We start from the raw sequence: 144179 nt of genomic DNA on the forward strand, positions 1-144179 counted from the left end.
CAATAGCTATGAAAACATAAAACCACACCTACCTTTTGGTTCTAATTCAAACCACCTGCGTTAAAAATGTGCTCTGAAAAAGCATGAAAGTATGTCTTTAAAACTCTTGAACAGGCCCTCAAAAATAAACCCTAATCCTCTGACCGCTTTGTTTGGTCTCCCCCCAACTCAGTGTGCCCTCTACAATACAGCATGCCATTGCCTTTACCACTTTGATGGCCAGACGTTCTATCCTTCTCAAATGGAAAGATGCCTCCCCCCAACACATGATAGGTGGATACAGGAACTTTTACAATGCATACAACTTGAAAAAATTAAGATTGTCATTGAAAGGATCTTTGAAATCCTTTCAAAAGACCTGGAATCTCCTACTTGTCTTTATTAATGATCTCACTATTACTGCTGATACTGACGATGCTCCCTAAGTAGAGCTCACTGGGGGGGGGGGGACCCTCATTGTTTCTTCCCTACAATTCTCTTTACTTTTAAAAAAAAATATTTATTGGTTTTCAGTTTGTAAATCACATCAAATTGTACATCAACAGTACAGAACACAGCAAACAATTTTTACCCTGTTCTCCCTCCCATAACCCAATCCCTAACAACTTAAGCACAAAAAAGAAAGTTACATAAAATAAATAAAAGTAACGAGAAGAAAAAAAGAATAAAAAAGAACCAACTAAAAAGAAAGAAGATTTAAAGGGTGTTTTTCTGGTCAATGTACACAATCATATAAATCTACCCTACTCCCCCAGAGCTTGTTGTTGCTGAAGCAAGTTGCCAACATTAACATTATGCCTTAAGAAGTACACAGAGAGTCTCCAGATATCATCAGAAACATTTTGCTTATGTCTAACAATACACGTTATCGTTTCCATTGACATGTTTGATGCCATTTCTTTGATCCACATTCCAATTCTTGGTCCATCAACATTTTCCCAATTAAGAGCAATTATACGTTTAGCTTTTAGTATACACGTCTATGAACCTGACCTCTCTGCTTTGTAAATGTGGGTTGGTAGGATATATACCAAGAATAACAAGCTTTGGATCCAATGGTCATTTCTTTGATAAAATTTAGCAAATCATATTAATAACATCTTGCCCGGATGATCCGCTGTGGCGACCCCTAACGGGAGCAGCCGAAAGTAGTAGTATTAGTAGTAGATTAATAACATCTTGCCAAAAGGTTTTCACTTTCACACACTCCCATATACAATGATATAGTGTGTGTCCTTACACTGGATACCAGTATCAGGAATGTTATTATTAAACTTGTGTATTTAAACCTGAGTTATGTATGTCCGCATCAGTCGTTTATACTGTATGAGTTTCAAGCTGCTGCTGATCGTCTACCTCTGTGCCTCCTTACATGCCTCACTCCAGCCTTCTAAAGATATGTCCTCCCCTATATCTTCCTCCCATCATCTCAGTTTTGATTCAGATGAATCATCAGATCCGGACACAAGCAAGTCATACAGAGTTGTAATTAAAACCTTTATCATAACAATGTCTTGTGACTGCTCCCTCTAGTGGAGAAATGCCAGGTTTATCTAATGAATGATTTTGAGATGAGGATATAAAGCTCCTAAGTTGAAGATATTTGAAAAAATCATTCTTTGGAATGTCATATTTGGTTGATATTTCTGCAAATGACATAAATACTTCCTTTTCACTGTACATGTCTTGCACTTTCCTTAACCCCTTTTCAGCCCACATTCGAAATCCTGTATCACTTTTCCCTGGTTTAAAATTGGCATTACCCCAAATAGGACTGAAGCGTGGCCAGGAAGAGTTTATATTCAAATATTTACAAGTGTCAAACCAAACATAAATCATGTTCGATATAACAGGGTTCTCTGTATTTCCCCCCGGTATTTATGATCTGCTGAATACCAATATAAGTGCAGCGGTAATCTTGGTGTAAGAGAAGAGGATTCCAAGTCCAACCAACCAGGGAGGGTTCCGGATGAAAAATAAAACATAATGGACCGCAATTGAGATGCCCAGTAATACCATTGGATGTTTGAGCATTTAAGGCCTCCTCGGTCATATGGTAGATAGACTAAAGATAGACATAATCTGGGACGCTTATTTTGCCAAATAAAGTTGGTAAACAATTTCTTGATTCTAGTAAACAAAGATGAGGGAGGGGGCAGGGAGATATTCTGGAACAAATAAAGAAATTTAGGGAGTATGTTCATTTTTACAATATTTATCCTGCCAATCATTGAAATAGGTAAAGATATCCAATGTTCTACTGATGAGATACTAGCTGCCAGAATTGGGTCATAATTTATCTGAGCAATCTTATTCACCTCAGGGACAATTTTTATTCCCAAATATGTAAAATTACCCATTGAATTGAAAGTAGAAGCATAAACATGGCTATTTTTCCTCTCTGATTCATTAAGTAGCATTATAGATGATTTTGAATGATTAACTTTATATCCAGATATTTTTCCAAATGTTTCAATAAGATCTTGGAGGGTGGGGATAGAGCTATGTAGATTTTTTAGGAGCAAAATTACATCATCGGCAAAGAGCGCTATTTTATGTTCTAAATGACCTTCTCGAATTCCATTAATGTCACTGTGCATCCTCACCGCTATAGCAAATGCTTCTATCGCAAGGATAATAAGCAATGGTGATAAAGGACTCCCTTGCGGGCAACTTCTAGAGATGTTAAAAGGTTTAGAGATCATACTGTCAGTCAGGACTTCCGCAGTAAGCCCAGTACAGAGCAACCTAACCCATTTACAAAATATATCTCCAAAGCCAAAGCAGGAAAGCACCTCAAACACATAAGGCCATTCAACACGGTCAAAGGCCTTCTTGGCATCAAGTGAGAGTAAGACCATGTCTGTCACCTCTCTCTGGCTGTGTAAAATATTGAGCACTCGTCTGACATTATGAAAGCCCTGTCTACCTTGGATAAATCCGTTTTGGTCTTGCCCCACCACCTGAGGAAGCAAGCTCTCCAATCTTCTTGCAAAAACTTTACAGAGTATTTTTGTATCTGAATTTAAAAGGCTAAGTGGATGCATATTTTCACATTTTGTATTTGGTTTGCCTGGCTTTGGAAGTAGTGTGATTAGGGCACCCCGCATGGATGTGTGGGGGGGGGGGGACCGTTCTCAAAGGATTCCTGAAACATCTCCAAAAGGGGTGAAAGTAATTTGGATTGAATTTTTTTTATAAATATCTATGGGGATGCCATCTGGACCCGCTGTTGTTCCAGCCTGCATACAGCCAATCACTTCTGCAATTTCCAATTTTGTTATACTTCTGTCTAATATTCTACTTTCCTCTTCAGAAATTCTGGGAATAATAAGGTTGTTTAGGAATTCTGTCTGCATGTCCAGGCTAGAAGAGCACTCAGAGCTATACAACTTCCAATAGAAGACTCTGAAGGCTTCATTAATCTTTGTAGGGTCTACTATAGTTCTACCATTTGGAGCTTCTACACAGTTAATAGACCTTTCTGTTTGTTGTTGTTTAATGCGCCATGCTAGGACTTTTCTGGGCTTTTCCCCCTGGTCATAGTAGGACTGTTTGAGTCCCAGTAAATCGTTAGCTGCTTTATTAGCTGATAATTTGTTATACTGAGAGCTAAGTAAGAGTAATTGTGTATGTTTATCTGTAGCAATATGTCAGTTATGGTAGATATCCGTTTCAATTTTTTATTTTTCTCATCTATGTCTTCATTTCAAATTGTGCACTCTTTTTCCTTGAACTAGTAAAAGAAATTATTTGACCCCTAATAAAGGCCTTCAATGCCTCCCATCTTGTGCTAGCAGATGTCTGGGATGTGTTACATTCAAAATATACGTAAGTCAATTTGTTTATCTAAAAAAATCTATAAATGTGGGGTTCATAAGCCATCCTGGTTGAAAGTGCCATCTTGGGGGATTACTCACTAGTTTAGTATCTTTATAAATCAAGGATACAGCTGCATGATCAGGTAGAACTATACCGCTATAATGACATTCGTCAATTTTGGAAAAAAGTAGTGCTGAAACTAAAAAGTAGTCTATACGTGAGTGAGTTTTATAAGTTCTGGAATAACAGGAATATTCTACTGCATTTGGTTTACCATGCCTCCAAATATCCCACAAATTCAACTCTTTCATAAAATAGTGTATTGTCTTTCTCGACCTGATGTGAGTATCATCTAAACCAGTTGATCTGTCTCTTAATGGATCCAATGTGCAATTAAAGTCACCAGCATTGCCCATGGAGACTTGAAGCAGTCAGAAACAAATTGTAGAATTTGGGATCATCCTCATGGGGGCCATACACATTTATCAAATTTATATTTTCAGATAATAAAGTACCCTGGACCATGATATATCTACCTGCAGAGTCCTTAACTATATTTTGGATGTCAGATTTATGGATTAGTATCATAACCCCTCTAGCATGGATGGTATAGGAAGTAGACAACACCTGACCCTGCCATCGTCTTATTTTGGAAATATCCTCACTCAGCAGATGAGTTTCTTGTAAAAAAACAAAAAAACTTTTGATTTCAAAAATTTTATCCTGCTCATCACTTGTTTCACCTCTGTAAGTTTGTTCAGACACCTATAGTTCCATGAGGTAAATTTTATCTTACAACTATCAGACATTAGTTACAATATGCAGTACAATATATCTTTAAGGATCGTTTTGATAAAATACATTGACAAGCCACACCCACAAAACACGAGAGAAACCACAAAAAAAGAGACCCCCCCTCGAATCCCATATGAACTTGAACCCCATGTCCTCTGGACACCCCCCTCCCCTCCCACTCTATAACTACCGCTTACGGAAACAGGTCTCTCTCTAGCTTTTATTTATTCTTTTCTTTTTAGCTCTTAACTAGCTTTTCTTTTCTTTTTACTGAATACTAACCACTTAAACTTAAGTAGCCTATGTAATCGGGAACTATGTAACATTTGCAACCTGTAGCCTACATATTGTGTTAAACAGCCTAAGCACAAAGCAAATACTCATATATCTAGAACCCACGCAGGCTGAATTCAGGCTGAAGAAAATATTGATAAAAAATCAAATATAGCCTGCAGCTGTTGACCACATAAAATCCGTGATGGGTTGTAGCCTACATCCTAAGTAGCCTAAGCAAATGTCATTTCAACTCTGTCCAGTGCCTGGATGAGCCCATATAAACTAGCCTAATGACATTTCACCTGTCCAGTGCTTGGACGCATAAGCGTCAGTAAGCTGTTTCTCCTTTCTTCTAATCCGGTTTAGGCCCACTGTCCACAGCAGTAAAGCTGAACATTTAGTATGTTGGCCATGGTAATGAAAAAGGAAAGGAAACTCAGCCCTGTTTCAAAGAAAGACCAATAAAAAGAATAATCATGTCTCCTTTTGTGGAAACAATAGGCTATAAAATAGAGTAGCCTAGGCTAGGCTATAGGCCTAGTTTAACTAACATTAGTAGGGCTATTGTCGTTACACTTTCCTGATGGAACATTCCCATGTCAGGTCCGCCTCAGTCATTCAAAGAGACTGGATAAACGTGTCCACTTCTGCCGGAGTCTGGAAGTAGTGAGACCTCTCATCGTGTGTCTCCAGGAGCCGGGCTGGAAAGATGATTCTGTGCTTGTGAATCCCCTTGTCTCACAGCTTCTTTCACACCTCATCGTAGCTGCGCTGCATCCTATGCACACCGGCTGAAAGGTCCGGATGAAAACTGATTCGCTCATTATTGTAAAGGACCTTTCTTTTGGTTCTGATGGCTTTCAAAACTCTCTCCTTGTCCTTAAAGTTCAAGAACTTCATAATACATGTCCTTGGACGTGTCGTGCGTGAGTCGTTGTTTGGTGCACCACCGATTCTATGAGCCCGCACGATTACCAAGGCCTCTTGTGGTTCCAAGCCCAGAGCCTCCGGTAGCCACTTTTCCAAAAATGCAGCTGCGTCCTGGCCCCCTAACTTCACCGGTAACCCCACCATTCTCACGTTGTTTCGCCAGCTTCTGCATTTCAAGTCATTCACTTTGTTGGTAAGATTTTTAATGGTGCTTTCCAATGTGCTCACTTTGGATAGTAGCCCATTCACGTTGTCTTCCGCATCAGAAATCCATTGTTCTGCGCCCTGTGCATTCTTGTACCTGCGTTCTTACATCCGTAATTGTTGCTTGCACAACATCAATTCTCTTATAAAGTCCACTTTTCAAGGACAGTATGGCCTTCATGATATCTTGATTGCTATTCTTGTCTGGGTCAAATATTTCACTATCTCCTTCGTCGAGGTCATCCTCCATGTCAGCCATGATGTTGCTCGTTTTTTCACCCTCTGAATGTTCGCCCTCGTATCGTGGTTTCTTTTGGCCTTTTTTGCCACTTTTTCATGACATTTTTGATTCCCGGTACTGTTGTAAACGTGTTGATTGATTTTAAATAGGATTCTGATTAGTGTTGTAGGATTGTTTGCATGCTAGCAGCAGCGCTTAAAAGTTGCCACCTCCTAGCACCTCACCATAACCGGAAGTCTCAGTTCTCTTTACTTATTGTCTATTCTGCTACGTCTCTTTACATTTCATCTACTTTTTTTGTTGCATTTATTGATAAGTCATTTGATTATTTATTGCAGTTAGTCGCTATTAAGACATGTTTAGTTAGTCACCCTTTTATTCCAATTTATGTTTGATTTTATTTATTTACTTGTTTTATTCTTTATTGTGGCCATGACCAAGATAGGGTGGTGGGAGGGAATGGAGTTTTTATTAGGATGTTTTTTTTTCTACTACAGACACCTTTAATGTCTTGCAACTATTGTACTGAATGTGCCATGTCTGCAAAAAGGATTAATAAAGAAATTTAAAAAAAAAACTCTCCGCCTGCTTTCGCTTGTGGTGCACTGTTCAGCTCAGGTTAGGTATAGTCATGGGTTTAGCAGCCATTTAAATGTCTTAGTTTGGATGGATCCAAATTCAATGGGCTGCTAAGGCATCATTCCCATGTGGGACCTGCTGTTGCGTTTGAATTCAGATCATGTCATAAGAGATTTTGAAGGGCTGTCAAAAAGATTTATTCTTTTATTTTTCTGGTAAAAGCAACACTTTGATTAGCATACTTATACAATTTCTATGAATATTTTTATTTTTTTAAGTGGATAAACTGGTATATTGTACCTTTAACTCAACCAACATGTAAACAGATTCACAACCAACTCTTTCACCTAGCTACCCACCCACCCAACAAATAACCCTAGGTTACCAACAAACTGTTGTACCAAGCTACTCAAACGAATAACCAGAATTCCAATCAGCTAACTAACAAACACAGCCGCTTCTCTCTGCATCAATCTTTCTGACCTGATTCCAGATACGATTTTTGGGAAGAGTTGAGTTGTGGTTTGGTTGTGGACTTCTTCAACTGCTCAAACAGAAACTCAGCTCTGTCCTTCTCTGAAGTCCTAACAACTGAGGGCTGGAGGAATTTTTTTCATCAAATAGTGTGAGAGATGGAGAGAGAGAGAGAGAGAGAGAGAGAGAGAGAGAGAGAGAGAGAGAGAGAGAGAGAGAGAGAGAGAGAGAGAGAGAGAGAGAGAGAGAGAGAGATAGACAGAAAAAAAGTCTTTCAGTGGCATGAAACAATTGAAATAAGTGCTATTCTCTGTAGGGGAATAAGGAATCAAAATAAAATCTAAAACAAATTAGGAAGTCCCCCCTTATGTACTCTTACCAGACAAAGAAAGTATCATCTCAGACAATGAGTGTTTTATTGTAAAAATATAAACTCATTAAATGACCTTAACGTGGTGTAGGGATTTGGGTGTCCCGGTGATCCTGGAATCTGTGTTGTCAGAGTCAAATGCTCCTGGTAGGGTCTCAGAAGGCAAATTGGTCCCAGGGGAGGGGCCAGACTAAGAGCCATTCCCAAGAAACCCAGTGAAAGAACACCAGCAGAGCTACAGCATCTCACCTGGAAAAGGGAAACCGGAGCCCCCTCCTGGAGGAAGACCTGAGAAGGGAGCTTGCCGGTGAGCGTCTGGTGGCTGGGCCTTGGCCCATGGGGCCCGGTAGGGCCCAGCCCGCAAAAACAACAAAGAGCCACCACCCCGTACACCCACCACACACGGAGATGAGCACTGGGGTAGGATGCAATGCAGGCCGGGCAGCATACAAAGGTGGGGACCGGGGCGTGCCAACTTCCGGCATTGCAGATGGGTCCTCAGGACGTGGAATGCCATACGCTGTTAACTGCTGGGAGAATTGCCATGACTTGAACATTAGGGAAGCTAAACAGACACTGGCCATGAGGATGGAACAACACAGAGAAGCTAACGTGTCAGGCCAGGACTCCGCGGTCTACACCAGCTACAGGCCAGTGGATGAGGATGTGCATATTCTTGACAGGGAAGAACACTGGTTTGAACAAGGAGTCAAAGAGAGGCCTTATATCGGGCATCCCTACAGAAACATTTGGCCATGTCTGCGGATGGGAAGCCGGATGTGAGTATGTGTCCTGGTTGCTGCACTCGTGCCTACTCTGGTCAGCTGGGGTGCCTGAACTGGGGGGAATAGCATGATCCTCCCACGTGCCACGTCCTTCTGGTGAAACTCCTCACTGTGGAAGAAGCGGCTGGTGACTCCACATGTATCAGAGGAGGCATGTGGTAGTCTGCAACCCTCCCCGGATCGGCAGAGGGGGTGGAGCAGTGACCGGGTCGGCTCGGAAGAGTGGGGTAATTGGCCAAATACAATTGGGGAGAAAGAGGGGGGGGGGAATCCAAGGGAAAAAAAAACACAAGTAGTCTCTTCTAAATAAGAGAGCCCAGTAAATAAAAACTTGTTGGTGAATGCAGGAATCAGGAACACTTTGTCATTTCACTTCATGTACTTGTGTACAAGAAATTAAATGAAATGCCATTTCCCCCAGCCCACAGCAGTAACACAAAGACAAAAACACATCCAAAAACTACAAGAACACACATACACAAACTAACACATACAGCCAAACTAAACAAAAAAATCACTGTCCAAGCGAATGAACACCAGCCAGGAAGACTGTCAGAACCGCCGGTCTGCATGGGCTAGCAGTTAGCTTAGCCCGCCTCACTTTAGCATCCTGTTAGACCGCCCTTGATGTTTCCTCCTTGGGTGCAGCTCCAGGCAGGGGCCGTGGTCCCCGGGCCCACCGGACGAAGCAGACCGAGCTCTCCCAGTCAGACACCCTCGACACACGACCCCGCACTCCTCACGATGGCATCAAAAACACCAGTCAACGCCAGGTAAGGCCGCCGCCAGACCGCCCTTGGTGTTATCAGAACTGCCGGTCTACATGGGCTAGCAGTTAGCTTAGCCTGCCCCGCTCTCCCAGCCGATCCAGCGCCAGCTCTCCCAGCCATTAAATGAAGACAAAGCTTAGACGCAGACGTGGACAAAGACACTGCATGGACGGTACTGGGTGAGGCCGGGGAATTCACACCGCCATCCTCCCACACCAGCACTGGGTGAGGCCACTACAAACGTGAATTCACGCAGCCATCTTCCCACACCGGAAGTGGAATTAATTGATTTATAGTGTTTGCCACACACACCTCACTTATCTTGCCTCTATATTCTCTTACAAACAGCTATCTCCTTAGCAACATGTGATCAAGATTTAAGATTCAAATGTTTATTTGTCACATACTTCATGAACAAGTACCATAAACAGTGAAATGATTTTTTGGCAACTGTGCAATGACATAGGGTTACATACATAACCTTCAGTAGCATTTACAGGGTAGTTACCATGGTTGCAGAGTAGTTACTGAATAGTTACCAAAGTTAAAGGGTAGTTACCTTGCTTATGGAGAAGTCTTCTCCACTGCTGGGGGATGACACAGGGAGAACTGGACAGACAGCCATCCAGAAAAACAGACAGATGTACAGACAGAAAGGAAAATAGGAGTCAAATGTCAAGATGTATTTCTGATAAATTATCATTTATATTGTATACATGATATTTTGAATGCTGCTTATACTATTTGAATTTAACCTAATTTTTATTTTCCAACGTCTGGTAACAATTGACTGAAATACTGTCTATTGACTGCTAACAGTTAAATTAACATGTTTTCATGCTACAATTAGCAAGCAACACTGAAAATAGCAAAATGGCCTCTAGAAATGTAAGCCTTACATTGTAGTGGACTTTATGGACATAATTCACCATAACAGGTTCTGGTCGCTTTAAGAAACTGTTTCCGGGTTGACAGGGTGAGCTACGACAATGATTAGTTGAGGGAGCGTCATGTTGCTCGGGCTGTTGGTTTTGTGGAAAAAAATAAATAAATAGAAGACACACAGGTTCGTGTAGTCAATGAGAGAAATTGTCCGTCTCTGCTTTCCTGCAATTTCTACCATGGTGACCCCGATGTTTGTCTGCTGGACGTTTCCAGAGACAACTCTTAACGAACATGACAACTAACGCAGTTTCTTTCAAGTGGCCAGAGTTCTGGGAGTCATCCGCCTCAGCTTGGTTCGCCCAGACAGAAGCGCAGTTCGGATTGTGGGAAATCACCACGAAATACTATTATGTGGTGTCGGCTCTCGGTAGTTCAACAGCAACCAGAGTGGTGAGCCTCCTCACAAATCCTCCGCAGCAGGATAAATATGAGACACTCAAGGCTCAGTTGTTGAAAACTTTTTGAACTGTCTGATGCTGAGCGGGCCAGCCGGCTCTTCTCTCTACAAGGTCTCGGTGACAGTAAGCCATCTGAACTTATGGACATGATGCTGGATCTCCTGGGAGAGCTCAGCCCAACTTCCTCTTCATCCAACTGTTTCTGTGACAGCTGCCTTCTCGGGTACGGGCTGCTTTAGCCAACACCACCATCACGACCTGTCATGCTCTGGCCGAGGAGGCTGATACATTTTTCCTGGCTGGCCAACAGCACTGCGCCGCCGCGTTTTTTCCTGCCAAAACATTTTCACCACTGCCTGGAGACACAACAGTCGCCACCACAGCAGCAGCTCCTCAACGGCGGTAGGACCATGGCCTGTGTTTTTACCACGTAAAGTTTGGACCCAAGGCCAAGTGGTACCAATCTCCATGAAGTTTCAGCATGGCGGGAAATGCCAGGGCCGGCACTCAGTAATGGCCATGTGCGTCAGCCGAAATGGCAGGCTGCGCTTCATCAAAGACACCATTTCTGGACGGCGGCTCCTGTGCGACACTGGCATGCAGAGGAGCGTCCTGCCCGCATCGAGAGTAGACACCCTGTCCTATGGATATGGCCCCCCATGGAAGCTGCTAATGGCAGCCCCATCCGGACTTATGACACTAGGTACATGGAGCTGTGTTTCGGAGGACAGCGGTTTGGTTGAGACTTTGTCACAGCAAAAGTGGCCATTCCCCTCATCAGCGCGGATTTCCTATGCGCCTATGGGCTGCTGATGGATGTCAAAAACCGCCGCTTGATCAACACTGCCCCTTTCAGTTCATAGTGTGTACTCTCAGTGAAGCGGACTCCATCAGACTGTCTAGCATGCTCTCCGCCACAGACAATTTTCTCCGGCTTCTCACCGAGTTCCTGGTCCTCACTCAGCCTACCTTCTCATATTCCACCATCAAGCACGGAGTGGAGCATCACATCGCCACCACTGGCCCACCAGTCTATGCTCGGGCTCGACGCCTCGACCCTGCCAAGATCACCGCCGCCAGGGAGGCGTTCGAGAATATGGAGTGTCTCAGCATCATTCGCCATTCCAACAGCCTGTGGGCTTCACCCCGCCACATCGTCCCGAAGCCTGGTGGTGGGTGGTGTCCGTGCAGTGATTACCACTGACTCCAACAATATGACTACACCGAACCGCTACCCAGTCCCACCCATCCAAGATTTTTCTGCCCACCTGGCTGGAAAAGTCATCTTTTCCAAAGTGGACCTCCTCCGTGGATACTATCAGGTGCCCATCCACCTGCTGGATGTCCCCAAAATGGCGGTGATCACCCCATTTGGACTGTTCAAGTTCCTGCACATGCTGTTCGGCCTCAAGAACGGCGTGCAGACATTCCAGCACCTCATGGATTCAGTGTTACAGGACCTACCTTTCGTTTTCGTCTGTCTAGACGACATCCTTGTCGCCAGCACCTCCAAAGCGGAACATCTGGCCTACCTCCAGACTCTTTTCGAGCAGCTCAGCCAGCATGGGCTGATCGTCAATAGAGCCCCCCCTGCCCCCCTCCCTTGGTTTTACTTACCTCCTCACCATGGTGGACAGCACCACTCGATGGCCAGAAGCTGTCCCACTGTCATCCACAATATTCACCAATGTAGCCCGGGCATTCATCAGGAACTGGATCACGTGGTTCGGCACCCCATCTGACCTCTCCTTGGACCAGGGATCACAGTTTGCGTCTGAGCTCTGGAACACAGTCGCAGATAGCACAGGGGTGAAGCTCCACCGCACCACCCGCAGGCCAATGGGTTGCGCAAGCGGTTTCATCGCTCTATGAAGGCTGCTGTTCGAGCCAGCCTCAAGGATAGCAGCTGGGTCGACAAGCTCCCATGGGTCATGCTGGGCATCAGGACTGCCCCTAAAGAGGACCTCCAGTCCTCATCCACTGAACTGGTTTACGGACAGCCGCTGAGGGTCCCAAGGGATTTTATCCCCAACATCATGGCTCCCTGGCCTGCAGCCCATCAACGGACCACCTTCCTGTATAACACCGGAGCTTTCGCACTGCTCCCCACTTCCCAACACGGCCTCCCACAGTCTCACATCCCCGCAAGTCGGCAGTCAGCAGAATATGTTTTCATTCGCCATGATACCCACCATAGACCCCTGCATCCTCCCTATGATGGGCCATTCCGTGTCCTGGAGACCAGGAACAAGCACTTTGTGGTGGAAGTCGGTAGAAGAACTGGAGTGGGTCCCTGGGCGCTACACGGTGGCTGCCTACTGCTCCTAGCTACATGACTAGGACAGGTTAAATGCAGAGGATGAATTTCCCCATGGGAATTAATGATGTATATCTTCTTCTTTTTCTTCCCAAACTTGAATGTGCACCGAGGGACCGTACTCAAGTCCTCCAGAAAACTGGATCTGGGGTGCAGTTCAGCTGAACTCCAGTGCGGTTCACATTTGGTGTGAAAGCTATCCAATTTAAAATCCGGAAATTAATGTTATTGATGATGTGTAACTTGTTTACCGGTTGCACAATTACGAATTGAAGATTAAGATGTAGGGCGGTCCTATTGCTAAGGGTGGGGTCGCTTTATAATTTCATACAAACTACCTCCACTGCTTCATCAACAGGAATGCACGTGAAGAGAGACGTAACATGAGAAGAGACCATTGTTTCATCCCTCCCATAATGATGTCCCTCACCTTATCCACAACATACACAGTGTTCTGATGTGATGTTCTTTACTGCCTACCAATGGGTTAAGAAGAGATGCCAGAAACTTAGAGATGTTACAGGTCACCGAGTTAATCATACAAACAATAGGCCGTAGTGGCACATCCTGTTTATGTATCTTAGGTAACCCATACAGACTATGTGTAGCGCCCCCTGGGTATAATCTGTGGTACAACATTCTGTCAATAGCATTGTCCTGTTCTAACTGCTTCAGACTATCACTTTTTTCTTGTGACCACTGCCTGGATCTTGATTGAGGGCTCATAAGTATTCATGTTGCTAAGAAACATCATAACTTTCTCATGATAGTCTGTCTGGTTTAATACAACAGTGCATCTGCCTTTGTCCGCTAGAAGATTGATGATGTCATTGTACTTACTGAGAGTTGTGAGAGTATGGTACATTTTTAAATATAAAAGCACATATGTATATATGTCATTACATAACACTTGAGTGACAATGTCTTATAACTAAGCAATTATAGCAAAAAGCAAAAGGTTATATAGCAAAGACAAAAAGTTATGAGAAAATGAACTTGTTTATGCCCAAAGGCAGGATAAGAGAGATTCCAAAATGTCAGTGTAACCATTAAAATATCAAATCGCCCATTAGAATGTCAAAGGGGGATGATTGAAGACATCCTTGCATAGACAGAGAGACTGAAGACATCCTTGGATAGATAGAGAGACTGAAGACATCCTTGGATAGATAGAGATTGAAGACATCCTTGCATAGACAGAGAGATTAAAGACATCTTTGGATAGATAGAGACTGAAGACATCTTAGGATAGACAGAGATTGAAGACATATTTGACAGACAGAGAGATTGAAGACATCCTTGGATAGATAGAGAGACTGAAAACATCCTTGGCTAGACACAGAGATTGAAGACATCCTTGGAGAGATAGACTGAAGACATCCTTGCACAGACAGAGATTGAAGACATCCTTGCATAGACAGAGATTGAAGACATCCTTGGATAGATAGAGAGATTGAAGACATCCTTGCATAGACAGAGATTGAAGACATCCTTGGATAGATAGAGAGACTGAAGACATCAATGGATAGATAGAGATTGAAGACATCCTTGCATAGACAGAGATTGAAGACATCCTTGGCTAGATAGAGAGCCTAAAGACATCATTGCATAGATAGAGAGATTGAAGACATTTTTGGACAGAGAAAGAGAGACTGAAGACATCCTTGGATAGATAGAGATTGAAGACATCCTTGCATAGACAGATGATTAAAGACATCTTTGGATAGATAGAGACTGAAGACATCTTAGGATAGACAGAGATTGAAGACATATTTGACAGACAGAGAGACTGAAGACATCCTTGGATAGACAGAGAGACTGAAGACATCCTTGGATAGATAGAAAGACTAAAGACATCCTTGGATAGAAAGAGAGACTGAAGAAATCGCTGCATAGATAGAGAAACTGAAGACATCCTTGGATAGACAGAGAAATTGAACACATCCTTGCAAAGATAGAGATTGAAGACATCCTTGCATAGATAGAGATTGAAGACATCATTGAATAGATAGAGAGACTGAAGACATCCTTGGCTGGATAGAGAGACTGAAGACATCCTTGCACAGACAGAGATTGAAGACCTCCTTGGATAGACAGAGATTGAATTAATCCTTGCCTAGATAGAGACTGAAGACATAAATGGATAGATAGAGATTGAAGACATCCTTGCATAGATAGAGAGACTGAAGACATCTTTGGATAGACAGAGATTGAAGACATTGCTGCATAGATAGAGAGACTGAAGACATCCATGGAAAGACAGACAGATGGAACACATCCTTGCATAGATAGATATTGAAGACATCCTTGGATAGTTAGAGATTGATGACATCCTTGCATAGATAGAGAGATTGAAAACATCCTTGCATAGACAGAGATTGAAGACATCATTGCATAGATAGAGATTGAAAATATCCTTGCATACATAGAGAGACTGAAGACAGCCTTGGCTGGATAGAGAGACTGAAGAAATCCTTGGATAGATAGCGACTGAAGACATCCCTGCCTAGATAGAGAGACTGAAGACATCCCTGCCTAGATAGAGAGACTGAAGACATCATGGGATAGATAGAGATTGAAGACATCCTTGCTTAAATAGAGACTGAAGACATCTTTGGATAGACAGAGAGATTGAAAACATTCTTGAAGAGATAGAGATTGAAGACATCCCTGCATAGATAGAGATTGAAGACATACTTGCATAGTGAGAAATTGAAGACATCCTTGCATAGATAGAGATTGAAGACATCCTTGCATAGATAGAGATTGAAGACATCCTTGGATAGACAGACTCAAGACATACTTGCATAGCGAGAAATTTAAGACATCCTTGCATAGATAGAGATTGAAGACATCCTTGCATAGATAGAGATTGAAGACATCCTTGGATAGACAGACTTAAGACATCCTTGGATAGACAGAGATTGAAGACATCGCTGCATAGATAGAGAGACTGGAGACATCCTTGGATAGACAGAGAGATTGAACACATCCTTGCATAGAGAGAGATTGAAGACATCCTTGGATAGTTAGAGATTGAAGACATCCTTGCATAGACAGAGATTGAAAACATCCTTTCATAGAGATTGAAGACATCCTTGCATAGATAGAGATTGAAGACATCCTTGCATAGCGAGCAATTGAAGACATCCTTGCATAGATAAATATTGAAGACATCCTTGCATGGATTGAGATTGAAAACATTCTTGAAGAGATAGAGATTGAAGACATCCTTGCAAAGACAGAGACTGGATACATCCTTGGCTAGATAGAGAGACTGAAGACATCCTTGGATAGATAGAGATTGAAGACATCCTTGGATAGATAGAGATTGAAGACATCCCTGCATAGATAGAGATTGAAGACATCCTTGCATAGATAGAAAGACTGAAGACATCCTTGGCTAGATAGAGAGACTGAAGACATCCTTGGATAGATAGAGACTGAAGACATCCTTGGATAGATAGAGATTGAAGACTTCCTTGGATAGATAGAGATTGAAGACATCGTTGGATAGATAGAGATTGAAGACATCCCTGCATAGATAGAGATTGAAGACATACTTGCATAGCGAGAAATTGAAGACATCCTTGCATAGATAGAGATTGAAGACATCTTTGCATAGATAGAGATTGAAGACATCCTTGGATAGACAGACTCAAGGCATACTTGCATAGCGAGAAATTGAAGACATCCTTGCATAGATAGAGATTGAAGACATCCTTGCATAGATAGAGATTGAAGACATCCTTGGATAGACAGACTCAAGACATCCTTGGATAGACAGAGATTGAAGACATCGCTGCATAGATAGAGAGACTGAAGACATCCTTGGATAGACAGAGAGATTGAACACATCCTTGCATAGATAGAGATTGAAGACATCCTTGGATAGTGAGAGATTGAAGACATCCTTGCATAGACAGAGATTGAAAACATCCTTTCATAGAGATTGAAGACATCCTTGCATAGATAGAGATTGAAAATATCCTTGCAAAGATAGAGATTGAAGACATCCTTGCATAGACAGAGACTGAAGACATCCTTAGCTGGATAGAGAGACTGAAGACATCCCTGCCTAGATAGAGAGACTGAAGACATCATTGAATAGATAGAGATTGAAGACATCCTTGGATAGATAGAGATTTAAGACATCCTTGCATAGATAGAGATTTAAAGACATCCTTGCACAGATATAGATTGAAGACATCCTTGCATAGATAGAGACTGAAGACATCCTTGCATAGATAGAAACTGAAGACATCCTTGCATAGATAGAGATTGAAGACATCCTTGCATAGATAGAGAGACTGAAGACATCCGTGGCTAAATAGAGAGACTGAAGACATCCTTGGATAGATTGAGATTGAAAACATCCTTGAAGAGATAGAGATTGAAGACATCATTGCATAGACAGAAATTGAAGACATCCTTGCATAGATACAGATTGAAGACATCTTTGCATAGCGAGTAATTGAAGACATCCTTGTAGAGATAGAGATTGAAGACATCCTTGCATAGATAGAGATTGAATACATCCTTGGATAGACAGAGATTGAAGACATCCTTGCATAGATAGAGATTGAACACATCCTTGCATCGAGAGAGATTGAACACATCCTTGCATAGAGAGATTGAAGACATCCTTGCATAGATATAGAGACTGAAGACATCCTTGCATAGATAGAAACTGAAGACATCCTTGCATAGATAGAGAGACTGAAGACATCCTTGCCTAGATAGAGAGACTGAAGACATCCTTGCATAGAGAGAGATTGAACACATCCTTGCATCGCGAGCAATTGAAGACATCCTTGCATAGATAGAGATTGAAGACATCCTTGCATAGATAGAGATTGAATACATCCTTGGATAGATAGAGATTGAAGACATCCTTGCATAGATAGAGATTGAACACATCCTTGCATCGAGAGAGATTGAACACATCCTTGCATAGAGAGATTGAAGACATCCTTGCATAGATAGAGAGACTTAAGACATCCTTGCATAGATAGAAACTGAAGACATCCTTGCATAGATAGAGAGACTGAAGACATCCTTGGCTAGATAGAGATTGAATACATCCTTGGATAGATAGAGATTGAAGACATCCTTGCATAGATAGAGATTGAACACATCCTTGCATCGAGAGAGATTGAACACATCCTTGCATAGAGAGATTGAAGACATCCTTGCATAGATATAGAGACTGAAGACATCCTTGCATAGATAGAAACTGAAGACATCCTTGCATAGATAGAGAGACTGAAGACATCCTTGCCTAGATAGAGAGACTGAAGACATCCTTGCATAGAGAGAGATTGAACACATCCTTGCATAGCGAGCAATTGAAGACATCCTTGCATAGATAGAGATTGAAGACATCCTTGCATAGATAGAGATTGAATACATCCTTGGATAGATAGAGATTGAAGACATCCTTGCATAGATAGAGATTGAACACATCCTTGCATCGAGAGAGATTGAACACATCCTTGCATAGAGAGCTTGAAGACATCCTTGCATAGATATAGAGACTGAAGACATCCTTGCATAGATAGAAACTGAAGACATCCTTGCATAGATAGAGAGACTGAAGACATCCTTGGCTAGATAGAGATTGAATACATCCTTGGATAGAGATTGAAGACATCCTTGCATAGATAGAGATTGAAGACATCCTTGCATAGATAGAGATTGAACACATCCTTGCATCGAGAGAGATTGAACACATCCTTGCATAGAGAGATTGAAGACATGCTTGCATAGATATAGAGACTGAAGACATCCTTGTAGAGATAGAGATTGAAGACATCCTTGCATAGATAGAGATTGAATACATCCTTGGATAGATAGAGATTGAAGACATCCTTGCATAGATAGAGATTGAACACATTCTTGCATCGAGAGATTGAACACATCCTTGCATAGAGAGATTGAAGACATCCTTGCATAGATATAGAGACTGAAGACATCCCTGCATAGATAGAGATTGAAGACATACTTGCCTAGCGAGAAATTGAAGACATCCTTGCATAGATAGAGATTGAAGACATCCTTGCATAGATAGAGATTGAAGACATCCTTGGATAGACAGACTCAAGACATACTTGCATAGCGAGAAATTGAAGACATCCTTGCATAGATAGAGATTGAAGACATCCTTGCATAGATAGAGATTGAAGACATCCTTGGATAGACAGACTTAAGACATCCTTGGATAGACAGAGATTGAAGACATCGCTGCATAGAGAGACTGAAGACATCCTTGGATAGACAGAGAGATTGAACACATCCTTGCATAGATAGAGATTGAAGACATCCTTGGATAGTTAGAGATTGAAGACATCCTTGCATAGATAGAGATTGAAGACATCCTTGGATAGACAGACTTAAGACATCCTTGGATAGACAGAGATTGAAGACATCGCTGCATAGATAGAGAGACTGAAGACATCCTTGGATAGACAGAGAGATTGAACACATCCTTGCATAGATAGAGATTGAAGACACCCTTGGATAGTTAGAGATTGAAGACATCCTTGCATAGACAGAGATTGAAAACATCCTTTCATAGAGATTGAAGACATCCTTGCATAGATAGAGATTGAAGACATCCTTGCATAGTGAGCAACTGAAGACATCCTTGCATAGATAAATATTGAAGACATCCTTGCATGGATTGAGATTGAAAACATTCTTGAAGAGATAGAGATTGAAGACATCCTTGCAAAGACAGAGACTGGATACATCATTGGCTAGATAGAGAGACTGAAGACATCCTTGGATAGATAGAGATTGAAGACATCCTTGGATAGATAGAGATTGAAGACATCCCTGCATAGATAGAGATTGAAGACATCCTTGCATAGATAGAAAGACTGAAGACATCTTTGGCTAGATAGAGAGACTGAAGACATCCTTGGATAGACAGACTCAAGACATACTTGCATAGCGAGAAATTGAAGACATCCTTGCATAGATAGAGATTGAAGACATCCTTGCATAGATAGAGATTGAAGACATCCTTGGATAGACAGACTCAAGACATCCTTGGATAGACAGAGATTGAAGACATCGCTGCATAGATAGAGAGACTGAAGACATCCTTGGATAGACAGAGAGATTGAACACATCCTTGCATAGATAGAGATTGAAGACATCCTTGGATAGTTAGAGATTGAAGACATCCTTGCATAGACAGAGATTGAAAACATCCTTTCATAGAGATTGAAGACATCCTTGCATAGATAGAGATTGAAAATATCCTTGCAAAGATAGAGATTGAAGACATCCTTGCATAGACAGAGACTGAAGACATCCTTGGATAGATAGAGATTGAAGACATCCTTGGATAGATAGAGATTGAAGACATCCCTGCATAGATAGAGATTGAAGACATACTTGCATAGCGAGAAATTGAAGACATCCTTGCATAGATAGAGATTGAAGACATCCTTGCATAGATAGAGATTGAAGACATCCTTGGATAGACAGACTCAAGACATACTTGCATAGCGAGAAATTGAAGACATCCTTGCATAGATAGAGATTGAAGACATCCTTGCATAGATAGAGATTGAAGACATCCTTGGATAGACAGACTTAAGACATCTTTGGATAGACAGAGATTGAAGACATCGCTGCAGAGATAGAGAGACTGAAGACATCCTTGGATAGACAGAGAGATTGAACACATCCTTGCATAGATAGAGATTGAAGACATCCTTGGATAGATAGAGATTTAAGACATCCTTGCATAGATAGAGATTTAAAGACATCCTTGCACAGATAGAGATTGAAGACATCCTTGCATAGATAGAGACTGAAGACATCCTTGCATAGATAGAAACTGAAGACATCCTTGCATAGATAGAGATTAAAGACATCCTTGCATAGATAGAGAGACTGAAGACATCCTTGGCTAGATAGAGAGACTGCAGACATCCTTGCATAGATAGAGATTGAAGACATCCTTGCATAGATAGAGAGACTGAAGACATCCGTGGCTAGATAGAGAGACTGAAGACATCCTTGGATAGATTGAGATTGAAAACATCCTTGAAGAGATAGAGATTGAAGACATCATTGCATAGACAGAAATTGAAAACATCCTTGCATAGATACAGATTGAAGACATCTTTGCATAGCGAGCAATTGAAGACATCCTTGTAGAGATAGAGATTGAAGACATCCCTGCATAGATAGAGATTGAATACATCCTTGGATAGATAGAGATTGAAGACATCCTTGCATCGAGAGAGATTGAACACATCCTTGCATAGAGAGATTGAAGACATCCTTGCATAGATAGACTGAAGACATCCTTGCATAGATAGAAACTGAAGACATCCTTGCATAGATAGAGAGACTGAAGACATCCTTGGCTAGATAGAGATTGAATACATCCTTGGATAGATAGAGATTGAAGACATCCTTGCATAGATAGAGATTGAACACATCCTTGCATCGAGAGAGATTGAACACATCCTTGCATAGAGAGATTGAAGACATCCTTGCATAGATATAGAGACTGAAGACATCCTTGCATAGATAGAAACTGAAGACATCCTTGCATAGATAGAGAGACTGAAGACATCCTTGGCTAGATAGAGATTGAATACATCCTTGGATAGATAGAGATTGAAGACATCCTTGCATAGATAGAGATTGAAGACATCCTTGCATAGATAGAGATTAAACACATCCTTGCATCGAGAGAGATTGAACACATCCTTGCATAGAGAGATTGAAGACATGCTTGCATAGATATAGAGACTGAAGACATCCTTGTAGAGATAGAGATTGAAGACATCCTTGCATAGATAGAGATTGAATACATCCTTGGATAGATAGAGATTGAAGACATCCTTGCATAGATAGAGATTGAACACATTCTTGCATCGAGAGAGATTGAACACATCCTTGCATAGAGAGATTGAAGACATCCTTGCATAGATATAGAGACTGAAGACATCCCTGCATAGATAGAGATTGAAGACATACTTGCATAGCGAGAATTTGAAGACATCCTTGCATAGATAGAGATTGAAGACATCCTTGCATAGATAGAGATTGAAGACATCCTTGGATAGACAGACTCAAGACATACTTGCATAGCGAGAAATTGAAGACATCCTTGCATAGATAGAGATTGAAGACATCCTTGCATAGATAGAGATTGAAGACATCCTTGGATAGACAGACTTAAGACATCCTTGGATAGACAGAGATTGAAGACATCGCTGCATAGATAGAGAGACTGAAGACATCCTTGGATAGACAGAGAGATTGAACACATCCTTGCATAGATAGAGATTGAAGACATCCTTGGATGGTTAGAGATTGAAGACATCCTTGGATAGATAGAGATTGAAGACATCCCTGCATAGATAGAGATTGAAGACATCCTTGCATAGATAGAAAGACTGAAGACATCCTTGGCTAGATAGAGAGACTGAAGACATCCTTGGATAGATAGAGACTGAAGACATCCTTGGATAGATAGAGATTGAAGACTTCCTTGGATAGATAGAGATTGAAGACATCGTTGGATAGATAGAGATTGAATACATCCCTGCATAGATAGAGATTGAAGACATACTTGCATAGCGAGAAATTGAAGACATCCTTGCATAGATAGAGATTGAAGACATCCTTGCATAGATAGAGATTGAAGACATCCTTGGATAGACAGACTCAAGACATACTTGCATAGCGAGAAATTGAAGACATCCTTGCATAGATAGAGATTGAAGACATCCTTGCATAGATAGAGATTGAAGACATCCTTGGATAGACAGACTCAAGACATCCTTGGATAGACAGAGATTGAAGACATAGCTGCATAGATAGAGAGACTGAAGACATCCTTGGATAGACAGAGAGATTGAACACATCCTTGCATAGATAGAGATTGAAGACATCCTTGGATAGTTAGAGATTGAAGACATCCTTGCATAGACAGAGATTGAAAACATCCTTTCATAGAGATTGAAGACATCCTTGCAGAGATAGAGATTGAAAATATCCTTGCAAAGATAGAGATTGAAGACATCCTTGCATAGACAGAGACTGAAGACATCCTTAGCTGGATAGAGAGACTGAAGACATCCCTGCCTAGATAGAGAGACTGAAGACATCATTGAATAGATAGAGATTGAACACATCCTTGGATAGATAGAGATTTAAGACATCCTTGCATAGATAGAGATTTAAAGACATCCTTGCACAGATATAGATTGAAGACATCCTTGCATAGATAGAGACTGAAGACATCCTTGCATAGATAGAAACTGAAGACATCCTTGCATAGATAGAGATTGAAGACATCCTTGCATAGATAGACTGAAGACATCCTTGGCTAGATAGAGAGACTGAAGACATCCTTGCATAGATAGAGATTGAAGACATCCTTGCATAGATAGAGAGACTGAAGACATCCGTGGCTAGATAGAGAGACTGAAGACATCCTTGGATAGATTGAGATTGAAAACATCCTTGAAGAGATAGAGATTGAAGACATCATTGCATAGACAGAAATTGAAGACATCCTTGCATAGATACAGATTGAAGACATCTTTGCATAGCGAGCAATTGAAGACATCCTTGTAGAGATAGAGATTGAAGACATCCTTGCATAGATAGAGATTGAACACATCCTTGGATAGATAGAGATTGAAGACATCCTTGCATAGATAGAGATTGAACACATCCTTGCATCGAGAGAGATTGAACACATCCTTGCATAGAGAGATTGAAGACATCCTTGCATAGATAGAGAGACTGAAGACATCCTTGCATAGATAGAAACTGAAGTCATCCTTGCATAGATAGAGAGACTGAAGACATCCTTGGCTAGATAGAGATTGAATACATCCTTGGATAGATAGAGATTGAAGACATCCTTGCATAGATAGAGATTGAACACATCCTTGCGTCGAGAGAGATTGAACACATCCTTGCATAGAGAGATTGAAGACATCCTTGCATTGATATAGACACTGAAGACATCCTTGCATAGATAGAAACTGAAGACATCCTTGCATAGATAGAGAGACTGAAGACATCCTTGGCTAGATAGAGAGACTGAAGACATCCTTGCATAGAGAGAGATTGAACACATCCTTGCATAGCGAGCAATTGAAGACATCCTTGCATAGATGGAGATTGAAGACATCCTTGCATAGATAGAGATTGAATACATCCTTGGATAGATAGAGATTGAAGACATCCTTGCATAGATAGAGATTGAATATATCCTTGCATCGAGAGAGATTGAACACATCCTTGCATAGAGAGATTGAAGACATCCTTGCATAGATATAGAGACTGAAGACATCCTTGCATAGATAGAAACTGAAGACATCCTTGCATAGATAGAGAGACTGAAGACATCCTTGGCTAGATAGAGATTGAATACATCCTTGGATAGATAGAGATTGAAGACATCCTTGCATCGAGAGAGATTGAACACATCCTTGCATAGAGAGATTGAAGACATGCTTGCATAGATATAGAGACTGAAGACATCCTTGTAGAGATAGAGATTGAAGACATCCTTGCATAGATAGAGATTGAATACATCCTTGGATAGATAGAGATTGAAGACATCCTTGCATAGATAGAGATCGAACACATCCTTGGATAGATAGAGATTGAAGACATCCTTGCATAGATAGAGATTGAACACATTCTTGCATCGAGAGAGATTGAACACATCCTTGCATAGAGAGATTGAAGACATCCTTGCATAGATATAGAGACTGAAGACATCCCTGCATAGATAGAGATTGAAGACATACTTGCATAGCGAGAAATTGAAGACATCCTTGCATAGATAGAGATTGAAGATATCCTTGCATAGATAGAGATTGAAGACATCCTTGGATAGACAGACTCAAGACATACTTGCATAGCGAGAAATTGAAGACATCCTTGCATAGATAGAGATTGAAGACATCCTTGCATAGATAGAGATTGAAGACATCCTTGGATAGACAGACTTAAGACATCCTTGGATAGACAGAGATTGAACACATCCTTGCATAGATAGAGATTGAAGACATCCTTGGATAGTTAGAGATTGAAGACATCCTTGCACAGACAGAGATTGAAAACATCCTTTCATAGAGATTGAAGACATCCTTGCATAGATAGAGATTGAAGACATCCTTGCATAGCGAGCAACTGAAGACATCCTTGCATAGATAAATATTGAAGACATCCTTGCATGGATTGAGATTGAAAACATTCTTGAAGAGATAGAGATTGAAGACATCCTTGCAAAGACAGAGACTGGATACATCATTGGCTAGATAGAGAGACTGAAGACATCCTTGGATAGATAGAGATTGAAGACATCCTTGGATAGATAGAGATTGAAGACATCCCTGCATAGATAGAGATTGAAGACATCCTTGCATAGATAGAAAGACTGAAGACATCCTTGGCTAGATAGAGAGACTGAAGACATCCTTGGATAGATAGAGACTGAAGACATCCTTGGATAGATAGAGATTGAAGACTTCCTTGGATAGATAGAGATTGAAGACATCGTTGGATAGATAGAGATTGAAGACATCCCTGCATAGATAAAGATTGAAGACATACTTGCATAGCGAGAAATTGAAGACATCCTTGCATAGATAGAGATTGAAGACATCCTTGCATAGATAGAGATTGAAGACATCCTTGGATAGACAGACTCAAGACATACTTGCATAGCGAGAAATTGAAGACATCCTTGCATAGATAGAGATTGAAGACATCCTTGCATAGATAGAGATTGAAGACATCCTTGGATAGACAGACTCAAGACATCCTTGGATAGACAGAGATTGAAGACATCGCTGCATAGATAGAGAGACTGAAGACATCCTTGGATAGACAGAGAGATTGAACACATCCTTGCATAGATAGAGATTGAAGACATCCTTGGATAGTTAGAGATTGAAGACATCCTTGCATAGACAGAGATTGAAAACATCCTTTCATAGAGATTGAAGACATCCTTGCATAGATAGAGATTGAAAATATCCTTGCAAAGATAGAGATTGAAGACATCCTTGCATAGACAGAGACTCAAGACATACTTGCATAGCGAGAAATTGAAGACATCCTTGCATAGATAGAGATTGAAGACATACTTGCATAGCGAGAAATTGAAGACATCCTTGCATAGATAGAGATTGAAGACATCCTTGCATAGATAGAGATTGAAGACATCCTTGGATAGACAGACTCAACACATACTTGCATAGCGAGAAATTGAAGACATCCTTGCATAGACAGAGATTGAAGACATCCTTGCATAGATAGAGATTGAAGACATCCTTGGATAGACAGACTTAAGACATCTTTGGATAGACAGAGATTGAAGACATCGCTGCATAGATAGAGAGACTGAAGACATCCTTGGATGGACAGAGAGATTGAACACATCCTTGCATAGATAGAGATTGAAGACATCCTTGGATAGATAGAGATTTAAGACATCCTTGCATAGATAGAGATTTAAAGACATCCTTGCACAGATATAGATTGAAGACATCCTTGCATAGATAGAGACTGAAGACATCCTTGCATAGATAGAAACTGAAGACATCCTTGCATAGATAGAGATTGAAGACATCCTTGCATAGATAGAGAGACTGAAGACATCCTTGGCTAGATAGAGAGACTGAAGACATCCTTGCATAGATAGAGATTGAAGACATCCTTGCATAGATAGAGAGACTGAAGACATCCGTGGCTAGATAGAGAGACTGAAGACATCCTTGGATAGATTGAGATTGAAAACATCCTTGAAGAGATAGAGATTGAAGACATCATTGCATAGACAGAAATTGAAGACATCCTTGCATAGATACAGATTGAAGACATCTTTGCATAGCGAGCAATTGAAGACATCCTTGTAGATATAGAGATTGAAGACATCCTTGCATAGATAGAGATTGAATACATCCTTGGATAGATAGAGATTGAAGACATCCTTGCATAGATAGAGATTGAACACATCCTTGCATCGAGAGAGATTGAACACATCCTTGCATAGAGAGATTGAAGACATCCTTGCATAGATAGAGAGACTGAGGACATCCTTGCATAGATAGAAACTGAAGACATCCTTGCATAGATAGAGAGACTGAAGACATCCTTGGCTAGATAGAGATTGAATACATCCTTGGATAGATAGAGATTGAAGACATCCTTGCATAGATAGAGATTGAACACATCCTTGCATCGAGAGAGATTGAACACATCCTTGCATAGAGAGATTGAAGACATCCTTGCATAGATATAGAGACTGAAGACATCCTTGCATAGATAGAAACTGAAGACATCCTTGCATAGATAGAGAGACTGAAGACATCCTTGGCTAGATAGAGATTGAATACATCCTTGGATAGATAGAGATTGAAGACATCCTTGCATAGATAGAGATTGAAGACATCCTTGCATAGATAGAGATTGAACACATCCTTGCATCGAGATAGATTGAACACATCCTTGCATAGAGAGATTGAAGACATGCTTGCATAGATATAGAGACTGAAGACATCCTTGTAGAGATAGAGATTGAAGACATCCTTGCATAGATAGAGATTGAATACATCCTTGGATAGATAGAGATTGAAGACATCCTTGCATAGATAGAGATTGAACACATTCTTGCATCGAGAGAGATTGAACACATCCTTGCATAGAGAGATTGAAGACATCCTTGCATAGATAGAGACTGAAGACATCCCTGCATATATAGAGATTGAAGACATACTTGCATAGCGAGAAATTGAAGACGTCCTTGCATAGATAGAGATTGAAGACATCCTTGCATAGATAGAGATTGAAGACATCCTTGGATAGACAGACTCAAGACATACTTGCATAGCGAGAAATTGAAGACATCCTTGCATAGATAGAGATTGAAGACATCCTTGCATAGATAGAGATTGAAGACATCCTTGGATAGACAGACTTAAGACATCCTTGGATAGGCAGAGATTGAAGACATCGCTGCATAGATAGAGAGACTGAAGACATCCTTGGATAGACAGAGAGATTGAACACATCCTTGCATAGATAGAGATTGAAGACATCCTTGGATGGTTGGAGATTGAAGACATCCTTGCATAGACAGAGATTGAAAACATCCTTTCATAGAGATTGAAGACATCCTTGCATAGATAGAGATTGAAGACATCCTTGCATAGCGAGCAATTGAAGACATCCTTGCATAGATAAATATTGAAGACATCCTTGCATGGATTGAGATTGAAAACATTCTTGAAGAGATAGAGATTGAAGACATCCTTGCAAAGACAGAGACTGGATACATCCTTGGCTAGATAGAGAGACTGAAGACATCCTTGGATAGATAGAGATTGAAGACATCCTTGGATAGATAGAGATTGAAGACATCCCTGCATAGATAGAGATTGAAGACATCCTTGCATAGATAGAAAGACTGAAGACATCCTTGGCTAGATAGAGAGACTGAAGACATCCTTGGATAGATAGAGACTGAAGACATCCTTGGATAGATAGAGATTGAAGACATCCCTGCATAGATAGAGATTGAAGACATACTTGCATAGCGAGAAATTGAAGACATCCTTGCATAGATAGAGATTGAAGACATCCTTGCATAGATAGAGATTGAAGACATCCTTGCATAGATAGAGATTGAAGACATCATTGCATAGCGAGAAATTGAAGACATCCTTGCATAGATAGAGATTGAAGACATCCTTGCATAGATAGAGATTGAAGACATCCTTGGATAGACAGACTTAAGACATCTTTGGATAGACAGAGATTGAAGACATCGCTGCATAGATAGAGAGACTGAAGACATCCTTGGATAGACAGAGAGATTGAACACATCCTTGCATAGATAGAGATTGAAGACATCCTTGGATAGTTAGAGATTGAAGACATCCTTGCATAGACAGAGATTGAAAACATCCTTTCATAGAGATTGAAGACATCCTTGCATAGATAGAGATTGAAGACATCCTTGCATAGCGAGCAATTGAAGACATCCTTGCATAGATAAATATTGAAGACATCCTTGCATGGATTGAGATTGAAAACATTCTTGAAGAGATAGAGATTGAAGACATCCTTGCAAAGACAGAGACTGGATACATCCTTGGCTAGATAGAGAGACTGAAGACATCCTTGGATAGATAGAGATTGAAGACATCCTTGGATAGATAGAGATTGAACACATCCTTGCATCGAGAGAGATTGAACACATCCTTGCATAGAGAGATTGAACACATCCTTGCATAGAGAGATTGAAGACATGCTTGCATAGATATAGAGACTGAAGACATCCTTGTAGAGATAGAGATTGAAGACATCCTTGCATAGATAGAGATTGAATACATCCTTGGATAGATAGAGATTGAAGAGATCCTTGCATAGATAGAGATTGAACACATTCTTGCATCGAGAGAGATTGAACACATCCTTGCATAGAGAGATTGAAGACATCCTTGCATAGATATAGAGACTGAAGACATCCTTGCATAGATAGAAACTGAAGACATCCTTGCATAGATAGAGAGAATGAAGACATCCTTGGCTAGATAGAGAGACTGAAGACATCCTTGCATAGATAGAGATTGAACACATCCTTGGATAGATAGAGATTGAAGACATCCTTGCATAGATAGAGATTGAAGATATCATTGCATAGATAGAGAGACTGAAGACATCCGTGGCTAGATAGAGAGACTGAAGACATCTGTGGATAGATTGAGATTGAAAACATCCTTGAAGAGATAGAGATTGAAGACATCATTGCATAGACAGAAATTGAAGACATCCTTGCATAGATAGAGATTGAAGACATCCTTGCATAGATAGAGACTGAAGACATCCTTGGATAGATAGAGATTGAAGACATCCTTGCATAGATAGAGATTGAACACATCCTTGCATAGATAGAGATTGAAGACATCCTTGCATAGAGAGATTGAAGACATCATTACATAGATGGAGAGACTGAAGACATCCTTGCAGAGATAGAGATTGAAGACATCCTTTCATAGAGATTGAAGACATCAGGAACAATTTATTCGTCATTACATATTATGTACTACCTACATAAAAGAAACGAAATTCCGTTACCCCCAGCCCACAGCAGTGCAACACAAAAACAACCTCCAAAACAACACCACCAAAAACACAAAAAACAGAGAGAACAAAGCACAAAAAGAAAAAACAAAAGAAAGAGAGGAGAACACAGTCCACCTAGTACAACATAGTTCAAAAACTCCGCCGTCCAGAGAACGAACGCCAGCCAAGATGACTGGCGGTACTGGCGGTCTGCATGGGCTAGCAGTTAGCCCAGCCTACCCCGCTTCCGCATCCCGTCAGACCGCCCTCAGTGTTTTCCCCTCAGGCGCAGCTCACCGTGGTCCCTGGGCATATCAGAAGCAGCAGACCAGGCTCCCCCAACCGATCCAATGCCAGCTCTCCAGCCAGACACCTTCGACACACCTCCCCCGCACTCCTCACGACAACACAAACACAGGTGCAGACAAAAACACTGCACAGTCTATGCCAGGCGAGGCCGCCGTCAGACTGCCTTGGTGTTTTCTCTTGAGCAGGGCTGTGGACTAGCAGTTAGCTTAGCCTGCCCCGCTTCCGTATCCCATCAGACCACCCTCAGCGTTCCCTCCTCAGGCCCACAGGACACAGCAGACCAAGTTCTCTCAGCCAATCTAGTACCAGCTCACCCAGCCAAACGAAATCGATTATCAAAATAAAAACTTCACACGATGACCCAAACTTAGACGTGGACAAAGACACTTAATAGGCACTGAGTGAGGCCGCCACAAACACGAGTCCGTACTGCCATCTTCCCACACCGCAAGTATACATCATTGCATAGATAGAGAGATTGAAGATATCCTTGCATAGCTAGAGAGGTGCCTGCTCCACCAATATGTTCTGATCAACAAGTGCAAGGAGTGGCAAGGGGTGGAGGGAAACCTATGAATGGATCTGAACATAATGGTATAAAAAGGGTAAAACTTTTGTACTTCAGTTGCTCTGCAGACCAACTCAGGTTTTGTTGACGCTTCAATAAAAGTCTTATTTGAAGGATCCTCGCTTCGGTGATTACTTGGTCATTTCTCTGTATCACTGGCCACCACAGAGAAAACTTGGCGTCGCGAACAGGATTGGAAAACGCAAATGGCCTTGATGCAGGATGGGCTTGGCTCTGAACTCTGCACAGAAAAGTAGTCACTAAAAGGTAAGCAACATTTTGTTTTATTATAAATATTTCTGTAAAGAGATTGCTGAGATGCCCATTACCTGCGACTGTAAGAGCTGCTTCTAAAAAAACTTACCAAATTCAACGAACAAATTAAAGACACAAAGGGTCCTTTTGCATGGGCAGTTAACATTTGTAAAGTGAATAAGTACTCTAAGACTTCCTCCAGGAGACAGTGAAGCATCTATCTTACAAGGATAAGGACGAGGCACAGTACAGTATTTTGTTTAACAGTATATAGGGATATACAGTATTGTTTGCAAAATACAGTGTCTCAGGGCATGGTACAGTATCAAGAAACAGTAAGAAATGTTTGACACAGTGTCCACCAAGACCTAGCTCAGGGGACTTAGGTGCCTGTTTAGGTAAACAGGGATGGATAGAGTATAGTATCAGGGTGTAATAATACATCTGGATACAGTATCTAAATCCTCCAGCCTGAAGGATAATAAGCTTGTGGATAAAAGCCTGGGCGAGCCCCAGATTGGTCTGCAGCCTTGTTAAAACCAACAGAAGGGCTGAGCCACACTCCAGGTTGACTCTCACTGAGGGACGTGTGACCCAAGATACCCAATAGGGGAGAGCACCTGTGGATGACCCTTCTGAAGGTTGGCAACAACAGAGGAAAGGTAATAAGTAGGGACGTCTTGATCAAGTTTTTTGGGCCCCGATCCAATTCCGATCATTCCGATCATGCTATCTGCCGATACATTTTCCTAGAATAACCAATCGAATGTATATGCTTGACAATTGAATAGCTCTGCAATGCATTAAGAAAGAAAATGCCTGCATCCAAGCTGTTCCTTAATGGGTTATTATTTTTTTCAAAATAAACAGTATAAATATGCTTTTTATCACAAGTCCACTTGTAGTGCTGCATTGGTTTTAACTTGTTCTTTAACTAAATAACCAAGCAATTGTAAACAAACTAAAATATATAGCTTATTCCACTTAGTGCAAACAGTTACAATTCCACTTCAAAATGGTAGCTTAACTTTGACATTCAGTCACAACACTCAATTCCTTACTGCAGCATTGTACTAAAACTAGAACACTCAAAATGAGTGCATGACATGTAGTGTCAGGGGGGTAGGACATAACATGGCTCCAACAGCTCCAAAAGACACTGAAAACCAGTGTCCTCTACCACATCGATGGGCTGGTCATCCAAAGTGATGAGTTCAGCTACTTTTTCAGTTATCTTTTTGGCCTTGCCGCTGCCGGGAGGAAATGTCTCTCTCTTTTTAAAAGTACCCTACCTCGAGTGTGAGTTGCTTCAGTGCTGCTTTCATCTTGGTTAGCTGAGTGAACTCGTTAAATTCCGTTTCGGTTTTTTTTAGGTGTCTAATCAAGTTAGTGGTATTGTACGCAGCTCTACAAAAACTGCCCAGCAAAATGCTTGCATTGCAAGTGGCTGTTGGGCTATTTTCAGTTTCTATTTTAAAATAACGCCACACTTCAGACATTTTAGCTGCATCCTGGTCATGCTGCAAATTGTGCTCCCTGTTTACAACAGCTGCGTGACAGTAGACTGAGCGGAGGTGTCACAAAACAAAACAAATGATCGGACTTATTTTCTGCTCAGTCCGATCCAATTCGATCTCTTAAAACATGCCTGGATTGGCCCCGATCCCGATCCTTGAGATCAGATTAGGACATCCCTAGTAATAAGGTTATCTGAGTGCAATTGAAAAATACAAGCTTATACAGTTTCTGCTGTAACCTTGGTACTGAGACAAACAGAGCCACTTGTTTCTAGTTAGACATCACGTTCTACTCACATGTTTTTGCATACAACTTGTGTTTTGCCTACAACTGACCCTTCCGCTGCTGTCGGCACGTCCTTGGTGGTGAGACAGTGGCTGCTTTCTCCATGTTGACCTTAGTCTAGAAGTACTCTCCCCCAGCAAAGATAGCTGGTACCTGGCCTTCCTATGGCAGAAGGGGAAGTAGCTTGCACCTGCAGATTGGGGGGGGGGGGGCTGCTCCCTTTGTCTGGTGTCAGCAGAAAACCACATTTCATCCTGATATGCAAGTTGTTGTCTCATCCTCTAAAAAATCATGTATCTAATGCTCTGGGCTCTTTCTGTCCTTGGCGAGACTGAGACCATGTACCTGCAATTCTCTGTGAATTAAACTTACTCAGAGAGACAAGACTGACTATTTTCTTTTTATCACAAAATTTGCCACCATACCGAGCTAGCCCGATAAGCCTGTGTGACCCACAGAAGCTCCAGGATGGAGCTGATGCATAACCTCTATAAAAAATAAAAAAAACCTCTCCACAAGACTGTCGGACCTGAGTCAGGCCCCTGATAGATAACAGACTAGTAGAAAAGAAATGATAAAAGGAGAGGAGAAAGTAAAAATAAAAGAACAGTCAATATTAGGAATAAAAATTCTTTGGAGTCTTTGGGCAATCATTTTTGTGATTTTGATCTGCGCAATAATATGGAGATTAGTGCAAGTAAAATGGAGGAATAAAAATAAAAACAGATATAGGTAAATGGATGGCTAAATGATTGATTGAAAGAGATAATAGAAAAGAATTGCTGATAAAAATAAAAGGATTTAGGTGTTAGAAAGAACAGTACTATTCCAATGTGGACGGATCAATTAGGATTCTGAGCGATGAAAACAAGTGGTCACTATTGCAAAATCTTACTACACTTAGAGGAATAGCTCAGTTTGAACAAGAGTGGCCAAGATTTGCGTGGAATGCATTATTAAATTATCTGTGGAAGCCCCATAGAACAGGACCAGTGTTAGAAGAGATAATAACAACAGGGTGTGGCTCATTGACGGGACTTAACTGAAGAAGTATTTCCTTGCAAAAACAGAAGTTGGTTACAAAGCACAAATATGACTGCGGCATTACTGGTAAATCCAGTTGTGACAATCACAATAGAAACAGGAACAGCTGACTGGCTAAGATCTGAAGGAAGAATGTGTATACTAATGAGAAGGGTGCCTGTGAGACAGTAAAATGCATAATAGATTTATTTGGAATAGATAATGCAGGAGAAAATACAAAGAGGTGTGAGATCCCCAAACAAGCTATAATGATGATCCCTTGAACGGCAGAAAGCATATTGATGGCGTTGTTGCAAGATAAGATCAAAGTAGTGAACAAAGGTTGGCACCGAAGAACAGATGGCTCTGCCACCCAATGGCCAGAAAAAGGCACTTTTGTTTAAAGCATGTGTGAGGAAATGGAGATGCTTATAAAAAAAAACATAAACCAAAGGAAAAATCTCAAAAGAGAAAACAGAAAAGACAAGAAGAGTTGGAAATAATGAAAATGTAGAGAACAGGGGAATATTATGTAACAAATTCAGGGGATTACCGAGAAAAAAAGAAGATAAAAAAGAAGATCAGGTGTTTCCACCACCATACAGTTCCCAGATGGTGTTAACCAGGACACAAACTAAGAAATTCTCCTTTAAAGGAGAGGCCATTGAAGAAGAGAATAATGAGGAGCCATTCCCTTGGTCCGGAGAGATTAATCAGAGAAATGCAGTAAGTAACCTGAAGTGCAGAGAAGGGCAATACAAGGGCACTTACGCAGGAGTAAGAGAGGACTTGACAAGAGCAGAGAGGAGATGGGGAGAAGTGAATGAATGCAGTGAAGCAACTGAGAGTAGTCCAGACATAGAGGAATGTCTTTGACAGAACCTGAGACAGCTGGAAGAGGAAATACGTGCAGAACAAGAACATGTAAAGAGGGCAGTAGATGAAGCAGCAGGGCAGCTAAGGAGGGTAGAGTTAAGAAAAGAAGAAAGGACCCCATATAAGGTTAAAAGCAGCTGCACCAACGGAACTCTTGACTGGTTCATTTACATTCACCCCAGAGGAGGGGAGGGGGAGTGCAGGTGGAGTGGAGGCTGGGCTGTTGGGACTGGACCCTTCCACCTGGTGTCTTCATTCTTCCGAAAAGGGGGGAGAAAGTGGTGCTATGGCTCCTATATTGTCAAAAGAGAGAGTTACGCAGTACACTCCATGGACATCAATGGACATGGATGGTCTTATTAACAGGCTCCCTGACCAGCATGAGAGAGCAGGAAAATGGATACAAGCCTTCGAGGGTGAGAACGTGGGTCAACTCCTGGCAGTAGGAGACATGATGGCTACCCTGGGAAAGATCCTAGGAAAAGGGGCAATCGAGGAATTGGTGAACTCAACTGCAGTGCAAAAAGCTGCCAGATCCCAAACAAATGATGGGGATCTGTTTAACACCTACAGACCATCTCTGTGGGGCAGAATGAGAGAGCAGTTCCCAGCCCATATTAAACCACGACTGTTACATGGTGAACCCATTGCCGGCAAAGAAAATGCAGTATGCTGCATTTATAAGACCCAAAAGATGTGGACACAAGAGCTGGGACAGAATTTTGAGGATGACAGTCTACAACAAGTCATGTTTAGAGACTGTATCATCAAAGGAATGCCTGGACCAGTCACGAGTCAGTTGGAAGATGTTGTCTGGTTACACTCAATGTCATACCCACAGTTCTGTGATCATACAGACCACACTGTGGATGAATACAGAACTCAGGAACAGCGAATGCTGGAAAATGACAAAAATGAACAAAGAAAGTTGAATCAACAACAACTGACAGCTGAGAAAAGGAAGGTGCAGGGGGTGATGCAACCACTCCCACACAACCACCCGAAGGGAGACAACAAGCCCTTCAAGCTCCACAACCTGCTCATGTACCTCCACAACCTACTGCGCCACCCATGCAACATCCTCCAATGATCATATATCAACAACCTCCCTATCCAAGAGGAGGATACCAAGGGGGGTGGGGTAGAGGACACCCGGAACCATCCTGAGGAAGGAGGCCGGGAGGAAGACCCAACAGTGGGCCAAGGGCCTGCTGGGGATGCAGATGGATGGGACATATGAGAAACGAATGCCCCACACAGCCATGGCTACAAGTACTGCAGCAGGACATGAAACCCCCTTTGGGACCTGTCACTGTTTGGCAGGGCCCAACCAGAGGTACCAGGGGTGCCCAGAGGATCTAATGGGGGAATATCAGCTGCCCATGATCTCAAGGGGAGCTGATAGTGAACCAATGCTGCAGGTTTAAATTGAAGGCAAAAAAAAACACCAATGATGACAGATACAGGGGCCGCCTACACCTGTGTCTCACAATCCTATGCCTCTCATCTCTCTTGGTCTGGACAATTTGTCAAGATGGTTGGATTCTTGGGAAAGGTGCAGCTGATTCTCACCACAGAACCTGTAACCCTACCTGTAAATAATCAAGAAATACACAGCCTTGCAGATGCCAGTACTAGCAACAGGCAGCACAGCAACTCTATTTTGGGTAGGACAGATATAGCAAGAAGTAATAGGAAGTAGTACAAAGATGGCTACCCTTTATCCAGGCACAGATACCACAGGCAGTCGCCCCCTCTCTGGACTACCATTGTACCCTACAATACACCAATTAACAAAGCAATGAAAGGCTTAGTGACAAATGGATAAAAGAGAAACCACCTAATGTGCAGATTAACACTGTAGCCATAATAATTGGGAAACAAGGTGCAGCTATACAAATTGAAACAAATCCGTATCTCAAAACCCAGTTTAAAGTGCCCAATGCTACTCCCCATATTTCATTATTGATAAACCCTGACTATGAGTCAAAACACTTGGGACCAAGGGTGTTGGAGGCTCAGTCCAAGAAATGGGAAAAAACGGAAAACCCCAACATCTGGCATAGCTTAGATAAAAACTTCATCAAGGTAATGACCTCCATGTCAGCAAGAGCTACACCTCAGGCGATAAGACTGTCAGAACAGATACTGGCACTAATGAGCCAGGAAGACCTAAAAGTAGACATGTTCTCAAAAGTACCACAACAACTCTGGCCACAGCATGACATGGATGTAGATCTGGTCCAATCGGCTAAACCAGCAGAAATTAACCTTAAACCAGGATGCAGACCATCTAGAGTCAAACAGTATTCAATAAAACTGGAGGCTGACCCAGGTATTTCCAAAACCCATCGACAGACTCGTACAGGCTGGAGTTTCAATAAAAGCCAGCTCCCCAGCAACACACCAATCCACCCTGTCTTACAAGCAGACAAATCTAAATAGTGTTTAGTCCATGACTTATGAGCAATCAATGAAGTAGTGGAAGACTATGATGCAGAAATTCCAAATCCTCACACTTTGCTGACAAACGTGCCGCCATCTTCGCGGTATTACACGGTGTTATCTATTATCTATGTTCAGCATTTTTTAGCATCCCTTTGAGCATGAAATCTCAATACTTGTTTGCATTTACTTACAGCGGGCAACAGTGTACATATATACACAGCTGCCACAGGGAGTCAAACACTCCCCTCATGTCTTCAATAAAGTGCTGAAAGAAGATTTGGATGCGCTAGCTGAAAAAGTAATGAGTACGGTCATACAGTACGTTGATGACTTAATCATCTGCTCAGACACCATAGAGCAGTGTCATAAAGACTCTGTCCCAGTCCTGCAGGGATTGGCTAACAGAGGTCAGAAAGCGTCCCAGAAAAAACTACAGTACTGTCAACCAGAAGTAGAATAGCTGGCCAGAATACTGAGTAATGGACAGAAACAAATATCCCCTACTCAATTAGAGGGGATTGCTTGGGCACCCAAGTCTCAAACAGTCAGACAAATAAAATTTCTGGGCATGACAGGCTACAGCTCAGACTGGATAAATGATTATACAGCTATTAAAGGCCCATTGCGTAGTATGATTAAGGTTGAAGGAATTAAAAAAGTTACATGCTCCCCTAACATGGACACCAGATGGGGAAATTGTGTTTCTGACTACAAAACTGCTACAGCAGGCACTGGCATTAGCACTTCCTGATTATACAAAACCATTTCACCTGTATGTTTCCCACAGACAAAATCATGTAACAGCTATTATCATGCAGCACACAGGTGTGGGAAGCAAAAAACAACCTGTAGCATATTACTCCACTGCATTATCACCAGTGGAATAGGGACTGCCACCCTTGTTATCAGGGTTTAGCTGCAACCTACCTGATGTATGAGAAAGCATCCACTATCATGGGATATGAAGTGCAAACACATACTCATCAGAAACTGGCAAATTTGATTGAGAGAGGCAAATTTGTACTTACTACCTAAAGATTGAAGGCCTATTACAACCTGCTCCAGTACTCAGATGTGAAAATTAAACATTGTTAGACAGTCAACCTGGCTGATTCAATCCCACTACCAACAGATGGAATACCACATGATTGTGATGCAACGGTAAACACATTTTCAAAGCTACGTGCGGATTTGCTAGCTGAACCTATGGAGGATGCTGATTTGTGCTACTTTGTAGATGGCTCCTGTTATAGGGACAATGATGGATTAAAAGCAGGGTATGCGGAAATTGAGTGTCCAGTAACAGTCAAAGCAGAACAATGCATGCAACCTTGCGCTGCCCAATTGGTGCAGCTAATCACCTTAAGGATATTGCTGATATCCAAGCGGTGGCATCAGATGCAGAGTGATTGCTATGGCAATAAAGGGGGGCTTCCCAAGACTCACAGGGCATATGGAGAAAGCATGAAGGTCTCCTGGTTGCAACAGTTGACCGTCTCTCCCTAGTGATTTTGGATGCACATGGTATTGACCATTGCACAAGGGGGGAGGTATTAAGGAAAAGAGCACAAATGGGATTCTGGTCACCAAAAATTACAAACGGGTAGATGCAGTACTAGGACGATGCAAATTCTGCATAAAAAAACAATGTTAGAAAAGCCATAACTACCCCAATTGGACATATCCCTATTCCGTAGGGGCCATTCAAACACATCACAATGGATTTCGTAGACATGATAAAGCATGAAAATTCACCCCTTGGCAAGGATGTTTTTCTCCACCTGGGTGAGTCATCTGTCGGAGAGATTCTTCACCCATTTGTCCAAAATGGTTGGAGTGTGACATCTGTCTCTCTGTCTGCCATGGAGGGCAGACATTGTCTGACAATGTCTCTGGCATCCAGCAAGAAGGTTGAACTTCTTTTGCTGCTTGGTTTTCGACTTTCCACGTTGTGCTAGATGTGTTGGAAAGTGGTCTCATCTAGACACGAGGTGCATCTCTGTTGTATCTGCTGCTCTTTGGCTTTCAAAGCATTGATGGTAAAATTGGTTTGTCTCACCCATTCATTCAACAGCTGGCTCTGTGCCTTCTGGAGAATCTTCTTAGCTTGGTGGCCCTTGACTGAAGATTTCATTTACAGGGTCTTAGAAGTATTCCTGTTCTGTCTGTACCTGAGGCTGAATGTCAGGTATTTCATGCAGTCTGCCATCTTATGCACCGTCCGCTCGTACTCAAGTACATGTTTAAGACAATCCTCGCCAAAATGAGTCCAAATGCCCTTATGTATGCTCGACAATCCAGGTAAGGATATCACAGAAAGTAGAATCAGTTCATCTGGACAAGTTTATTGAGAGAAACGTTTCATCACTCATCTAAGTGACCTCTTCAGTCTCAACTGACTGCAGGTATCCCCAACCTTATGAATAATACAGTGACATAGTGACCGAAAACAATGATCGGTTCCATGTGAAAATTGCCGTTACAATGACAATTTTACTATTTACAGAAGGTAGGGGAATATTTGCAATCACAGTATTGTAAGATGCTGACAGATTTAATCTTTGGCCCCCCCTTGGTTAAGGGATGGTTGTTCCCTCTTCACACAGATGGAGTCTTGACTCCCCGTTCAAACCAGTGTTCCTCCCTATCAAGGATGTGCACATCCTCACCTTTGAAAGAGTGGCCACTGGCCTGTAGATGGATGCAGACTTTGGAGTACTGGCCTGATGCATTAGCACTTAGGGAGGAACGCTAGTTTGAACGGGAATGCCAGGACCCAAGGTTTCAGAGCAGAACACTGCCCAGAGCATCACACTGCCCCCACTGGCTTGCCTATCTCTTCCCTAGGTAAATGACACACATGCACCTGGCCATCCCACATGATGTAAAAGAAAACGTGATTCATTAGACCAGGCCACCTTATTTCACTGCTCCATGGTCCAGTTCTGACGGTCATGTGATCATTGGGCACTTTCAGCGGTGGACAGGGATCATCATGGGCACTCTGACCAGTCTGCGGCTGCACAACCACATATGCAGCATGCAGCAATGCACAGTGTGTTCCCACACCTGTCTATCATAGCCGGCATTAATTTTTTCAGCAGTTTCAGCTACAGTAGCTCTACTGTGGGATCAGACCAGACAGGCTAGCCATCGCTCCCCATGTGCATCAATGACACTTGAGTGCCCATGACCCTGTCGCCAGTTCAGCAGTTGTCCTTCCTTAGACCATTTTTAGCAGGTACTGATTACTGCATACGGGAAATACCCCACAAGACCTGCTGTTTTGAAAAAGCTCTGATCCATTTGTCTAGCCATCACAATTTGGCCCTTGTCAAAGTCACTCAGATCCTTACACTTGCTTATGTTTTCTGCTTCCAACACATCAACTTCAAGAACTGACTGTTCACTTGTTGCCTAATATATCCCACCCCTTGACAGGTGCCATTGTAATGAGATGATGTTATTCACTTAACGGCCAGCGGTTTTAATGTTTAGGCTGATCAGTGTATTTATGAGTAATCTGTCACACCAATATCCTGCTGGAGGATGACGGCTCCTTATGGAAGCATTTAGAGACTAAATAGTGGCACATCAAATTAAAATTTAACTCTTTGTAATGCCAAATTGCCAAGCGACATCAAGAGAGTCTGATTTGTTAAGTTTGACTGAAGCCAGTTTAGAACAGTGCCTGAGACCAACCCACTTTGCTAGTCTGTTAAGGAGGATCGTATGGTCAGCTGAATCAAATGCAGCATTAATTTCCAAAAGCACCAAAACAGAGTATTTAATCTGAGATCATTAACAACCTAAACAAGAGCATTGTCTCTGGCATAGCATAGAAATCAGACTGGGACTTCTAAAATATGCCAATAGTTTTTAAATTGTCAGTTGTGTCAGGGTAGAACAGCTTCAAGTATTTTACTTGTAACAGTTCTTACAAACTCTCTAAGAACAGAAATGTGCATATAATTGTCACATGAGGGCCATTATCTTATTCATACTGTTATGGCTAAAGTAAGTTCAACTTTTACAGTGATAAGGCAGTCCTTTGAAAAATAGTTTAAAATTCAGAATTTGACAGTTCCCTTGAATGAAAGAGGAATGGCAAGTCTGGAATCGGGAAACTCACTCTTTAGCCGGCTCTTGGTTTTTGGTTTCTTCCTGAAGTAGGATCTACAACTTCTATTTCCCACACAAAGGGAGGTATGTACTGCATCACCTTCTTTCTCCCACTGGGAAAAGTAGTCCTTTGTTTTCTATAAAAATATTGGGAAGAAAAAAAAACAGAAAAAAGAAGTTGGAGAATACTGACGTTTCCTTTTTTCTTTTCAGTGTCCAACTCCATGGAGCCCGGAATTCAAGTCCATCTAACAATTTTGAGATGACATGGAATGTGAGCTGGGAAATCACTAAACATCAGTGTCCAAACTCACCAATGCACATTTAGCTGAATGCAAGCAGGTGTCCACATATGTTTGGCCATGTAGTGTATCATCTAAAAATGTGAATTTTAGACACACCAGCTTCTGAACCTAACGTTGTACCCGTGATACAAAAACACAAAAATCAGTTGAGCTTTGCTCAAGAGTATAATTTTTCCATCTGGTATTGTTATATGTCCCAGTAAATCAAACCAGTGATATACACCAATGCCCTCTATAATCAATGTCATGAACTTAACACATTGTTCTACTCTGATCTATATCAGTGGCTTGAAACAAATATTTCTTCAGTGGCATAAACCAAACGCACCTCAGTATGGGCAATAGTCTCCAATGGATAATTCTTCTCAATCCTATAATAGAAGGCAAAGCATCAGGATTTAGAGACAGACACAAAATGACAAAATTACATGCAATAACACTTAGGATATGATGTTAAGTCCTTTGTGATGATCATTACGGGGCTACACATGAAAGGCCAGTGCAACCAAACAACTTCACCCACTTTTCTCTACCTCTAAGAAGAGGAAATCAGGTAATGCCATCATTAAACTCCATCAATCCAGTTCCAAATGGCTTAGTTTGCTACCAAGTTTCACAACCACTAAGTGCCAGCATGAGAATTTCACCAGTGTCCTCAAGTGGGTACCTTCTTTCACCAATGTTTCATTGACCGTGAAATCTCCAGAAGTCTCAGTGAGTTCTGTTCTCATCCCAGAACCACCCACCTCCATACCATCTTCCAACACCTTCCCTCTACCAATATCCATCCATCCACCCATCCATTATCCAAACTGCTTATCCTGTTCTCAGGGTCACGGGAATGCTGGACCCTATCCCAGCAGTCATTGGGCAGCAGGCAGGGAGACACCCTGGACAGGCCGCCAGGCCATCAAGTTAATTTGGAATAAGCACCATCAGAACAGTAGTCCTGCCCAGTGAATAACCCCACTGGCACTGTTAATGTATGTTTAGTTTCACCAGTTGCATATGGGCCTTCAATGTGGCTACCATCGATCTCTGACTACAGCCACTGGCACCATATGGGCTGGCTTGGTGACTAACCCCACTAGCATCCTTAATGTATACTCACACCAGTTCTGTATGGATCACCTAAATGGCTGATACCCACCTCTGTGACTAATCCAAGGGGCACTGTTAATGTATTCTCAGTGGCACCAGTTCCATACAGGATCCTTGTGTCTGCTTCCATATCTTACTATAAACATGATTTAAGTGTTACCTCCACCAACTGCACTGATTTCTTCTCCTCCACACCCACTAACTAGCCCTTTCAGTTGTGTCAGAAAACTCCTTTAGGGCCAATCTCCAAAAATGACCACATATACCAAAATCTAAAGACATGAAGTAGCTGGTTTGACTACAGACCTCCAACACCTGCCAACTACCCCTTGTCTTGGCCACGAACTCTGCATACTATAGACTCTCCCTCTCAAAGGCTTCCTCAACTGCATCCTCAAACATAATTGTAAACACAATAAATAATAATAATAACAATAAATTGGTTTTTAAAAGCACCTTTCAAGGTTCCCAAGGACCCTATACAGAACGAATTTAAAAGATGAAAAAGGGAGAGGGGGGCCCAGATGAGGAGAGGCTCAACTCATTGGGGAAAAAGGAGATTTAATTGCCACTGAAAGCCTCCCTGAAGAGGTGGGTTTCGAGCTGAGCCTTAAAGACGGAGTTAGAGTCAGAATTTTAGATGGCCTCCCGAAGACTGTTCCAAAGCTCAGGGGCAGTAGTGCTAAAGGGCTGGCCCCCCATTGACTTGAGTCTGGTGTTAAGGATGGCTAGGAGAACGGTGTAAGAGTACAGCAGGGCATGAGATGATGTGTAGCTAGAAAGCAGGCTGGAGAGGTAGATGGGAGCTTCTCCATGAAGGGGACTTGTAGGTAAGCAGGAGAATTTTGAAAATAATATGCTGATTAACCTGAAGCCAGTGCAGGTGAATGAGGGTGAGTGATGTGCTGCCAGGACCTAGTTCATGTAATAACCCTTGTAGCAGAGTGCTGGACATACTGCAGCCTATCCAGGGCTTTGGATGATGCCCCATACGGGATGCCATTGCAGTATTCCTGGCAGGAGGTGACAAAAGGATGTATGAGCTTTTCAGAAACAGAATCTGAGAGTGAGGGGCAGAGTCGGGAGATGGCTGCAGGCAGCCATACCAACATGTACCCTGGCTCTGCCAAATGATGGAAGCTAAGTAGGTATGGGCTTGGCTAGTACTTTGGATGGAAGACCTCCCGGGAAAAGTGAGTCGCTACCAGAAATAGTGTTGGTGGGCCATTAGGGGGCAGTCTTCCCTCTGGTCCTAATAAAAACAACAAATATCAAATCCCAATGCCCCAGTGCAGTGACGGGGACACTGTGCTGTAGGAGATGATGTGCTTTGGATGAGACGTTAAACTGAGGACCTGACTCACTGTGGTCATTAAAGATCCCATGGCACTTACCACAAAGAGTACGGGGTCCCCCAGTGTCCTGGCAAAATTCCCAACCTGGCTCTCCCCATCTGGCCAACTAATCATCCCCCATGTAACCGGCTCAATGATTCCTCCCTCTCAAGCTGATGTGTGGTGAGCATTCTGGCACAAAATGGTTGTCATGCATCACCCAGATGGTAATTGGTGGTGGTTGAAGTGAGTCAACCTCTTCATTGTGAAGTACTTTGGGTGTCTAGAAAAGTACTATATAAATGTAATGATTATCATAATTATTATTATTATTATTATTATATTATGCCCTTCAATACACTAAAATATACGATTCGCTCCTTCTCAGAATACAGAACCAAGTCAGGCCCCAAGTAGTCCATGGGCCAGACGATATTTCGGTACACTCAAGGTGGCAAAACTTACTTATAATTTTTGAAAGGATCCGTGTCTGTAGATGATATTTTGGTATGATAACCATTCCTGAGTGGCAGCTGTATCACAGTTATCAGCTCATGAAGTTAACCACCCGCTAAACTAAATTGCATTTTAGACGCTGGTGCATATCCTGGTTTAGCCTCATGGTCAGGACATTTTTCAATGTTCTATAATATTGTCTTTGGTATCATTTTAAAGGGGACCTTCTTAGCTTTCATTCAAGCCCTGTTGTAGATATTTCTCCCAAATATTGAGGTCACTTGAGCTCTTCAACCCGTCAATAACACACATCTTTCTGCAATTTTCGCCTAAACTATATACTTTCTTTTAGCCCTGTGGCATCTAGGAATATCAGGGACACAAAACACAAAAACTGGAATACTCACAGGACTGTAAAGATTCAGAAAATGTATAACATACCCATACTATTTCATTGTGTGAGGTGATTGTGAGCCTTAAATTAGAACTAGACCAAAGCCAGTTAGGTCACAAACTGGTCTCTATACATTTGTTTAAATACACAATCAAAATACATGATAAAAAGGAATACCATAGTGAGGTAATGAACTATTTTAATATTTTAAACAACATTGACATTTACATATACTTAGTCAATGATACATGTAATCCCATATCATTAGTGGGTATATGTAATGGTAATGGGTAGGGTAATGGGTATATGTGAATATGGTTACATTATTGTTATCAAGCGCTGGGTAACCAAGTCCAGAATCAACATCCTGTGCATCAATAGACTACTACCACAGTAATACCATCAGAATCATCACACTGTCATTCATCAAACTGCTCGTTTCTCTCATCATCTGACTCCCCAAGTTCAAAGTCCAGTTCTGGACCATCCTGCTGTTTTTGGTTACTGCAGGTCTGTAACCTGCACATGTCTGTGCATGGAAGTCCATTTGACAGGCACATGCAGCTTGGCATTTTGCATGAATGCACACACTTGCATGTTAGCATTTCCAAGACCACATCTGGTGCAGGTGGGGAGCGCATCCAGCAAATGGCCAGCTTGCCTTCATCGTCTGTCCATCCATACTCAGTAGGGCTTGGCACCACAGGGTTAGCCTGCAGACAGCACTTCCATATTGCTGCCTGATAGTTGGCTCGTTGAACATGCATAAAGAGACAGTCTCTACATGGTGGCAGCTGGCTGGACTCACCTTTTGGTGCAGAAGAGCTGGTAACGCAGTTTGTTCACCTCAGCAGTGCTGCTATTAGCAACATACATCCGACAGGTGAACTGCTCAATTTTCTGGAACAGCTCATCACTCACATTCCATGTCTGTCCCAGTTGACTAAAAGTCTCTTGGCAGGAAGTGTGCTTTCTCACTATCTTCAGGGCATTCAGCTTCCCTCGACCAGCGAATGCACTGACAGTGTCGCAGCCTGTGAAGGCATGTAAGCCAATTAGGCTGTCACAGATGCTGTCTCCAAGTGAACTTGCCAGTTTGGTGATGTCGACAAACCGTGTGCGGTTCTGAGTCCCACACTTCTGGTAGATGGGACAGGTGATGTCCTTCTGGAAGCCAAGACAAAGCACCATGACATCAGTGTCCTCAGCTGTGATGATAACTGACTTTGAGCCCGCATTTGCTGCATGCAATGCATGCAGGAGCAGACGGGTGTCAGCTTCTTCATGTGTGGAGTGCAGTTCTGCTGCTTCTTCACACCCATCTTCTGTCAACTTGTAGCAGGTTTCCTCACAGGTCATGTACAACACCTTGCCATGCAGCATAGCTCTGTATCGTGGGAGTTTCCACTCTTCCACCAGAAACTTGATGAGACTGGTCTTGTTGGAGGAACTGCACAGAAATTTTCTCCACTGCTGGACGTGGTGTCCCCCTGCAAGATTCTTGTACTGGAGAGTGATGTCTCCACCCCGGTTCAGTCGTTCAGCATCTTTGATCGAAGTCTGGTGATAGACATCAAAAACAACATCAATCCTCCCACTCTGTGCTCCCTCATGGAGGACCTGGGTCAAGGCTGACTCTGCCACCTGTGCAAAGGTTTTGTTGTTGCCATTCATTTTTTGGACCAGGCTCATCCCATCAATGATGGAAGTAGATGGGATTGGGATGTCTTCTGCAGGAGATACATTCTTTTCAAGCTCTCTGGCAAGTGCAGCCTTGTTTGTTTTTCGTAAGGACCCATCAGCATTTGCCAGTGCCCATGGTAGTGGGCCCAATGGGTAGGCAAGGACATCCTTCAGATTCACCTTCCTGCTTTCAGCCATCAGGATCATGTGACTGAAAAGGTTTCTATCTGCCTTCAGAACCACATCCTGTGCTTTCTTTCCATGAGCTTGTTTTGTGCTGACATTGGAGAATGTTTTCAGACTTTGCTTGGTCATCTTGTCGTGGAATTTCACAGGTGGTGGGTCTGCATCTAACCTTGTTTGCTGGAATGCTTGGTAGGCCTCTTCTCCTTTCTCAAGAGCTCTCAAGAGATCTATGGTCACATCAGGTGGAGCCATGTTGCCAGTGGAGAGGCTAACCAAATCAATCTCATCAGGGGACATAGGATTGAGCCAGTTATTCTCCATAAGGTCCATGAGAGACTGGACATCTGCTTCATCTCTCTTGATCCTTGGACTCTGTAGATCTGGATGAGACCATTTGCACCTGCCTTGACCTGTCAGGTCTCTCAGCTGTCTGAGGTACATGCTTCTATACTCAGCTGTGAGATAATATTTGGTCACAGCTCCTGGCTTCAAGCTGAATCCCTTTGTCCCTCCAGCTGTTTGGGTGTCTTTGTTCACCGTTTCTTCTATAGCTTGGTCAACAGGGATTCGGCCAAAGGGATTGGTGGAGCCCAGTTGGACTGAGAAGCCTCCTTCCATGAATTCTGTGTACACATCTGGGTGTGTGATGGGCAGCTCAGACATCTGGGCGTAGTAGTAGGGGAGGTAGCGTGCATAATTCATCCTGTCATAAGCAAAGCACCATGGGATCATGGCTCGAATGCTAGCCAAGTGTAGCATCCAGTCTCCCTCTCTGGATGCTCGGATGAGCCCCAACAAGATTTCAACCATGTCCAAATAGGACATCCAGAAGTTCGAGAGGCTGCCGTTTCCACCTCTAAGGAACTCACGGTAGACTTCAAATAGATCCATGATGCGTGTACAAGAGCTGTTCTCGAGGACCTCCTTCAAAGCATGTTGTGAGACTTCTTTCCCAAGGCTGTCAATGGTCTTCAGTGTCTCATTCAGGTGAACCATGTCATTCCTGTGAGTTTCTTCCAACCAGGACAGGAAACCATTCAAGGTCAGTCGCATGAGAGCCTCATACAGGAGCTTGTGTAGTCGCACTGCCCTGTTGTACTTGCGGCCATCCATAACACCAGCAATTGAGCCTTCTGCAATCATGCCAGACTCAATGCAGAGGTCTTTGAGTCCAGCATCTTGGAAACGCTTTCCTATTATTGCCAGCAGTGTGCAGATGGTGTGGAATACCCCAAGCCTAACGATGATATCATGGAACTTGTCATGGTGTTTCCATGTGATCTCGACAGCCTTCGCATACAGGGCTTGGTCAAAGACACAGACAATCTTCCTCAGGCCTAAGCACTGCATGATGCTCAGTGACTGGTTAAGCACTTCGTTGACAGTAGACATTTGTGTCGCTGGAGCATTGATGGTAGGCAGATAGCCTATATTGTCGGGGATGACCGTCATCTCTCCTTGAGTCAGGATGTTGAAGCCTGTCCAGCTGCTGACTGACTGTTCTTCTTGTTGTGACATGTGTGCTAGGACCCAAAGAAGGTTTTTCTCTCTGGCAAGCTTAGTATTGGCTGCAGTATCGGCATCTGACTTTTTGCTTTGTTGTGGCCCTACCCGTTGTCCAGCATTGTAAGTTGGTAACATTGGTGGGGGTCCATCAATGCTTCTCTTCTTTGTTTTGGGAACAGTGGGCATGGGTTGGACAGGAAGTGGGTTGACTGGCTTTGCTTGCACAGCAATCCCATTGACTCTGTGAGATGTTCCCTCACCACTGACAGTTTCTTCAAGACGGTCGATATTGTCCCAGGCTAAAGTTATGAATATGCCAGGATGGAGGTAGCTGGAAGGGCAATGCCACTCCCTGATGATGAGAGTTTCTGGAGACACAGGGCAGTGTTGATCTCTTCCATCTGTGAATAGGACACACTGTGACCAAGTCGGTTGAGGATGTTTATCAACTCTACATTTTCTGTCAACGATTTGACACTGAATGGCAGAACAATGTGCTTGGAAGGCTTGGTATTTCCACATGTCACTGCATATACTATGTCATGGCCAAATGACTGCAGAAGGCACTGCACTCTCTGGGATGCATGATCAGGATCATTTGAGCCTGTGAGTAGAGAGTACAGGAAGATAATGAGCGACTCTGGAATGGTAGGACATTCTGCTTCTGGTTTGACTTCAGGCGGCCAGGTTTGAGGAACATCTTGACTTTTAATGTCTGCTCTCAATTTGATGGCTGCTTTGGCTATAACATCTTGTGCACCGACACTTTTCAGGGTCTGCAGCTCCCTTTTGAGAGACTGATTTTCTTTGGCAAGTTCCCTCATGGACAAGTTATCGGGATAGAGGAGGAATTTTCCTTTCTCATCAGGGAATATCTGCAAGGCTCCAGCAAACTCACTCTCCAGGTTTCGCCTTATGTGCTTCTTGGTTGATTCCTTGACTTGGGCAATGCCTTGGGAGTTCATTGAAGCTACCAGTCTAGAAGAGAGATCAGTCATTGTCATCACTTGAGGATTGCCAAAAAGTTCCATCCTGATGAAGAGGAACAGCTCATTGTATGCCTTATTCACAGCAGCTTCATACTGGGCTGCAGCATCATCATCTTCATTGCTGGCAACCTCTCCTTTGGAAACCTCTTCTTTGGTGTAAAGTCTATAGCATGACCTGTGGTAGTGCCCTTCAGCTGCTACAAGGTCTCTACTCACAATGGCAAGGATTCTGCTGTCCCTTTTCTTTGTGGCTGCACTCCTGATCTTTGCATCAGCTCGCAGTTCTCGACACTGCACCAGTACTTCTCTCGTATTCTGTCTCTTGGAATATTTGCTGTTTTTCTGACAAAATATGCACTCTGCATCATAAGTCCTGGATGTACTTGGAGCATGTCGAGCTACTCTCTTAGATTGTTTCTCTTCAGCAGAGACACAACTTTTCTTTTCTTTTGCAAGGAGGCCATCAAGAATTTGCTTCATAGTGAAGATACTGCGACACTTTCTGTGGTAGTAGATTGCTGGAATCTGTCCCTCAGGAATGTATTTTGCCAGTTTCAAAACTGGTGCATGATTTCGTATCTGAGCTGCCCTGAGCAGAGTTCTCCATGAGTCGACACTTTGTAGTGAAACCAGCTTATCTGTATCATCAGAACAGTGGATAATGCACTCCACCCATGGGCGCTTTGGTATTGGGTAAAAACTTGCTTGTTCACCAGTGGCCATATTCAGTCAGTTTTCACCTGCCACATACAAACAAATACATGTAACTTAGGTGTATGAACACTACTAAAACAAAGTTTACTTTGCTTCACCAGCGTCATATTACCATTATTTATCTTACATAGCCACAAATAGATACATTACCTAGTTGCTATGCAACAGCTGTATTTTGTCCACCTGAGGCCGCTAAAATCAACACAAGATGAAAGTTCCTCGTAGCCACTTTAACTAATCATATTAACATATACATTAAAAGAACATGCTAACATTATGGGAAATTAGCTTACAATCTTCTCCAGAGTGAGACAAGAAGATAGATACCAGTTTCCTCTATATGTGTTTAGTAGAAAGCTATCTGGCTGCACGTTAGCCTAGCTTAGCACAATGAATGGAAGTACACAGTACTGGTTATCCTTGGTTGTTGGCCAACTAAGAACTGTCCCAGAGTTTAAGCTAGGCTAATCAGTACCAGGGGTGTTGAAATGCTATATTTGTAAAAATCTGGGCAAATACACAATCGTGAGAGGCACAGAAACAGGTTTCCTGAAAGAAAAATGAAATAGCTGCTCATTTGGAAAGGTTATCATGTATTATTTTACTTCTGTTAGTGTACCAAATAAAATGGCACCAGTGAAGTTGTGTCACCTTGGGTGATATCGATATCTGGTCTGACCCATGGACTAACTGGCTTTGGTCTAGTTAGTTTCTTAGTAATAATGCCCTTCCAATTTAAGGTTCACAATCACCTCACACAATGAAATAGTATGGGTATATTACACATTTCCTGAATCTTTACAGTCCTGTGAGTATTCCAGTTTTTGTGTTTTGTGTCCCTGATATTCCTAGATGCCACAGGGCTAAAAGAAAGTATATAGTTTAGGCGAACATTGCAGAAAGATGTGTGTTATTGACGGGTTGAAGAGCTCAAGTGACCTCTATATTTGTGAGAAATATCCACAACAGGGCTTGAATGAAAGCTAAGAAGGTCCCCTTTAAAATGATACCAAAGACAATATTATAGAACATTGAAAAATGTCCTGACCATGAGGCTAAACCAGGATATGCACCAGCGTCTAAAATGCAATTTAGTTTAGCGGGTGGTTAACTTCATGAGCTGATAACTGTGATACAGCTGCCACTCAGGAATGGTTATCATACCAAATTATCATCTACAGACATGGATCCTTTCAAAAATTATAAGTAAGTTTTGCCACCTTGAGTGTACCGAAATAGGAAATTTTGGGCTCTGGCCCATGGACTAAAGGTAGTGGATAAAATTATCAGTGGGACCTGTAGTTGCATACCAACATCTACTTTTCTCATCCCCAACCTTTCTCCAAGATACAAACTACAGGAGAGTTCGAGTCCCCTTAAGACATGAGCGCCACTGAAAAAAGGATTTGTGAAATTTTGGTGGGTCTCTAAAATATTGACAATTTGCTATTTTTACTATGCATTTCTATTTTCCTGTATCTACATCATCATGGATCATGCATAAAATTAGGCTATAATTGATGAATGATTCACGCATGTGAGTGGTTCATCACCAGTTCACTAATAAAGATACTGGCATGGATGCTATTCTTACCATCAGCATCGAAAAAACAAAACTTGAAAAAGCAAACTTTCTTAGTCCCACTCAGTTAGTCTGCGCGCTGAATCACCATTATTCATTTCTGTTTTGTAGTCAGCATACACTACTACTACTACTACTACTACTACTTTTGGCTGCTCCCGTTAGGACTCGCCACAGTAGATCATCCGTTTCCACGTCTTCCTGTCCTCTGCATCTTCCTCTGTCACACCAGCCACCTGCATGTCCTCCCTCACCAAATCCATAATCCTCCGCTGACCTCTTGAGGAAAATGGTAGTATCATCTGCCAGCTGTGTTATGACCAGATGGTTGCCTAGCACACTTAAAGGCTCAATGTCTGGGCTATCAACAATTCTGCAACTAAAATAAATAATAAAGGGGAGCGAGAACAACCCTACTGAATCCCTCGTTTAACCTCACATCTTTTAGATGTTCCTTTAGGGAGAGAAACTGAACCACTAATGTCATACATCAAATTAATTGTCTTTATAAATTTTGGACCAAAACCAAAATATTCTAAAGACTTTTTTATAAATGGATGTTCAACTAAATCAAAGGCTTTGTAAAAATCTAAAAATATTATGAAACCATTGTCTTCAATCAAATAATTATAATCTAGTAAATCAAGAACGAGCCTAATGTTATCATGTATAGACCTATCTTTAAGAAACCCCTACTGAGTTTGACTTATCTGTCCTATACCTACTTTCATCTGATTGGCAAGAATATACGTAAATAATTTGTAATCCACATTCAATAAAGTTAATGGTCTCAGGTTATGAATAAATCTTTTGTCCTTACCAGGTTGAGGTCACAAAGTAATAATACCTTGCTTCATGGTCGACATTAAGTTATTGTTTTCAATACATTCTTTTAGGGCATTAAATAAGTTCTTTTATATTTATAAAAGCTTGAGGTTAAACCATCTTGACCAGGAGCTTTACCTACTAACATTTGCTTTACAGCTTCATCAAATTATTTCCTTCTAATCTCAGAATCACACATTTCTTTAAATGCCAAATCAATTTTAGGAATATAATGTTTAATACTTTCAAGAAATGATAATGAATCCTCAGCTGAATAGGATGAAGAGCATAATTTGGAATAGAATTGATGAATTTTGTCAGAAATTACCTTTGTGTCAGAACATTCTCTATTATTGATCATTAAAACATTTCTTGTATTTCTTTCTTGTCTCCTCCTTTCCGGTCCAAAATAAATAAATAAAATAAGACGTGTTCTTCTCCCCTTGTTCTATCCATTTAGCTCGGGATCTAACATAACCTCGTTGTGCCCTTTGGATGAGCAAATTATCTCATCTGACTAATTTCTTCAACCAATTTATAGTCATCTTCCCTTTGCTGTTGACATCTGATTTTACTGCATTTAATTGATAGACCCATCCATCCATCCATTATCCAAGCCGCTTATCCTGCTCTCATGGCCATGGGGATGCTGGACCCCTGACCTTATATTTGAAATATTCCCGTTTCCTGCAGTAAGTATCTATTTCTGTATCACTTTTAATTTCCACCATTAACGTCTTTACTTCCTTAACATATGCTTCTAAATTTAACAGATCAGCATTGAACTTCCAATAATTTTTTTTCTACATTTGAGATTACTATCTGGTTTCAGAGCCATTTCAATTACACAATGGTCTGTCAAGGGAGCACCAGACATGGCGACGTTAGAATTTGTGATTTCTGGAGTCATCAGCCAAACACCTCATCTGGATCTTTATCTCCCATTGGGTTTTATCCAAGAGAATTGTCTCCTATGTGGGTTTTTTCTCTCCAAATATCAATAAAATAATTGACATTTATGAATTCCTTCAATACAGTGTTGTAATGGTAATCATTATGAAAAGATGGGCTTCTATCCAACCACTCATCCAGCGCCATATTAAAATCTCCTTATTAACGCTACACCATATGTTTTCTTATAGTCAACAATCATTTCTGTAAGAGTTCCTAATACTATTTTGCTTTGACCAATATCATTATATCCAGTATTATATCTAGCTGAACTGAATGCAGTTAGCAAAGCACAGGGCGCCAATGCCAACTGCGACCGCAGTAACGCTAGCAACCACTACAATAAGGGCGACGGAAACGCACAGCGGCCCAAAACAGCCTGCCCCCCATGTAATCGCGTGCATGGGCAGCAGCAGGAATGCCCTGCACGCAACAGGCGTTGCAGGAAATGCGACAAGCTGGGACATTTTGCTGCCGTATGCAAAACCAGAGACGTGAGGGAGGTCGTTTACCAGGATGATGCGTATGAGGGCGAAGCGGAAAGTGAAAGCCACCCCTACTTCCTCGGTTGCATAGAGGGGATGGATTTTGAGAAAAAGTGGCAAGTGGAGTTACCGATCTGCGGCAAGTTGGTTAATTTTAAAATCGATACGGGGGCGGACATCACTACCATGTCACAGACTGCATATAGGTCACTGCCTGAACGGCCACAGCTGGTTAAAACATCAATCGACCTGAGAAGCCAAGGGGGGAGCACTGCAGTGTGTGGGTAAATTTGTGGCGTGCACGGAGAGACGGGGGAAGTTGCACAAAATTGGGATTTTTGTGATAAAAGGGCCAAATGCCAATAATCTATTGAGTTGCAGAGCTGCATGTGAAATGGGCCTAGTTTTTAGAACAGATCAGGTTAGCGAAGATGTTTTCGGGGCCATTGGATTGCTTAATTGTGAACCTGTCATGATTGAGCTTAAGCCCAATATACAGCCTTATGCCCTCAGCACGCCACGCAGGGTCCCTTTCCCTCTCATGCCAAAGGTGGACGACGAGCTGCAACGCATGCAGTCCTTGGGGATCATCACAGAAGTGACTGAGCCCACAGAGTGGTGTGCACCCATGGTGCCCATAGTCAAAAAGAACGGCAAGATACGGATCTGTGTGGACCTAAAGCGGTTAAACCAGGCTGTTAAGTGCGAGCGGTTTATGCTTCCCACGCTGGAGGACATTATGCCCAAGTTAGCAGGGGCAGGGGTTTTCACAACGCTAGACGCATCATCTGGCTTCTGGCAAATTCCGCTGGATCCCAGATGTGTAAAACTAACCACTTTCATTACTCCCAGAGGCCGGTTCTGTTTCCAGCGGCTCCCGTTCGGCACCACATCGGCACCGGAGATCTTCCAGAGGAAAATGTGCATTCTGCTGAGAGACCACAAGGGCACGGTCGTCGTCATGGATGACATACTCGTGTACGGCAAGGACCAGGATGAGCTCGATAGAAACTTGGAGGCGGTACTGCAGACAATCAAAACATCGGGACTGAAGCTCAACCGGGAGAAATGCCGCTTCAGCAGGAGTGAGTTGCAATATTTCGGGCACATCATCAGCAAAGACGGCATCAAACCTGATCCACGCAAGATGAAGGCCATCTCAGACATGCAGAGCCCCGAGAATGTCCCTCAGGTGAGACAGTGGCTGGGTATGGTAAATTATCTGGGGAGGTTTCTACCCGAACTGTCATCAGTGCTACACCCGGTGAGTGAGCTGCTGAAGAAAGACGCAGAGTGGCAGTGGGGGGAGCCCCAACAGCAAGCCTTCACCAAGGTCAAAGCAATGTTGTCTTCCACTCCTGCCCTGGCATACTATGATGTAGCAAGGCCCACCATTGTGAGCGCGGACGCTAGTAGTTACGGGCTGGGGGCAGCACTGTTGCAGGTTCAGGGGGACAAAGTTCAGCCTGTTGCCTTCTGCTCCAGAACTCTCACAGATGCAGAGAAGAGATACTCTCAGTTAGAGAGGGAACGCCTTGCAGGGGTGTGGGCCTGTGAGCAGTTTTCCCGTTATCTGTTAGGCTTAGCTGAGTTTAATGCATATGATCTGGACAAAGTGCAGCCGACATGCCAGCGGCTTCTAATTCGTCTAATGCGTTTTAACCCCAGAGCAGTGTATGTCCCGGGTTCACAGCTGGTGGTGGCCGACGCCCTTTCCAGGAACCCACTCCAGGACGGCCGCGGGGCAGACACAGATGGGGATATGCGTGCGCATGTTGAAGCTGTGATCGAAACCAAACCGGTGTCGAGCACGAAGCTGGACATGTTAAAGCAGGCCACGCGTCAGGACGACACAATGCAGAGGGTGATCGGGTACACCAGAGAAGGATGGCCGAGGCACGTGCCCTTTTATCTGCATGGCTACCACGCAGGATTGTAATTCCCCTCGTGTATCAGGAAGACATCCTACACAGGATTCACGAAGGGCACCAAGGCCTTACAAAGTGTCGTGAAAGAGCCAGGATGTCTGTCTGGTGGCCCAGCATCGGATCGGACATTTACCGGAAAGTTACACAGTGCACGTTCTGCCAAATCAATAAGCCCTCACAGTACAAAGAGCCCCTACGTACAACACCACTGCCGCCCGGCCCATGGCACAAGATTGGGGCAGACCTTTGCGAGCAGGAAGGAAAAAACTACCTGGTGGTGGTTGATTATTATTCCAGGGACATTGAGATCGCCCAGCTACGGACCACCTCCAGTCTACAGGTGATTGAGCAGCTGAAAGGTATGTTCGCACGATGGGGCATCCCTGGGGAACTCATTAGTGACAATGCCACACAGTTTATGTCAGCCGAATTAAGGCAGTTTTGTAGGAACTATGATTTCCGCCACACAACCTGCAGCCCCCACTTCCCCCAGGCAAATGGAGCTGCCGAAAGGGCCGTCGGGACGGCCAAAAGAATTTTGCGGCAGCCTGACCCTCACCTAGCACTGATGTGCTACCACGCCACACCAATTGCTGCCACAGGTGCGAGCCCTGCGCAGCTCATGACCTGCCGCCAGATCTGGACCAACATGCCTGTGCTGGAGAGGAAATTCCAGCCGCAGCTCTTCGACCACAAGGAGGTGGAGAAGAATGACAGAAGGGCAAAAGAGGCTTATAAGTTTTTCTTCGACAGGAGACACTCTGCACGTGCCCTAACTGAACTGCACTCGGGTGAGAGGGTACGAGTCAAACTAAATGGGCAGAAGGGGTGGAACATGCCCGCAGTCGTGGTGAATCCCTCAGGTGAGCAATGCTCCTACACGGTGCGTACGGAAGACGGGGCTGTCTTCAGACGGAACCGCAGGCACCTGCAATCCATGCCTGCCCCTGCGACTGTTGCAACCCAACCAGCCAGAGACAGCAATGATTTGCAGCAGGAACAACTCAGCCCACCGGTCACCACCTCATCGGGCACTCCCAGGGAGCCGGACGTGCCAGCGAGGCCCCCTGGGTTCACCATCACCTCCAGTGGCAGAGTTGTAAAACTATGATGTTTAGATACTGAGTGAGCAATGGGGCAGAATAATCCCCACACTCAGTCGAAGGGCTGGGCAGTCTACCCCACCCTTGAGGTTAATTTTTGAATTTTGAAGTGCATGTCTTCATTGTTAGCTGGTTATGCTGTTAATTAGCAAATTGCTAATATGGTATTGCTGTTGCTGTGTTTTATAATCTAGCAATGTTATTGTTTCCATTGGAACATACATGTTCTTTAAAAGGAGGGAGATGTGATGAGAACTACAGTGCCCAGCATGCTGTGTACGTAAGAGGAGGGGCACGCAACCATATGTTTTAGCGCGGTTCTGTACTGCGGCATTCTGGGGATTGTCCGGGTCGGGGACTGGAAGCAGATGGCTGAATAAAGCACGTTATTAATCGCGACTCCCTTGCCTGTCATTTATGCACATGACACCCTGTTTATTGTAAAGCGACTTTTAGTGTTAGAAAAATGCTATATAAGATTAAATTATTATTATTAATTATTATCCATAAATAATCAAACTTGCAAATGACCCCTCTAAATTTACAACCACAACAATCCAATGACCATCTTTATCATTTTTGAATGTTACTGCCTCCCCAGGGAATTAATAACAACATATGGCCATACCCCCAGATCCATTACTGCCGTGAGGAAAAATAATCTGGTCTCCCCACCGTTTCTTCAAAAATGTAATGTCCTCGAAACAACAAAGTAACCTTGTGTTTTACATGATCCTTAAGAACTCTCGCATGAAATCTTTGACTTTAGAGAAAACATAGAATAAAATATATATACACAAGTTCAACCTCACAACACTGTTAGGGACAACGCAAAGAACTAACCCCTTGAAATGTATCCTCCACTCAGAAGTTCCTCTGACAGAAAATAAAATCCATCCCCTTCCAACATCTGTGTAATGTCTTTACCGGCAGGATTATGTGTCAGTGTCCACTCTGTCAACTAGACACATTGCCCATCGATGAACCCGAAGAGTCTGCAAATGTATGCTTTCTTCCCAGCCTTTCTCGTGTCGTGTATCTGAGGCCATAGAGCTTCTCTAGCCTCTTTATTACCATATTACACATAAGGGCACGCGTGTGTATCAAGGCCATATAACAAGGACAAAAAGTTATTAGAAGATGAACTTGTATATGCCCAAAGGCAGGATAAGTGAGAGTCCATTATGTAAGTGTAACCATTATTATGTTGTATTATTGCCATAATACAACATAATAAGCGGGCGGGCCCATTCCTTGGGCCTCGGGTTAAAATGAGGTAGAAGTCCATTTGATGGATAGTATCTTTGTTAGGATATGAGACGTTCTAAGTAGTGTGATCTTCTGTAGTTCTTTTATTGTGATGTTACCTGGGACCGTTGGGTGTATTTCTCCATCCCTTTTTTACAAGTCCCAGGCCTCCTATCACTACTGGTATTGTTGTGGTTTTCATTCCCCACATTCGTTCAATCTCAATTTCAAGGTCTTTATAGTTGGACAGTTTTTCAAGTACTTTTACTGAGGTGCTCCTTTCAGTCGGGATGGACATGTCGATGAGTAGGCAACTTTTTTCTTTTTTGTTCTTAATGATGATGTCTGGTCTGTTGGCCTTTATCTCACGATCTGTCTGTACTGGCATGTCCCATAAGATTGTGATGTCGTCTTTTTCTGTTACTGTTTGGGGCTTGTGCTCGTACCATTTTTCTTTTGTGTTGATGTTGAATTCTTTGGAGATGTTCCAGTGCAGGTATGTGGTGGCCTTGTTGTGTCTTTGTAGGTATTCAGTTCTGGCCAGCTCAGGGCACCCTGCCACCATATGGTCAATGGTTTCCTGGAATGGACCACATATCCTACATGCTGGGTCTGTGCCATTTTTGAGGATTTTGCTGCGGTAGTAATTGGTCTTGGTGGCCTGGTCTTGGGCAGCGATGATAAAGCCCTCTGTTTCGGGTTTCAGCCCAGCTGTTTTGAGCCATTGGTTGGTCACATGTTGGTCTACACCAACATTATTATTGGTCTACAATAAGTCATCAGTGTAATTATTAATTGTAATTATTATTGTAATTATTACGAAAGTAGTAGTAGTAGTAGTAGAATGTCAAGACGACCATGAGAATGTCAAAGGGGCATTACAAGATTGAAGACATTCTTGTGTCAGTCATCCCTGCGTGGATAGAGGCGCCTGCTCCACCAACATGTGCTGATCAACAAGGTCCCTGATTAGAAGCAGGATGCTGATCAATGCAAGTAGGCTGTTCACTAGATGTGTAAATGGTGTAAAGACAAGGAGGCTTTTGTTTAAACTTCAGTTGCTCTGCAGATCAACCCAGACTTTGTTGATAAGTCAATAAAATTCAATCAATCAATCAAGTTGCATTCTATACAGCGCTTTTGTAGCTGCAACAGCCACTCAAAGCGCTTTACATTTCTGGTCAAATCTGAATTTCAGACACCTGTTACAATAGAACACAAGCCGTTTTCTGTACAATTGCTACCTATTTCGTATGCCTAAGGCCACTGAAATGTGATTTAAAATGATTAACTTGTTCACACTTGTATTACAAAAAGATTTGACATGGGCCATTTGAGACTACTGACATTAAGCAGACCAGTGACAGACCTTAGTCGGTATGCAGATAATGGATAGTCGACAGCAGTGGAATGGTCACCAGAAACTACAATATTTTGCTGGACCTAACATGACCATTTCCATTATTACCACGCGGGAATCAATCAGAGCCTCTGAACAGCACACAGGCTTTGCACATTAACACGACCGAATGGGTCTCCATGGTAACGCATGCCAGGCTAACCACATGCATAAAAATCGGTTTTCACTCAAAAAGCCAAACAGACTGAGGAATGGATGATGTTGCCGACTAGTGAGCCACTACTGCAGCAGTGTTGTCAACCAGCACTTGCTACCATCAACGTTACCGTTGGCTTAACATGATATTTAACACCCTGTGACTTTACAACTGTATCATTCATAACTGCTTGATTTTCTAGTAACAAAAGACGTGAGATGAGTATTAATCTCAACAATACGACTGGTTATTTCTCCCAAGTTTCCTGATTACACTTCGGCCATATCCACATGCCACTTTGTCTTGCGTAATGGCTGGGTAGCTTGCTCACATGCATAAACTCAACGGCCTGTGTTGTTAAAAACACAAGGTGAAACAAATAACAGCTCAACACCACATTAGCCAATTTTTATAGAAGTTGTTAATTACCTCGTCTAGTGTATCTGTGGCGAAAAAAATCAATTTTGTAAGTGGTCAAAATGTCATCGCACACTTCCCATCGAGACGCCATCTTGTAAGTACTTGGTATGACGTCTCATTTGAAGGATCCTTGTCTCATTGACTGTTCTGTAATGTCTCTATATCACTGGCCACCACAGAGGAACTTGGCGTCATGAGCAGGATTGGAAAAAGCAAGCTGCCTCGACACAGGGTGGGCCTGGCTCTGAGCTCCTCACAGAAAAGTGGTCACTAAAAGGTAGGCAATATTTTGCTTTATCATAAATATTTTTGTGAGGACATTAGTGCTGAGACGCCCAAGAGCTGCTTCTAAAAAAACTTACCAAATGTAACGAACAATGACCAGGAGGTCACTCCTACCTAAAACGACCATGGGTGGTCAAAACGACTGCCGGTTTTTAAACTCTATATTGTGTCAAGATAAATACCCAGTTGAGATATTAATGCATTACATATGTTAGTATGTCTGTTAGGAAAAGACAGACACCAAAATTAACATTGTAACAACTATAATACTATTTTTAAACAATTTAAACTTCAGAGAGACATGGTGGAACTTGAAAAGCAAAATAGAAAAAGTGAAAATATTACCTGAAAAACAAAACAGAAAACACATATTGCTAACCTAACAAACGCAACAAGGCCTATAAAACGTGACATGTAAAAAAAGAACTGAAAATAAATATTGAAACAGTCCCAAACAACGACTAGAACTTAAAAACTACGACGACGACCGTGGGTGGTCATTTTGACTGCCGCGGTTTTTAAACTCTCTATTGTGTTAAGATAAATACCAAGTTGAGATATTAATGCATTACATGTTAGTATGTCTGTTAAGAAACTAACTGACACCAAAATTAACATTTTAACAACTTTAATACTATTTTTAAACAATTTAAAATGGCCGCTGTCCACTGCCTGTAATTACTGCAATGCCTCAGTGTTAGTCATGGTGCGTCTGTAATGGTGTCTGTAAGCAGACATGTTGGAAATAATCATAAGGACAAATGCAAAATATCAGTGTCACAACCAAAGGAGTCAATATATGGAAGTGCAGTGATGAAATTAAAACATGTGAATCAATAATCAAATTTAAAATACTCTTTATGTTCAACAGATATGGGATGGAGCTGTGACATCTTGTTTGAGTTGTTCTTGAGTTGTTTAAATGTTTGCTCTGCACTTGCTTTGTTCTCCTCCCAGGTCTCCGTGGTGATGGTGGTCGCCATTTGGATGCTGCCTGCCCTTCCACTCCTCACATAAGTTTTTCTTATTACATGATGATGCTGGTCGTGTGGCTTGGGTCCTGGACTGCTCCGTTGGCATGTGGACACTGCTTGGCATCCTGTGCATCATGTTCTTCATAAATGTTATGTCCATTATAATTCTGTTATCCTCTTTCAATGTTGTATTATGTAAATTGCGTGAACACAACATCCATTGCACGCTGTCCGTCCTGGGAGAGAGATCCCTCCTCTGTTGCTCTCCCTGAGGTTTCTTCTTATTTTTCTCTCCCTATTAAAGGGGTTTTTTAGGGAGTTGTTCCTTATCCGATGAGAGGGTCTAAGGACAGGATGTTGCGTTGCTGTTAAGCCCACTGAGGCAAATTTGTAATTTGTGATATTGGGCTATACAAATAAAATTGATTTGATTTTATTTGATTTGTTCTGTTGAATGAATTATCTTTGTTTGATTTACTATACATCATGGTCACTGGTGGTAGAAGATTGAGTTTTCATTTAAATCAAACAGTTCACTGTTGAAATATTAAAATAGGAAAAGGGGGTAGGACTAGAAAAGTTTTTTACCTTCTGCCTACTCTTTTTCGAACTACCGAGATTTGAAACAAATGTTTGATGATGATATCGTTTGCTTGTTTTGATTTTTTTCCTCCTTTGTTTTCTTTTATTATACTTTTTCTTTTTAACATTTGGGGAAAAAAATAAACCACCCCATGGACCCACCACACACGAGGACGAGCATTGGGGTAGGGTGCAATGCAGGCCGGGCAGCAGGCAAAGGGGTGTGTCGACTTCAGGCATCACAGATTGGTCCTTGGGATGTGGAATGTCACCTTTCTGGCAGGGAAGGAGCCTGAGCTGGTGCGGGAGGTGGAGCAGTACCAACTAGATATAGTTGGGCTCACCTCCACACATAGCATGGGCTCTGGTACCAAACTCCTGGAGAGGGGCTGGACTCATTACTTTTCCAGAGTTTGCCAAGGTGACAGGCACCGGGCAGGTGTGGGGATACTCACAAGTCCCCGGTTGAGCACCACCATGTTGGAGTTCTCCCTGGGGAATGCGAGGGTTGCCTCTATATGACTGCGAGTCACTGGGGGAAAGGCTCTGACTGTTGTGTGTGCATATGCATCGAATAGCAGTTTGGAGTATCCGGCCTTCTTGGAGTCTCTGGGTGGTGTCCTGGATAGGGCTCCACCTCGTGACTCTATAGTTCTGCTGGGGGACTTCAACGCTCACGTGAGCAATGATGGAGAAACCTTGAGGGGCATGATTGGGAGGAATGGCCTCCCCGATCTGAACCCAAGCGGTGCCTTGTTATTGGACTTCTGTGCGAGTCATGGATTGGCCATGTATCCCGAGGGATGCTGGGGACATGGAGTCTGAGTGGGCCATGTTCAAAGCCTCTATTGTGGATGTGGCAGGCAGGAGCTGTGATCATAAGGTCATCGGTGCCTGTCGAGGTGACAACTTAAGAACCTGCTCGTAGACACCGGCGGTGAGGGAAGCTGTCAGGCTGAAGAAGGAGGCCTTTCGGACTTGGTCGGCTCAGGGGTCTCCTGAAGCAGCAGACAGGTACTGAGAGGCTAGATGGGCTGCCGCTTCGACGGTTGCGGGAGCAAAACCTCGGGTGTGGGAGGAGTTCGGTGAGGCTATGGTGGAGGACTTTTGGTTGGCCTCAAGGAAGTTCTGGCAAATCATCCAGAGACTCAGGAAGGGGAAGCAGGGTTTGACTCAGGCTGTGTACAGCCGAGGAGGGGAACTGTTGACCCGGACTGGGGATGTTGTTGAACAGTGGAAAGAACACTGAGGAGCTACTGAACCCGACTAACACGTCCTCGGTGGAGGAGGCAGAGTCTGAAAACTCAGGGGGAGCCCCACCCATATCCCTGGCAAGAGGTCTCTGAGGTAGTTAAAAAGCTCCTTGGTGGCAAGGCGCCGGGTGTGGATGAGAGTCGCCCTGAGATGCTGAAGGCTCTGGACATTGTTGGGCTGTCTTGGCTGACATGCATCTTCAGTGTCACGTGGAGTTCGGGGACAGTACCTGTGGAGTGGCAGATGGGGTGGTGGTTCCCATATTCAAAACAAGGGACCGGAGGGTGTGCTCCAATTATCAGGGCATCACATTACTCAGCCTCCCTGGGAAAGTCTACTTTAGGTTGCTCGAAAGGAGGCTCTGACCAATTGTTGAACCTCGGATCTAGGAGGAACAATGCGGATTCCGTCCTGGCCGTGGAATAATGGACCAACTCTTAACTTGCAGGGGAGAGGGACGTCTGGAGTGCCCTACTTAGCTTACTGCCATCGTGACCCGATCCCGGAAAAGTGGCTGAAGATGAATGAATGAATGAATGAATGAATGAATGAATGAATGAATAACATCATTCCACATTGTGCATCTTGAGAGAGAGATCCTCCTCTGTTGTGCTCCCTGAGGTTTCTTCCTGTTTTATCTCCTTGTTAAAGGTTTTTAGGGAGTTGTTCCTTATCCGATGTGAGGGTCTAAGGACAGGATGTTGTGTTGCTGTAAAGCCTCTTGGGGCACATTTGTAATGTGTGATATTGGGTTATACAAATAACATAGATTTGTTAGGGAAGGTAAGGAGAAAGCAAAGCAAGGTGTGGGACTGGATTTTTTGGGAGGTGTCACATTTGATCACCTCTCCAAGTTGCCTACAGCAGCTTTAAATGTTAGTTTTATTTCTGCCCTACAAAATGTTGTGACTTTGTTATATACCAAGTAACTGTCCTATTCTGTGAATCTTGGCAGATTCACAGAGCGATATCTAGAAAGAATAATCTCCTTTAATTGTCCTTATCAGTAAAATGATCACCTGAAGTAATTTGCAAGAATAAAAATGTATGAACCCATATTTAATTTTGTCAAATGATTTTGGACACATGGCAAAAGTCTGGCTATATGTTGTCTCTAGGTGACATCATGGTAACATTGCCTCTGTTTCAGCATGTTGCAGCTTTTGTAGAATTTTACTGTAGCTTTACTTACATCAGCGACTCTGGCCTGGAGACAACATTCTTCACCTCTGAAAGAGACAGCATGTTCAATTTCAAGGTCGAATGAATGACAAAAAAACAAATTAAATGCACAAAAATAACAGTACTCTGTCTAGTAGAGAGGATAAAGTGGATTACTACAGGTCAGACAGAGGGGATGATATTTCAAACCAAATATTAACTTTTTAAGCCAAAGCTTTGATTTGAATAAATATGGTGTGTAAGAGCCAGGCTCATGTGAGCACACTATCATACTGGAAGCCATGCCAGGAATCAAGCTGGAAAGAAGACATATTTAAACCTACCAGAGTGGGATGATGAGGAGGAGGCTGGAGATGAGCCCTGTTTCAGTATCGTTGCACTCTGCTGCACACAAACAACAATGATGAGACAATGAGAGATGGACAGACAAATACACAAACTACAGTGATAAAACAATGAGAGATGGACAGACACATCTACACAACCTAGAGGAAAACTGCGCCATCGGCAGTGTAGACATGTAAGAGCAGTGTAGAGAGGTCAGTTTAGACATATCCGAGCAGCGGTGTAGACGGGTCAGTGTAGACGTGTCAGAGCAGCGGTTTAGACATGTGCGAATGACGTACACATATCACAGCAGGGGTGTAGACGTGTCAGTGTAGACGTGTCAGAGCAGTGTAGATGTGTCAGAGTGGTGTAGACGTGTAAGACTGGTGTAGACATGTCAGAACAGTGTACACGTGTCAGTGTAGACGTGTCAGAGCAGCGGTTTAGACGTGTCAGTGTAGACATGTCAGAGCAGTGTAGATGTGTCAGAGTGGTGCACACGTGTCAGAGTGGTACAGACGTGTCAGTGTAGACGTGTCAGAGCGGTGTAGACGTGTCAGTGTAGATATGTCAGAGCGGTGTAGATGTGTCAGAGTGGTGTAGACGTGTCAGTGTATACGTGTCAGAACGGTGTACACGTGTCAGTGTAGACGTGTCAGAGCAGGGGTGTAGACGTGTCAGTGTAGACGTGTCAGTGTAGACGTGTCAGAGTGGTGTAGACGTGTCAGTGTAGATATGTCAGAGCGGTGTAGATGTGTCAGAGTGGTGTAGACGTGTCAGTGTATACGTGTCAGAACGGTGTACACGTGTCAGTGTAGACGTGTCAGAGCAGGGGTGTAGACGTGTCAGTGTAGACGTGTCAGTGTAGACGTGTCAGAGCTGTGTAGATGTGTCAGAGCGGTGTAGACGTGTAAGACTGGTGTAGACATGTCAGAACAGTGTACACGTGTCAGTGTAGACGTATCAGAGCAGCGGTTTAGACGTGTCAGTGTAGATATGTCAGAGCAGTGTAGATGTGTCAGAGTGGTGCACACGTGTCAGAGTGGTACAGACGTGTCAGTGTAGACGTGTCAGAGCGGTGTAGACGTGTCAGAGCGGTGTAGACGTGTCAGTGTAGATATGTCAGAGCGGTGTAGATGTGTCAGAGTGGTGCACACGTGTCAGAGTGGTACAGACGTGTCAGTGTAGACGTGTCAGAGCGGTGTAGACGTGTCAGTGTAGATATGTCAGAGCGGTGTAGATGTGTCAGAGTGGTGTAGACGTGTCAGTGTATACGTGTCAGAACGGTGTACACGTGTCAGTGTATACGTGTCAGAACGGTGTACACGTGTCAGTGTAGACGTGTCAGAGCAGGGGTGTAGACGTGTCAGTGTAGACGTGTCAGAGCAGTGTAGATGTGTCAGAGTGGTGTAGACGTGTAAGACTGGTGTAGACATGTCCGAACAGTGTGCACGTGTCAGTGTAGACGTGTCAGAGCAGCGGTTTAGACGTGTCAGTGTAGACATGTCAGAGCAGTGTAGACGTGTCAGTGTAGACATGTCAGAGCAGTGTAGATGTGTCAGAGTGGTGCACACGTGTCAGAGTGGTACAGACGTGTCAGTGTAGACGTGTCAGAGCGGTGTAGACGTGTCAGTGTAGATATGTCAGAGGAGTGTAGATATGTCAGAGTGGTGTAGACGTGTCAGTGTAGATATGTCAGAGCGGTGTAGATGTGTCAGAGCAGCGGTGTAGACGTGTCAGTGTAGATATGTCAGAGCAGTGTAGATGTGTCAGAGTGGTGTAGACGTGTCAGTGTAGATATGTCAGAGCGGTGTAGATGTGTCAGAGTGGTGTAGACGTGTCAGTGTAGATATGTCAGAGCAGGGGTGTAGACGTATCAGTGTAGACGTGTCAGTGTAGACGTGTCAGAGCAGTGTAGATGTGTCAGAGTGGTGTAGACGTGTCAGTGTAGACGTGTCAGAGCAGTGTAGATGTGTCAGAGTGGTGTAGACGTGTAAGACTGGTGTAGACATGTCAGAACAGTGTGCACGTGTCAGTGTAGACGTGTCAGAGCAGTGGTTTAGACGTGTCAGTGTAGACATGTCAGAGCAGTGTAGATGTGTCAGAGTGGTGTAGACGTGTCAGTGTATACGTGTCAGAACGGTGTACACGTGTCAGTGTAGACGTGTCAGAGCAGGGGTGTAGACGTGTCAGTGTAGACGTGTCAGTGTAGACGTGTCAGAGCAGTGTAGATGTGTCAGAGTGGTGTAGACGTGTAAGACTGGTGTAGACATGTCAGAACAGTGTGCACGTGTCAGTGTAGACGTGTCAGAGCAGCGGTTTAGACGTGTCAGTGTAGACATGTCAGAGCAGTGTAGATGTGTCAGAGTGGTGCACACGTGTCAGAGTGGTACAGACGTGTCAGTGTAGACGTGTCAGAGCAGTGTAGACGTGTCAGTGTAGATATGTCAGAGCGGTGTAGATGTGTCAGTGTAGACGTGTCAGTGTAGATATGTCAGAGCAGGGGTGTAGATGTATCAGTGTAGACGTGTCAGTGTAGATATGTCAGAGCAGGGGTGTAGATGTATCAGTGTAGACGTGTCAGTGTAGACGTGTCAGAGCAGTGTAGATGTGTCAGAGTGGTGTAGACGTGTCAGTGTAGACGTGTCAGAGCAGTGTAGATGTGTCAGAGTGGTGTAGACGTGTAAGACTGGTGTAGACATGTCAGAACAGTGTGCACGTGTCAGTGTAGACGTGTCAGAGCAGCGGTTTAGACGTGTCAGTGTAGACATGTCAGAGCAGTGTAGATGTGTCAGAGTGGTGCACACGTGTCAGAGTGGTACAGACGTGTCAGTGTAGACATGTCAGAGCAGTGTAGATGTGTCAGAGTGGTGCACACGTGTCAGAGTGGTACAGACGTGTCAGTGTAGACGTGTCAGAGCGGTGTAGATGTGTCAGTGTAGATATGTCAGAGCGGTGTAGATGTGTCAGAGTGGTGTAGACGTGTCAGTGTAGACATGTCAGAGCAGCGGTGTAGACGTGTCAGTGTAGATATGTCAGAGGAGTGTAGATATGTCAGAGCGGTGTAGACGTGTAAGACTGGTGTAGACATGTTAGAACAGTGTACACGTGTCAGTGTAGACGTGTCAGAGCAGCGGTGTAGACATGTCAGTGTAGACATCTCAGAGTGGTGCAGATGTGTCAGTGTAGACGTGTCAGAGCGGTGTAGATGTGTCAGAGCGGTGTAGATGTGTCAGAGCGGTGTAGACGTGTCAGTGTAGACGTGTCAGAGCGGTGTAGACATGTCAGTGTAGATGTGTCAGAGTGGTGCGGACATGTCAGTGTAGACGTGTCAGAGCAGTGTACACATGTCAGCGTCATCACACACAAGTTATATTGTACCTACACCATTAAAGGACCTGTGTCCATCACACAAAGCAGTTATATTGTATCTACACCATTAAAGGACCTGTGTCCATCACACAAAGCAGTTATATTGTATCTACACCATTAAAGGACCTGTGTCCATCACACACAGCAGTTATATTTTACCTCCACCATTAAAGGACCTGTGTCCATCACACACAACAGTTATATTTTACCTACACCATTAAAGGGTCTGTGTTCATCACACACAACAGTTATATTGTACCTCCACCATTAAAGGACCTGTGTCCATCACACACAGTAGTTATATTGTACCTACACCATTAAAGGACCTGTGTCCATCACACACAATAGTTCACTATTAAAGGACCTGTGTCCATCACATACAGCAGTTATATTGTATCTACACCATTAAAGGACCTGTGTCCATCACCCACAACGGTTATATTTTACCTACACCATTAAAGGACCTGTGTCCATCACACACAATAGTTCACTATTAAAGGACCTGTGTCCATCACATACAGCAGTTATATTGTATCTACACCATTAAAGGACCTGTGTCCATCACCCACAACGGTTATATTTTACCTACACCATTAAAGGGTCTGTGTCCATCACACACAGCAGTTATATTTTACCTCCACCATTAAAGGACCTGTGTCCATAACACACAGCAGTTATATTTTACCTCCACCATTAAAGGACCTGTGTCCATAACACACAGCAGTTATATTTTACCTCCACCATTAAAGGACCTGTGTCCATCACACACAACAGTTATATTTTACCTACACCATTAAAGGGTCTGTGTTCATCACACACAACAGTTATATTGTACCTCCACCATTCAAGGACCTGTGTCCATCACACACAACAGTTATATTGTACCTACACCATTAAAGGACCTGTGTCCATCACACACAACAGTTATATTGTACCTACACCATTAAAAGACCTGTGTCCATCACACACAACAGTTATGTTTTACCTCCACCATTAAAGGGCCTGTGTCCATCACACAAAACAGTTATACTGTCACCTTCTTAAAATAATGGCCTTTGTCATATTTTCAAGTTTTTCAAAAAACAGAATAAACTGACAAATTTTGTTTCAGTTTCAGTTTATTGTTTTTTGAAAACTTGAAAATATGATTTAGGCCATTATTTTAAGAAGGTGACAATATTGTACCTATACCATTAAAGGGTCTGTGTCCATCACACACAACGGTTATATTTTACCTACACCATTAAAGGACCTGTGTCCATCACACACAGCAGTTATATTTTACCTACACCATTAAAGGACCTGTGTCCATCACACACAGCAGTTATATTCTACCTCCACCATTAAAGGACCTGTGTTCATCACACACAGCAGTTATATTGTATCTACACCATTAAAGGACCTGTGTTCATCACACACAGCAGTTATATTCTACCTACACCATTAAATGACCTGTGTCCATCACACACAACAGTTATATTGTGCCTAGACCATTAAAGGGTCTGTGTCCATCACACACAACAGTTATATTTTACCTACACTATTAAAGGACCTGTGTCCATCACACACAGCAGTTATATTTTACCTCCACCATTAAAGGACCTGTGTCCATCACACACAACAGTTATATTTTACCTACACCCTTAAAGGACCTGTGTCCATCACACTCAACAGTTATATTCTACCTCCACCAATAAAGGACCTGTGTCCATCACACACAACAGTTATATTGTGCCTAGACCATTAAAGGACCTGTGTCCATCACACACAACAGTTATATTCTACCTCAAACCATTAAAGGACCTGTGTTCATCACACACAACAGTTATATTGTACCTACACCATTAAAGGACCTGTGTCCATCACACACAATAGTTCACTATTAAAGGACCTGTGTCCATCACATACAGCAGTTATATTGTATCTACACCATTAAAGGACCTGTGTCCATCACCCACAACGGTTATATTTTACCTACACCATTAAAGGGTCTGTGTCCATCACACACAGCAGTTATATTTTACCTCCACCATTAAAGGACCTGTGTCCATCACACACAGCAGTTATATTTTACCTCCACCATTAAAGGACCTGTGTCCATCACACACAACAGTTATATTTTACCTACACCATTAAAGGGTCTGTGTTCATCACACACAACAGTTATATTGTACCTCCACCATTAAAGGACCTGTGTCCATCACACACAACAGTTATATTGTACCTACACCATTAAAGGACCTGTGTCCATCACACACAACAGTTATATTGTACCTACACCATTAAAAGACCTGTGTCCATCACACACAACAGTTATGTTTTACCTCCACCATTAAAGGGCCTGTGTCCATCACACAAAACAGTTATACTGTCACCTTCTTAAAATAATGGCCTTTGTCATATTTTCAAGTTTTTCAAAAAACAGAATAAACTGACAAATTTTGTTTCAGTTTCAGTTTATTGTTTTTTGAAAACTTGAAAATATGATTTAGGCCATTATTTTAAGAAGGTGACAATATTGTACCTATACCATTAAAGGGTCTGTGTCCATCACACACAACGGTTATATTTTACCTACACCATTAAAGGACCTGTGTCCATCACACACAGCAGTTATATTTTACCTACACCATTAAAGGACCTGTGTCCATCACACACAGCAGTTATATTCTACCTCCACCATTAAAGGACCTGTGTTCATCACACACAGCAGTTATATTGTATCTACACCATTAAAGGACCTGTGTTCATCACACACAGCAGTTATATTGTATCTACACCATTAAAGGACCTGTGTTCATCACACACAGCAGTTATATTCTACCTACACCATTAAATGACCTGTGTCCATCACACACAACAGTTATATTGTGCCTAGACCATTAAAGGGTCTGTGTCCATCACACACAACAGTTATATTTTACCTACACTATTAAAGGACCTGTGTCCATCAGACAAAACAGTTATATTGTACCTACACAATTAAAGGGTCTGTGTCCATCACACACAGCAGTTATATTTTACCTCCACCATTAAAGGACCTGTGTCCATCACACACAACAGTTATATTTTACCTACACCCTTAAAGGACCTGTGTCCATCACACTCAACAGTTATATTCTACCTCCACCAATAAAGGACCTGCGTCCATCACACACAACAGTTATATCGTGCCTAGACCATTAAAGGGTCTGTGTTCATCACACACAACAGTTATATTGTGCCTAGACCATTAAAGGACCTGTGTCCATCACACACAACAGTTATATTCTACCTCAAACCATTAAAGGACCTGTGTTCATCACACACAACAGTTATATTGTGCCTAGACCATTAAAGGACCTGTGTTCATCACACACAACAGTTATATTCTACCTCCACCATTAAAGGACCTGTGTCCATCACACACAGCAGTTATATTGTACCTACACCATTAAAGGACCTGTGTCCATCACACAAAAATTATATTGTACCTACACCGTTAAAGGGTCTGTGTCCATCACACACAACAGTTATATTTTACCTACACTATTAAAGGACCTGTGTCCATCAGACAAAACAGTTATATTGTACCTACACAATTAAAGGGTCTGTGTCCATCACACACAGCAGTTATATTTTACCTACACCATTAAAGGACCTGTGTCCATCACACACAGTATTTATATTTTACCTACACCATTAAAGGACCTGTTTCCATCACTCATAACAGTTATATTGAACCAACATCATTAAAAGACCTGTGTCATCACACACAGCAGTTATATTTTACCTACAACATTAAAGGATCTGTGTCCATCAAACACAACAGTTATATTGTACCTACACCATTAAAGGACCTGTGTCCATCACACACAGCAGTTATATTGTACCTACACCATTAAAGGTTCTGTGTCCATCACACACAACAGTTATATTTTACCGGCCAACTTCAATTTTGGAAAACTGAACACAAGTGTGAGACATTACATGACATTATATTACAGTCATTTAGCCAATGCTTTTACCCAAAGCGACTTACAATAAGTGCATTTAACGTAGGAAATCCGGAGATCTACTAGTTTTCAGAGGTCATAAGTGCATCTAAACAAGCATCTAAGAGCAAAACCAGTGCTAAAGTAAAAGCGCAAGAAAGAGATTTTTTTTTAAATGAGTGAATACAATAAGTGCTAAGAACAAGTAACAGGGTAGTAGTTCTTGAAGAGGTGAGTTTTCAACCTGCGCCGAAAGATGGGCAGTGACTCCACTGTCCTGACTTCAGTGGGGAGTTCATTCCACCACTGTGGGGCCAGGACAGAAAAGAGCCGTAACCAGGTTGATCGGCAGCAAGGGCCTCTGAGCAACGGGGCAACCAGGCATCCCGAGGCAGCAGAGCGAAGTGGTCAGGCGGGGGTGTAGTGCTTGACCGTGGCCTGGAGATAGGAAGGAGCTGTTCCTTTCACTGCCCTGTGTGCTTGCACCAGAGTCTTAAACCGGATGTGAGCAGCTACTGGGAGCCAGTGTAGGGACATGAGAAGAGGAGTTGTGTAGGAGAACTTAGGGCGGTTGAACACCAGATGAGCTGCAGCTTTCTGAACAAGCTCCAGAGGTCTGATGGCTGACGCCGGGGCGCAGAGGGAGTTGGAGGAGGGAGTTGCCGTAGTCCAGCCGGGAGATGACCAGAGTCTGGATGAGCACCTGTGCCGTCTCATCGGTGAGGAATGGGCGAATCCTCCTGATGTTATAGAGGAGAAATCTGCAGGATCGAGCAACCGATGCAACGTTTTCAGCAAATGACAGTTGGTTGTCCAGGATCACACCCAGATTCCTCACAGTCCGAGTCGGCGTCACCACGGTGTGGTCAATGGTGATGGCCAGGTCTCGGTGCGGGCAACCTTTCCCCGGGAGAAACATCAGCTCTGTTTTGTCCAGATTGAGCTTCAGGTGGTGTGTCGCCATCCACTCCAAGATGTCAGTCAAGCACGCAGCAATGCGTGTCTCTACTTGTGTGTCAGAGGGAAGAAAGGACAAGATCAGCTGGGTGTCATCGGCATAACAATGGTAAGAGAAGTCATGCGAGCAAATAACAGAACCCAGGGATGTCGTGTACAGGGAGAAAAGGAGAGGACCCAGAACCGAACCCTGTGGAACGCCTGTAGTTAGTCTGCGAAGCTCCGACACAGATCCCCTCCATGTCACCTGGTGGGAGCGACCTGTCATGTAGGTTGCAAAAATTGAGAGTGCAGAGCCTGCGACACCAAGCTCCTTGAGGGTAGAGAGGAAGATCTGATGGTTCACTCTGTCGAACGCAGCTGACAGGCCCAGGAGTATCAGGACAGAGGAGAGAGTGTTTGCTCTCGCAGAGTGCAGCGATTCTGTCACTGCAAGGAGGGCCGTCTCTGTCGAGTGACCCACCCTGAACCCAGACTGGTTGGGGTCCAGGAGGTTGTTCTGCTGGAGGTACAAAGAAAGTTGGTTAAAGACAGCACATTCAGAACTTTTGGATAGAAAGGGTAGAAGGGAAACCAGTCTGTAGTTTTTGACATCAGAGGGGTTAAGTGATGGTTTCTTGAGAAGGGGGGTGACTCTAGCTGTCTTGAAGGGAGATGGAAAGCATCTTGCCTGGAGGGAGGTGTTGATGAGGTGGGTTAGAAAGGGAAGGCGTTCAGGTGCTATAGACTGAAGAACAAGGGAGGGGACCAGGTTATTTATTGGAGACAGTGGCACTGACGAAAAGACAGGAGGCGGAGCTGGAGGTGGCAGAGTTGAAGATGCTAAGATTTTCACTGGGAGTAACGAAGAAGGACAGGATTAGGAACGAGTATATTAGAGGGACCGCTCAGGTTGGACGGTTTGGAGACAAAGCAAGAGAGGCAAGATTGAGATGGCTTGGACATGTGTGGAGGAGAGATGCTGAGTATATTGGGAGAAGGATGCTGAATATGGAGCTGCCAGGGAAGAGGAGAAGAGGAAGGCCAAAGAGGAGGTTTATGGATGTGGTGAGGGAAGACATGCAGGTGGCTGGTGTGACAGAGGAAGACGCAGAAGACAGGAAGAAATGGAAACGGATGATCCGCTGTGGCGACCCCTAACGGAAGCAGCCGAAAGCAGTAGTTGTAGAGTTAGATTGAGGCGGCAGAGAACCCCCCCTTTCTTTTTTGTCTGTTTATTTTCCTTTTTCTTTTTTCTATTTGTATGTGTGTACTATGAGTAATATGTATGGCACGACACATGTGCAATCTGTGTACTAATATATGTATATGGATTAGGTATAATGCATTTATGGTTATGTACTTCCATGTATATTCATGTGTATGTGCATAAAACATGTATTGTGAAAATCAATAAAAATTGTTAAAGAGGAAAAGCTGAGATGTGCATTTTTCCAAACACTGCGTCTTTGTTTCTTTCAAACCCAAAAAAAAATACTGTGCCAGAAATTGGTCCATCCAAGGATTGGGTGCCCTGGCACAAACAGAGCAATATAGTGTATGCTGTTAACTGCAGGGACGATTGCCATAAATTGCACATCGGGGAAACAAACAAACTCTGGCAAAGAGGATGGCACAACACAGAAGAGCTATCTGGTCTGGCCGGGACTACACAGTCTACACCATCTAAAGGGCCAGGACTCCACAGTCTACGCCATCTACAGTCCAAGACTCCACGGTCTACACCATCTACAGGCCAGGACTCCACAGTCTACACCATCTACAGGCCAGGACTCCACAGTCTACACCATCTACAGGCCAGGACTCCACAGTCTACACCATCTACAGGCCAGGACTACACGGTCTACACCATCTACAGGCCAGGACTCCGCGGTCTACACCATCTACAGGCCAGTAGCCACTCTTTCATGGATGAGGATGCGCACATCCTTGATAGGGAGGAACACTGAATTGAACGGGGAGTCAAAGAGGCCGTCTATGTAGCGTAGTGGTCTATTCTGTTGCCTACCAACACGGGAATCGACGGTTCGAATCCCTGTGTTAGCTCCGGCTTAGTCAGTCGTCCCTGCAGACACAATTGGCCATGTCTGCGGGTGGGAAGCCAGATGTGGGTATGTGTCCTGGTTGCTGCACTGGCGCTTCCTCTGGTCAGTTGGGGCACGTATTTGAGAGGGGGGCAGGGGGAACTGGGGGGATTAGCATGATCCTCCTACACACTACATCCCCCTGGTGAAACTCCTCACTGTCAGATGAAAAGAAGCGGCTGGTGACTCTTTGAGAGGGGGGCAGGGGAAACTGGGGGGATTAGCATGATCCTCCTACACACTACATCCCCCTGGTGAAACTCCTCACTGTCAGATGAAAAGAAGCGGCTGGTGACTCCACATGTATGGGAGGAGGCATGTGGTAGTCTGCAGCCCTCCCCAGATTGGCAGAGGGGGTGGAGCAGCAACCAAGACGGCTTGGAAGAGTGGGGTAATTGGCCGGATACAATTGGGAGAAAAAGGGGGAAATTTCTAAAAAATAAAAAAAGGCCATCTAAGTGAAGAGGGAATGACCATCCCTGAACTGAGCATGTGTGTGTGTGTGTGTGGGGGGGGGGTTAAAACTATACCTGTCAGCATCTTATAATACTGTGATTACAACAATTCCCCAATCATCTGTGAATAGCATACGTGGCCATTGTAACTCTAATTAATGATTAATGGTCACGCAATTCGCATATGAAACCGATTGCCGGTTTGCTGATTGCTGGTCATGACACAACTTTGCTGGTTTCACTCGTTAGTTAACTATTGTTTATAAGGTTGGGGATGACTGATGCAGACACTTAGATGAGTGATAAAACCTTTCTCCCACTGAACTGATGTAACTTTCTGGGATTGTGGTATGGGGATGTATTAGTACTTTAGGTGTGGGGGAATTATACCGTGTGTCCTAAACATCCTGTGAAGTGCTGCCAGTGGACACTAGCCTTCACTGTGTCCTAAACATCCCGTGAAGTGCTGCCAGTGGACACTAGCCTTCACTGTGTCCTAAACATCCTGTGAAGTGCTGCCAGTGGACACTAGCCTTCACTGTGTCCTAAACATCCTGTGAAGTGCTGCCAATGGACAGTAGCCTTCACTGTTACCTCAACATCCTGTGAAGTGCTGCCAGTGGACACTAGCCTTCACTGTGTCCTAAACATCCTGTGAAGCGCTGCCAGTGGTCACTAGCCTTCCATGTGTCCTAAACATCATGTGAAGTGCTGCCAGTGGACACTAGCCTTCACTGTGTCCTAAACATCATGTGAAATGCTGCCAATGGACACTAGCCTTCACTGTGTTCTAAACATCCTGTGAAGTGCTGCCAGTGGACACTAGCCTTCACTGTGTCCTAAACATCCTGTGAAGCGCTGCCAGTGGACACTAGCCTTCACTGTGTCCTAAACATCCTGTGAAGCGCTGCCAGTGGACACTAGCCTTCACTGTGTCCTAAACATCATGTGAGGTGCTGCCAGTGGACACTAGCCTTCACTGTGTCCTAAACATCCTGTGAAGTGCTGCCAATGGACAGTAGCCTTCATTGTGTTCTCAACATCCTGTGAAGTGCTGCCAGTGGACACTAGCCTTCACTGTGTCCTCAACATCCTGTGAAATGCTGCCAGTGGACACTAGCCTTCACTGTGTTCTAAACATCCTGTGAAGTGCTGCCAGTGGACACTAGCCTTCACTGTGTCCTAAACATCCTGTGAGGTGCTGCCAGTGGACACTAGCCTTCACTGTGTCCTAAACATCCTGTGAAGTGCTGCCAATGGACAGTAGCCGTCATTGTGTCCTCAACATCCTGTGAAGTGCTGCCAGTGGACAGTAGCCTTCACTGTGTCCTCAACATCCTGTGAAATGCTGCCAGTGGACACTAGCCTTCACTGTGTTCTAAACATCCTGTGAAGTGCTGCCAGTGGACACTAGCCTTCACTGTGTCCTAAACATCCTGTGAAGCGCTGCCAGTGGTCACTAGCCTTCCATGTGTCCTAAACATCATGTGAAGTGCTGCCAGTGGACACTAGCCTTCACTGTGTCCTAAACATCATGTGAAATGCTGCCAATGGACACTAGCCTTCACTGTGTCCTAAACATCCTGTGAAGTGCTGCCAGTGGACACTAGCCTTCACTGTCTCCTAAACATCCTGTGAAGTGCTGCCACTGGACACTAGCCTTCACTGTGTCCTAAACATCCTGTGAAGTGCTGCCAGTGGACACTAGCCTTCACTGTGTCCTAAACATCATGTGAAATGCTGCCAGTGGACACTAGCCTTCACTGTGTCCTAAACATCCTGTGAAGTGCTGCCAGTGGACACTAGCCTTCACTGTGTCCTAAACATCCTGTGAAGTGCTGCCAGTGGACACTAGCCTTCACTGTGTCCTAAACATCCTGTGAAGTGCTGCCAGTGGACACTAGCCTTCCATGTGTCCTAAACATCCTGTGAAGTGCTGCCAATGGACAATAGCCTTCACTGTGTCCTCAACATCCTGTGAAGTGCTGCCAGCGATCACTAGCCTTCCATGTGTTCTAAACATCATGTGAAATGCTGCCAATGGACACTAGCCTTCACTGTGTCCTAAATATCATGTGAAGTGCTGCCAGTGGACACTAGCCTTCACTGTGTCCTAAATAAAAGAGGAAGTCCTCTCATATCAATGAGCAAACTCTGATGAGTGGATATAGCCATAATCTGATTAATTACAACAATAATACAACAACAATAATACGTAGTTAGTACTCATCAAAGTAAATCTACTCACATAATATGGAGTAACTATAGATAAACCATCCAGCACTCAGTATAACAATAGCTGGTATTTACAGATCCTATATAACTTCAAAGAAAACAAAAGTTCACTTTGCAATGGCATTTGGACTTTATTGTTAAATGGAAGTCTGTAAAGATGGCTTTATTCCATCCATCCATCCATCCATTATCCAACCCACTGATCCTGATCTCAGGGTCACGGGATGCTGGAGCCTATCCCAGCAATCATTGTATAGTATTCTGTGTTCCACAGTTTTGAACATATCGGTGTTGAGTGTGGGGAAATGTGCTGAATGTGTTATAAAAGTATGATACCATACCATGAATGTGTTATAAAAGTATGATACCATTCCATGAATGTGTTATAAATGTATGATACCATACCATGAACATGTTATAAATGTATGATACCATACTACGAATGTGTTATAAATGTATGATACCACTCCATGAATGTGTTATAAATGTATGATACCATACCATGAGTCCAGCTGGGGTGAACACTTTGCAGGTAGCCTCCACTAGTTGATTGTGCTGTTTGGAACTGAAGGACATTTCAACCGTCTGCCCCTCGGTGTCAAGGTGGATGATGGGACTGATCAGATGAACACTCAAAATAGTCTCTTCCTCATTGCTAACTGGGGAGACAATCAGGAGTTTTGATCAACCTATCAATAGGAAAAACCAGGAAACACATTTCATGCATGGTAAATGTGTTTTCAGACCCAGTCCAATATGACAAAATGACAATATCTGATACATGTTTTTGGAAGTTGTTAGAAATGGAGATATGGTACAGGCATAGGTTGGAAAGAAGTTGTTTTGTTGTTGAAAAAGTGCTACACTTTGTTACAAGAATTTTTAAATACTTCATCATTGGTACCTTCATAGGTCTAATTGTAATTGATATGGGAACACATTTTCATCCATTTTTTCTCCTTTTTACTTTACTTTTGTAAGGTAGTAACGCAAAGTGCGGGTTACACTTTCATTTGTAGTTTTTAGTGCCACGTTTTTCAAGGGGGGAGGGATATAATTAGTGTTGGGCATCACTTGGATTTTAACGATTCTGATTCCAATAACGATTCGCGATTCCGGTTCTTTGAGAGACGGGCTCAAAATAGGTCACATGCTTATTTGACAGAAGAACATTTTATTTTTAAAAAAATACAAGCCATTCTGTTTTAAGAAGGGATCATTCATGTGCATGTCTCATTCTTATATTTACAACTGTCTTCATACATGAAGATGCGTTCAGCACAGTAAAAAACATTTCAGTATTTGCATGCAGTTTATAGGTGTAAGTTGTTTGCCGTCTCGCTGTTGCGAAGAAGACAAACGTTATTAATGTTCACCCACCCAGCTGCAACGAGGCGCTGCTTGCTGCGTGCTCAGGGTTGCTGAAGAGGACGCCGAGGCAGGAGACGCAGACCGGCGCCACGTGTCAAACCCAGTACACCGTTGATCTGGACCCCATGTAGGCGAAGGTGTTGGGCCCTGTGTGTTGAGCATCCTCCCTTGCACTAAGTAATTCTGCCACAGGCGTTGCGCTGTGCCAACCCTTCATTTTTCAAGGCACACGTTCAACCACCGCTTGCTCTGGTCCACGATGGCGCACATTTAACTTGCGGAGGCGGAAACGATGGAAGCTGCATGGGAACTGAAACTAACTTAAGCATGAGTAGCATTTATTTAGGCAGAATCGGAATTTCTTAACGATTCCTTTGGAATCAGAACTTTGGAACCAGTTCCAATTTGGAACCGGTTCTCGATGCCCAGCTCTAGATATAATTTGTGTGTATACTCGGTGTTTTGTATCAAACCTGCTTTTTTCAAAAATAAAATAAGAATGTAAAAGAGTAAACAGCACATCCACCATATGGCTTCTTTCATCATATAATTCCCTGTACTCTGTTACCAACAGCTCAGCCACCATGTTCACTGGCTCAAGTCAGCTGATCTGTCACGTGATTAAGAGCTGATAGCTTATTGGTCAGAGACATTTTTTACGGTAACTGAAAAACGGAAATCAAACCAGCACCGAATTAAAAAGGATGCATCGTGGCAGCATGATGGATTTGTACTCAGAGTGAAGGACTATGTAGGTGCGTGTTTTTGTTTGAAAATCTCACGGTGCGTTTTTTCCATGTGAAAAATTCAGACATGGTCTGAATAGACCTTAACCACAGTTCTTTGATCGTAGGTGAAGTTATCAGGCTCCACGTAATAAGCTTTCAAATGTGTAATTGTGCGATTTTGTAACTGTGCTGTCTGTCTTGGCCGGGTCTCCCTTGAAAAAGAGGTTTGTAATCTCAGCGGGATCCTCCTGGTTAAATAAAATAAATAAAATAGCGGTATAATGTCCATGCTAGCTGACTTTCTAACTTTTGGCCAGCGTTAAAGTGATACTGACATCAAAATCGGAAAATTCCTATTGATAGGCTATATGACCACTGTTACGGGTCTAGATAGATCGATGCCATCGGCTATCCACTAGTTTACCTTAGACACACATGACCCGCGCTCAGGAACATGTTATATCACTTTGATTATACTTGGCTGCACTGAGCAACTCGTGTGTGTGTCATTCTTTATAAGATAGCCTACTGAAACATGGTGTCAGAAGTGGGAGAACTTATTTCTTATTTTACTAGCTCGCATGTTTAAGTTTGTAGGCCTGGGTAGGTCACATGTCGGAGGATTCCGATTCAGAGCAAAGTACTTCTGCTGAAGACGTTGTCACAGAGGAGCTAACGCTAGCATTACCGGCGCCGATAGCATCACATACAATGGCAGCTAACGTGAATATTCCACCACCGTCCCCGATGAGCTTCACAGGCGATTGGAGCGTCAATTGGGACATTTTTCGGGCCGAATATGAAGACTACGTCCTCGTCACGGGCATACTTGGCAAGGACAAGAAAATACAAGCGGCTACTCTAAGGAGTGTGATGGGAAGTGAATGCAGGCATATTTACCGCCACAATCTGAACCTCTCAGAAGATGATCAAGGGGATCCTGACGCCATACTGAGAGAGTTGGGGAAATACTTCAAGCCAGCAAAAAACACAATATACGAGAGGTACATTTTCGGGAGTTGCAAGCAGGAGGAAGGAGAATAGTTTGATACCTTTGTGACGAGACTGAGAGAGAGGGCAGCAACCTGTGAGTATGGACAGTTGAAAGATGAAATGATCCGTGATAAGATAGTCCTGGGAGTTGCAAGCGAGGCCGTTAGGCGCAGGCTGTTGAGAGAGAAGGATTTGAACATGGTCACAGCTATTGACATGTGTCGCACAGCAGAGCAAACTGACATCCGTATGAGAGCAATGGAGTTTGCAACAACACCGCAGCCGGAGGCAGTGCATGCCGTTGCTAGGCAACCCAGACAAAACCAATGGAAACAGAGCAATCCACCCAGAACAGCAGGAGATGCAGGCAATTGCAAATATTGTGGCAGAGAGCATTGCCCGGCCTTCGGGAAACAATGTAGGTCATGTGGGACACTTAATCACTTTTCTAAAGTGTGCTTAAAGACCAAAAAGGGGCATGCTGAGGACAAGGTAAACTGTGTGGAATACACAGAAGAACCCCCATAGCATAGTAATGATGCAGATGATCTGTACATGTTTGAGTCAATCGGCGCAGTGCACACCAAAGGAAAGAAGTGGTTTGTGACTCTGAAACTCCACGACAAGCCACAACAATGTCAGCTGGACTCTGGAGCCACCTGCAATGTAATGGGCTTTCAAGACAAGAAAAGGCTGGCCCCAAACACACCTCTCCGCCCGAGTGACACCAGACTGAAGCTGTATTCGGGGGAAACACTGAGCTCTATGGGCACCTTTGAGACTGACTGTGCTGTGAGAGGCCAAACACACAAGCTCTCATTCGAAATAGTGAGGACCAGCCAACATCCTCTTCTGTCAGGCTCCACCTGTTAACGCTAAGGGCTCATGCATTTCACAATTCCAGAGGATGTGCTCAAAATGGAACACACACAACCAGGAGCCCTAACGAAAGAACAGCTTATCAACAAATACAGTGACGTGTTCAACTCCCCTGTGGAATCCGTGCCTGGGGAGGTCCATTTTGACCTTGATCCTAGTGTTGCTGCAGTACAGAGTGCCCCTCGCAATGTCCCAATCGCAATGAAAGCAGCAGTCAAAGCCCAGCTGGACAAGTACGAGGCTGACGGCCACCTTGCGCCTGTCACAGATCCTACAGATTGGATCAGCAACATGGTGATTGTTAAAAAACCGGAGAAGCTGAGAATATGCATTGACCCTAAACCATTGAACAAAGCCCTAAAGCGCTCTCACTACATCATGCCTACCTTGGAGGGCATTTTGTATAAATTGCCCAAGGCCAGAGTCTTCACGTTAGTGGACGCTCGGGATGCATTCCTGCAATGCAAACTGGACTATGAGAGTAGCCTCATGACCACGTTCTGGACCCCCTGGGGTAGGAAGCGGTGGCTCAAGCTACCATTTGGAGTATCGGTGGCGCCCGAGGTATATCAGCGCAAGCAGCACGAGCTCCTGGCCGGTCTGAAGGGCGTTGAGCCCATTGCAGACGATATCCTGGTCGACGGCTGCGGGGACACAGACAAGGAGGCTGGGGACGACCACGACGTCAAGCTTGCGGCGTTGATGGAACGCTGCCGCGAGTTCAAGCTTCGCCTCGGCCTGAAGAAGTTGCAGTTCAAGGTGGCTGAGGTGCAGTTTCATGGCCACATTCTCTCATCTGCTGGACTGAAGCCCGATCCAGAGAAGGTGAGAGCCATTATTGACATGCCGAACCCAACAGATGCCAAGGGCGTGCAGCGTCTCATTGGCTTCGCTAACTATTTAGCCAAGTTCATGCCTCATCTATCTACTGTCTGCGAGCCGTTGCGACGCCTGTTGGACAAGGACACACCCTGGCACTGGCTGCCTAAGCACGAGGCGGCGGTTCATGAGCTTAAGGCGCTGGCGACAGCCATGCCCGTCCTGCGCTACTATGATGTAACTAAGCCAATCGCAATCCAGAGCGACGCCAGCCAGAGCGGTCTCGGTTGTTGTCTCATGCAGGAAGGTCAGCCCATCGCATATGCCTCGAGGGCTCTTACCCCCACCGAAAAAAACTATGCACAAATTGAGAAGGAGTGTCTCAGTATCGTCTTCGCCTGCCAGAGGTTTCACCATTACCTGTATGGCCGCGACCCAATCACAGCAGAGACGGACCATAAGCCTCTGATCTCTATTTTCAGCAAGCCACTTCTCAATGCGCCCAAGAGACTCCAGAGCATGCTCATGACTCTGCAGAACTACGACCTGAGGGTAATCTACAAACCAGGCCCGGAGATGTTCATAAGCGACACGCTCAGCAGAGCTACGGCTGGATGCTCCGGCAGAGGGACTGCATATCAGCGACACGCTATCTGCTCTCTGCAACAAGAGCAGGAAGACATACAGCACGTGAACCAGGCAGAGTACCTGAATGTGACTAACCAGCGGCTGGAACAGATCAGACGACACACCAACAGAGATGAATGCTTACAGGCACTGAAGAACACTGTTCTCGTGGGCTGGCCAGATGTAAAGGAGGAAGCGCCCCTCATCGCTAGGGAGTACTGGCCCTTCAGGGATGAAATCAGTGTGCAGAACGGAATTCTGTTCCGGGGGCAAAAAGTCATCATCCCAAAGTCACTCCGCCCAGAAATGTTGACGCGCATACATTCAAGTCACATAGGGGGTGATTCATGCTACCGACACGCTCAAGAGACATTGTACTGGCCCAACATGCAGTCAGAGATAAAGGACTTTGTAAGCAGCTGCTCGACCTGCAATGTGTACGCCCACAATCAGCAAAAGGAGACCATGCTCTCTCACGAAGTACCAACCAGGCCATGGCAGGTCTTGAGCATGGACCTATTCAGCTTCAGACAGAAAGACTATCTCCTAATAGTCGACCACTATTCCGATTTTTGGGAGATTGAGCTTCTACCCGACATGTCTGCAGAGACAGTCATCAAGCGATGTAAGGCACAGTTCGCCCGACATGGTCAGCCAGAGAAGGTTATTACAGACAACGGCCCTCAGTTCACAGCTCAGTTCAAACGGTTCGCTTCTGAGTGGGAATTTGAGCACGTGACCTCCTCTCCCAGACACCCGAAAGCGAATGGCAAGGCCGAGTCGGCCGTGAAGATTGTAAAAAATCTTCTGCGTAAGGCCGCGCATGATGGTGAAGACCCCTGGAAAGCCGTGCTTCACTGGAGGAATACACCTACGGAAAACATGGGCAGCAGCCCAGCACAACGCCTCATGTCCCGCCGGTTGAAGACGTCCATCCCGGCGGCAAGCAAGCTCCTGGAACCAGCTGTTGTCGTGGGCGTCACTGAAAAGCTGCGCCACAGGAAGCAACTCGCCAAATCCTTCTATGACAGATCTGCCCGTGAATTGCCGGCACTTGAAATTGGGGAAGTCGTACGGATGAAGCCCCTGCCAGGTGATAACACTGGCCGCTGGAGAGTCGGAACTTGTCTCCGCAGGGTTGCGCCGAGGTCTTATCTTGTGGACATTGATGGCTCCCTGTACCGTCGTAACAGGATCGATCTCAGAGTGGCTGAGCCAGCTGCACGAGCCGCGCACGATCCTGTTGAACCCGCTGCGGCACACACACCGGACGGGGATCCAGCTACAGAAACTGTCATTGAGACCCCTCAGGCTGTGTTCGAGCCGAGCCCCATCAGGTCCATGCCCAAGGCGCCATCTACTCCTGTTGGCGCTCCGCGTTCGGATGGACACACTTACACAAGAGTTGGACGGCTGTCTAAACCTCCACTGAAACTCACTATGTAATCTGAATAATGTTGATGGTTGCTATGTGGGAGAGAGGGGGAAAAGAGGAGAAATGTTATCATACGCTACTGTGGTTATTACACTGGTATGGGATATGAAGAGATTTACTGTTGTTGCACTGTTATTGGTTGTTCGTATATGAAAGTAATTTTATTTTGCACTAACTTCATGTGTATGTGTTTATACTTGGAAAAGGAGGATGTTACGGGTCTAGATAGATCGATGCCATCGGCTATCCACTAGTTTACCTTAGACACACATGACCCGCGCTCAGGAACATGTTACATCACTTTGATTATACTTGGCTGCACTGAGCAACTCGTGTGTGTGTCATTCTTTATAAGATAGCCTACTGAAACAACCACGGAGCAATTCAGTGGCCAAAACAGCGCGTCTGCGGCCACTCAAGAGAGAGATCTGTGATTGACTGTAGATGGTGTCCAATGACAAACTGTGCCAGTGGATACGTAGACACCAGTTAATTTGCATATAGGGTGTATCCGTAGCGAGATGCTATAAAAACACGGAAAGCCGTTCATTCACCGCCTCCTGCTAGCTCACTCTCGCTATCCGACATGTTTTGTTATGTTAGGAGAGAGAAGGACCACTTGCTCACATGATAGGAGACAGTAGCCAATAGCTTTGAATTCATAAAACCACACCTATTTTCGGTTGTGATTCAAACTCCCAATGTTAAAAAATGTGTTCAGAAAGGGCATGTCAGTCTCTCTTTAAGTTAACTCTTTTAACCTTATTCATAGATAAACATGCTGCCAATAGCAATCTTAGTTAGTAGACGGCGAAACAACACAAACGCACTGACTACATATTCTGTTGTTCTCAAATTGTTTTAAAAACCCACAATGCACAGAGGCGAAAAGTATGTGGCATATCGCCTGCCGCCGCTAGGGACGCTAATTTAGGACACGCTCCTGTGGGTTGTATTAGAGGACAAACGACCTATGTGGTCGTATGGGTTGGAGGACTTGTTGACACTTAGCAAGGGCCTGCTTAATGTGGGAATTATTCCCTTCCCTGGCCGCTGTGTCGGTGGGGATGCAATCAGCTTGGCGGTGCAGCATCCTGATGACTCCTAGTTTGTGCTCCAGTACATGATTAAGTGATGATTCCGTATGTAGCGGGAGTGTCAGACAAATTGAGATGCATATTTTCCAAACACTGTGTGTCGGTTGCTTTCAAACCCCAGAACACCTTGCGCCAGAAAATGGTCCAACCCAAGGATCGGGTTCCCCAGCACAAACAGAGCAATATAGTGTATGCTGTTAAGTGCCAGGAGGACTGCCATGACTTGGAAATCGGGGAAACCAAACAGACACTGGCGAAGTGGATGGCACAACACAGAAGAGCTACCTTGTCAGGCCAGGACACTGTGGTCTACACCCAAGTACAGACCAGTAACCACTCTTTCAAAGATGATGGTTTGGACAGGGAGTCAAAGATGCCATCTATGGGAAGAGGGAGCCCACCATCCCTAAACTGGGGGGGGGGGGGGCAAGACTACATCTGTCACCATCTTACAATACTGTGATTGCAAACATTCCCCAATCCTCTCTTTGTGAATAGTGCACATGGCCATTGTGACTCTAGTTAACGGTCATGAAAATTTACATGTGAAACTGGTGGTTGGTTTGGGTGGTTATGCCACTGTATTGTTTATAAGGATGGGGACACCTGCAGTCACTGTATTGTTTATAAGGGTGGGGACACCTGCAGTCACTGTATTGTTTATAAGGGTGGGGGTACCTGCAGTCACTGTATTGTTTATAAGGGTGGGGACACCTGCAGCCACTGTATTGTTTATAAGGGTGGGGACACCTGCAGTCACTGTATTGTTTATAAGGGTGGGGACACCTGCAGCCACTGTATTGTTTATAAGGGTGGGGACACCTGCAGCCACTGTATTGTTTATAAGGATGGGGTACCTGCAGCCACTGTATTGTTTATAAGGATGGGGACACCTGCAGTCACTGTATTGTTTATAAGGGTGGGGTACCTGCAGCCACTGTATTGTTTATAAGGGTGGGGGTACCTGCAGTCACTGTATTGTTTATAAGGGTGGGGACACCTGCAGTCACTGTATTGTTTATAAGGGTGGGGTACCTGCAGCCACTGTATTGTTTATAAGGGTGGGGTACCTGCAGTCACTGTATTGTTTATAAGGGTGGGGACACCTGCAGTCACTGTATTGTTTATAAGGGTGGGGTACCTGCAGCCACTGTATTGTTTATAAGGGTGGGGACACCTGCAGTCACTGTATTGTTTATAAGGGTGGGGGTACCTGCAGTCACTGTATTGTTTATAAGGGTGGGGACACCTGCAGCCACTGTATTGTTTATAAGGATGGGGACACCTGCAGTCACTGTATTGTTTATAAGGGTGGGACACCTGCAGCCACTGTATTGTTTATAAGGGTGGGGACACCTGCAGTCACTGTATTGTTCATAAGGGTGGGGACACCTGCAGCCACTGTATTGTTTATAAGGATGGGGACACCTGCAGTCACTGTATCGTTTGTAAGGGTGGGGACACCTGCAGCCACTGTATTGTTTATAAGGGTGGGGACACCTGCAGCCACTGTATTGTTTATAAGGATGGGGACACCTGCAGTCACTGTATTGTTTATAAGGGTGGGGACACCTGCAGTCACTGCATTGCTTTCAGGGGTGGGGACACCTGCAGTCACTGTATTGTTTATAAGGGTGGGGACACCTGCAGCCACTGTATTGTTTATAAGGGTGGGGACACCTGCAGTCACTGTATTGTTTATAATGGTGGGGTACCTGCAGCCACTGTATTGTTTATAAGGGTGGGGTACCTGCAGTCACTGTATTGTTTATAAGGGTGGGGACACCTGCAGTCACTGTATTGTTTATAAGGGTGAGGTACCTGCAGCCACTGTATTGTTTATAAGGGTGGGGACACCTGCAGTCACTGTATTGTTTATAAGGGTGGGGGTACCTGCAGTCACTGTATTGTTTATAAGGGTGGGGACACCTGCAGCCACTGTATTGTTTATAAGGATGGGGACACCTGCAGTCACTGTATTGTTTATAAGGGTGGGGGTACCTGCAGTCACTGTATTGTTTATAAGGGTGGGGACACCTGCAGCCACTGTATTGTTTATAAGGATGGGGACACCTGCAGTCACTGTATTGTTTATAAGGGTGGGACACCTGCAGTCACTGTATTGTTTATAAGGGTGGGGTACCTGCAGCCACTGTATTGTTTATAAGGGTGGGGTACCTGCAGTCACTGTATTGTTTATAAGGGTGGGGACACCTGCAGTCACTGTATTGTTTATAAGGGTGGGGTACCTGCAGCCACTGTATTGTTTATAAGGGTGGGGACACCTGCAGTCACTGTATTGTTTATAAGGGTGGGGGTACCTGCAGTCACTGTATTGTTTATAAGGGTGGGGACACCTGCAGCCACTGTATTGTTTATAAGGATGGGGACACCTGCAGTCACTGTATTGTTTATAAGGGTGGGACACCTGCAGCCACTGTATTGTTTATAAGGGTGGGGACACCTGCAGTCACTGTATTGTTCATAAGGGTGGGGACACCTGCAGCCACTGTATTGTTTATAAGGATGGGGACACCTGCAGTCACTGTATCGTTTGTAAGGGTGGGGACACCTGCAGCCACTGTATTGTTTATAAGGGTGGGGACACCTGCAGCCACTGTATTGTTTATAAGGATGGGGACACCTGCAGTCACTGTATTGTTTATAAGGGTGGGGACACCTGCAGTCACTGCATTGCTTTCAGGGGTGGGGACACCTGCAGTCACTGTATTGTTTATAAGGGTGGGGACACCTGCAGCCACTGTATTGTTTATAAGGGTGGGGACACCTGCAGTCACTGCATTGCTTTCAGGGGTGGGGGCACCTGCAGTCACTATATTGTTTATAAGGGTGGGGACACCTGCAGCCACTGTATTGTTTATAAGGATGGGGACACCTGCAGTCACTGTATTGTTAATAAGGGTGGGGACACCTGCAGCCACTGTATTGTTTATGAGGGTGGGGACACCTGCAGCCACTGTATTGTTTATAAGGATGGGGACACCTGCAGCCACTGTATTGTTTATAAGGGTGGGGGCACCTGCAGTCACTGTATTGTTTATAAGGGTGGGGACACCTGCAGTCACTGTATTGTTTATAAGGGTGGGGACACCTGCAGCCACTGCATTGTTTATAAGGGTGGGGACACCTGCAGCCACTGTATTGTTTATAAGGGTGGGGACACCTGCAGCCACTGTATTGTTTATAAGGGTGGGGACACCTGCAGCCACTGTATTGTTTATAAGGGTGGGGACACCTGCAGTCACTGCATTGTTTTCAGGGGTGGGGGCACCTGCAGTCACTGTATTGTTTATAAGGGTGGGGGCACCTGCAGTCACTGTATTGTTTATAAGGGTGGGGACACCTGCAGTCACTGCGTTGTTTTCAGGGGTGGGGGCACCTGCAGTCACTGTATTGTTTATAAGGGTGGGGGCACCTGCAGTCACTGTATTGTTTATAAGGGTGGGGGCACCTGCAGTCAGGTGAGACTTAAGAAGTCACTTAGATGAGTGATGAAACGTTTCTCCCACTAAAGTGTATAACAGAAACCCTGTGCTCTTGTCATCCCATAGATCATCCAAAGGACAAAGTTATCATGAGCAGTTCTAATAAATATTGCCTTTGCAGGTGGAGAATCAGAACTCCACTAGCAGATTAACTGGCTGACACATTGGCATACAATTTCCATGTGCTGTATGCCAAGCCTGCTGACAGCACAGGTTAAAAAAAAAAAAAAACAAAGTGAAAGAAAGTTGAATAAGTTCATTTGGACACAACGTTTATTGACAGATGTTTCATCACTCATCTAATGCCCCTTTTCACTACACGGTACTGGCTCAACTCAACTTTTTCAAGTTCCATTACTGGAAAGTACCGGCATTTTGGTAACTGGTACCACTTTTCTGGTACAACCTTTGTTGAGCTTCCAAATAAAAAAAACTGGAGCGGTTACCAAAATCAAATCAGACCGGCTACACTGAGAGGTTCTGTTACAGTAATGGAAAACGACACTGCGAGTCGAGTCGAGTTAAGCCGTCACTACGGTTACTACTACTACTACTTTCGGCTGCTCCCGTTAGGGGTTGCCACAGAGGATCATCCGTTCCCATTTCTTCCTGTCCTCTGCATCTTCCTCTGTTACACCAGCCAACTACATGTCTTCCCTCACCACATCCATAAACCCCCTCTTTGGCCTTCCTCTTTTCCTCTTCCCTGGCAGCTCCATATTCAGCATCCTTCTCCCAATATACCCAGCATCTCTCCTCCTCACTTGTCCAAGCCATCTCAATCTTGCTTCTCTTGCTTTGTCTCCAAACCGTCCAACCTGAGCTGTCCCTCTAATATACTCGTTCCTAATCCTGTCCTCCTCCGTCACTCCCAGTGAAAATCTTAGCGTCTTCAACTCCACCAACTCCAGCTCCACCTCCTGTCTTTTCGTCAGTGCCACTGTCTCCAAACCATATAACATAGCTGGTCCTACAACCATCTTGTAAACCTTCCCTTTAACTCTTGCTGGTACCCTTCTGTCACAAATCACTCCTGACACTCTTCTCCACCCACTCCACCCTGCCTGCTCTCTCTTCTTCACCTCTCTCCTGCACTCCCATTACTTTGGATAGTTGACCCCAAGTATTTAAACTCATATGCCTTCATCACCTCCACTCCTTGCATCCTCACCATTCCACTGTCCTCCCTCTCATTCACGCATAGGTATTCCATCTTGCTCCTACTGACTTTCATTCCTCTTCTCTCCAGTGCATACCTCCACCTCTCCAGGCTCTCCTCCACCTGCACCCTACTCTTGCTACAGATCACAAAGGCATCCGCGAACATCATCGTCCACGGAGACTCCTGCCTGATCTTGTCCGTCAACCTGTCCATCACCATTGCAAACAAGAAAGGGCTCAGAGCCGATCCTTGATGTAATACCATCTCCACCTTGAACCCATCTGTCATTCCAACCGCACACCTCACCATTGTCACACTTCCCTCATACATATCCTGCACCACTCCTACATACTTCTCTGCAACTCCCAACTTCCTCATACAATACCACACCTCCTCTCTCGGCACCGTGTCGTATGCTTTCTCTAAATCTACAAACACAGACTCCTTCTGGCCTTCTCTATACTTCTCCATCAACATTCTCAAAGCAAACATCACATCTGCGGTGCTCTTTCATGGCATGAAACCATACTGCTGCTCGCTGATCATCACCTCTCCTCTTAACCTAGCTTCTATTACTCTTTGCCATATCTTCATGCTGTGGCTGATCAGCTTTATACCTCTGTAGTTGCTACAGTTCTGCACATCGCCCTTGTTCTTGAAAATCGGTACCAGTATGCTTCTTCTCCACTCCTCAGGCATCTTCTCACTTTCCAAGATTGTGTTAAACAATCTAGTTAAAAACCCCACTGCCATCTCTCCTAAACACCTCCATGCCTCCACAGGTATGTCATCAGGACCAACTGCCTTTCTACTCTTCATCCTCTTCATAGCTGCCCTCACTTCCTCCTTGCTAATCCACTGCACTTCCTGATTCACTATCCCTACATCATCCAACCTTCTCTCTCTCATTTTCTTCATTCATCAGCCCCTCAAAGTACTCCTTCCACCTTTTCAACACACTCTCCTCACTTGTCAGCATATTTCCGTCTCTATCCTTGATTGCGCTAACTTGCTGCACATCCTTTGCAGCCTGGTCCCTCTGTCTAGCCAATCGGTACAAGTCCTTTTCACCTTCCTTAGTGTCTAATCTGTCATACAACTCACCATACGCCTTTTCCTTTGCCTTTGTCACCTCTCTCTTCGCTTTACACTGCGTCTCCTTGTACTTCTGTCTCTATCTTCATCTCTCTGACTATCCCACTTCTTCTTTGCCAACCCCTTCCTCTTTATACTTTGCTCTACTTCCTCATTCCACCACCAAGTCTCCTTGTCTTCCTTCTCCTTGTCTCCTGCCTGAACTCCAAACAACAGTCTTCCTTCTTCAACTTCCACCATTTGATCTTCGGCTGTGTCTTCACTCGCTTCCTCTTCTTGGTCTCCAAAGTCATCCTACAGACCACTATCCGATGCTGCCTAGCTATGTTCTCCCGTCACCACCTTGCAGTCTCCAATCCCCTTTAGATCGCGCCTTCTACATAAGATATAGTCCACCTGTGTGCACTTTCCTCCACTCTTGTACGTCACCCTGTGTTCTTCCCTCTTCTTGAAATATGTATTCACCACAGCCATTTCCATCCTTTTCGCAAAATCGACCACCATCTGTCCTTCCATATTTCTCTTCTTGACTCCATACCTACCCATTACCTCTGTTCCCTTCACCAACATGTCCATTGAAGTCAACTCCAATCACCGCTCTCTCCTCCTTGGGTGCCCTCTCCACCACGTCTTCCAACTCACTCCAGAATTCTTCTTTCTCTTCCATCTCACACCCAACTTGTGGGGCATATGTACTGATAACATTCAGTCATACACCTTCAATTTCCAGCTTTGTACTCATCACTCTGTCTGACACTCTCTTCACCTCCAGCACACTCTTGACATACTCTTCCTTCAGAATTACCCCTACTCCATTTCTACTCCCATTTGCACCATTGTAGAAGAGTTTGAACCCACCTCCAATACTCCTGGCCTTACTCCCCTTCTACCTGGTCTCTTGTACACACAGTATGCCTACCCTTCTTCTTTCCATCATATCAGCCAGCTCTCTCCCTTTACCAGTCATAGTGCCAACATTCAAAGTTCCAACTCTCGCCTCCACACGCCTACCCTTCCTCCTCTCTAGCTGCCTCTGGACATGCCTTCCCCCTCTCCTTCTCCTTCGCCCAACAGTAGCATAGTTTCCACCGGCACACTGCTGGTTAACAGTACCAGTGGCTGTCTTTGGTAACCCGGGCCTTGAGCGATCCGGTATGGAAATCTTATTTATGATCCGCATATTTGATTTGGCAAAGAGTTTGTGCCGGATGCCCTCCCTGACACAACCCTCCCCATTTATCTGGGCTTGGGACTGGCACTAAGAATGCACTGACTTGTGTATACTCAGTGGCTGGGTTGAGTTGAGCCGGTACCATGTAGTGGAAAAGGGGCATAAGTGACCTCATCAGTCTCAACTGACTGCAGGAGTTCTCACCCTTATAAACAACATAGTGACTGCAGGTGTCCCCGCTCTTTTAAATATGGGTGTGACCATTAACTAGAGTTACAATGGCCATGTGTACTACTCACAGAGAATTTGGGAATGTTTGTAATCACAGTATTGTAATAAGACGGTGACAGATGTACTCTTAGCCCCCCCCCCTCCCCCCCGGTTCAGGGATGGTCATTTCCTCTTCACATAGATGGCTTCTTTCCCTCTCCCCCTTTTTCTCTCCAATTGTACCCAGCCAATTACCCCACTTTTCCGAGCCATCCCAGTCACTGCGGCACCCCTTCTGCCAATCCGGGGAGGGCTGCAGGCTGTAACGTCTCCTCCGATACATGTGGTTAGGGTTAGAGGTACCAAGCTGCAAAGGATGTGCAGCAAGTTAGCGCAATCAAGGATAGAGATGGAAATATACTGACAAGCGAGGAGAGTGTGTTGAAAAGGTGGAAAGAGTACTTTGAGGGGCTGATGAATGAAGAAAATGAGAGAGAGAAAAGGTTGATGATGTAGGGATAGTGAATCAGGAAGTGCAGTGGATTAGCAAGGAGGAAGTGAGGGCAGCTGCTCCTTTTCACCTGACAGTGATGAGTTTTGCCAGGGGGACATAGCGCGTGGGAGGACCATGCTATTCCCCCCCAGTTCCCCCCCCCCAAACAGGTGCCCCCCCAACCGGCCAGAAGAGGCGCTAGTGCAACGACCAGGACACATACCCACATCTGGCTCTGCACCCGTAGACACGGCCAATTGTGTCTTTGGGGACGCCCAATAGAAGGTATCTTTGACTCCCCATTCAAACAAGTGTTCCTCCCTAACAAGTACTCCTCCCGAAGATGTGCACATCTTCATCGTTGAAAGAGTGGCTACTGGCCTGTAGATGGTGTAGACTGTGGAGTCCTGGTCTGTAGATGATGTAGACTGTGGAGTCCTGGCCCGAGATGGTATAGACTGTGGAGTCCTGGCCTGTAGATGGTGTAGACTGTGGAGTCCTGACCTGAGATGGTATAGACTGTGGAGTCCTGGCCTGTAGATGGTGTAGACTGTGGAGTCCTGGCCTGTAGACTGGTGCAGACTACAGAGTCCTGGCCTGATGTGTTAGCGTTCCTGTGTTGTGCCATCCTCTTGGCCAGTGTCTGTTTAGTTTCCCAAATTTACAAGTCATGGCAACCCTCCCAGTATTTCACAGAGTGCACTATATTGCTCCATTTGTGCCAGGGGACCCGATCCTTGGGGTGGACCAATTTCTGGTGCAGCGTGTTTTAGGGTTTGAGAGATACCGAGACGTGGTGTTTGGAAAATACACGTCTCAACTTTTCTGACACTCCCACCATATACAGAGTCACCACTCGTTTACACTTAGGAAGCTGTTGCTCTTCTCCTCTCTTCGATCAGCTGATGCAAAAAAAACTGAGCTCCGAAGCACAGTCGCCAGGACAGGAAGAGCTGGAAATGGATGATCTGCTGTGGCGACCCCTAACGGGAGCAGCCAAAAGTAGTAGTAGTATTTATTTTACTTATTTATTCATAGTTGTATTTTCATATCACCTTTTATTATCGGCTCAGTTCACTTGGAACCTCGATGGAAGTGGTACCAAAAAAAGTACCTGGTACCAGGTACTATCTCTAACTTTTGCCCAGTGGAAAACCAAAACAAGCGTGTAGAGCTGAGTTGAGTGGAGCCAGTACCATGCAGTGGAAAAGGGGCACTTAGATGATGATGAAACGTTTCTGTCAATACATGTTGTATCCAGAGTTAACTGATTCAACTTTATTTCTGATGTTCTTACCTGGAATACTGAGCATACATAAAGACAATTAAAGGAAAGGTTTGGAAGCAAGTACTCCATAACAAACTGTACGATTATATCCTCACCTGTGTATCCATTTAAAGGACTAGACTTGATACTACTATGTGGACACAAATCGGTGACATGAGCTTGCCAGAAGTAACACTGCAACCCCCGCAGTGTTTGACACAATGGCCTGAAAGACATTAAAATATTTGATTTGACTGCTTGAACTTCCTGGCGGGTCAGTAAAGTTGCAGTGACCATACTTTTTTCCTCAGTTGTTACTACAAGCAGGCATATATGTTATGCCTGCTTGTAATAACAACTTTGTTACTTCTGGCAAGCTCATGTCACCTCAGCTATGTTGGCTCAGCTATGTTGGCATGAGCTATGTCACCTCAGCTATGTTGTCATGAGCTCATGTCACCTCAGCTATGTCATTATGAGCTCATCACCTCAGCTATGTTGTCATGAGCTATGTCACTTCAGATATGTTGTCATGAGCTCATGTCACCTCAGCTATGTTGTCATGAGCTCATGTCACCTCAGCTATGTTGTCATGAGCTATGTCACCTCAGATATGTTGTCATGAGCTCATGTCACCTCAGTTATGTTGTCATGAGCTATGTCACCTCAGCTATGTTGTCATGAGCTCATGCCAACTCAGCTATGTTGGCCTATCATACAAGACTGTTACCCCGCCAAAAAAAAAAATCGCATCAGATGTGCACTGACGTCAGGACTGATGATGTCATGCCTCCTCAGCAACACATTTTGGATGAGTTGTTACTGATCATATTGTCATTTCAGCTTCTGGGTTGTCAATCATTCACATTTCATATCATGTTCCAAGCTTGGTTTACCAGTCAAATCAAGAAACTGCAAAGTTTTGATTTAAAACTTCGCAGTTTCTTGATCAATTCAACCATTCCTTGGATGAGAAACTAGCTCAATAATATATGCCGTTTTTGCCTGCTTGGTAAAGACAAAAATGGCGGCACGAACTCACGTTTGCGGTGACCTCCCCCAGTTCCGCTCACTATGCAGTGTCTTTATCCATGTCTTCATCTGTGATTGTGTCATTGTGTGAAGAATTATGTCTGTGATCGTCGATTTCGTTTGATGGCTGGAAGAGCTTGGTCTTCTGCGTCCTGTGGGCCGAGGGACCACGGCCCTGCTTGGAGCTGCGCCCGCAGAGGAAACACCGAGGGCGGTCTGACAGGACGCAGAAGCAGGGCAGGTTAAGCTAACGGCTAGCCCATGCAGACCGGCGGTTCCGATAACACCGAGGGCGGTCTGGCGGCGGCTTCGCCTGGCATCAACTGTGCAGTGTTTTTGTCTTCATCTGCGTTTGTGTCGACATGTGGACTGCAGGGGAGGTGTGTCGGAGGTGTCTGGCTGGGGGAGCTGGCGTTGGATCGGCTGAGGGAGCCTGGTCTGCTGCATCCAGTGGGCCCAGGGACCACGGCCCCCGCCTGGAGCGGCGTCCGAGGAGGAAGCACCAAGGGCGTTCTGACTGGACGTGGAAGTGGGGCAGGCTGGGCGAGCCGTTAGCCCATGCAGCATCCTGTCATACCGGCTGCCGTTCGTTGTGACATTTTTGGACTGTGTTGCAAATTTATTGAATGTACTGTGTTGCTGACTTTGTATGTGTGTGTTTTCTCTTTGTTCTCTCCGTTTTTGTATGTTTTTGGTGGTGTCGTTTTCTTTTGCATGTGTGTTTTTTGTATTTTGTGTTGCATTGCTGTGGGTTGGGAGAAACGAAATTTCGTCTCTTTTGTGTATGAAAGTACATGACTGAGATGACAATAAATTGTTTCTGATTTCTAATGTTTGAGCTGTAGTTGTGAAAACACCACAAATGTCTCTGTCATTTAGTACGCAGTGACGATTCTGTTGCTTCCGTCGACTACATTACCCATCCGTACTGACTGTTGATGCCCAAAACCATCACCAACATGTTCTTGTAAGAATGTAATTCTTATCTCCCACCTAATGTTTCCAGAGATCAAGAACATGCCCTCTTGTTTCTCAACAGGGTTACAAATGGGGCTTTCAAATCACACCACCACAATCACTGCCTCGTTTACCATCAACAGAAATAGCTTGGAGCCACAACATCAGCATGTTACTGACCATTCTGGTTACAACGGAAGCTGTAGCGGTCCACTTCCTGTCTGGGTAGATGGACGGAGCGCCACAAATAGCCCTGCAGAACACCAAAACACAACATTTAACCAACATTGTGAAGGAATAGGCACTTTGTCACAATTTTTATCATTTTCACAGTACTACTCCATAAATCCATCCATATGCCAAGGAGGGGCACGAAGGTGCAGGTTTTCATTCCTATGAAACTTGTTGCTACCACACCTGAGCTCAGTGAGCGAGCTTCTGTGAGCTTCCCATTTTTGAAAAGGAGATGATCATTTTTGAAGGCTAGAATAAATGTCCCATTGGGTTTTCAATATACAGATGATAATACATGTACAATAAAGTATCCTCGTTAAATGAACAGACAGGTGTATTGACACAATATCAATATACAATAAAGTGTCCTCATTAAATGATCAGACAGGTGTATTGACACAATATCAATGTACAATAAAGTATCCTCATTAAATGAACAGACAGGTGTATTGATACAATGTAAACGTACAATAAAGTGTCCTCGTTAAATGAACAGACAGGTGTACTGATACAATGTAAATGTACAATAAAGTGTCCTCGTTAAATGAACAGACAGGTGTATTGATACAATGTAAACATGCCATTTCAGACTTACTGCAGGTCTCATTTGTTTGCATGTACTGAGCTGCTTGTATTAATCACATGACCAGCAGAGACTTCATTGTAATTTGTGTTGTCCATAACTTGAGCGCTTTCTTCCTCAAATACATTGATCATGTTCACAGTGTAGTTTGTTGTCAGATTAGCGTAATTTGTGTTGTCTGTAACTTGAGTGTTTTCTTTCTCAGATACATTGATCATTGATATTGTTCTTGTTTAATGTATCAAAAGGTTTGTACACAGATGAACAATTTGTCATGCCAATAAAGCCACCTGAACTGAATTGAGAGACAGAGAGAGAGAGAGAGAGAGAGACAGAGCGAGAGAAAGTCAGAGCAAGAGGGAGACAGAGAGAGAGACATGACCCCGAAATCAAGTTCCTCCTTTACGCAGATGACCTGGTTCTGCTGTCACCAACAGAAGAGGGTCTACAGCAAAACCTGTCTCTGCTTGAAAAGTTCTGTCAGACCTGTGCCCTGGCCATTAACCCCGAAAAAACTAAAATAGTTATATTCCAGAAAAGGTCCAGATGTCAGGGAACAAAGTACAACTTTACCCTAGAAACGACAAAAATCCAACAACCAACTACCTACACACACCTAGGGTTGAAGACCAGGTCCACTGGACATTTTAACTTGGTCCTTAATGAACTGAAAGAGAAGGCAAAAAGAGCTTTCCATGCCATCAAAAAGTCAACACATGCTGACATCCCAGTTAGCACCCGGCTAGAAATATTCCAATCCGGGATTGAGCCAACTGCACTATATGGCAGCAAGGTTTGGCGTCCTCTCACAAAACACGAATTAGGAAAATGGGAAAAACATCCAATCGAAAGCCTGCACGCAGAATTTTGTAAGAGCATCCTCCGGGTCCACAGGAAGTCTCCCAACAATGCATGCAGAGCAGAATTAGGCCAACACCCTCTAATAATATACACTGAAAAAAGAGCCATTCAATTGTGGAAACACCTAAAAATGAGTGACCCCAAAATCCTGTCATTATAAATCCCTCAAAAGCCAAGAGCTGAACATAGAGAAGAGTCCCCTCAGTCAACTGGTCCTGAGGCTCAACAGACTAACACTAGACCTTCTAACACCACTAATAATAACCAGCCTCAGGACAGTGACATCACTCCTCAACACATTCCACCCAACCAAACTGTCAATCAACAAAAACAACATGATGAAACCTATTGGACTGGAACAACAAAAACCCAAAGTGAACTTCAGTGCTATGTGCAGGGCCACCGCCCCCATAACGCGCATCACGCACTGCGCGTGGGGCACCAACTGCCGGAGGGGGCACTAGAATTATTCATTTATTTATAATTTTCATAATAATTAATTATTTAAAAGAATAACAACGCAGAGACTGTTCAAGGGGTGTTCGGGCTGACAGACAGAAGAATAGGGTCACAGGTAATACAAAGATGTACATATTTCCTCTAAATAACAAAATGAATTATCATGCCCCCCTCCGCCTCCTTCCTATGGTCTGTGCGATTGCGCCTAACAAACTCAAGCCTGGCGCTCGCTTAAACGTTAGCTACACGTCACGGCTTCGAACAGGCGGCAGGAGCAGACAAGCAGCAGCGGGATGGCGCTCGTGCATCACTTGAAGGCGTGCTTTAGAAATGTTAATTCTTAAAACCCTGTAAAGTGCTGAAATGTTAGCCTTGCACTGCATAACATAGATACGTAGCCTAATGATAGGAAACAGCTTGAGGCAACCAGCTTGCTAAAGTTAGAAAGATCTTATAACGTTAGCTGCGAGCACAGCTCTCATAATCTGTAACGTTAGCAGCATTGTTTAGGGGGCAGATAGGTGCAGGTTTTCGGCGGTAGATTGTGGTTTATTCTGAAATACATGAATTCGCTCTTCTCCGTAATAGTTGGCCTACTCGTCATGTGTCAATACCCCTTGCATCATTAGCACGCCAGATCCATCCGTCTTTAGCAAAGCATTTACCCAAGTTTAGAATATTTATCTCAAAAGACCCATTATGATCGTGTAAGGGCATTTGAAAGAATCAGGCTGGAGCCTCTTAACACAGGAATAACTTGTGGACATCGGAGGCTGCTTGTAATCAGATCTGACATGACAAATGGACCAGCGTTCAGAGATTGCTAATTGGCTGTGTAAAAAACCCATTTCTTTGTCAGGGTAAGGGTAAGGTTGACGTCTGCAGGTGAAATCGAGTCATAACTGCCATTGCTTAATTATCTAGAAGAAAACTGAAATTTGTCTTTTTATTTAGGTTTGTAGAGTATTAATTTAAATTGATCTATCACAGATTATAATGTTTAGATCAAGGAATTTGATCTTTTTTTAAGTTGCAGTCTATTCATTGTTTTCATTTCTAGTATGAATGTAAATGTAAAATATGTTTCGCTAATCATATCAGCTTTTAATGATATAAAGCATACATAATTGTGATGAATATATCTATACTAATACTTGTTCCATTTTGTTAAACTTTTCAACCATCTCTCTTAATGCTCAGTTAATTCCTGAAGTTTGAGTGTCTTGAAAATTCATGTATTCATGTATATGCTAATTCATTTCCCTTGTATTTCTAAATTAATTCAGGGTCAATGCTGAAATTCGTTAATGTTGGAGGAACCCAGGAGGACCAAGACGATGATGACCAGCCATCTACCAGTAGTTTTGTAGACTCCGCAACTGACCAACCACCATCAAGTTCTGAAGGTACGGCAGTATCACCACAAACAATAATCCAGAGGCCGTCAGCAAGTGAGGCAGGAGAGACCATTGAGTCCCCTCCAATTGACCCTTCTCTTTGGCCAGCTCACATTGGAGACTCTGATTGCTTGGATGTTGTGCGCAGAGGACCGTTTAAAGTTGGGTCCAATTTTAATTTCCCAAAGGGCCCAGATGGAAGGGTATTTCAAACCGGCAACCTGTTATACAAAACACTTTCCAATTGTGAGACGGTATTTTGAAGTTGGCTTGTATATTCAGAGCAAAACAATGCAGTGTTTTGCTTTGCTTGTAAGCTTTTTGGCCCAAAGGCTATAAAGCTTACTCAAGAGGGCCACAGTGACTGGTCTAATATTAACAGCAATTTGAGGACCCATGAAAATAGCCCAGACCATACACAATGCATGCTCAGGTGGAGGGAACTGGACAGATGGCTAAAGAAGAACATGGCAATAGACCACCAGGAGCTGACATTGCTAGAGGCAGAAAAGAAAAGGCGGCGAGATGTCCTCAGACGCTTTTGCCTCAAGAAACTTGTCTTTTAGGGGCTCTTCTCAGTGTCTCTATGAGCCAGACAATGGGAACTTCTTGAAGGAAGTTGAACTTATGGCCATCTATGACCCTGTGATGGAAAATCACCTTGCCAAAATAAAGGATGAAAAAACTCGGACACACTACCTTGGACAGCAGACGCAAAATGAACTGATACAGATCATTTGGCATGTGGACACTGCTCGGCATCCTGTGCATCATGTTCTTCATAAATGTTATGTCCATTATAATTCTGTTATCCTCTTTCAATGTTGTATTATGTAAATTGCGTGAACACAACATCCATTGCACGCTGTCCGTCTTGGGAGAGAGACCCCTCCTCTGTTGCTCTCCCTGAGGTTTCTTCCTATTTTTTCTCCCTGTTAAAGGGTTTTTTAGGGAGTTGTTCCTTATCCGATGAGAGGGTCTAAGGACAGGATGTTGTGTTGCTGTTAAGCCCACTGAGGCAAATTTGTAATTTGTGATTTTGGGATATACAAATAAAATTGATTTGATTTTGATTTGATTTTGATTTGATCATTTCCACAAAAACAGTACAGACCATTGTTTCCCGTATCCAAGATGTAAAATATTACTCCATCATTCTTGACTGTACCCCAGATGTAAGCCATAAAGAGCAGATGTCAATCATTGTGCGCATTGTCTGTTTGGAGTGAAAACCAGACATTAAGGAGTACTTCCTTGTGGTGGAAACGACTGGGTGGAACCTGTTCAATGTCATTCTTAACAAGCTGGAAGAACTCGGCATTCCTTTTGAAAATTGTAGAGGACAGGCCTATGACAATGGAGCCAATATGAAAGGAAAAAAGAAAGGTGTTCAGGCCCAACTGCTACAGCTAAATTCAAGAGCATCGTTTGTTCCTTGTGGAGCACATACAATGAATCTGGTAATAGCCGATGCCACCAAGTCATCTAAAGATGCTATTGGCTGTTTTGGCTATGTGCAGAAACTCTTTGCTTTCTTTTCAGGAGCCACACAGCAATGGGACATATTGACCAAGCATGTTAGTCTGATGCTGACATCTTGGAGTGATGTGAGATGGGAAAGCAGACTTCAGAGTGTTACAGCTGTCAGGAACCAAATCAAAGAAATCAGAGAAGCTCTCATGGAGGCAAGGCAAGCTGTGAGTGATCCAGTTGCTAAAGTAGATGCTCAAGCCTTGCAGAAGACTTGGCCTCATTCAGATTTTTTGATTTGCTCTGTTGTATGGTGTGAAATTCTCACCATCACAAAGCAGGTGAACAAGCTGCTTCAGTCTAGTGCAATGCAGATCGACATTGCCGTCAGGCTCATTGAGAGTGCCAAAACCTCCCTCTCCAAATATAGACACTTTGGGTTTGTTGAGGCTTTGTCAACTGTCAAGGACCTTTGTGAGGCCCTGAACATTGAACCACAGCCGAAGGAGAAAAGGCTCAGGAACACTAAAAAGCAGTTTGCATATGAGGCTGCAGACGAGCCCTTCAGCGATGCTGTCAAAAGGCTTGAGGTAACATTTTTCAAAAGTGTTGTAGACTCTGCTTTGACATCACTGCAAGAGAGGTTTGAGACACTGAGCCAGGTCAAAGACAGATTCGGAATGCTGCTTGATTTCGGCAAAGTTCAAGGAATGTCCAACGAGGACTTCAAAAACATTGCATTGAAGTGCAGAAGATACTGACTGCAAAGGGAATGACTGATATTGATGGATCCGAGACGGTGCAGGAAATCATGAACCTTCCACAACTCTCACCACAGACAACTGCCCTGGAGATGCTCACATTTCATCATGACAACCAACTTCAAGAGGTCTATCCAAATCTTTGGATTTCTCCACGCATTGCATTAACCCTCCCAGTTACAGTTGCCTCTGCTGAGCGAAGTTTTTCAAAACTTAAGCTCATTAAAACATACCTGCGTTCATCAATGGGACAGGAACGTCTAAGTGCTCTTGCTGTCATCAGCATCAATGCAGAACTCACTCAGAAACTGTCATATGATGATTTAATTAACGATTTTGCAGCCAGGAAATGCAGACGCGTGTGTCTGTAGCACTTCCTGCAACTGCTGAAAATGCCTGTTCTGTAGTGAAATATATAGGCCTACTGTCTTTTGCAGTGTTTTTTGAAGCTTTGTAACTTATGTTTTGTGTGACTAATTGTATAGTTCTGTTTTCTTATTTGTATTTATTTTAATTTAATTTTATCAACAGTAGCAACATTGATAATTGAAATATATATTGTAGCGAATTCGGGGGGGACAACGCAACCACAGGAACTGCCGCGGCCGGGAAGCGAACCCGTATCGCCCGCACCGCAGGAGGCATCGCTAACCGCTCGACTAAAGGGTCAGACCCGCCAGCCAGCGGCCAGTGTGTCTACTTATCCATGCACGTTACAATATAATTATTTGGTTTATGTTAAAGAAGAAGGTTGCACTTGTGTGTGTGTGTGTGTGTGTGGTATTGTTGTTGTTGTTGTTTTAACTGCTCTATAGTGCAGTATATACTGACTTTACAAAGTTTGTGAAGAGCTTCCTGCAACTGCTGGAAAGGTCTGTTTTGTAGTGCAATAAAAACTGTCTTTTGCAGTGTTTGTGAAGTTGTGTAACTTTTCTTCTGCTTTGTGTGAATACTTGAACAGTTCTGTTTTTCTTATCTGTATTTATTTATATGTATTTAGTTTTAACCACAGTTGTAACATTGATAATTACATATATTTCTTTGTATTTATTGAATAAGATTGCACTTTCAAATATTTCTGTGCCATATTTTCTTACCAATACAAATATTTATACAAATATGTGGTGTGTTTTTTTTCCCGCCCTGTGGGGTTTGCGGAGGTGGCGCACCACCACACAGCGGGGGGGGGGGGGGGACCACAAAGCAATTATGCCTAGGGCACCCAAATGGCTAGCAGAGGCCCTGGCTATGTGGCTCTAAATAGACAGTACACCATAGTAGCACATGTGACCACGTGACTGATAACGCAGAGAAAAACCTTGACAATGTACACACCCACTGAGCACAACCTGGCCATGGAGACAGACCGACACAGACAAACCTGCTGCCCAGAGAGGACAGACAGGCTGTGTCTCACTGTGGTCAAGGAGTGGTGGAGACGCAGCTCCACTTCTTCACCACATGTGAAAAATACAAACATATCAGAAGAGAATACCACCCCAAGTTCACAAAAATAACAAATACACGTTGACTCTGCCCTGGCAGTCCCCTTACTTCTGAGGTGAGAAAGCCCAGTGTTCATGGTGCAGCAAAGGGTGTTAGTCCATGGGCCAAGACCCAAAATATGACATACCGGTACCATCTGGGTGGGCAAATTCTCATTGTGATTTTTTTATACCTACTATACATCCCTAGTTTATGTTTTGATATGATAGACCTCTCAGACTGGTAGCTTTTCAGTGGTTATCACCTCATGAAGTAAACCACCCCTGAAAGTAAACTGCATTTTTGCCACTGGTGCATATCCTCGTTTAGGCTCATGGTCAAGACACTTTTCAATGTTTTATAATATTGTGTTTGGTATCATTTTAAAGAGTGCATTCTAAGCTTTCATTCAAGCCCAGTAGTGAAGCTCCCTGACAAACATAGAGGTCACTAGAGCTCTTCAAACCATCAAAAACACACATTTTTCTACAATTTATGCCTAAACTTTACAATTTATTTAAGCCCTGTGGTATCAGTGAACATAAGAGACACAAAAGACAAAAACTGGAATACTCACAGTACTCCAAGGATTCAGGAAATGTATACTATATCCATTCTATTTCATTGTTAGATGTGATTTCAGGCCTAACATAAGATGGATGACTGTGGCCAAAATCTCTCAGAGTCCTTATTCCATGCAGGCCACACCAGACTAACAGAGTGGGTGAAGCCTTAGGCTACCTATACTTTTTTTTTAAAGGGGTCAATATAAGTAACTTTATTAAAGTCTATTTTATAGACATTTATATACCTTCGATACTATGAACTTTCCATTGGAGCAGCTTTTCATAATTATTGGACATTTTATTTTACCATACCTGTAGGAGATTTTGTTGTAGTTTTTGTTTTCACCTATATAATTTCTAAATATGTAATTGACAGTAATTACACTGTATCAATAGTAGTACTATTAATAATGGTAATATAGTAGCTGTCTCCACTTTGTAATAAAACACAAACACTTTTAAGGTTTTGTCAGATTCCATCTCTCCGCATAGCATGTGAGTCTAGTAGTGGGACTAGCGTAATGTGGACATCACCATCCCTGGCGGCACTCCCCTTCATATCGTGAGTAGCTAGCCTCATCCCATCCGTGTTCTGTGCTGTCCCTCTTACGTTTCCAGCGTTATTAATCCACCCGTCTCATGGAACCAACACCCTGCCCTCTTCTGTTTTTACTTACGCTACCCCCCTAATTACGACTACATCGAATACCCTGGTTTCCCTTTTTATTTTCTCCCCTGATTAGTTTCCCTCCTCCTCCCTTACACCCCTGATTAGTTTTCCTCCTCCTCCCTTACACTCTCTTGATGAACTCCTGTCCCTCAACAAAAACTACCGGCTATCCTCGGTTGCACACACCTCCGCTCTGTCTGCTGGCATCCTCTGCTGCCGCCGTTATCTTCATCGCGGCCCCCAGACACTCCCGTCATCTACATTCTTCCACTAACCCTGATACGATATCCCACATCCAAACCCTATGTTCCCACCGCCCCCCCTCCACTGCACCCCCCCCCCGCACTCCTAACCTGGACAACCTCAGACCTCTCCAGCATGCCCCCACTACGTTGCTCTCTCATTCCATCAACCTTGCCCTCCTTAACACCCAATAACTAAATAACAAGGTCCTTATCCTACATAAAAATACTACTACTACGACTTTCGGCTCCTCCCGTTAGGGGTCGCCACAGCGGATCATCCGTTTCCATCTCTTCCTGTCCTCTGCGTCTTCCTCTGTCACACCAGCCACCTGCATGTCCTCCCTCACCACATCCATAAACCTCCTCTTTGGCTTTCCTCTTCTCCTCTTCCCTGGCAGCTCCATATTCAGCATCCTTCTCCCAATATACCCAGCATCTGTCCTGCACACATGTCCAAACCATCTCAATCTTGCCTCTCTTGCTTTGTCTCCAAACCGTCCAACCTGAGCTGTCCCTCTAATATAATCATTCCTAATCATGTCCTTCTTCGTCACTTCTAGTGAAAATCTTAGCATCTTCAACTCTGCCACCTCCAGCTCCACCTCCTGTCTTTTCGTCAGTACCACTGTCTCCAAACCATACAACATAGCTGGTCTCACAACCATTTTGTAAACCTTCCCTTTAACTCTTGCTGGTACCCTTCTGTCACAAATCACTCCTGACACTCTTCTCCACCCACTCCACCCTGCCTGCTTACACTCTCTTCTTCACCTCTCTACTGCACTCCCCGTTACTTTGGACAGTTGACCATCGTCCATGGAGACTCCTGCCTGATCTTGTCCGTCAACCTGTCCATCACTATTGCAAACAAGAAAGGGCTCAGAGCCGATCCTTGATGTAATCCCACCTCCACCTTGAACCCATCTGTCATTCCAACCGCACATCACACCATTGTCACCCTCATACATATCCTGCACCACTCCTACATACTTCTCTGCAACTCCCGACTTCCTCATACAATACCACACCTCCTCTCTCGGCACTCCGTTATAAGCTTTCTCTAAATCTACAAAGACACAATTTAACTCTTTCTGACCTTCTCTATACTTCTCAATCAACATTCTCAAAGCAAACATCGCATCTGTGGTGCTCTTTCGTGGCATGAAACCATACTGCTGCTCGCTGATCATCACCTCCCCTCTTAACCTAGCTTCTATTACTCTTTCCCATGTCTTCATGCTGTGGCTGATCAACTTTATACCTCTGTAGTTGCTACCGTTCTGCACATCACCCTTGTTCTTGAAAATCAGTACCAGTATGCTTCTTCTCCACTCCTCAGGTATCCTCTCACTTTCCAAGATTGTGTTAAACAATCTAGTTAAAAACCCCACTGCCATCTCTCCTAAACACCTCCATGCCTCCACAGGTATGTCATCAGGACCAACTGCCTTTCTACTCTTCATCCTCTTCATAGCTGCCCTCACTTCCTCCTTGCTAATCCACTGAACTTCCTGATTCACTATCCCTACATCATCCAACCTTCTCTCGCTCTCATTTTCTTCATTCATCAGCCCCTCGAAGTACTCCTTCCACCTTCTCAGCACACTCTCTTCGCTTGTCAGCACATTTCCATCTCTATCCTTGATCACCCTAACTTGCTGCACATCCTTCGCAGCTCGGTCCCTCTGTCTAGCCAATCGGTACAAGTCCTTTTCTCCTTCCTTAGTGTCTAACCTGTCATACAACTCACCATATGCCTTTGCCATTGCCTTTGCCACCTCTCTCTTGACTTTACGCTGTGTCTCCTTGTACTCCTGTCTACTTTCTTCGTCTCTCTGACTATCCCACTTCTTCTTTGCCAACCTCTTCCTCTGTATACTTTGCTGTACTTCCTCATTCCACCACCAAGTCTCCTTGTCTTCCTTCCTCTGTCCTGATGACACACCAAGTACCTTCCTAGCTGTCTCCCTCACTATTTCTGCAGTGCTTGCCCAGCCATCTGGCAACTCTTCACTACCACCTAGTGCCTGTCTTAACTCCTGCCTGAACTCCACACAACAGTCTTCCTTCTTCAACTTCCACCATTTGATCTTCGGCTGTGTCTTCACTCGCTTCCTCTTCTTGGTCTCCAAAGTCATCCTACAGACCACCATCCGATGCTGCCTAGCTACGTTCTCCCCTGTCACCACCTTGCAGTCTCCAATCCCTTTTAGATGGCGCCTTCTACATAAGATATAGTCCACCTGTGTGTACTTTCCTCCACTCTTGTACGTCACCCTGTGTTCCTCCCTCTTCTTGAAATATGTATTCACCACAGCCATTTCCATCCTTTTCGCAAAATCGACCACCATCTGTCCTTCCATATTTCTCTCCTTGACTCCATACCTTCCCATCACCTCCTCATCACCCCTGTTCCCTTCACCAACATGTCCATTGAAGTCCGCTCCAATCACCACTCTCTCCTCCTTGGGTACCCTCTCCAATACGTCGTCCAACTCACTCCAGAATTCTTCTTTCTCGTCCATCTCACACCCAACTTGTGGGGCATATGTGCTGATAACATTCAGCAATACACCTTCAATTTCCAGCTTCATACTCATCACGCTGTCTGACACTCTCTTCACCTCCAGGACGCTCTTGACATATTCTTCCTTCAGAATTACCCCTACCCCATTTCTCCTCCCACTCGCACCATTGTAGAAGAGTTTGAACCCACCTCCAATACTCCTGGCCTTACTCCCCTTCTACTTAGTCTCTTGCACACACTTATCCTACATGAAACAATCACTGATAATTCATTTGACTTTCTCCTGCTCACTGAAACCTGGCAACAGCCTGGCAACTTTTTCTCCCTCAACGAAGCACCCCCCCTGGTTTTGGCTACATCTGCAGATCCTGTCCCTCCTGTCATGGAGGTGGTCTTGCTGTCTTATTCAATCAGAATTTCAGGACCACTGAGCTCTCACTCCCCACCATCTTATCATCTGAATTCCTCGCTTTTAAAACATGCTCAATAGCTGTCATTCTCATCTACCGGCCAACCACACCAAATCCATCTTTCCTGTCTGACCTCTCTGAACTTCTCACATCTCACCTCATCTCGCCTCACACTTACTACTCCTTGGTGATTTTAACATCCACATTGATTTACCCACCTGTAAGATTGCACCAGAATTAATCACTCTATTGGACAATTTCAACCTCATCCAGCACGTCACTTTCCCCACCCATGTCAAAGGCCATATCCTTGACCTGGTCTGCTCTGTCAATCTACCGATACACAACATCCATCCATCCCCATTTCCTCTGTCAGACCATAATCTCATCCAGTTCACTAGTCCATCCCCAACTCCTTGGCCATACCTCCTCAGAGAAATAACATTCCGCAATACTAAATCTATTTACCTTTCCAACTCTCCGATCTGCTCTCCTCTGTTCTCCCCCTGGAACCAGCCTCTACCTTACCTGGTGATATCAACAATCACCTCAATGCCACTCTGTCTGCCTCCCTCAACACACTGGCCCCTCTCAAAACAAAAACAGTCTCCTTCAACACCTCTGCACCCTGGTTCACACCTGAGCTCTGCACAATGAAACAGACCGCCCACCAACTGGAACGACTGGGCAAGAAAACATCTCTCACTGTACATCAAGAAGCCCACAACCTCCACCTCTCTGCCTACAAAGATGCCCTCACCACCGCCAAGTCTGCCTATTTTTCCACCATCATTAATGATTCCAATCACAACCCCCGCACCCTCTTCTCCACTGTAAACAACCTCCTCAAGCCCCGTGCCGATGCCCTCCCCAACTCTACTGCTGAACAATGCAACTCATTTCACCAATTTTTTGCAGGCAAAAACGTCGCTATCAACAGATCACTGTCCCCTGCATCTGACTCAGCAGCACCTACTCCGGCCCCTCTTCTTCCCATTCCTCTTGACCTCCCTACCCCTCCCCCTGATCACCGCCTCTCCCGGTTGGTTCCAGTTGCCCCTACCACTATCTCTGAACTCATCAGCTCATCAAAATGCACAACCTGCTCCCTTGATCCCCTCCTCACCCCCCTACTGAAGACATGCCTTCCTGCCCTATGCCCTACCTTACCAACCTTTTCAATTTCTCACTGTCCCATGGAATTGTCCCCTCTGCCTACAAAACTGCAGCTGTCCTCCCAATTCTCAAGAAACCCGGTCTTGATCCATCCTGCCTCAACCACTACCAGCCAATCTCCAACCTCCCCTTCCTCTCTAAAACCCTGGAACGCATTGTTGCCACACAACTACAAACCTACCTACACTCCAACAACCTACTCGAACCCCACCAGTCTGGTTTTTGCCTACTCAACAGCACTGAAACTGCACTCCTTAAAGTACTTAATGACCTCCTCACCTCTGCTGATACTGAAGCCCTTAACAACCTCATCCTACTCGACCTGAGTTCAGCCTTCGATACTGTGAGCCACAACATCCTGCTCACCAGATTGAAAGATGTCGGTATTGAAGGCACCGTACTCAGCTGGCTCCAGTCCTACCTCTCTAACAGGTCACACATCATCTCACTTCACAACCACTCCTCTGTTCCATTCACAGTCACACAAGGTGTTCCCCAAGGTTCTGTACTCGGCCCACTCCTTTTCCTTCTCTACATCCATCTTTCATCCATCACAACAGCCATTGCACGCTGTCCGTCTTGGGAGAGAGATCCCTCCTCTGTTGCTCTCCCTGAGGTTTCTTCCTATTTTTTCTCCCTGTTAAAGGGTTTTTTTAGGGAGTTGTTCCTTATCCAATGAGAGGGTCTAAGGACAGGATGTTGTGTTGCTGTTAAGCCCACTGAGGCAAATTTGTAATTTGTGATATTGGGCTATACAAATAAAATTGATTTGATTTGATCCTCCCTCTTGGTCAGATTCTCCGCCATTTCAACTTGGACTCCCACTGTTATGCTGATGACACCCAGATATACCTCAGCACCAAATCCCCTCACAATCCACCCCTCTCACATCAACTCCTGTCTGTCTGCAGTTAAAGTCTGGATGCAGCAAAACCTTCTCAAACTCAACAGTGACAAAACTGAACTCCTCTTCATTGGTTCCTAGTCCACTCTCAGCCAAATCAACAACCTTGCACTCACCATCGATGGCACTACTGTCTCCCCTTCCCCCCAGGCACACAGCCTTGGTGTGATCCTTGATCTCACCCTCTCCCTTGAGCCACATATCCGCCAAATGGTCAAATCCTCCTTCTACCACCTTCGCAACAGTGCAAGAATAAGATCCTCTCTCACACGCCCTGCCGCTGATATACTTATCCATGCCTTCATCTCCTCCTGCCTTGATTACTGCAACTCACTCATCTAGGGCACATGTGTCAATAACAAGGCCCGCGGGCCAAACACGGCCCTCCGCAATATTCAATCTGGCCCTCCTATCAATCCTGGTCATCAACTGAATGTGGCCCGAGAGCTTGTGTCTGTGACAATGCAACGCTGAAACAAAAGAGGGCGCTGCCGCACTTCGCTTTTTTCCCATAGTAACAGAAATGCTGAGTAGCATGTTCCTGCAGTAGCATTGCCTACGTCACCCAAGTAACGTTACCTGAACGTACGCTTTGCAAAGGAGATCGAAAGCTAGCTAGCATAAACAAACGGCGAAAAAACGAAAAGTAGACAAAGAGTATCGACAGTTTCAAGAGAGGTGGGAAGCTGAATACCTGTTTTGTGAATTAAAACAAAAGCCAGTGTGTCTTGTATGCCAACAGTCGCTGGCAGTGTTCAAAGAGTACAACATCCGCAGACACTTCGAAAAGAAGCATGGCGAGCGATATGCTAACATGGACATCGAGCAAAGGCTGCAGAAAGCCAAAGACTTGAAACGCAACCTTCAACATCAGCAAAGCATGTTCACTCGCATCAGTAGTGAAAGTGAGGGTGCTACCAAGGCAAGTTTTATTATTGCAGAGGAAATCGTAAAGGCTAGCAAGCCGTTTAGCGAGGGAGAGTTTATTAAAGACTGCCTTGAAAAAGTGTGCAACGTTGTGTGCCCTGACAAGAAGCAGGTATTTTCAAACATCAGCCTGTCCCGAAATACTGTGGCTAGTCGTGTTGATGAACTGGCCTCCGATGTAGAGAGCCAGCTAACAACAAAAGCCAAGGACTTTGTTTCATACTCACTAGTGGTAGATGAGAGTACAGACAGGACGGACACAGCCCAGCTGTCCATACTCATCCGAGGGGTTGACACTCAGTTGTCCGTCACTGAGGAACTTTTAGACGTGAAACCGATTCACGGGACAACAACAGGACAGGACATTTACACCCAAGTGGAGCAGAGCGTGAACAAAATGGAACTGCCCTGCAATAAACTTGTTGGACTGACAACGGATGGTGCACCGGCAATGTGCGGGGAAGTTCGTGGTTTGGTCGGTTTGACTCGAAAGGCGACGGGACACACAGGGGAAAACTTGGTAGCCTACCACTGCAACATCCACCAGGAGGCCCTCTGCGGTAAGGTGTTGGGCATGGAACATGTCATGACAGTTGTGACTAAAACTATGAACTTTATCCGTGCACGGGGCTTGAATCATCGGCAGTTTAGGGCTCTTTTAGAGGGGGAAAACTCTGTGCACGAGGATGCGCCCTATCACACGGAGGTGCACTGGTTGAGTTGGGGGAAAGTGCTGAGGAGGTTTTACGACACCCACGCTGAGATCGCTCGTTTCATGGAAAGCAAACAGAAGGCCGTCCCCGAGCTTGAGGATGAAAAGTGGCTGAGCGACTTGGCGTTTATGTGTGACATCACGGAGCACCTCAGTTCACTGAATCTAAAACTCCAGGGAAGAAAGCAGCTGATCACCGAGATGCGGGACTCCGTGAAGGCATTTGAACTGAAACTGCGTCTGTGGGAGGGCCAGATGCGCAAAGGTAACTTGACCCACTTTCCTACCTGTCAATCAATGAGCGCCACAGTCACCATTTCACTCCCGACCCAAGTGTATGCTGACAAACTGAACACACTCAAAGCGGAATTCAGCAGGAGGTTTGCTGATTTTGAATCACAGGAATTCAACCTTGACTTGTTCGCAAATCCTTTTGCAATTGATGTCGACACTGCCCCTGAGCACCTGCAGTTGGAAGTCACTGAACCGCAATGTAGCAGTGCTCTGAAGTCCCAGTACCAGTCAGTCGGGGCTGCTGAGTTTGCACCTTTCCCCCCCGAATCAATGCCAGAGCTCCGTCTTCATGCTGCACGCATCATGTCCATGTTCGGAAGCACTTACTCGTGTGAACAGATGTTCTCCATAATGAACCTGAACAAGACATCCCACAGATCCCGACTCACTGACCAGCATTTGGTCTTTGTATTGAAACGGGCCACAGCCAAGGACCTTAAGCCTAGAATAGACGAGATCATCTCTAAGAAAAGGTGCAGAGTGTCTGGTAAGAGTTGAACTACAATGCATTTCAGATAGGCCTTGTTGCACTGACTATTTTGCGTTATCACAGAAAACATAATTTGTAATGTTGAAAGACACAGTAGTAGGCCTAATGGTTTTGTTTAATTGTGAAACTATTTTGTTAAAAACTGAACCTATTGTAGGCTAGACTGCTAATGTAGTTTGTTTAATTGTGCACTTGTCTTCTTCTTCTTTTATTTTTTATATTATTATCTTTAAATACAACATTGTTTTTGCACTTGCCGCTATATTGACAGCATTTCCATCTTATTTTGCTGATATAAAGAATTACCCACAAATATGAAGGGGGAACAAACTGTATTTTTATTTTATTTAATCCACCTGCTAGCCTACTCATAAACATAATTGTTATGGTCCTGTCATCCATGTGCCCTCTCCTGGCAGGTTCTCACCAGTCATGTGTTTGGTTTGATTGTGTGAATAAATGCGCCAGTTTGGCTGCATTGACGTTACCTCTGAGTCATATATGAATTGAATTGAATTGAATTGCCTTTTATTAATCCCCAGGTTGGGGAAATTTGAATGTCACACCGACAGGAAAATGAGAAGAAGCATACAGAGTATTGAAGCTTACTGTACAAAGAGACCAATCAAATATACAATAATCCTAAAAAACTGTCTGTGCTATATAAATAGCATATGGGTTGTAACCATAACAAGAATCACTGTAATGAATGTCATGGCCCCCGATTTTATTCACAACCCTCAGAATGGCCCTCAGTAAGTTTGGATTTGACACCCCTGATCTATGGCATCAGTGCAAGCTCTATCAAGAGACTCCAATTGGTCCAGAATGCATCCGCCCAACTTTTAACTTTCACCAAATCCTGGCACCACATCACCCCAGTCTTAAAAGACCTCCACTGGCTACCCATCTCCCACAGGATCAATTACAAAATCCTGGTTCTTACTTATAAAAGCCCTTCACAATCTGGCTCCCCCATACCTCACAGATCTCCTCTCCCCATACCAACCCTCTCGGTCCCTCAGATCCACCTCAGCCTCCCTTCGCTCTACCCCCAGGTCCAACCTCCATGGCTTTGGTGACCGAGTCTGCTCCAGAGCAGCTCCCAGGCTCTGGAACTCACTTCCCCAAATCATTAAGAGACTCAGAATCTCTCCCACTCTTCCAATTCCATCTCAAGACACACCTTTTCTCCATTGCCTTCTCGTGCCCCCCCCCCCCCCGCGTCCGCTCATACACCCCTGGTCTGGGGCAGGCTGGGGACTAAGCTCTTGACCTGCATCTGTGATGTATGTGATTTTTGATGTTTGTTTTTCTTTCCCTTTATATCTGTCCAAGTTGGAGAGTACTGCTGGCGTCGTGTGTGGCTGCCGCTTCTCCCTCTCGTAGCCCCCCCTCCCATCCACCCCTGTATGTCTGTGTTATGTTCATCTGTCATCTTGTTTCACGCCATTTATTGTAAAGCGACCTTGAGTACTAGAAAAGCGCTATATAAGATTGATTTATTATTATTTATTATTAGTAGTAGTAGTGACTGATGATGACTGATGGGACCATCGGCTGTGACAGATGCCTTGCCCTTGTAAGTAATTTCACTCAACATTTGGAATAAGTTAATATGTTAAAAAAGTAACCAAAGCACTATCTCAAGTGAAGTCCTGCTACCGTGCATATACACGTGGAGAGGCTGCTACCAGCTCTAAGTCAAAGGAACAAAGTGGAGATGCAGAAGCAAAGTATGAGGTAGCAGAAAAACATGCCTATGAGGAACTATTTTCTTACATAAGGAATGAACTCTTTGCCAATCCAGAAATAATATCCATGACATACCTCTCATCAAGACTGCAGTCATCAATGCAGTCTCTTGGTATCAGCCAGATTAAGGACTCAACCTCTGCCATAGGTTGGAAACCGAACTTGGCAGATCCATCCATATATTTCCTGATGACAACAGGAAGCTTCTTCTGTAGCCACACAGCCTATCAATGACCGAGCTGGCCAAAACGGCATACTCCTTGAATATGGAACTACATTATTCCAGATCTGTCAACGTGTAACAAAAGCAGCTTTGCTGATAAGAAATGAGATACAAAGAGGGCAAAAAAGTGTGGCCACCTGATGTAGAAGAAGATGAATTCATCATTCCTGAATTAATCACTCATTTCCTGCAAACACTACTGACTGGAAACTGTGAGTACATAAGTCAATCTGAAAGGGTCAAGCGACTTACCACCTCCTTTGGCAGTGACTTGATCTTTGCAGTCACCTGTGGCAGAATCAAGCCACCAAAACACCTACTGCTTCCATTTGCTGTGAAGTCCTTGACAGGAAACACAGAACTTTTACACACCTTGAATCGCCTCGGACACAGTGTGTCCTATTCTCAGGTTGAAGAGACTGACACAGCACTGTGTCTGCAGAAGGTGGAACGGTCGAGGGATGGTGAAAACATTTATTGAAATGTCTTTACTACCCTGGCCTTTGACAACATAGACCAGCTAGAAGAGACAATTAGTGGAGCAAGAACCTCCCACCAAGTCAATGGAATAGCTGTTCAGGCAAATGTCATTGAACCTGCACCTCAAAGAATCATGCCTACAGTCACCAAGTCAAAGGAGAGAAGTATCAGCCCCAAAGCAGTGATGCTGCCCATCTATAATTCTGGACAAAGAATGGGGCCACCAATCACCCCAAGTCTAGATGCTGGCACTACCACACAGATCCAGACTGCAAAGGAAAAAAATCTTGGCTGGGTGCTTGCTCGAATGTCTGCCCCAGAAGCTCAGACAGTGAGCAGCTAGACTGGATTTAACATCCAGGTCCGCAATGATGTCACAGTGATAAAGGACACTGTGAGCTACCTGCCAACAATAAATGCTCCTGCTACAGAGCAGTCAACGGTGTACGAAATACTTAACCAGACAGTAGGCATCATGGAGTCCCTGCAGTTAAAGACAATCGTCTGTGTGTTTGACCAAGCACTCTACATCAAAGCAACAGAAATCATGTTATCAGGATGGGTGTGTTCCACACCATTTGCATTATTCTTTCCATTCTGGGGCAACACTTTAATGATGCAGGGTTGAGGGACCTCTGTGTGAAATCTGGCGTCATTGCTGAGGGGTCAGTAGCTGGTGTGATGGACAGCAGAAAGTACAACAGAGCTGTCAGCCTACACAAGCTTGTTTGCGAAGCACCAATGTGGCTTATCTGGAAAGGCTTTCTTCTGTGGCTTAAAGACCAACATCCAACAGAGGTTTGCCACCTTGAAGAAGTCCTGAGAAGCATCGACAACTTCCATTGTGACATCCGTCAGGCAACACTCAAACAACTTCTTGAGAATGTTTCAATCCACCGCACCATGGAACTGTTCCAGGTCTACCTAGACTCCCTCCCCTCTCTGTCATACCTTGATATGACAGAGATTATGTTGGCCCTGATTTGAGCTTCCAGAGAAGGCAACTGGATGTTGCATCTTGCATGAATCCGAGAAATTATCCCTTGGCGTTTTGCTTATGATAAGCTCAACTACACTCGCTACCTGTCCTACTACTATGCCAAGATGACGCAACTGCCTGTGGAACACCCTGAAGTGCATGCCCACTTTCTGCAGAGAGGCTTCTCTGTCCAAATTGGCAGCCAAAATACTTTTGGGGGAATTCGTGTTGATCAGACCATCGAGGAGACAGCAAACAAGGACACGCAAACACTTGGAGGAACAAAAGGCTTCAGCCTCAAGCCTGGAGCTGTCTCCAAGTACTACTTAACATCAGAGTACCGCAGTGCCTAACTGAGGCAACTGAGGGAGATGGTGGGTCGAGGCGATTCTCAGCTCAATCACCTGGACTTACAACTGCCCCGGATCAGAAGAGATGAGGCTGAAGTATTGTCCATTGTTGATATCCTGGAAAACTGCTGGGTGAATCCACTGAGTTCAGACCAATATGAGTTTGTCAGCTTGTCAAGTGCCCCTGTTGCCCAGCCAGCTGTGGCCAATGACCTGCTTGAGGCCTGAAAAATAGGAGAGGAAGCACATCAAGCCTTCAAACATGAACGTCTTGAGACAACACCATCAATTACACAGTTCCATGACAAGATGAAAAAAAGAAGGTGAAAACTTTCTCAGAGATTCAAAATAAACCACGCAGCAAAGGACAAGCCAAGGAAGTAGTTCTTAAGGCAGATAGGAATATGTTTGGCCACATAGTTCTGGTGGCCCAGACGAGAGCTACATATGAGCAATGTGTTAGCTCATCCACTGGGACCACTGCCATGGGCCCTAGCTAATGAGGATGGATCTCTCCGCAAGACTAACAAGGCAGCTCTCGTCAGAGAGTTGGAAAAGAGTGTTGCCCCAGCAGAAGTCATTCCAGAACCATCAACAACTATCATCAATGGAATGAGCTTGGTGCAAAAGATGAAAGGGAATGACAAGACATTTGCACAGCTGGCAGAATCAACATTAGCTAGGGTCCTACATGAAGGTGCCAAGAGTGAACGCATTGATGTGGTCTTTGATGTTTACAAGGACATGTCAATCAAAGAAAGATGCAGAAACGGTAAAGAGGTGCAGACTTGGGGATCCAGTTCAGGAGTATTGTTTCCAGCCACAACATCCAGCAGCGGAGAGAACTATCTTGCAGTGCTGCAAGCAAAGCCAGTCTAATCAAGTTCTTGGTTGAAGAATGGAAAGCACCCATGCACAGACAAAAGCTAAAACACAAGACCTTATGTGTTACCTGTGAAGAGGTCTGCTTCAAAATCAGCAAGAACAAGTGGGAGGAAGTAACACAGCTCAAATCCTCTCAGAAGGAGGCTGACACCCACATGCTATTGCATGCTCGTCACACAGCAGAGTCTGGCTACAAGGCTGTGATAATCACAGCTGATGACACAGATGTTCTGGTGCTGACTCTAGGTTTGAGTAAAGACATCCCATGCCAAGTATACCAAAAATGTGGCACACAGAGCCGGACAAGGTTCCTGGACATCACCAAACTCTGCCAATCACTTGGCGATCGTGTTGCTGGTGCCTTGATTGGTATGCATGCATTCACCAGCTGCAACACTGTTAGCATATTTGCAGGACGTGGGAAAGTGAGCACCCTCAAACAGATGAAGTCAGACAGGACATACCAAGAAGCCTTCCTTGAATTTGGCCATGCTTGGGATGTGTCTGATGGTTATACAACATGGTGATATACACTCACCTACCTTACTTACCTTTTATAGCCTACCTGTGGAAACAACATGGTTATACACCTATTACCTTACTTACCTTTTATAGCCTACCTGTGGAAACAACATGGTTATACACTTACCTACCTTACTTACCTGCTATAGGTGTGGCCAAAAATGTTCATACATTTACACTTACTTGGCAAGGCATACTTAAAGAGCTATGGAAACACAATTTTACATTTACCTAACAAACCTATGAAGACAACTTGAGAAATTTCAACCAGAGTCATCCCTCTTATTTTAGGCCTGGAATCACATCTAACAATGAAATAGTATGGGTATGGTATACTTATCCTAAATCCTTGGAGTGCTGCGAGTATTCCAGTTTTTGTCTTTTGTGTCTCTTATGTTCCCTGATACCACAGGGCTTAAATAAAGTGTATAGTTTAGGCGAAAATGGTAGAAAGATGTGTGTTTTTTATGGTTTGAAGAGCTCTAGTGACCTATATATTTGTCAGAGAGCTTCGCCAGTGGGCTTGAATTAAAGCTTCGAAAGCACCCTTTACAATGATACCAAACACAATATTATAAAACATTCAAAAGTGTCTTGACCATGAGCCTAAACCAGGATATGCACACGCGGCAAAAATGCAGTTTACTTTCAGGGGTGGTTTACTTTATGAGGTGATAACCATTAAAGAGCTACCAGTCTGAGAAGTCTATCATATCAAAACATAACTAGGGATGTATAGTAGGTATAAAAAAATCACAACTAGAATTTGCCCACCGAGATGGTACCAATATCCCGTCTGGCCCATGGACTATGTAGCAGCTGCCACAAAGTGAGGGACAATGAGGGACTAAAATCCCTTCATTCATATATGTCTGTTTGTTTGTTTGTTTGTTTATTTGTGTGTGTGTTTGTTTGTCTGTTTGTTTGCCTGTTTGTGTGTGTGTTTGTTTGTGTATTTGTGTGTGTGTGTGTTTGTGTGTTTGTTTGTCTGTTTGTGTGTGTGTTTGTGTATTTGTGTGTATTTGTGTTTGTCTGTTTGTTTGTTTGTCTGTTTGTGTGTGTGTTTGTTTGTGCATTTGTGTGTGTGTTTGTTTGTGTGTTTGTTTGTCTGTTTGTGTGTGTGTTTGTGTATTTGTTTGTTTGTGTGTTTGTTTGTCTGTTTGTGTGTGTGTGTCTGTTTGTGTATTTGTTTGACTGTCTTATCTTGTTTGTATTGTTTGTTACGACATTAAGTATTGTGTGTCATGTGTTATTAATGCTTTGGCAATATGAGAATGCTTGTCATGCCAATAAAGCACATTTGAATTTGAATTGAGTGAGAGAGACAGAGAGAGAGAATGAGAGAGAGACAGAGAGATAGTTTGATAGTGTCATTCTGCCCATTGCGCTATATGGAAGTGAGGTATGGGGTCCACTCAGTCTTTCCAGCTATACTAGATGGGACAAGCATTCAGCAGAAACCCTACATGCTGAATTCTGTAGAATGAATCTGAAAATACAAAGGAAAACACCAAACAACGCATGTAGGGCAGAATAAGGCCGGTTTCCATTATTGATAAATGTACAAAAGAGATCTCTAAATTTCTGGATGCACTTAAATACAAGCCCAACAAATACATTGCACTTTAAAGCTCTGAAAACCCAAAAACTGGACCCTGAAAAGAGTTCCCCGAAGCAGCTGGTTCTGAGACTCACTAACCCTTTAACAAATACTACGACCAACCAACCTCAGGCCAGCACTGCATTACAAACAAACATGAGGATAAATCAGGCTATAAAACAAACCAACATGAGGATAAATCAGCTATAAAACAAACCAACATGAGGATAAATCAGACTATAAAACAAACCAACATGAGGATAAAACAGCTATAAAACAAACCAACATGAGGATAAATCAGCTATAAAACAAACCAACATGAGGATAAATCAGACTATAAAACAAACCAACATGAGGATAAATCAGACTATAAAACAAACAAACGTGAGGATAAATCAGCTATAAAACAAACCAACATGAGGATAAATCAGCTATAAAACAAACCAACATGAGGATAAATCAGGCTATAAAACAAACCAACATGAGGATAAATCAGCTATAAAACAAACCAACATGAGGATCAATCGGGCTATAAAACAAACCAACATGAGGATAAAACAGGCTATAAAACAAACCAACATGAGGATAAATCAAGCTATAAAACAAACCAACATGAGGATAAATCAGCTATAAAACAAACAAACATGAGGATAAATCAGGCTATAAAACAAACCAACATGAAGATAAATCAGGCTATAAAACAAACCAACATGAGGATAAATCAGACTATAAAACAAAAATGAGGATAAATCAGACTATAAAACAAACAAACGTGAGGATAAATCAGCTATAAAACAAACCAACGTGAGGATAAATCAGCTATAAAACAAAGCAACATGAGGATAAATCAGCTATAAAACAAACCAACATGAGGATAAATCGGGCTATAAAAAAACCAACATGAGGATAAAACAGGCTATAAAACAAACCAACATGAGGATAAATCAAGCTATAAAACAAACCAACATGAGGATAAATCAGCTATAAAACAAACAAACATGAGGATAAATCAGGCTATAAAACAAACCAACATGAAGATAAATCAGCTATAAAACAAACCAACATGAGGATAAATCAGGCTATAAAACAAACCAACATGAGGATAAATCAGACTATAAAACAAAAACGAGGATAAATCAGACTATAAAACAAACAAACGTGAGGATAAATCAGCTATAAAACAAACCAACGTGAGGATAAATCAGCTATAAAACAAACCAACATGAGGATAAATCAAGCTATAAAACAAACCAACATGAGGATAAATCAGCTATAAAACAAACCAACATGAGGATAAATCGGGCTATAAAACAAACCAACATGAGGATAAAACAGGCTATAAAACAAACCAACATGAGGATAAATCAAGCTATAAAACAAACAAAAATGAGGATAAATCAGCTATAAAACAAACCAACATGAGGATAAATCAGCTATAAAACAAACCAACATGAGGATAAATCAGCTATAAAACAAACCAACATGAGGATAAATCAGACTATAAAACAAACCAACATGAGGATAAATCAGCTATAAAACAAACCAACATGAGGATAAATCAGCTATAAAACAAACCAACATGAGGATAAATCAGGCTATAAAACAAACCAACATGAGGATAAATCAGCTATAAAACAAACCAACATGAGGATAAATCGGGCTATAAAACAAACCAACATGAGGATAAAACAGGCTATAAAACAAACCAACATGAGGATAAATCAAGCTATAAAACAAACAAAAATGAGGATAAATCAGCTATAAAACAAACAAACATGAGGATAAATCAGGCTATAAAACAAACCAACATGAAGATAAATCAGGCTATAAAACAAACCAACATGAGGATAAATCAGACTATAAAACAAAAATGAGGATAAATCAGACTATAAAACAAACAAACGTGAGGATAAATCAGCTATAAAACAAACCAACGTGAGGATAAATCAGCTATAAAACAAAGCAACATGAGGATAAATCAGACTATAAAACAAACCAACATGAGGATAAATCAGCTATAAAACAAACCAACATGAGGATAAATCAGACTATAAAACAAACCAACATGAGGATAAATCAGCTATAAAACAAACCAACATGAGGATAAATCGGGCTATAAAACAAACCAACATGAGGATAAAACAGGCTATAAAACAAACCAACATGAGGATAAATCAAGCTATAAAACAAACAAAAATGAGGATAAATCAGCTATAAAACAAACCAACATGAGGATAAATCAGGCTATAAAACAAACCAACATGAAGATAAATCAGGCTATAAAACAAACCAACATGAAGATAAATCAGGCTATAAAACAAACCAACATGAGGATAAATCAGACTATAAAACAAAAATGAGGATAAATCAGACTATAAAACAAACAAACATGAGGATAAATCAGCTATAAAACAAACCAATGTGAGGATAAATCAGCTATAAAACAAACCAACGTGAGGATAAATCAAGCTATAAAACAAACCAACATCAGGATAAATCAGGCTATAAAACAAACCAACAGGAGGAGAAATCAGCCTATAAAACTAACCAACATGAGAAGAAATCAGGCTATAAAACAAACCAACATGAGGATAAATCAGACTATAAAACAAAGCAAGAGCAATTATCTGAAACATTGGAACGCTTAAATCAAAACTCAAAACAAACTAGAGGTCCATCGGGCCCTAAAAACAAGCTATGATCTGGAAGACCACCTCTTAACTGTCAGAGACAGGAAGCAGCGACAGATCCTCACCAAATACAGGCTCATTGACCACAGTCTAGCCATTGAAAAGGGGAGACACCAAAAGACGTGGTTGCCAAAAGAGCAACGAACATGTGGTCAGTGCATGACAGATGAGGTGGAGACAGAGGGGCACTTCCTCCTTAAATGTGACACATGTGAAAAGCAGCGCCGGGCTTTTGTCCAGGAGCTGGAACATGTGACTCCAGAGTAGCAGGACATGGAGGACGCAGGTAAGCTGCGGGGGGTCCTGGGAGGGGGGCCAGTGGCGAGCATTGCAGCAAGATTTATATTATCTTGCCACAACCTGAGAGACAGTGGGGGACGGCACCTATTGTACTGTTGTTGTTTAATATCATAATCATTGTTGTTGTTGCTGTTATTATTATTATAATCATTGTTGTGTTGTGTTGTTGTTGTTTTACATGCTTTGGCAATATGTATACAAACGTATGTCATGCCAATAAAGCACATACTGAATTGAATTGGAGACAGACAGACAGACAGACAGACAGACAGACAGACAGAGACAGACAGACAGAGAGACAGGAATGGCAGGGGAGAGAGAGGGGATGACATGCAGATAAGGGCCTGGACTGGGCTCGAACCCAGGCTGCTGCAGTAAGGACTCTGCTTATGCGGTATCCCTCTACCAAGTGAGCCACCGGGGCGCCCCCAAAGATCACTTTTAAAATATGTTTAATTGTTTTCTGCTTTTTGTCGTTTAGATTTTCTGCTTTCTAAGGTAAAACGCTATGAGCTGCATTTTGTGTTGAAAAGGGGCTGTGTAAATAAAGTATTATTATTATTATTATTATTACCTGCGGGTCATTGATAAAGAAGCTGACAGAGGCAGAACCCAGGTTGAAGTCGATCCAGAACTGGTCCAACTTGTCGTCCTTGGGACAAAACAACTACAAAACAACAAAGTAATACATGTAACTGCGAGAAAAGCCTGAACCTTGGCAGAGGTACTGCCTTTTCTACACACCCAGTGACAGGACTAAGAAAAGCTTCCCATCAACGTTGTGAAGATTTACTATGGAATCAAGATCCTCTTGTTTAAACCCAGCTTAGAAAGAACACTTTGAATGATGACGGCATTCATTCAGAACCATGGAGTTATTTTCTGTACCACGGTGTCCTTTAACAGTGATTGAGATGTGTACTACTATCTCCACTAGAGATCTGGGTCCACACATGACCTCACGTGACCATACACATGACCTTACATGTGACCTCACGTGACCTTACATGTGATCTCACATGGCCATGCACGTGACCTTACATGTGACCTCACGTGTGATCATACACATGACCTCACATGTGACCTTACTGTACTGATCATATTTAAGACATTCAAACTACCTCAGTTGTCTCCAGAAAGGCTCTGAGACAAGGAAAGGTGTAGACTCTGAGGGGGGAGGGGAAAAAGACAGTAAATAAACAAACAAGAAAAGGAGAGAAAATAATGTAGGTTAGGCTGAACACAGCCCTGAAGACAAACGGGCTGTTGACAGCAGGTTAATAATACATTCTGTACACTAGCAGGTCAGCAGTAAGAACCACTGCAGATGAGAAACCTAGCTAACAAGTTGGACTAGCTGACTTTTCTTCTAGTTACAATAAAAGGACCATTTCGGTCAAATGCTTGGTGCTACATTACCTCGTGTCTTCATGGTAAGAGTTGACACAGTTCAGGAAGTGTCTGCAGTCCTGATGACGAAGACAGACAGTCACTCATACATACACACTTGTGCTGCAGAGGGCAGACATCAGACATGGAGACATGAAGACAGGGGTAGGAGGACACTCACCACGTCAAACTTCTGATCTTGTATACTGCAGAAGGCATTAGTGATGTCCCAGCTGGGGAACCAGTGACTGGCTCTCTGCTTTCTGTCCTTCCTTGGTGTCAGACGACACAAGGCCTCTGATAGGCTGGCCTGTAGCTCATAGTCTGAAGAGGAAGGAGTTGGACTGGATGTTCAGGAACCAATTTCACCATGGTGAATAACACCACTTATAGCTCCATTACAGCTTTGTAGTGCATTCACCACAACAACAATAACAACAATGATAACAATAACAATAATAACAACAACAACAACAATTACTGGTTCACAACATTTTCAGCTTTCAGAACTTGATTTAAAGCAACAGCTGCTACAGACAGGCAGTTAGTCCACACACACACACACACACACACACACACACACACACACACACACACACACACACACACACACACACAGCAAGAAAGCCAGCAGGACTCACCCCCCACAGTCAGGATAGCTGTAGCCAGTTGGTCACTAGGTAAGAGAAAAACCAGTATGTTTGTAAGAGTTCATCATGGCTCCGCCTAGTTAGTGGTTCACCCTATAACTATACTGTCGTCATGTCGCCACTTAGTGGTTCATCCTATAAATACACTGTCGTCATGGCTGTGCCTAGTGGTTCACCCTATAAATACTCTGTCGTCATGTCTCCACCTAGTGGTTCACCCTATAAATACACTGTCGTCTTGTCGCCATCTCGTGGTTCAACCAATAAATACACTGTCATCGTGGCCCCACCTAGTGGTTCACCCTATAAATACACTATTAACCCTCCCTCAACAGTAACCAGTCAGTGGCGATACATATCTGACTTGGGCTTTTAAGATGTTATCATCAGTGTATCAATGTGTGTGTGAATGGGTGAATGTGAAGAGGTACACGTTGTACCGAAAGCGCTTTGAGTGGTCGGTACACTAGTAAAAGCGCTATATAAAATGCAGTCCATTTATTTACCATATGACATATATAATTCTAGATAATTATTCAGCCCAAATAAATAGTTTCCTGTTCTACACAATTCAGGATCAAAGTAGTAAAAAAGAGCAACAACAACAATGAGTACCCAGAATACATTTTAAATCACATTTCATTACACATATTTAATGTTGGAACAGAGCGAAAGGAACATGAGCACTGGTCATATATGAAAAACTCCAAAATTAAAGCTAAAGTTAGTCAATATTGGGCGTCCGGGTAGTGTAGCGGTCTATTGCATTGCCTACCAACACGGGGGTCGCTGGTGCGAATCCCCGTGTTACCTCCGGCTTGGTTGGGAGTCCCTACACAACTGGCCGTGTCTGCAGGTGGGAAGCCGGATGTGGGTATGTGTCCTGGTTGCTGCACTAGCGCCTCCTCTGGTCGGTCGGGGCACCTGTTCGGGGGGGGGGGGGACTGGGGGGAATAGCGTGAACCTCCCACGTGCTACGTCCCCCTGGTGAAACTCCTCACTGTCAGGTGAAAAGAAGCGATTGGTGACTCCACATGTATGGGAGAAGGCATGTGGTAGTCTGCAGCCCTCCTGAGACAGGCAGAGGGGGTGGAGCAGAGACCAGGAGAGCGGGCTGATTGTCCAGGTACAATTGAAGAGAAAAAAAAAGGGGGGGGGGTTGGTCAATTTTATTTAATACTAGAATGACCGGGATTTCCCTCCTACCTAAAATGACCACGGGTGGTCAAAATGACGGCCGGTTTTTAAACTCTATATTGTGTCAAGATAAATACCCATTTGAGATATTAATGCATTACATATGTTAGTGTGTCTGTTAGGAAACTAAGTGACACCAATATTAATATTTAAATAACTATAATACTATTTCTCAACATTTTTTTAATTATTTTTTTATTTTACTACTTTATTGATCCCCGTGGGACAATTCTTTCTCTGCATTTAGCCCATCCTAGCTGTTTAGCTAGGAGCAGTGGGCAGCCGCCGTGCAGCACCCGAGGACCAACTGCAGTTCTTTTTTCCATTGCCTCAGTCAGGGACACAGACAGGAGTATTAACCCTAACATGCATGTCTTTTTGATGGTGGGGGAAACCGGAGCACCCGGAGAAAACCCACCACAGACATGGGGAGAACATGCAAACTCCACACAGAAAGGACCTGGGATGACCCCCAAGGTTGGACAACCCCGAGGTTCGAACCGGGAACCTTCTTGCTGTGAGGTGACAGAGCCAACCACTGGGCCACCGTGCTGCCCAACTTAATTTAAACTTCAGAGAGACATGGTCGAACTTGAATAGCAAAATTGAAAAAGTGAAAATATTACCTGAAAAACAAAACGGAAAACACATATTGCTAATCTAACAAACGTAACAAGGCCTATAAAACGTGACATGTTAAAAAAGAACTGAAAATAAATATTGAAACAGTCCCAAAAAACCACCGGAACTGAAAAACTACTAGAACGACCATGGGCCGTCACGATTGTCGAGCTAAATACCCAATTGAGATATTGATGCATTACATACGTAAGTCTGTTAAGAAACTGACACCAAAAATCAAATGTAGACTATTTCTCGGCACTGGAAAACGCTAGTGTGTTTCTAGGACAGAGCAGCGAACTTCAACGAAGGAAATGATGTGACCAACACACGTCATTAATACTGACATGATGCGCACGATCATGCACAAATTACAAGCGGCCATTTTGACGGCTCATGGTCATTTTAGGTAGATCTTATCAGATCTATACGAGAGCTGCTTTCCTGCTTTGACTATATCTACTACTCTTCTGATATCTGCATCTTGTCTTTGTTCACGTGCCCAATCTTCGAGTGACATTTGGGTCAAGGTGTTTGGACCGAGTACATCAGCTTGAGTGAATTCTCTTGGGATTGCAGAGGCCTCAATCACAAGGCACTCAGTTGGCACGGGCAGATGGATGGTGTCTAGGCTGGGGCCTGTTTCTGGAACGTGATGCCTCTGACACACTGCCTTCACTGCCTCGCATGGGAAGTCAGCTCCTCTGTCATCCTGTAGGAACTGAGAGATGAACCGCTGGATGCCATTATCCTCATGCTGGGAAGTGAAGTCAGGCTGGTCTTGGTCATGAGGGTGTGGACGCCTTGAAAGACCATCTGCATCTTGGTTTCTCTTCCCGGCCCTATACTGGATGTTCAAGTCAAAGCTGGAAAGAGAAGCAAGCCAGCGGTGGCCTGCTGCATCAAGCTTTGCAGATGTCAGTACATATTTCAGTGGATTGTTGTCTGTCACAATGGTGAATTTTGCTCCATAGAGATAATCAAAGAATTTTTCTGTAACAGCCCACTTTAAAGAGAGGAATTCAAGCTTGTGTACAGGGTAACGACGTTCACAGTGGTTAAGTCCCCTGCTCGCATAGGCTATTACTCTCAATCTGCCTTCCTGTTGTTGATATAAGGCAGCACCCAGGACATGGGTGCTTGCATCTGTGTGTACAACATACTTTTTCTTCGGGTCTGCAAATCCGAGAATCCGAGCCGTGGTCAGCTTTTGATTTGAACGCGTCTTCACAGGCTGACTTCCACTTGTCGTTAAAAGGCTTTCTGTAATCCACACTTGAGGGACGGCTTGTGCTGCTGTGGGAAGAGCCCGACTTTCTCTTAGGTGGTGAGTACCCAGCCGTTAAGTCATTGAGAAGTCTTGCTATTTTGGAGTAATCTTTTATGAATCGCCTATAATATCCGGCAAATCCAAGGAATGACTTAAGCTCTTTGATGTTAGTAGGTCTAGGCCATGTTGTGAGAGCAGCTATTTTGGTTGGGTCGGTCTCTACTCCATTAGCAGACACAACGTGTCCGAGATACTTAACAGATGTTCTAAAGAATTGGCATTTCTCGGGTGAAAGCTTCAAACCAAATTCTTTCAACCTCTGCAGAACTCTTGAGTAATCTGTCTTCATGTTCTTCAAGTGTAGAAGAAAATACTATCACGTCGTCGAGAAAGACTAAAACTTCTCGCAAATTCATACCACCCATACACTTTTCCATTACTCTCTGAAAAGTGCTGGGGGCATTGGTGACCCCTTGTGGCATTCGATCAAATTCCCAGAAGCCCATTGGTGTCACAAAGGCTGTTTTGCACTTGTCTTCCTCCTCCATTTCCAGTTGATAATAGCCAGACTTAAGATCCATTATTGAGAACCATTTAGACCCTGTCAAGACTGAGAAGGCTTCTTCTATGTTGGGTAAGGCGTATGTGTCCTTGAAGGTTTGTCCGTTCAGTTTGCGGTAATTAACGCATAGCCTGATGTCATCATTCTTTTTCTTCACCACAACAATAGGAGAAGCGAAGGGACTCTCTGATTCATGTATGACATTGGTATCTAGAAGCTCTTTTAGATGACGTCTAACAGCCTCATAGTCAGAAGGATGGATCGGTCTAGGCCTTTGTTTAAATGGAGTTGGATCTGAGAGGCGTATTCTGTGTTTGATTTCAGTGGTGTGACCAAAATCAAGGTCATTGAGTGCAAAAACTTCTGGCATTGAATTTAACGTTTTGGCTATTCTCCCCTTCCACTCTTCGGACAAAGGAGGGTCAGCGAAGTGAAAAGTGAGTTTTCCAGCACCAGGCACTTACATGGAGTTGCATGCTACAAAAGGTAAGGTAAGTTGGGTCGGTTCACTCTGTGCAGCTTTGGCATCTTGGGCTGGCAGAGATGACACAGCCTTGGGAAACGAAAGCTTGGCAATTGGGTGACATGTGGACACTTCAATGTCATGTGCCGTCTCATTTTTTACTAACACAGGCACCTTGAAAGATGGGAATGGGGGGCTAGTCATAATGTAGGTACAGAACAGGAGACCAGCAGGTAAGTTGGATTGCGGGGGCTCAACTAGGAGGGTCGTATCGGTTGCCATCAAGACTTTTCTGGCATATCCTGTTAAAGCCACCCTTTCTCCTGCAGGTACAATGACGCACTTTTGCTCTGCAGCTTCACAGTCCCAACTTTGCCATTTTGTTGATTTATTTTGAATCCCTTAAACAACCCAGCCACTGAGGATGCACAAGCCAGTGCATCCTTAGTGCCGGTCCCAAGCCCGGACAAATGGGGAGGGTTGCGTCAGGAAGGGCATCCGGCATAAAATCTTTGCCAAATCAAATATGTGGATCATAAATAAGACTTACATACCGGATCGGTCGAGGCCCGGGTTACCAACGACCGCCACCGGTACTGTTAACCAGCAGGGTGTCGGTGGAAACTATGCTACTGTTGGGCGAAGGAGAAGGAGAGGGGGAAAGCATGTCCAGAGGCAGCTAGGGAGGAGGAAGGGTAGGCATGTGGAGGTGAGAGTTGGTACTTTGAATGTTGGCACTATGACTGGTAAAGGGAGAGAGCTGGCTGACATGATGGAAAGAAGAAAGGTAGGCATACTGTGTGTGCAAGAGACCAGGTGGAAGGGGAGTAAGGCCAGGTGTATCGGAGGTGGGTTCAAACTCTTCTACAATGGTGTGAATGGGAGGAGTAATGGGGTAGGGGTAATTCTGAAGGAAGAGTATGTCAAGAGCGTGCTGGAGGTGAAGAGAGTGTCAGACAGAGTGATGAGTATGAAGCTGGAAATTGAAGGTTTATTGCTGAATGTTATCAGTGCATATGCCCCGCAAGTTGGGTGTGAGATGGATAAAAAAGAAGAATTCTGGAGTGAGTTGGACGATATGGTGGAGAGGGTACCCAAGGAGGAGAGAGTGGTGATTGGAGCGGACTTCAATGGACATGTTGGTGAAGGGAACAGAGGTGATGAAGAGGGTGGTGGGAAGGTATGGAGTCAAGAAGAGAAATGTGGAAGGACAGATGGTGGTCGATTTTGCGAAAAGGATGGAAATGGCTGTGGTGAATACATATTTCAAGAAGAGGGAGGAACACAGGGTGACATACAAGAGTGGAGGAAAGTGCACACAGGTGGACTATATCTTATGTAGAAGGCGCCATCTAAAAGGGATTGGAGACTGCAAGGTGGTGACAGGGGAGAACGTAGCTAGGCAGCATCGGATGGTGGTCTGTAGGATGACTTTGGAGACGAAGAAGAGGAAGCGAGTGAAGACACAGCCAAAGATCAAATGGTGGAAGTTGAAGAAGGAAGACTGTTGTGTGGAGTTCAGGCAGGAGTTAAGACAGGCACTGGGTGGTAGTGAAGAGTTGCCAGATGGCTGGACAACCACTGCAGAAATAGTGAGGGAGACAGCTAGGAAGGTACTTGGTGTGTCATCAGGTCAGAGGAAGGAAGACAAGGAGACTTGGTGGTGGAATGAGGAAGTACAGCAAATTATACAGAGGAAAAGGTCGGCAAAGAAGAAGTGGGATAGTCAGAGAGATGAAGAAAGTAGACAGGAGTACAAGGAGATGCAGCGTAAAGCAAAGAGAGAGGTGGCAAAGGCAAAGGAAAAGGCGTATGGTGAGTTGTATGACAGATTAGACACTAAGGAAGGAGAAAAGGACTTGTACCGAATGGCTAGACAGAGGGACCAAGCTGCAAAGGATGTGCAGCAAGTTAGGGCGATCAAGGATAGAGATGGAAATGTGCTGAAAAGCGAGGAGAGTGTGCTAAGAAGGTGGAAGGAATACTTCGAGGGGCTGATGAATGAAGAAAATGAGAGAGAGAGAAGGTTGGATGATGTAGGGATAGTGAATCAGGAAGTTCAGCGGATTAGCAAGGAGGAAGTGAGGGCAGCTATGAAGAGGATGAAGAGTGGAAAGGCAGTTGGTCCTGATGACATACCTGTGGAGGCATGGAGATGTTTAGGAGAGATGGCAGTGGAGTTTTTAACTAGATTGTTTAACACAATCCTGGAAAGTGAGAGGATGCCTGAGGAGTGGAGAAGAAGCATACTGGTACCGATTTTCAAGAACAAGGGCGATGTGCAGAACTGTAACAACTACAGAGGTATAAAGTTGATCAGCCACAGCACGAAGATTTGGGAAAGAGTAATAGAAGCTAGGTTAAGAGGAGAGGTGATGATCAGCGAGCAGCAGTATGGTTTCATGCCACGAAAGAGCACCACAGATGCGATGTTTGCTTTGAGAATGTTGATTGAGAAGTATAGAGAAGGCCAGAAAGAGTTGCACTGTGTCTTTGTAGATTTAGAGAAAACTTATGACGGAGTGCCGAGAGAGGAGGTTTGGTATCGTATGAGGAAGTCTGGAGTTGCAGAGAAGTATGTAGGAGTGGTGCAGGATACGTATGAGGGAAGTGTGACAATGGTGAGGTGTGCGGTTGGAATGACAGATGGGTTCAAGGTGGAGGTCGGATTACATCAAGGATTGGCTCTGAGCCCTTTCTTGTTTGCAATGGTGATGGACAGGTTGACGGACAAGATCAGGCAGGAGTCTCCATGGATGATGATGTTCGCGGATGACATTGTGATCTGTAGAGAGAGTAGGGTGCAGGTTGAGGAGAGCCTGGAGAGGTGGAGGTATGCACTGGAGAGAAGAGGAATGAAAGTCAGTAGGAGCAAGACGGAATACCTATGTGTGAATGAAAGAGAGGACAGTGGAATGGTCAGGATGCAAGGAGTGGAGGTGACAAAGGCATTTGAGTTTAAAGACTTGGGGTCAACTGTCCAAAGTATCGGGGAGTGCAGTAGAGAGGTGAAAAAGAGCGTGCAGGCAGGTTGGAGTGGGTGGAGAAGTGTGTCAGGAGTGATTTGCGACAGAAGTGTATCAGCAAGAGTTAAAGGGAAAGTTTACAAGATGGTTGTGAGACCAGCTATGTTATATGGTTTGGAGACAGTGGCACTGACGAAAAGACAGGAGGCGGAGCTGGAGGTGGCAGAGTTGAAGATGCTAAGATTTTCACTGGGAGTAACGAAGAAGGAAAGGATTAGGAACGATTATATTAGAGGGACCGCTCAGGTTGGACGGTTTGGAGACAAAGCGAGAGAGGCAAGATTGAGATGGCTTGGACATGTGTGGAGGAGAGATGCTGAGTATATTGGGAGAAGGATGCTGAATATGGAGCTGCCAGGGAAGAGGAGAAGAGGAAGGCCAAAGAGGAGGTTTATGGATGTGGTGAGGGAAGACATGCAGGTGGCTGGTGTGACAGAGGAAGACGCAGAAGACAGGAAGAGATGGAAACGGATGATCCGCTGTGGCGACCCCTAACGGGAGCAGCCGAAAGTAGTAGTAGTAGATTTTGAATCCCTTAAACAAATGTTTCACAAGGGGAGAGCAGTTGGAGCTCTTGTTGTTGTGTTTTACACTCCCATGCTGACTAGGCGCACATTTTTTCGTACAGAGGGTCCAGTGTGTTGGTGCCTATAAGCAGGGGCACATCCCTGTTTGTTCGGTGGTCAGGCACAACAAGTGCCAGGGTGTGAATTGACACAGGCTTTCCCATGATGTTCCCTGGAAAATTTATGTTGACTTGAATGTAGCCCAGGTAGGGTACTTCCTGACCGCCAGCACCTTCTATGTCTAAAAGGTCTTGAATAGATCAGATGGGCTGGTGTGAAAGGTGTCTCTCATGGAATGACTTTGAAATTGTGCTAACTTGGGAGCCTGAATCAAGAAGGCTATCACACTGAACTCCCTCAATAATAACAGTTGAGGTACATTTTGGACCCATCAGTCCTCTTGGGAGGCCATCAGTAAATGATTGAGTGGGGGAATGAGCTTTGCAGGTTGCCGTTTTTGATTCATGGTTTTGCATGGGACACTCCAGACTATTTTCAGGTGCAGTCAGTCCCTCCACTGCAACCCAGTCACGTTTAAATGACCATGTTGGTTTGCCATTCATCTTGTTTTGCTTTTAGCTCTTTGTATTTCTGATCCACCAGAGGCTAATTTGGAGGATTTTCACACTGTCTTGCTAGATGGCCATCATTGCCACATTTGAAGCAGAACCAAACCTTTGGCATAGGTCTCAGTGCAGTTTGATGGGCTTGAACTTCAAGTGGTCTAGCTGTGGGTGTTTCTTGTGCTACATTTGGTTTGGTTGCATGCTTTTGCCTCCTTTGTTATTTCTTTTTTGTAAGTTGCATTTTAAGTTCAGCAACCTGTTTACGCAAATTTTCAGTTTCTGTGATGTATGTCTGGAGGACATTTTGAGTTTGCATCATGAGTGGCAGGCACTTCATGTACCAGGTGCGCGTTCACAGAGTATTTGGGCTTCGTGCCTAATTGATGCTGCATGCGATCCTGTTTTGCGGCTCTCCTGTCCTCCTCAGTCCTCACCTGGAGTAGGAGGTCAGAGAAGTCGGGAGGTATGTCTGATCTAAGTCCCAATTGTAGTGCCATAATGAGACACTGATCCCAGCATCCGCGCTGAAATTGTCGCAGTAGCTGTTTGTTGGCGTCGGCTTTAGCAATGCCACCCCTCTTTATGGCTGTAGCAATTAGCCCCTGCAGTCTGTGTAGGTGTCCTGGGGCTTTCTCACCTGTGTTTGGATGAGTGCTCAAAAATCTCGCAAAATCTTTTCCCCATCCTCAACTAGTTCGTATGCTGAATCAAGCAGTTTCACATACTCACGGGGGGCTGCATTGGGCCTAGTTGTCTGATTAAATCAGAGGTTGGGGGGAGGAGGCTTTCTAGGATTTTACACCTCTGCATGTCTACAGGGGTTTTGTCCTGAGTCATGAGTTCCACATGGAGTGACCATGTCGGAAAATCAGCTTCATTTGGAGGCTTTGGAAGTTTGCCTGAAAAGGGACGGCGTCGTTTGGATCCCAGGCCTGAGGCACTGGAGTCGTCGTCTTTAGTGACCTGCTCTACAGTGACTCTCTGGACATCAGGCGCACTGAAAATGTCCCTGTCTGACAGTCTTTGGTCGACTGGAGTTGACTGTTGTATTACTGTTGTGTGTGTGTGTGTGTGTGTGTGCACATCTCTTACAGTATCTGACAGTGGTGTGTGTCCAGCTGTAACAGTCTCCTCTGCTTTGTGTATGTGTGTGTGTGTGTGTGTGTGTGTGTGTGTGTGTGTGTGTGTGTGTGTGTGTGTGTGTGCACATCTCTTACAGTATCTGACAGTGGTGTGTGTCCAGCTGTAACAGTCTCCTCTGCTTTGTGTATGTGTGTGTGTGTGTGTGTGTGTGTGTGTGTGTGTGTGTGTGTGTGTGTGTGTGTGTGTGTGTGCGTGTGTGTGCGTGTGTGTGTGCGCGCGCATCTCTTACAGTATCTGACAGTGGTGTGTGTCCAGTTGTAACAGTCTCCTCTGCTTTGTGCTTGAGGATTGCAGTATGCTGTTGTAAGTCTGGATAGCCTGCATCGTACCACACACAGAAACACAATCAGATCACAGAAACGAACCTGGAGGAGTACAATAAAAACTCAACAGAACCTGGAGGAGTACAATAAAAGCTCAACAGAACCTGGAGGAGTATAATAAAAGCTCAACATAACCTGGAGGAGTACAATAAAAGCTCAACAGAACCTGGAGGAGTACAATAAAAGCTCAACAGAACCTGTAGGAGTACAATAAAAACTAAACAGACGCTGGAGCAGTACAATAAAAGCTCAACATAACCTGGTGGAGTACAATAAAAGCTCAACAGAACTGGGAGGAGTACAATAAAAGCTCAACAGAACCTGGAGTACAATAAAAACTCAACAGAACCTGGAGGAGTACAATAAAAGCTCAACAGAACCTGGAGGAGTACAATAAAAACTCAACAGAACCTGGAGGAGTACAATAAAAACTCAACAGAACCTGGAGCAGTACAATAAAAGCTCAACATAACCTGGTGGAGTACAATAAAAACTCAACAGAACCTGGAGGAGCACAATAAAAGCTCAACAGAACCTGGAGGAGTACAATAAAAACTCAACAGAACCTATAGGAGTACAATAAAAGCTCAACAAAACCTGGAGGAGTACAATAAAAGTTCAACAGAACCTTGAAGAGTACAATAAAAACTCAACAGAACCTGGAGGAGTACAATAAAAACTCAACAGAACCTGGAGGAGTACAATAAAAGCTCAACAGAACCTGGAGGAGTACAATAAAAGCTCAACAGAACCTTGAAGAGTACAATAAAAGCTCAACAGAACCTGTAGGAGTACAATAAAAGCTCAACAGAACCTGGAGGAGTACAATAGAAGCTCAACAGAACCTTGAAGAGTACAATAAACGCTCAACAGAACCTGTAGGAGTACAATAAAAGCTCAACAGAACCTGGAGGAGTACAATAAAAGCTCAACAGAACCTCGAAGAGTACAATTAAACTCAACAGGACCTGGAGGAGTACAATAAAAGCTCAACAGAACCTGTAAGAGTACAATAAAAGCTCAACAGAACCTGGAGGAGTACAATAAAAGCTCAACAGAACCTGGAAGAGTACAATAAAAGCTCAATAGAAGCCAGCAGAATGACAGATGAAGCTGCATAAAACAGTGAATGAGGGTGAAGTAGTGCCATTTCCATATTACCTCTAATCGGAGTCCAAAGGTAATGCCACACTCCAGAACCAGTCGTGCCAACTGCAGCTGAACTGCAGATAAGAGGTGTGCAGACACTGACAGACACAATGATATTGTAGAGATTAAAAAATAGAGCAACAAAAAACTCCACAATAAAATTAAACAAACTGAACCAACAAGAAACTGCAGGAAATCAGATGGGAATAAAATGAATTTATAACCACTTCTGACCAACCTTGGCAAGAGGCTTCACCCAGCAGCTGACAGACACACAGGCAGACACACAGAGAAATAACAGAGGACAACTTGAAGATACAGTTGACTAGTATTAATCATTAATCACAACAGAGAGACGTTCTATGTCAAGCCTTTTCCCTCACATAGCCTCCAAATGATGGAATGAACTTCTCTTATCAGAAATACTGACTCACTTCATTCAGGAAACATCTAAACACTTCTCTTTTCCAGGCTTACCTTCAATCATCTCTACACCATCTCTTAAATTGACCAGCAAATATGAATCATCTAAAACTATTAACACTGTCTCTTATGTCACCAATAATAGCAGTAGATGCTGTTTCTACTAGTATTAGTTTCCATTACTATTGTGTCTTTACTAGGAGGGCGCCTGCAGGATTTTAATCATATAGTATGCACATAGTAGGCAGTAGAGCGGTCCAGTGCAACCACACACCCTTCACCCTGACTATATTCTATGAAGTCACACATGTCACAGAGAGACACACACCTCTTATAGTGATCAGAGGAAGTTGAAGCAGTTCCTCTGGATACAACATTTATTGACAGATACATTTCCTCACTCAGCTACGTCACCTATTCAGTCTCTCTTATAGTGATCACCATCATAACAATCAAAAGTCGATGGATGGAAACATTCCTATGATGCTACTACCACTACTACTACATCTACTACCACTACTACTACTACTACTACTACCACTACTACTACTACCACTACCACTACTACTTTCGGCTGCTGCTGTTAGGGGGCGCCACAGTGGATCATCTGTTTCCATCTCTTCGTGTCCTCTGAGTCTTCCTCTGTCACACCAGCCACCTGCATGTCCTCCCTCACCACGTCCAGAAAACCTCCTCTTTGGCCTTCCTCTTCTCCTCTTCCCTGCAGCTCCATATTCAGCATCCTTCTCCCAATATACCCAGCATCTCTCCTCCACACATGTCCAAGACATCTCAATTTTGTCTCTCTTGCTTTCTCTCCAAACCGTCCAACCTGAGCGGTCCCTCTAATATACTCGTTCCTAGTCATGTCCTTCTTCAAACCTAGCTTCTATTACTCTTTCCCAAATCTTCATGCTGTGGCTGATCAACTTTATACCTCTGTAGTTGCTACAGTTCTGCACATCGCCCTTGTTCTTGAAAATCGGTACCAGTATGCTTCTTCTCCACTCCTCAGGCATCCTCTCACTTCCCAAGACTGGGTTAAACAATCTAGTTAAAAACCCCACTGCCATCTCTCCTAAACATCTCCATGCCTCCACAGGTATGGCATCAGGACCAACTGCCTTTCCACTCTTCATCCTCTTCATAGCTGCCCTCTCTTCCTCCTTGCTAATCCACTGCACTTCCTGATTCACTATCCCTACATCATCCAAAGGAGTTGAATCAAGTGCAACTGGACTTGGTATACATCCGTGAAGACGTTTCGCCTCTCATCCAAGAGGCCTCCTCAGTTCGTGCCTTTCTGACTAGACCAAGCTAGTCTGACTGGCTGGTGATGAGACTCAGCATTTATCCTCTAGGAGTCGTTGTCAGGCTATAGATGTCCATGGCTCTTTGTGATCCGATGTTTACCAACGCCCATTGCTAACACAGCCATAGATATGAGTGGCTCTTTTGTGTACCGATGTTTGGCCGCGCCCGTCGTTATCGGAGCTATTGATATGTGTGGCTCTCCTGTGCTCCGATGTCCAGCCGCGTCCGTCGCCATCGGAGCTATTGATTTGCATTTGTTTAGCAGCGACGGTGGTTGGGGGTGTTAGTTTCGACTTCATTGTTCAGTGGTCATGAGAGTCGTTGGAGTCGTTAGTGACCGACTGTTGTTCTTGGAGGCTAGGCTTCTTGAGTCTCCTGGGTAGAGATGAAAGGACGGCATTGTAAGTGGGAGATAGGTGGTGTCGCAGACCTCCTCCTCTGTTGAGGGTGGGTTTTTCCAGTTTCACATAGATGGCTTCCTTCACCCCTCTTTCAAACCATCTATCTTCCCTGTCCAAAATGTGTACGTTGCTGTCCTCGAAGGAGTGTGTCTTCTCCTTTAGGTGTAGATAGACTGCTGAGTCTTGTCCTGAGGAGTCTGGCCTTCTGTGTTGGGCCATCCGTTTGTGTAGTGGTTGTTTGGTTTCTCCTATGTATAGGTCAGTGCAATCCTCATTGCATTGTACAGCATACACCAGATTGCTTTTCCGGGTGTGTGGTACACTGTCTTTGGGATGAACCAGTCTTTGTGGGAGTGTGTTGCTGGGTTTGAAGTATACTGGGATGCGGTGTTTGTTGAAAATTCTCCTGAGTTTCTCGGAGACCCCAGAAACATATGGGATGACTGTACTATTCCTTCTGTTCCTTTTCTCCTCCTCGCTCACCTGGCTGGTCTTTTTGGAATGTGTTGCAGTTTTCACAAAGGTCCAACTGGGGTAGCCGCAGGTTTTTAAAGCTCCCCTCAGGTGTTTGTGTTCTTCTCGTTGGGCCTGAGTGCTGCTGGGCACATTGTCAGCTCTGTGTTGCAGAGTTCTGATGACGCTCAGTTTGTGTTCCAGCGGGTGGTGTTAGTCGAAAATTAGATATTGGTCTGTGTGTGTAGGTTTCCTGTAAACCCCAATGTGGAGGCTCCTGTCTTCCCCAATGTGGACGTCACAGTCCAAGAAGGGCAAACTGTTGTTCTTTACGTCTTCCCTTGTGAACTTAGTGTTCTTGTCCACTGAGTTGATGTGTTTGGTAAACGCTTGCGCCTCTTGCGTTTGGATTTTGACCCATGTGTCGTCCACATATCTGAACCAGTGGCTCGGAGGTGTTCCTCTGAAGGAGTTCAGGGCCCTGTGTTCTACCTCTTCCATATATAAGTTAGCCACAATATCCCTACATCATCTAACCTTCTCTCTCTCATTTTCTTCATTCATCAGCCTCTCAAAGTACTCCCTCCACCTTCTCAGCACACTCTCCTCGCTCGTCAGCACATTTCCATCTCTATCCTTGATCACCCTAACTTGTTGCACATCCTTTGCAGCTCGGTCCCTCTGTCTAGCCAATCGGTACAAGTCCTTTTCTCCTTCCTTAGTGTCTAACCTGTCATACAACTCACCATATGCCTTTTCCTTTGCCACCACTCTCTTCGCTTTACGCTGCATCTCCTTGTACTCCTGTCTACTTTCTTCATCTCTCTGACTATCCCACTTCTTCTTTGCCAACCTCTTCCTCTGTATACTTTGCTGTACTTCCTCATTCCACCACCAAGTCTCCTTGTCTTTCTTCCTCTGTCCTGATGACACACCAAGTACCTTCCTAGCTGTCTCCCTCACTATTTCTGCAGTGCTTGCCCAGCCATCTGGCAACTCTTCACTACCACCCAGTGCCTGTGTTAACTCCTGCCTGAACTCCACACAACAGTCTTCCTTCAACTCCCACCATTTAATCCTTAGTATAGGAAATAAAGGTGTTTTTATAATCTGGTTATTGTGATCAAGCAGTCCACTTTTAAGTGTTCATCTTCGATCTTTCAGACATGGGAATTTCAAAAAAGAAAACCCATCCATTTCTGAACAAACATCAAGTCCATTTTTATTTGTATAGCCCAATATCACAAATTACAGATTTGCCTCAAGGGGCTTTACAGCAACACAACATCCTGTCCTTAGACCCTCACATCAGATAAGGAATGACTCCCTAAAACCCTTTAACAGGGAGAAAACCAGGAAGAAAGCTCAGGGAGAACAACAGAGGGGGATCGCCCTCCCAAGACGCACAACGTGCAATGGATGTTGTTTTACACAACTTACACAATACAACATTGAAAGAGGATAACACAATTATAATGGACTTATAAGATATAAAAAAGAAAGGGGAAAAGGTAATGGGATAATCCATGACAAGGTGAGCGTGAAAGGATTTAAACACGTGTGTTAGAATCCTAACACGTATATCTTGGAGTGGATTATCCCGCGTACACCGTGGTCACTTAGAGAATTAATTCACTTTTTTGTTGAATACTTTGGACTTAAAAGTAAAAGAATGTATCCTGTTTTTTAAGGTGCAAATCTGATTCAGCCCATCAGTCGACACAGTCCCTGTTTCAAGTGGCTGGTTCATTGGTTCAGCAGGTCATCTCTATACTGTCCTGTTATTATCTGCAGGTTCTTGTTACATGTCGGAACTCCACTCATCATCTACTGGAAAGCATCTAGAACTGGTCTCATACCAGCCTCATCCTAAAAACACAGAAACATTACAATATTCCCAAAAAAACAAGAGCGATAAAGTACTTATTCTAGAAGATCTTTACCAGGAAGTAGTTGTAAAACTCCTTTGTCAGGCTCAGCAAGGGAGAAGAGTTTTTATAAAGGTCAGAGGTCAGCAGGTCACGAATAGCTTCAAACCACAGCACCATCTGGAGAAACAAAACATAGCAATTATTATCAACAAAGACAAACAGAATCACCCCTTCAGCCAAAGCACTTCTATTGAAAACAAATATACCCACTTTTTCCAGTTCTTACTGCAAAGTACACCCTAGAACCTGCAGCTGGACTCTATCTGATGCAGGAAGTTCAACACAGCCTGAGCCAGCTGCAGAATCCAACATCAGCAGTCACACATAACCAGCTCTTCCACTGGGCTATCTGTGTTTTCGTGTGAAATATGGTAGTGTTTGCTTAGTATTGATAACCACGAGACAACCACAAGCAGTGTGTTTAACATTACGAGAACGTTTCATTTACACATTCTGACAGCGAAAAGCACACAGAGACCGCTGGTTAGAGGAACTAGAGATTCAAAGCCATTTTAAAGGTACCTACATCTCAATGCTCCATCACACTGATGTCATGCAACAAGTCACATGAAGCCTTTACGTATCTTCAGGTATCTGTGATCTGACAAAACACCCGGAACAGCAGAGATTCACACATTATCAACATCCTCCACTGGCGTTCATGCCTTTATTTTTTGTGTGTGCAAGTCGTTTTATCCTATTTCTGTTTGTTTGTGGAAAAGTCCAGAACAGCTTCACTTCTACTACAGTATCGAAGTGTATAAAAGTAAAACTAAATACAAAAGAACTGAGAATGTAGAGGATAATAAAAATACTGACAAATTAAAAAGAGGAATATTTGATTTTAAAGCTAATTAAAAGGGAACCTTCATGAAACAATACATGAAGAGTCCAAGGCAAGAAAAAAACTACTATAATAGATTGTATTATTTAATGTAACTTACTAGTTTAACGCTTTTCCACAAAAGTCCATAGAGGCCATACAACGTTATATTCTGGTCATGTTTTTACAAAACCGTGTCTTTCTTGTGATCCTGAAAGAAGTTTTCTTGTGAGCACAACATGACCTACGCAGTGTGTGTTGGTGAGGAAGGTCCATGTCACAGCTGTGATGAGACACACCTCATCTTCTTCTCTCGGCTGCTCGTTAGGGGTGGCCACAGCGGATCACTCCTTTCCATCTTAGTGCCAGGCTTCATGTATCTTATATTTAGTTCATGCTGGTTCTACCCTCCACCACATCTTTTTTTTTAAGCAATATATTTATTGAATTTTGTTTGCAAATTACATCAAAACAAGTAATAGCACAGTGCAGCAAACATTTTCACCCTACCCCCCCCCCTATAACAAGTAATACAATTCAAAGCAGGGTTAAAGAAGATAATAAAGATAAAAATTCAATTAATAAAAATACTGAAATAAAATAATAATAACAATAATTTCTTTCACAGACTGATTAGAGGGTGTGGTTTTTTTTCAGTTGCTTTTACGCATATAAACAGTCGGATAGAGTTGTTCTACTCCCCCAGAGCTTGTTCTTGATTAAGCAAGTTACCAGCATTAGTATTACGTCTTAGGAAGTTCAGAAACAATCCCCAGATTTTATCAAAAACACTTTGTTTACGTCTAACAATATACATTATCTTTTCCATTGACATGTTTGAGGCCATTTCTTTAACCCACATACCAATTCTTGGTCCATCAACACTTTTCCAATTAAGAGCAATTACATGTTTTGCTTGTAATATACACATATCTATAAATCTGAACTCATTGCTATGTAAATGTGGGGTGGTAGGATATAAACCAAGAATAAAAAGCTTTGGACTCAATGGTAATTTCTTTGACAAAATTTGATCAATCATATCAACAACATCTTGCCAGAAGGTTTTCACTGCCACACATTCCCATATACAGTGAAACAGCGTCCCCCTTGCCTCAATACACTTAATACAGGTATCAGGAATATTGTCATTAAACTTGTGCAATTTAACAGGAGTTATATATGTACGCATCAGCCATTTATACTGTAGAAGCTTTAGGTTGCTGCTAACTATCTGTCTCTGGGCCTCTTTACATGCCTCACTCCATTCTTCTTAAGATATTTCCTCCTCTATATCTCCCTCCCATAATCTCAGTTTTGTCTCTGATGATTCATCAGATCCAGATACAAATAAGTCATACATAGTTGAAATTAAACCTTTATCATAACAGTGTTTTGTGAATGCAACTTCTAATATAGAAATAGTAGGAATGTCTAATGAATGGCTTTGACAGGATGATATAAAACTCCTTAGCTGAAGATATTTGAAAAAATGATTCCTTGGAATGTCATACTTGGTAGATATTTCCTCAAAGGACATGAATACTTCATCCTCCTCCCTGTACATGTCTTGCACTTTCCTTAACCCCTTTTCAGCCCATAATTTAAATCCCCTATCATTTTGCCCTGGTTTGAAATTGGCATTACCCCAAATAGGACTGAAGCGTGACCGGGACATATTTATATTCAAATACTTACAAGCATCGAACCAAACATCAATCATATTCAATATTATAGGGTTGTCTGTATTTTTCTTCAGATATTTACGGTCTGCTGAATACAAATACAGGTGCAATGGTAAGCCTGGTTTAACAGAGCAGGCTTCCAGATCAATCCAAGCTGGGGGACTTCCAGATGAGAAGTAAAACATAATCGACCTTAATTGTGCTGCCCAGTAATACCATTGGATATTTGGACATTTCAGGCCTCCTCGATCATATGGTAGATAAAGTAAAGATAGACGTAATCTAGGACGTTTATTTTGCCAAATAAAGTTGGTAAACAGTTTCTTGATTTTCGTGAACAAAGATGAAGGAGGGGGTAGGGGGATATTCTGGAACAAATAAAGAAATTTGGGAAGTATATTCATCTTTAGGATATTAATCCTGCCGATCATTGAAATAGGTAAGGATGTCCAACGCTCTATCGCAGCAATACTAGCGTCCAGGATGGGCTCATAATTTGACTGAGCAATCTTATTCACCTCAGGGACAATTTTTATTCCCAGATATGTAAATGTGTCTGTTGGGTTGAAGGTAGAAGCATAAACAAGACCATTCTTCCTCTCTGTTTCATTCAGTAACATTATGGATGATTTGGAGTAATTAACTTTATAACCAGATATTTTCCCAAATGATTCAATAAGGCTTAGGAGCGCTGGGATAGATCTATGCAGATTTTTAAGCATTAATATCACATCATCGGCGAAGAGTGCTACCCTGTGCTCCAGATGTCCCTCTCGAATTCCATAAATATCGCTGTGTGTCCTCACCGCTATAGCAAATGTTTCTATCGCTAGGATAAAAAGTAAAGGCGATAAAGGGCTCCCTTGAGGGCAACTTCTACAAATGTTAAAAGGTTTAGAAACCTTACTATTCGTCAAAACTTCTGCAGTAAGCCCTGTACAAAGCAATCTTACCCATTTGATAAATGTATCCCCAAGGCCAAATCGTGTTAACACTTCAAACAGATAAGGCCATTCAACACGGTCGAAGGCCTTCTCTGCATCAAGTGAAAGTAAGGCCGTGTCAGGCGCCTCCCTCTGACTGTATAAAATATTGAGCACTCGTCTAACGTTATGAAAACCCTGTCTCCCTTGAATGAATCCGTTCTGGTCTTCTCCCACTACTCTAGGTAGAAGATCCTCCAATCTTCTTGCAAGAATTTTACAGAGTATTTTTGTATCAGAATTTAGGAGACTAATTGGACGCATATTTTCACATTTTGTATTTGGTCTCCCCGGTTTTGGGAGTAAAGTGATTAGGGCGCCCCTCATAGATGTAGGGAGAAGACCATTCTCAAAGGATTCCTGAAACATCTCCAAGCGGGGTGGTATTAATTTGGTTTGAAATTTTTTATAAATGTCTATAGGGATGCCATCTGGACCCGCTGATTTTCCAGCCTGCATACACCCAATTGCTTCTGCAATTTCCAATGCAGTTACATCTTGATCTAATACTCTACTTTCCTCTTCCGAAATTTTAGGAATATTAAGATTGTCTAGGA

The 144179-nt window shown here is 43.8% G+C and overlaps 1 protein-coding gene across 1 annotated transcript; it reads left to right on the plus strand.

Moving 5' to 3' along the window:
- Positions 1-12520: 12520 nt before the first annotated feature.
- Positions 12521-116690, plus strand: LOC130117802 (general transcription factor II-I repeat domain-containing protein 2-like). The gene is made up of 7 exons (XM_056286037.1): positions 12521-12860; positions 100153-100272; positions 101806-101960; positions 102075-102323; positions 111097-112897; positions 116140-116276; positions 116424-116690. Exons 1-7 carry the CDS (start codon positions 12521-12523, stop codon positions 116688-116690), a joined length of 3069 nt encoding a protein of 1022 aa, XP_056142012.1.
- Positions 116691-144179: the final 27489 nt, after the last annotated feature.

Source organism: Lampris incognitus, chromosome 9 (assembly GCF_029633865.1).
Source record: "Lampris incognitus isolate fLamInc1 chromosome 9, fLamInc1.hap2, whole genome shotgun sequence".
In the NCBI taxonomy this organism is placed as follows: Eukaryota; Metazoa; Chordata; class Actinopteri; order Lampriformes; family Lampridae; genus Lampris; species Lampris incognitus.

Coding starts and splice junctions, on each gene's coding strand:
- LOC130117802 (XM_056286037.1), top strand. CDS start 12,521: ATGCTGGGCATCAGGACTGCCCCTAAAGAGGACCTCCAGTCCTCATCC. Junction 101,961..102,074: donor TCATGGAGGCAAGGCAAGCT/GTGAGTGATCCA, acceptor ATCACAAAGCAG/GTGAACAAGCTGCTTCAGTC. Junction 116,277..116,423: donor GCACCATGGAACTGTTCCAG/GTCTACCTAGAC, acceptor GCTTATGATAAG/CTCAACTACACTCGCTACCT.